The 144,179-nt window shown below is 38.1% G+C and overlaps 4 protein-coding genes and 1 long non-coding RNA gene across 5 annotated transcripts; 3 read left to right on the top strand and 2 right to left on the bottom strand.

Moving 5' to 3' along the window:
* The first annotated feature begins 779 nt into the window (after positions 1-779).
* Positions 780-20,362, top strand: LOC139133007 (protein lin-9 homolog). Its single transcript, XM_070699355.1, is given in 15 exon segments — positions 780-827; positions 1,880-1,950; positions 2,856-2,966; positions 3,772-3,865; positions 3,868-3,907; positions 8,808-8,933; positions 11,392-11,549; positions 12,418-12,551; positions 12,834-12,916; positions 13,633-13,768; positions 15,707-15,787; positions 16,331-16,456; positions 17,487-17,665; positions 18,150-18,266; positions 20,134-20,362. Coding segments are annotated over 15 exon segments (1,584 nt in total). The 5' UTR covers positions 780-805; the 3' UTR covers positions 20,240-20,362.
* A 9,553-nt stretch (positions 20,363-29,915) lies between these two features.
* On the top strand, positions 29,916-33,031 carry LOC139134309 (uncharacterized). The gene is made up of 3 exons (XR_011552793.1): positions 29,916-30,125; positions 30,807-30,887; positions 32,876-33,031. It is a non-coding gene; the product is annotated as an uncharacterized lncRNA (long non-coding RNA).
* Positions 33,032-33,625: 594 nt separating this feature from the next.
* On the top strand, positions 33,626-38,944 carry LOC139143488 (cartilage intermediate layer protein 1-like). Its single transcript, XM_070713851.1, has 4 exons — positions 33,626-33,905; positions 34,465-34,573; positions 36,189-36,337; positions 37,095-38,944. The coding sequence occupies exons 1-4, from the start codon at positions 33,626-33,628 to the stop codon at positions 38,942-38,944; spliced, it is 2,388 nt and encodes a 795-aa protein (XP_070569952.1).
* Positions 38,945-55,034: 16,090 nt separating this feature from the next.
* On the bottom strand, positions 55,035-112,500 carry LOC139143494 (von Willebrand factor D and EGF domain-containing protein-like). Its single transcript, XM_070713865.1, has 20 exons — positions 112,421-112,500; positions 109,095-109,220; positions 108,179-108,279; positions 105,859-106,056; positions 70,943-71,110; positions 69,756-69,809; positions 68,803-69,056; positions 66,222-66,305; positions 65,797-65,938; positions 65,082-65,329; positions 64,139-64,209; positions 63,801-63,876; positions 63,397-63,576; positions 62,481-62,686; positions 61,461-61,968; positions 60,656-61,033; positions 59,808-60,050; positions 56,545-56,656; positions 55,958-56,040; positions 55,035-55,103 (listed from the first exon to the last, which is right to left on the bottom strand). The coding sequence occupies exons 2-20, from the start codon at positions 109,187-109,189 to the stop codon at positions 55,035-55,037; spliced, it is 3,270 nt and encodes a 1,089-aa protein (XP_070569966.1). The 5' UTR covers positions 109,190-109,220; positions 112,421-112,500.
* On the bottom strand, positions 92,560-102,652 carry LOC139145708 (von Willebrand factor D and EGF domain-containing protein-like). The gene is made up of 14 exons (XM_070717052.1): positions 102,419-102,652; positions 101,857-101,940; positions 101,435-101,576; positions 100,672-100,919; positions 100,423-100,493; positions 100,086-100,161; positions 99,457-99,636; positions 97,438-97,646; positions 96,451-96,955; positions 95,558-95,935; positions 94,551-94,793; positions 93,792-93,903; positions 93,219-93,301; positions 92,560-92,628 (listed from the first exon to the last, which is right to left on the bottom strand). The coding sequence occupies exons 1-14, from the start codon at positions 102,650-102,652 to the stop codon at positions 92,560-92,562; spliced, it is 2,634 nt and encodes an 877-aa protein (XP_070573153.1).
* Positions 112,501-144,179: the final 31,679 nt, after the last annotated feature.

A 144,179-nucleotide genomic window follows, 5' to 3' on the forward strand; every position in this document is an offset into this window, starting at 1 on the left:
TAAAATGAGGAGGGTGCTCAAATTTTCAGAGGTATATGTGTCATATTCTGAAAATTAATAATGACGCTTCTGACGCGACTCTTTCGCTAAGTCCTAAATCCATGTACGGTGCTCCCTACTGTTGTGGCTCTTCAGGTACAGGGAACTCTGACTAAATAACAATAAACAAGTAAACAATAATAGGAAAAAACAGCAAAAACGGTCAAAAAAAGAAAAAATAGACAGAATAAAAAATCAAACAAGTAAACAACAAACGACTTAATCTAGTCTTATTCATGGAAGTCTCAAATTGATCCGTCAGTCGTTTGTTAACGTTTGTTTGCGTTTGGGTTATTTTTTCTGTTTGTTCCTGTTTATATTTTTGTTTTGTTGTTTTGTTTATTTTTGTTTATTTTTTTGTTTCTTTATTCTGTCTATTTTTTAATTGTTCTTGATACTTTTTAAATTTTTTATTTACTTGTTTACTGTTATTCAGAGTTCCCTGTGATTCAGGCACAACTCTACGATTGCAAGAAAAGCCTGTGCAACCTGTTTCATAAGTTTCCTAATTTTTCTGTAGGAAGCCTGCTACAGACGAACAAAAATATCATACGATTTTTCATGTAATATAATTTTTCTGTATACATATTGCAGCTTATTCTCTCACCCAGATTTTTCGAGCGATTTTTAGTTCAGAAACGAAAAAGGCTGGCTGCCGTCGAACGTTGAACGCCGGTGCAGCAGCAATGTGTACAGTGGGTGTCATGATTGCTTTTCCTCCCAGACTGCCTTGCGGTGCTTTAAAAAGAGGCGCGTCCAATTCAAGATGGCGGACAGTGCACTGGAGAGTGAGTTTAGAGTTTACTATGCATTGTTTCATAAGTTTATAAAATAATTTTGGGGTCGAACACCGTGTGTCCCTCTTGATCAGCTAGGCAAACCTGCTGATATTCTGGTACGAGCGTTTTGTGCCCGAGTTGCGTGAAATGCTGCTGCTGAAGCTCGTTCGTAAATTTTCGTCTCCGTAATGGTCGTGTCACTACATTTCTCGGTTTCAAGATTTTATGTATATATCTTCATTTATCATGGCTCACCTCAGACATCTGTCCGGGCATTCGCGTCTCTATGACCACCCAGAAGTCGACGTTGGTGTCGACACAAATCAAGTGGGACATGAAACAACGAAGTAGAATGCTGTTTTGTGTTGTGACGGAGTTTTTCAGACAGAAGTTAAAGTGTTGATCCGTAATATTTTCAGAGAGTCGGAGAGGAAAGCATTCATAGCAGACCGTAGCTTTAGCCTGCTATTTTCTGTAATTTGATTACCAAGGGCACATTAAGTAGAAAAATTGGCCGTAAAGTGTGCATGGTAGTCATGGTAGCGGAGTGTACTGTAGGTTTGCAGCCGTTGGCACCAAAAAGGGAACCTTCAGACACGTACATCAGTGTTTCATCCAGGATGGCATCAACAGGGGGGATTTCCCCCTTTACAAGAAAAGTTAGGGGGGATTTCAGCAGTTCATATGTTCTACTTGTATCTCTAACATGTGAATCGCACCATTTCAGGGGGGTCTGGTCCCCCCTTGACAAATTACAAGGGGGTGCCAGCATGTCAACAGAGGGGGAATCCCCCGTCGCCCTCTCTAGATGAAACACTGTACATTTACGCAGGGTTACAAAGGGACTCTTACAGTCCCATGATACCAGTAATAAGGCAAAACCTGGTCCTGCAAGTGCTCGGCGTAAGGCCCAGAGATTACTACACTCAGGTTCGTACACAGTGTAAGCCGAATGCCTGTATCGCCAGTGATTCTCTGCCTCTGCAATTGGCTGCCATAACACTGTTTCCCTGAATCTCCCAAAATGATTACTCATACATGTATGTTTTAAATTTGCGCAGGTAGCTCAGCAGAAGCGCTGATCAGCCTAAAGACTGCTGGAAAGAACTCGACCAGTGCTCACTACAGACGTGTAAGTATAAACTTATCTTGTCACAGATCACTGACATTGGTCATTGGCATTTGTGAGATTTTAAACTTTAAAGTTCCATATCTAAACCAACCATGGGAGTTGTGAGGTATTGTATGGTACTACAGTAAATCCCTTCTAAACTGAATATCAAAGGGGACTGAAAAACTGTTTGGTTTACAGAGGTGTTTAGTTTACAGAGATTCTATGTGAGACAAGAAAAGGTGCTCAGTATAGTCCAGTTTCCAGTTTAGCCAGGGTTTGGTTTAGACAGGTTTCACAGTAGTACAAACAACAAGTTCTACTGGTAATCAGCATTGCAAATATTGGTACCATTGCATTTATTTTTCACAAGTATAAAGCTTCTCATTTTGACCACAAGAAGAAGAAGATTTGCCCTGTGTTGTATAATGTTATGTATAATTTATCCTATTTTTGACATTATTAACCGCTTGATCTGAAGCAAGGACGTACCGTACTATTATCATTTATCCATAGTGGTACACAGTGTGTACAGGAAATAGTTGTCATCAAGTTGTGAATAAATTACTGATGTGGATGAGAGACAATCATTTAACCCTTTCACCATCATGGTATCTCCAAAGGCTAATGTCATCAATATTGAGAGTGGATCTGTTTATAGGGAACTGGGGTGACTAGATGTAAAAAATACATCTTATGTGAGCAGCTACATGCGTCATGATAGTGTGACAAAGTGTAGACTATGGTATACAGTAAATGCTATATGGAACATGACAGTGCAGGCTTTGTAACTACCAACACAAACATGTTCCTGCCGGCGAACGATGTCAAAACATTATCAAATTTTGTAGTGATGTTCTCAATGTGTCTCAAAAGTATCATTTTCAATTGCTCATACTTTTCAAACTTTTATTTTAATTTCACAGACTGGGAGAGACCGGAAGCGGAACCGTCGTCTGGATGACTATGCTGATGTGACATCAGTTTCCATAAAATCCCCACGGAAGGCATCCAAGATGAGTCCCAATTCCCACCCTGTAAGTTCATATCAGCGCACGGAGAACAGAAGAACTACACAGGTGCATTGATATCATTGAAAAAGAATTTTTAAAAAAGTCTACTGATGTACACGTTGATACATGAAACTATGTTCTGTGCAAGCACTCTATTGTTCTACAGACTTAAACGAGTTATTTCTTATTCAATAAGGTGTTACATATTACATGTATCAGTGTACAAGGAAACCACAAGAAATTGAGATAAAGAGTGTAGAAATCTCACAAACGAGAAGACGCAGTGACTATATATGACCTGTTGTAAAACAGTAAGGAGAGTGTTTTCAGTGTGGTTGAGTGCATCATGCAGTTAAACTGGCATACCAGTGAAGAGAGCAAATCTTTCTTGTAAACTTCAATCATAGACAGTAGAGGGGGAAGACCCTGTACTGTCTCTGCTGTGACCAGACTGTGCCTGTCTGTTTTACAACTTGACATTTTCTACAAAATTCGTATGTGACATGATACATAAAAATGATACATTTCAAAATTACATCTGGAAAATTGTAATTTGAACTTCGAAAAGTCCTTGAAAATTACTGAAACTTCTTGAAAGTCTTTGACTTTAAGTGACTCTGAGTGTATGGACCCTGGTGTACCTCTAGAACATGTTCACTGCTTTCTGTCAGCTGCAAGCTATCAACATCATGTTACCTTACCTACTCCACATCGACAATTGAATTTAAGACTGGTTCTTTCTTCCACATGGCATGTACCTAACCTCAGCACAAAAATGCAAAATATGCTCAACAACATGACCGATGCTATGTACTCTTCTGTTATACAGAGATTGACACCAGGGCTGATGAGCACACCTGATAAACGTGCCGCTCAAAAAATTGGGGCAAGATTGAAAAACCTACTGAAGCTCCCAAAAGCTTACAATGGTGCATCTATGAATGGTTTTACTCCAATGTGGACAGGTAGGAAGATATGTAGTATGTTGTTGAAGGAGATTTTTAGCTATTATAGACTATAGTCTATAGAAGCTATTGGGATGGGTATCCGTCCGGCGTCAGTCTGTATGTATGTATGTATGTATGTATGTATGTATGTATGTATGTATGTATGTCCGTTTGTGAGGCGTCCGTCCACTCAAATATCTTGAGAACCGCAGTACTTACTGATTTGATATTTGTTGTGTAGATGAAAAATATGATTTTGAGAAACTGATTTTTTTTAATTTTTTGATATTGTTGAAAATAGGCAAATTAATGCCAAAAAAGGCGTTTTTGGTAAAAAATCTTCTTCTTCATAACCGCTGGTCAGACAGCTTTGTTAGTCCCCACGGACACCGTCCGGGGGGACTTATAGGTTTGGTCATGTCCGTGCGTGCGTGCGTCCGTCCGTGCGTCCGTCCGTTCACGCAGATATCTCAGAGATGCAAGGAGCGATTTCATTCAAACTTGGTACAAGGATTACTTCATATGTCATACAGATGCACGTCGATTTGTTTTGTGATACGATCCAATATGGCCGCCAGGCGGCCATTTTATTACGATATTTTCATACAGAGCCATAACTCAGACATGTTTCAACCGATTTTATTCAAAGTTGGTACAAGGACATTGACCAATGTCATAGATATGCATGTCGATTTGTTTTGTGATACGATCCAATATGGCCGCCAGGCGGCCATTTTATTACAATTTTTTCATGTACAGAGCCATAACTCAGACATGTTTCAACCAATTTTATTCAAAGTTGGTACAAGGACATTGACCAATGTCATAGATATGCAAGTGTATTTGTTTTGTGATACGATCCAATATGGCCGCCTGGCGGCCATTTTATTACGATTTTTTCATGTACAGAGCCATAACTCAGACATGTTTGAACCGATTTTATTCAAAGTTGGTACAAGGACATTGACCAATGTCATAGATATGCATGTCAATTTGTTATGTGATACGATCCAGTATGGCTGCCAGGCGGCCATTTTATTACAATTTTTTCATGTACAGAGCCATAACTCAGTCATGTTTCAACCAATTTTATTCAAAGTTGGTACAAGGACATTGACCAATGTCATAGATATGCACGTCGATTTGTTTTGTGATACGATCCAATATGGCCGCCAGGCGGCCATTTTATTATAATTTTTTCATGTATAGAGCCAAAACTCAGGCATATCTCAACCGATTTCATTCCAAGTTGGTACAAGGACATTGACCTATGTCATACATATGTACGTCTATTTGTTTTGTGATACGATCCAATATGGCCGTTAGGCAGCCATTTTATTACGATGTTTTCATGTACAGAGCCATAATACTCAGACATGTATCAAGCGAATTTATTCCAAGTTGGTACAAGGAGATTGACTACTGTCATACATATGCATGTCAATTTGTTATGTGATACGATCCAATATGGCTGCCGTGCGGCCATTTTATTACAATTTTTTCATGTACAGAGCCATAACTCAGACATGTTTCAACCAATTTTATTCAAAGTTGGTACAAGGACATTGACCAATGTCATAGATATGCACGTCGATTTGTTTTGTGATACGATCCAATATGGCCGCCAGGCGGCCATTTTATTACAATTTTTTCATGTATAGAGCCAAAACTCAGGCATATCTCAACCGATTTCATTCCAAGTTGGTACAAGGACATTGACCTATGTCATACATATGTACGTCTATTTGTTTTGTGATACGATCCAATATGGCCGCTAGGCAGCCATTTTATTACGATGTTTTCATGTACAGAGCCATAATACTCAGACATGTATCAAGCGAATTTATTCAAAGTTGGTACAAGGAGATTGACTACTGTCATACATATGCATGTCAATTTGTTATGTGATACGATCCAATATGGCTGCCGTGCGGCCATTTTGTTACGATTTTTTCATGTACAGAGCCATAATACTCAGGCATATCTCAACCGATTTTATTCAAAGTTGGTACAAGGACATTTACCTATGTCATACATATGTAGGTCTTTCTTGTATGTAGGTCATTCTTGGCCATTGAGCGCTATCTGTATCAAAGTATTTTTATCACAGACCTAATTAATGAAGAGGACTCTATACTCTCTGAGGACATGTAATCAAAGTACCCATTAACAAGTGGGGACTGTGTCATCAACGATGACTTGTTATTTGGTATACAGGTCCCTAGGGATAACCCAACTTAGATTTGTTAAAATTGTGATGAAATATGCAAATCTGTATTTTTACGGAATTTTTTTTTCCCATTTTTGGTCAGGTCATCCTGAAATGAGCTATCAAAGATATCCACCTTCTTCATCAATACATGTGTCACAAAAGGTTATTCTCTACATAACACAGCAGAGCTCTGTCAACTGTTAAGTCGCTTGTTTTTTCAAAACCGCTGGTCAGACAGCTTTAATATTTGGTTTACAGGTCCCTAGGATGACCTTAGTGAGATAATGTCATACAGTCAGGAAATACTAATTTTGTATCCATGTCTATAGTAGCTTCAGGGACTTTGGCCCTATGTTTAATGATGTTTCAATAAATACCAGTGTATTCATATTCTTTTTTAAAACAACTTTGTACCTCTCTTGTTTGTGACATCTTTCTACAAAGATTTCGGAGAATTTTTAGGATTTTTTTTGTGTAGTGCACGAACTCTAGAGCCTTCAACTCCAAAACACATGTATGCACCGTACAATGCCCTTAGGTTGTTGAATTCTGCAATGCTACAAGTACAAACAAAGGTTCTGATTTTATTACCTTCTCGTGTCTATTTATAGACAGAGAAGGTATTAGAGTTGAAAACCAGTATGCTGGTGTCAACTACTTCCGTCTGTCAATACTTCCGTCTGTCAAGATCCGTTGACGTCATGCCATTGTGATGGGTCATATCATAAACTGGTTGGGCTGTTCATGGTTCGGGTTGCGGTGTAGGAGAACGATTTTGAGTTGTGACAAAAAGCAAAAGGGACATAGCGGCATAGCCACAGTGTTAAACCTTTCTCCAAGGTTTCTTAGTTGACTACGATCTATTACAGACTACTGAGCTGACGTTAGGGGTACTCACTTGTGTTTGCTCACTCTGTGTGCGCCAGTGTTTGGTACTGAGTTGTGTGGATATCCCCTCATGGCCTCACGTGATATTGGCCTGTTACATAATCTGCAGATGATCATATGATGCCTCTGAGTCTGAAAACGGTCATTGTGTTAGCCTGTCGGCATTTTCCTTGCATTTTTTCTCATTCAATTTTGCAAAATATCGGCGAGTACCTCAATATTTCAAGATAACTCTTTCTTCCCAATCGTTTCCTGGAGTTTCAGAGTCATATGAACGAAAATGAGTGAAAGTTTTAGACAGGAAAATCGGACGTCGGCCATGTTCAATGTTTACAGTACAATCAGAAGTTTATGTGGAGGAAATAACTAACAAACACTTCATGATGCCCGCCCTCTAGACCTTCCTATATGAAGTACCACATTTGATGTTTGTGGAAAGCTTGACCACACAAAGGACCATTTTAACGTTTAGAAAATGACAAATTGAAGAAGAAGGTATTCTGAAAATGTCAAATACTGAGGAAAAATGCGCAAATATTCAAAATAAACAGGTTAACTGACTAGTCAGCTATAAAAAACAATGAAAATGTTATGATCAAAAGTTTTTGAGATGCGCACATTTTAACAAATACAGAAATTATTAACATTATAAATATAAGACCAAACTATTTTTTCAGGGATGGGACAGGTTGGAAATGAGGGGTGAGAGACAAAGGCACTCCTATTGCTGCAGCCATTGCTGCAGCCATTGGATGCAGCCACACCATTTCATTTACAGCATACTTATTCACTGTGTTGTGTTCAAGTTCCATATTGTACTGACTGTCATACAAGGATAACATAATCAAATCAAATTAGAAAAGGATCAATGCTGTTGTGTGGATTTTGCTGAACTTGGCTGATTTTAATATTTCGCCCTATATATTTGGTATCCAGCAAAGGCATATTTTTGATGTAAAGTCAAAATTAATACTACATTGCTGACAATATATGTTACCGTTTCTGCATGAACTTTTCTTTTTTAAATTATCGTATAGTAGTACTTCGAACAGATTAACAATTATCGTGATGTCAACCCATAATTTTACATCACAAAGACTGTAATTCTGCCAATTTTTTTTATTTTTCAGTCATTTTATCCTTACACTGCACAAGATGATTGAACAAATTGCATTGTTTGAATTTGTAAACTCAAAGAATAAGAATCCTTTGGTCACAGATTAAATTATTTTTGAAAAGAAATTTACTCTTAAACACTTTTAGCATATATTCTTTACACGGTCATGTATTTCAAGGAAAATATGCCTATTAAAAACAGTAATTTCTTCACTTTCAATTTTTTTTCAATACTATTACAATTATCAGCCATGAGGTTTTACAAACACAAGACCAGATAAGCGTTTTTCATCATTTCCTCAGGACTCTTTGGAAAATCCATAAAAACAGTTAAAAGTGACTTAAAATGATCACTTGGTATACATTTAATTTACAGATGCCAGGTTGTGTATTTCCCATGCACTCAGATCAGTAGCGAAGTGCGTCATTACTATTTTGGACTGTTCATTCTTATTTCTGAATTATTTAACTTTTTTCCACATTGAACTATCTTTAGGCAGTTTATACTGTAGCTTAGAATTTTTTTGATTGATGTATTTAATCATCTTTTGGGCCCTTTGGGTCCATATCCCACCTCATGCCCCTACATCATCAACTATTTACCAACAACTCCATGCCAACAACCAATTACCTGATCTGGCCACACATTAGAGAAGGTACAGCGTCATTGACGGTATTTTTTCAAACCTTTTCTTTTAACAGGCCTTTATTTGAAGGGGAAAATGATTTCTGTGTTTGCTTGAGGGAGAATTTTCCACAGCTTAAAACAAGAAAGATGAGCAGAACAGAATGGTCAACAATACGAAGGTTGATGGGCAAGCCAAGGAGGTAGAGTATCCCATTGCAAATCTCAGTGAGCTGTATCCCATTGCAAATCTCATTGAGCTGTAAAGAATGTCACTGGTTTTATTGATAATCTTAACACATTGACAATAAAGACACTTTTACTGTTTTCAACTATAAAAAAGGGTCCAACACTCCTTGAAAATTCTCAAATTTTAAAGTCTCCTTGAAAGTCCCTTGAAAAGTCCTTCAAAGTGAAATTGAGTCGTGCAGTGTCCTTGAAAATCGACAAGTCAGCGTCAGCCATTGTTTTAAAAGATCACAAAGACCAGTCATAAGCTTGTGAAATTGATCAGTAAAATGGTCTATGAAAATGGTATTTCGCAAAAAAACAATTCCAGGAAAATGGTATTATGGACCTCATAAATTCCTTGAAAAATGCTGAAAATTCCATGAATTCTAGGTACTTTGGGTGTATTGTCCCTGTAAAAAGTACACTGTAAGGTATTCAAAAGAACTGTATAGATGCACACAACAGACATTTCCACTGTCTATCAGTTCACAAATTACAATGATGCAATTACTTTGTAGGATTATTTTGTCCATGTACACTGCTCTTTGAACCTTGCAATTCGTAAGTCTGCTGAATGGAAAAAATCTTGCAGCATCTTACCACTGAGAATTATGGAATGTAAAAAAGCATCAGATAATTCACATTTTTAGCTCCGCTGTCAGCAACGCGGAGCTTATCAAATAGGTTGATTTTCCGTCGTCGTCGTCGTCCGTTGTCGGTCGTCGTCGTCGTCCGTCAACAATTGCCTTCTCCTCTGAAACCGCAAGTCCAATTGCTTTGAAATTTTATATGCAGCTCACTTGGGGTGGACTTCACTTAAGTTTGTTCAAATCGTGGTGAAACTTGCATATTTGTATTTTTAAGGCAATTTTTGTCATTTTTGTAAAAAATCTTTAAAAATCTTCTTCTTCAAAAGTACTAGTCAGATAGCTTTGATATTTGGTACATATGTCCCTAGGGATGATCTATTTCAGATTTGTTCAAATTGTGCAGAAATATGCAAATTTGCATTGTTAAGGCATTTTTGCCATTTTTGGTCAAAAAATGTATTTCTCTAAAAGTACTGGTCTGATAGTTTTGAAATTTGGTATACAGGTTTCTATAGAGAACTAAGTAATATATATGGAATTTCTGATGAAATCTGTATTTTTGTATTTTTGGGGCAATTTTTGCCATTTTTGGTCAAAAATGTGTATTTCCAAAAGTACTCATCTGATAGCTTTGAAACTTGGTATACAGGTTCCTACAGATAAACTAAATGATATTTATTGAAATTATGATGAAATCTGCAATTTTGTATTTTTGGGGCAATTTTTGCCACTTTTGGTCAAAAAATGTGTATTTCCAAAACTAGTCATCTGATAGCTTTGCAATTTGGTATACAGGTTCCTACAGATCACCTTAATGATATTTGTGGAAATTATGATGAAATCTGCAATTTTGTAATTTTGGGGCAATTTTTGCCATTTTTGGTCAAAAAATGTGTTTCTCATAAAGTACTGGTCTGATAGCTTTGCAATTTGGTATACAGGTTTCTACAGATAAGCTTAGTAATATATATGGAATTTCTGACGAAATCTGTAATTTTGTATTTTTGGGGCAATTTTTGCCATATTTGGTCAAAAAATGTGTATTTCCAAAACTACTCATCTGATAGCTTTGAAATTTGGTATGCAGGTTTCTATAGATGAACTAAATAATATTTATTGAAATTATGATGAAATCTGCAATTTTGAATTTTTGGGTCAATTTTTTCCATTTTTGGTTAAAAAATGTGTTTCTCAAAATATACTGTTTTCGTGTCTTGTAAGCCCTTGGGGCTGGGTGAGGCAACCAAGCTGTTTAAGACCACACATGACACTTTAATAAATTGATATAACATAGCATAACATAACTGCTCTAATAGCTTTGAAATTTGGTATACAGGTTTCTATAGATGAACTAAATTTGATCTTTTGAAATTATGATGAAATCTGCAAATTTTATTTTTGGGGGCAATTGTTGCCATTCTTGGTCAGAAAATTTTATTCTCCAAAAAATTACTCATGAGATAGCTTTGGTTGACATGTTCTTAGGGATGATCCCATGTGATATATTCAAAGTATGATGAAATCTTCGATTGTGTATTTTTGCAGCGATTTTAGCTACTTTTTTCTGGCCACTGCATTGAGCTATCAAAGATTTCCACCTTCTTCATCAACATGTGTCAAAAATAGTATTCTCTACATAAACACAGCGGAGCTATATCGGCCGCTAGGTCACTTTTAACACCATGAACTGTCTCACTCCAATCTTCTTGTCTGTTTGGTCCTTAATAGATACTGAAACACCAAGTGGTTGACACCAGGCATTTGGGTACAAATACTAAATAGTCCCATCTATAAGATTTCTTTACTTACAAACGGGTGTGTACTGCTGCTTTTTCATCAGGTGTTCACCAGCATTCTTTGCAGAAGAGAGGTCTGCATTGGCAGCCAAGCGGAAGAATGTGCGTCTCTTACAACAAAGGAAAGCTCGTGAGTTGTCAGATTTCAAAGATCTCCCAGATGAGATCCCGCTGCCCCTTGTAATTGGTACAAAGGTGACAGGTGAGAAGCCAGTAATATTCATTATTCAGTATTCTCCACAACTTGGAAAAACAGAGGGGCGGCTAATTTACATAACATTGCATAATTTGCATACTTATTTTGTTTTGAAAATATATATTCTTTTAAATGATTATGAACTGGTATAGATTGCTCAAAAACAGATGAGTGGCCTACCCCTCCAAATCTCATTGTGGAGAATCCTGTTATTTACCCCTTTCACCACCATAGTTTGGCCCAAACCCATAGATATCAATGAGGATCATGGACCTGTTTACAGGCAATGGGGTGAACAGGTTAAGTTTTACATGGCAAGTAAAAATTCATCCCTGTAGCAGACCCTTTCATGTATTTAGGTACAGGTCTGTGTCATTGAAGGTTGTACAGGGCTGTCACTGTACTATGCCAGAGATTTGTATATTTGCTACAGAGACCTTGCCGTGTACAGTGCTGAGCACACAGGTATGTACCACGGTATAAGGTCTGGGTTTCATTCTTGTATCGGTAAAGTGTTTATTTTTGCGTGACTTAACCCTTTGCACCCTGACCCCCTGGTACTCTATGACGTCATCGGACATTTCTGTCCGAGCCGGGTTCAAAGGGTTAATAAAGGGCCCTATGGTGTTTTCTGTAACAATATTTGACCCAAATGCACATGAGAATAGGGTTGAGGTAATCTAGCATCTATACGTTTTCTTTTTAACCCACAAGAGTTCAAACATATTTTAGGATACTAGACAAGAAGTGTATTTGTAAAAAGTCACATATTCTTAAGTGACAATATCATTTTATCATGTTAGATATCTCAATATTTCATATTGCCACATATCGAATCTTAAAGGTTGCTATGTGTTGTGTCATTTCACTGCAGCTCGTCTCAGGGTGCCACAAGATGGCTTGTTCACAGGTCAGATAGATGCTGTAGATACCCAGAATGCAACATACAGAGTCACATTTGACAGGCCAGGACTTGGTACACATACTATTCCAGATGTGGAAGTACTGGTAAGCTACCCCAAAGTTTGTAACAACCAAACTTGAGCCATATTTTTGTAGATGGCTAATCTGTGTGTTTGAAACAATGTTCAGTATGTTTTTTGCCCCATATGTACATCTGTGTATTTGCACCGTCTAAGGATATACCGGTAATGCTGTATTATTATGGAAACTTTACTCATTAGTGAAGGAATTAACTTGCTACATTCTTTTGTCTGTCGAAGCGAATGTTTTTTCTTTCAATCTTGTTGTATTCCTATCAGTTTAATCATGATACTATTGCCATTACAGTCTAATGAACTCCAAGAAACTATGCCCTTAGCTGCATTTATTCAAAAGCAACGACCAAGGTCAACATATTTAACGCCACCTAGGTAAGCCATGGATGTTACTTTGTTTTCCTTCAACGGTCAGAACTCTTCATAAGGGCTGGCCTTGTTTGTCATGTTTTCCTTGTTTATCTAAATATATTTGCCATATAAACAGTACAGCATACACAAATTATGTTCATAAATAATGTTTGAATTTCACATAATATTTTCAAGACATTCATGAGAGATCACATGAATTGAATCTTTCTAAGACTTTATGCACATTTTAAATTTGTCAAAATTTAGTTTGCCACACTGGTAACAATGATTTCTGTCAAAACTATGAAAGAAGCTGAATTTATGGTAGATATCTTTTACTTATTTTATTTCACCAAAGACATTAGGGATAGAGTTGACCATGAACAACTGTTTTACAAATACATTTGTGATTAATAAATTTGCTAAGGGTACATTTGACTAATTCTGTCCATTTTGAAAACAGGTAAAAGTCAATGTTGTTTAACTTTGCCAATAGCAACCCTGGTAATTTACATTTATCGTTGGCATCATGTATGGCATCAGTTTTCTGTTTGCAGTTCAGTGTGGAAAAAGTGACAGTGAATGAAGTCTCCCAACATTGTAAATTATTCCTGGTGTCATTATCGATAAGGTCTCCTTATGGATTCAGGGCCTTTTAGTAATAGGATCATTTCTTTCATCGTGTCCTAAACTGTACCTTCAAATAATATTTACATGATCTGTTATCATAATACATGCAGGTTAACAATGGGTACACTACAGTCACCTCAGCTAGAACATGATCCAGTTTTAGGAACCTCACCGCTTCGGAGTCGTTTGCAAGGCCTTGATGGAGACACACTAGGAGGATTCCCTGTCAAATTTCTTGTTCTTGTGGTGAGTGCCTTTTCATGTGTTGTGGTATTGCCATTAGAAAATTCTACACAAAACTTCTTTTAGAATCACTTTTTACTTTCCAAGTTGAAGACTGTACAGAAACATAAATGTACTGTTATCCATGTCTGATGAGGCAGTGCCGTTCTTATAAAATATATTAAAGGAAGTTGCTGTATCCCAGCATAAAACAACTGTTCAGAGTCTGGCTTGCCCCATGTATGTGACTCTAGGCTATTAGAACAAAAAAAAAGATTGTTTCTGGTCACTGCTTGTGTCATTTTAGAACCTGCACGTAAGGTCCTTTGTGTGTGTGTGTGTGGGGGAGGGTTATGTACTCATCAGTACAGGTATCCTTGATATCTCTGTTTTCATGTCCAAAAATGCTAAAAAGAAAACACAAGTATTATGCAGCAAGTGATAAAAGACAATAACTGTTGCATCAATAGTGCCAAACCAGCATTGTTAGGGAGAAAATTAGACTTGGTTCAAGTCGGTGAATTTTAAAAAAATAAAAGCATTTATAATAGTTTCTCTTGTGTCTCTCCTATTTCGTACAAACTATCCGGAATTTGGCAGCTCACGCCAGGTTTTCCAAGCGATTGAATGCGTCACGTTTGAGTCTGCGCAGTAGAGTTAGTTTCTGCCAGATTCACCGACTTGGACTTCTTGCAAAGTACAGGCGGTGAGACGGACTGTGTACACAGTGACGTAGAGCAAATACAAAATGATCGACAGCCCCCGCCGTTATTCTGGCCAATAAGAAGAACGCATGCTAATAAACCTCTGCATGCATTAAAATGTTTGTTGTCATCTCCGTGCAAAGCTAGACATCGAGTACGTTGTTAAAATTTTAATATATCTGGGCGAATAATGGCATCAAGTTCGTACATCAACCGCGTTTTACAACTGATCGGTCGACCATCATTGATCATGCGAGATTACCAAAGACAGCTTGTTGAGAGTTACATTGAGGGAAAAGATGTGTTCGTCTGCGCACCAACCGGCAGCGGAAAATCACTGACATACGAAGTCGCCCCACATTGTTTTGATTTCCATCGCTATGGGCACGTAAGAGAATAGGCTACAACTGTAAGGACGGTGTCTTTTTCCATCCTTGAATAACCGGCGACGATTTTCGAATTTTCCAACATGGGCCCACAAACAACACAGATATTTTCACGCGTTTTCGGTGATAAAACAGAGGTCGTGCTGACTTTTGTGGGACTGATCGCACTCGACATTTTGTCAACAACGCCATGTGAGTTCTATGCGCGTCTCGTTTGGTTACTCCTCCCAATGTGTAAAATTTAGTGATGTCATCTTATGAATAATATATGAGTAAGAAAACGTCATCTCATGAATAATTTATAGCAACGCAGATCGTGCAAGAAAGCCAAGTCTGTGATTCTGAGTGAAACTCCGCTGTATAGCGTTCACTCCACTCATGGCGTTCACCCTACTCGACGAGTCCACTCACGCGCGAGTTTCACATGAAAGCAGAAAACAAATCATTGCGTTCACTCCACTCAAAACATTCACAAATCACTGACTTGAACCAAGTCTAGGAGAAAATAAAAAGAAAGGAAAAAAAAAGAAAAGAAAAAGAAAACCATGTTGCCGCATCACTTTTGATGAATGTCAAGGACCAGAAACAGTGTTTTGGCCTAATCATGCAACAGCTGTAAGTTGAATTGTTTTCAGAGCAAAGCAGGTAAAAGTTGATCAATGAATTGCAAAGAAAAAATGATATACTTCAGAGAATCCATTCGCTGTTAAAGATAAACCTGTATCACAGTGAGTAGTGGCAAAGTCAAGTTTCTGTTTGGTTCAGTTTCCATATGATAGTAAGACACTTGTTGAAAACCATGTGAGTAAAACTAATGTGCCTTGTTCTAATAATGGCTAACTCGGTGTATTGCTTTTTTGAATTGCTTTCAGACAAGGCTGTCAAAAATTTTGATGATCAAGAAAGATCAACTAAAAAAACTAAAAGAGTTGAACACAGAAGCAGAACGACTGGTAAGTGGAACGTCTACAGTTGCATAGTGCTTTTACAAGGTACATTGTGATTGTGTGGCGTGGTGTGGTGTGATCTATAACAGTATTTTCTATAAGGTTGTACATGTACTCACCTTGAAAGTGACTGACTTAAATTTTTGCTCAACTTTTCCTCAATGAGACCCTCAACCATTCTCTTCTCTTACCTAATCAAGAAAAATAGAAATCACTGTGCAGTTTTAATTATTCTTGAAAAACAAGTTGCCTAACATTTTACTGTTATTTAAAATTTAAAATGGCTACCATCCTCATATAAACTTTGTCTGGAAAAATAAAATTTTGGATTTTCGAAAAAACAAAGAGGATGAAATCTTTCAAGTGCTTTAAAATGAGCCTGTACAAGGGATAAAGCTAAGAATTGTAAAAAATCAGGAGTCAGATTTTCTTCCTGAGGCACATTCTACCCCAGCTACTTTCTTGTCATAAAGAAGGATAAAAAAGCACCAGTCTATGATTTTTCATGAAAACGTTCTTTTGACTCTGTCAATATTTATTACACTGCAGAAATCATATCAGTCACCAATCACATCTGAGTTTCAACGTAAATATGCTGGCGTGGTGTTAGAATTAGAAACACTTAACAAGGACCTCAACACATACTTACTTGGAGTTCAACAGTATTGTCAAGAGGTAAGTTGATGAAGTTAAAATGTTGCTTTTTCCATCCTATTGTAATATGTTGTGAATACTGGTGCTGGAATTTGACTGTATGACAGAAAGCAGTATAAGGCGACTTTTTACCACACTTTGTGTGTGTTTTAAATGTTCCCATAATTTAAACTCAGTATCTCAGTTCAAACCTGTCAACCAGTTTATGGATTCTCTACTTTGTATGTGCATTTTTTGATGTGTAGAGGAAATGCAGGATTGGGGCATTTATTACCAGGGTTAAACAGTGCGTTCATATGATTCATATAGATCTGATTTTACAAGAAATACTTGTATATGCTGAGTAACTATGATGAATGCACTGGTAAACGAAGTCACGTTTATTTTTTTATTTGCTGTATTGTCTAAGTTTATTTTATTTTGTTCAGCAACATACATTTTTAGTACAACATAGCAATATTTAGAGCTTGCCATGCTGTATGTTTGTTTTAACACATGTTTGATGAGACTGCACTTCTTCATTTCACTCATGATTTGGATAAAAAATTGAGTTTCCATTGTAATACATTTCAGCAATGAAGCACACCAAGTGACGGTATTCCACAAGATTTTGACCAGTTCACGACATATATGAAGTGAACTCTTCAAAATCGAGTGGTATACCGTCGCTGGTGTGATTTATTGCTATTATATCATAACAGTATATTGTGAAATTCTGGTGTGGAACGTCAAAAACGAATTTTTGCAGAAGCTGAGAGCTTGCGAGTACGCCAGCCGTGGTATACTGCCAATATACCATGGTTCTTTTCGTGTCTTGACCAATCAGGTCAGTGTATTTACACTATCAATATACTGGTATGATATAATTATATATCTACCATGTAAGTGATGGGTATTGTGAAATTGTCATGTTTGAAGATTGCACCAGATTGATATCAAAAGACGGTAGTATCAAATTGTTCTGCAAGGGGACGATGCAATCAAGGCATACCGTCTTGTCACACACACACACAAGGCATGTCATGACACCAAGTGACTTTTTCCCTCCCAGATTGCACCAGAGCAAGGTCTACAGCCAATGGACCAACCGACAGAAATGAAGAGGAAATGTGAAGAGGAAGCTAAAGAGATTGTTCGTAAAACTAACTTGTCCCTCGGTCCTAAGACAGTGAAGAATGAATCACTGACAGAACTCATTGCAATGTTGACATCACTGATGCTCAAATTAAGGTACAGAGGGATATAGTCATTTTATTGAAGCTCTCTCAGCTGTAGCTTTTTGATGTACTTTCATGCTTTTGTCTTTCTGTTTGTGAAATACATTTTCCATTCTCCCAACATTATGGTGAAATCTGTACTGTTCATCTTGTCAAACACAGTTGAAGTTTAGTGTAGAATTCATTTGTCACTAAAAACAGTGCTTTCAAAGCTACAAGGTCGAAAGAACGTGAGATTCTTTTGTGTTGATTTGATCCTAGGGCTGCACCATTTGGTAATAGTCAAGTATGACTGCACTGGTGTATTTTATATATGTATAAATGTTGTTTTATTTATAGCAGTGTGGTTGCATCGACTTAGACTTATAAAAATCAAATACAAATCCAATCCAAAGGTCTAACCATAGTGATGATTGGTTTAATGTCATTAGAAAGACCTATTTTATCTATTGCGTAAATATCTTGTTCAGTAAAGGTTGCTGAGTTCACAAGTGAAGTTGTCTGATTTCCTCATCACAGAACCTTGCAGAGAGTGATCTGAATTCATTTGAATTGAAGACGTTAACAGAGTCATTGGATGAGATTAAGAAGAAAATAGACCTCAGAAACCACAGGTATGGATGTAGTTAGGTACACAGTGCGTATTAGTGTTGATTGTTGTGGTATGGTGTGTGCCTGATATGCATGCATATGTGATGTATACAATAATACATGTTTGGGAGTGGTAAAAAACTACTTTCATTTCACTTTAAATCAGTAATGGCCACCATCCCAATTTTTTGCAAAAGTAACATTTTCAAAATTAGCAAAAAAAAATTGCTCCATAAACTTCAAAATGAGCCCATATAATATCATGCATTTATCACATGAACCCGTATCTCCACCTGTGTGACGTACACCAGCACAGATAAGAAATCCATATTACCGCTGTTGTATATTACCGCTGTTGTACGTCATCAACCGGAACTTTTTTCCCGCAATGGTACCATTCGTACGTGCATGTTGCGACACAGACCGATTCGTCGTGATCGATGCCGTGCTCTCATGGCATTTTGACAAAAAGATGACCTAAAACTCCAGATATGGAAAAATAGAAGGCATGCCCAATGAAATTTCGAGTCGCTAAAGCTTTAGCTATTCCCAAGAATCGAATGACGATACCGTCGGTCGTTTGGTTCAGTAACGTCACGGTTCCAGTCGCAAGGCTCAATGTGGACGTCGTCGTACCTGGCGATCGCCAAGCGACGTCGTACCTGGCGATCCCGGTTGGCGATAAACCCGAAAGATACACCTAAACGAAATTTCAGCTTAATAAATGAATACCGTATAACTTTGGGAAAGCGACATAGAAGGCACAAATGTCGACAAACAACGATAAATTTCCTTCATCACACAAATACTATTCCGTTGTTTCTCGATCGGAATCAAGCCTAAGCTGTCGAAGTGTCTGTAGCGTAAACTCTGCAGTGCAGCGCTACATAGAATCCGATGCATTTCGAAAGTTGACTCGGACAACACTCACAACAGAACAGAGTTCCCGTCAAGTAACAAAATTGGAAGTACCTACGGGCGATATATGTGTCACAGCAAATATCAAAGTCCGTATGACGAAAACATTGACGACTGAGATGGCCACCGGCGGAGACCGGTGACGGCAGTGCCCACTACAAGCGTACACTGTGTGTGTCATCGATCTGAAACTTTCGGGCTCGCCAAGGCCGTAAACTTGTGATATTTTAAAAGCCACAGCATCTGTAAGAATGATAACTACTGTTTCGATCGTGCCGTTGCATTCGCTTTATAAATATAATTCTAAATATTCTAAATAACTCAAAATACTATCGTTATCCGTCGCCAGCGCGGTGAAAGCTATGTCCGCCGATGGCAGACTTGCCTTGGCATCGCTCCAGCGCGAGACAATGATTGACACGCGCACGTGACCGAATCCGTATGTCTGATTAGTGGAGATAACATTCCATGTATCAAATTTTGAGCTTAATGGGATTTATGAATGAAAGTATACCTGAAACATTTGCACATCTCCTGGGTGACACCGCTTTACTCATTAAATGTAAGTAATCCGCGTAAATAAAACACAAAATCGCGATAAAAATCATGCAATTTGTTACAATAATTTTGATCCATCCACATCAAAGAAAAATAAGAAGACTGTTCATGTGATAAATATATAATCCCATGGAATTTTTCTCTGTTTGACGTCATCGTATACTCGTGTTTTTCGCGGAGCCGCACAACTTCTCGCCTTCGGCTCGAGGTTGTACGGCTCCGCGAAAAATACTCGTATACGATGACGTCTAACAGAGAAAAATACCATGGGATTATATATAAGTATCATGCAGTGGACTAGACAAGTATTTCAGAGACAGAATATCTGTCCTCGAGATCCATTGGTAATGCAGCAGTACCATTGCCACAAAAGGATGCATTGATTCATGTTTCTCTACGCTTTCTTTTCTTCAGCTGTTTCCAAGACAGTGTTGAGATTCACGTGGCCCACATCCAGAGTGGAATGAGTCAGATGGGTAACCTCCATGCCTTTGCAGCAGAGCAACCTCTCTTTCTATGAACAGACAAATGATGTCACATTCCTGCTGTGCGCTCTTATGAACTGTTCGAGTAAAGTTCTCGAAACTTCTTCATGTCAATGCTATGCCAGTATGAGTAAGATGAAACATTTTTCTCGCTTCAGAACTTTGTTGATTCTGTGGCATGTCAATTTAACTTAAAGAGCACAATGTATTACTGGATGGTTCAAACCCACCCATTGCACTGTGCTGTGGAGGAAGACTTTGTTTGTTGTGTCTGTGATTACAAAAAGACTGAGTCAGTTTTGTATTCCCACCCACCAGTGAGATTCAACCTTCTGCATACAATAAAATCTGCTTATTACATGCAACCATTGAATGCTTACGTCTTACAAAACAGAATTAAAGAATTGTGAAACTATGAAAAGACAAATCTAAACAAGTTGTCCCAAAATGACTTTGAACTTTTGTCAAACCATTTTATACAAATTGAGAGTGCCCAAATAATTTTATTTCATATGTTTGGTGTGTCTGCAATTACAATTTTGCTTCTGAGTAGAACTTCACAGTAATTTCAACATTTTAATATCATTGAGATCCCCATCCCTGTAAAGTTGTGATCTAGTTCCACTGCATTCAGTGGTATTGGTGGACCACTACATAATGAAGATAGGGGAGGAAGCATCTTACCTAAAGCCAGTTTAACTATCTACACATTTACTTTTCCAGAGGTTTCCTTTAATGTTCATCGGCAAAATCTATCAATTTCTCAGCAGATGTGCTGCTGTGTATGTCTTGTGTGCCAATTTCAAATCTCAGAATGACGGTCCTTGACAGCAAAGATCAGACAGGAACTAACCATAATTGATATGACATCACTCAAACTTTGAAAAAAAAGATATCTGTTTATTGTAAAGTTTCACAACCTGCAGAATGACTTATTCTGCCAGTACTCTGTGAAAGCTAAAAGCTCACTGCCATCTAATATCTTCAGGTCATTAAAAAAGAGGTCATCAGCAGTTTGGTAGTGCAATTGAATTTTAATCTTTACACCATATTTGTTTGGTAGTAGTTCCATCATGTCATAAGGTAAAACTAAATCTGTTTGTGTGCTTTAAAGGATCAGGCATAGGGTAAAAAATACATGTCACCTGCTTCCTCCTGTGAATTTTGGTGAGTAAAATGCAAAATTTGGTTAGTAAAATGCACAAAAATACAGCTAATGGGGTTTTAATGTGTACAGTCTACGGGTACACAGAAGCTAATGATAGGTCTCATATTTGTTTAAGTCTTCCAACTTGCCATTCCTAATTGAATTTCACATATGAAATGGCTTGCATGTTAAATGAATATTTTGGTTTGGAATTTCATCATCTATGTGTGTTGCTTCTGTTCGTCAGTCATGTTAACATGTCTTCCTCATTTAGTTATGATGTGTTGATGAAATTTAAAACGGTCTGGGGTAGCTTTTACTGTCCAGAATACAAACAATGATGCTCAGCAGTTTCATCACAGACTAAATTCATATGCACACTAAGGAGATATTAAAATCACAGTCATTCATAAGGCTCATCCTCCAGGCTGTATCACTTCCATATTTACCGAGTCGGTAACAAGCACTGTTGAGCCAAACCATATGTATTTTCACTCACTCTGTTTTCAGGGGCCTTGAAGTGTCCAAATGTTTGTCAAAATGCAGCCAGTGAGATCTGTTATGCCTCAGTGGCTTTGTCCAACTGGACCTGTTAGTGAAATCTGAACTTTGCAGGATAAGTGATACTGGCCTACCCTATTCCAAATACCTTTTGAGAACTGTATCTTGTGTGGTATACTGTTAATGACTTTATGCACAGTCGTCATCTTTGTATGCTATTAAAATCAGGACACATTGTCAACAACCACCTACATGAAGTTTCATGTACTAAACATTTTCTGTCTGGATATAATTATCCATCTTTTACTTTACATTGTATCATCCTACTAATAATATTGGAAGTTCACACTTTAGTCATATTTGGCAAATTTTCATATAGTATTACCTTAAAATTCCTAGTTGAAGCCGTGGCTGCTATTGGTTTTACTACCCCCAGGGGAAAAAGTCTGAAACCCACAGACAGTAGTAATTATTTTGACATAATGAGTGCTTTGGTATTTAAATATTTCTGTTTGTTGTACAGTTTTGAAATATATATAGAAAGGAGGTAGCTGATAGCGCTTTGATATTTTATCATGGTTTTCACGTTGTGATTTTGAACACTTCGGTGTTCTGTTTGGAAATCGTAGTGAATAAAGTATCTTCCAATAATCAAAAGATGCGTATTTTGTTTGTACAACTGAAGTGAGTCAATGTTTATTACCCAACCAGATGTTCTCTCACTGTGATCAAACAAAGAAATAAGTGAACTGCATGCATAGTCTGTATCCTTACCATTCCTTAGAGAGAATTCATGATCCCAATCTTATCATTTGCATTCTTGAAATGCTGCCCCTTGAGAGGATACGCATACATGTTGACAGAAACATGCACAAATTAACTCACCCTGTGTTATCAGGGAAGATAAAATCGTACCAGCCTATGCTTTATCTTCATGCAAGATACTTAGACCTTAGGTGCTATGGTTCTCAAGTTTTGTTTATGTGGAGCACGTACATAGAAACAAACATTCATTTCTCTAGCCTGTAAGAATAGCTTCCATTGCCATATATACATGTGGGAGCTATAATGGGCTGAGCTCCTATTAGAATCTCTACTATAACCACAAACAACAATGTAAGCCAATAGCTGTTATGTGAGATCACAACAATTCAAATGGTAAAACACTGAAAAAAGTGTTTTAGGCCGAGAAAAAAATTGTGCTGTTCCGATAACCTGACCTACCCTATTTTTTACCTACCGACCCTAAACTTTTTAAAGCTACGTAAACACGGAAGTAAAAACAAGGAAGAACAATGCCATAAAATCACGCATTCATTACCTGGCATTTGATTTTTACTTGAACAAGGACATCTTTTATGGTTTATTCCTTTTATATGTATGATAAGTTTTTTTCTGGAAAAGTGGCCAGTGTTTGATCGCCCTGAACCCCTGAAAAATGCATACTTAAAAATAAAAATATTTTGGAAAAAATCCCTGCCGACCTACCTACCCTGTTTTTAAAAACCATGTTATCGGAACAGCAAATTTTTTTTATTTTTTTTTGGCCTTACATGTCTAATTATGGACTGTTGCCTACAATAGAACTATTGCAAGATTGTCTTCTCTACCCCTCCCCTGGCTAGATGATCTGTAGAGCACCTTCTAACCAATAGTTGGAAAAGTCTGTGCAAACATTGCCTGCCCTTCCCTCAGGTCTTATTCAAAGAGGACTTAATTTTATATCTGAAGATTTTGTCTATTTATATGTTCAGTAAGGCATAAACACAAGGGCAATGTGTACAATATTCACAAGCAACAAAGGTGTCCTGAAATATAAAAACCTAATCATGCACAATTGGGGATATTATAGGTGTCTATTTCCTGTCATCTCTCTGCTCCGACACTCATCAACTACCGACAGGCGCAGCTTATTTAGATCGATTTGCGCGAGGATGAGAACCGACTGTTTTATATATTATTGAACCGACTGTTTTATATGTTATTGCCTGAATACATGGGTTTTTGTGCCCGCCGAGAGCAGGTGACAATTTGCCCAACGCCAGTAGGGCAAATTGTCTCGTGCTGCGAGGGCACATAAACCCATGTATTCAGGCAATAATATTTTTATTTCATGCTGCTTCACAGTTAATGCTATATGACATTTAGTTATATGCAGGGCATTTTCAAACAATTTTACCATTATCGACCCGCATCAAACAGATTGTAACGAAATCAAAATAGCAGTGCGCGCATGGATATTTTACATCTAGCGTTAAGCGTCTACTTTGACCTCGAAAACATCGAAAGGCTTCATTGACCCGCGTAACCATGGAAACCGGTCAGTATATCGTTCATCAGCCCGCAAACATCCCGGATGATCCTATTCAAATCAATGCACTGATTTGCATTCACCTCGAGGCATGTAATAGAACTCTAACGCGCCCTACTGTTATATTAGAAGCGTTTGATTTGTTATGAGGAAAAAAACACCTACCAGTATTGAATTGAATGGTCATAACAGTGGAGGGAGCAGCCACCCACTTGCCACTTTGAACGTTATAAGGCTTATATTTTGATTGATGATGTAAAACCCTCAGCGGTACTATGGAGTCATAAAACTTGGTACAACAAGCTACTTCGGTCAACAGGATACAGGATCCGAGCAGGCTGTAAAGATTGCAAATTCTTATTTGAGCTTATAGCTATGAGTGTTTTCACTATCAGCTGAAGAAAACAGAAAACCACAGGTACAGTAATGACTACAAATTTTATAAAGTTTAATTTTGGTAAGATGCATTAAATGCATTAAATTACATTAATGCATTACAATACCTATAGCCAGTATACAGGGGTCACTGGGGTACGGGCTGCAGAGCTCAGAATTTCAGAAATGGGCCGTGATGCCAACTACATAATGGTAGGCCAGTATAGGGAAACACAGAAGGTTGGTGTGCACCATTACACAATCTAATCCGTTCCAGTCATCCCTTCAGTGCATCGGTACAACGGATCTTATTTCTATCCAACCGGCCGTTTTTGCGATACCGAACTACAATCCTATACATAAAGGTATGCATGCATACGGTTTAGTCTGGCTAGAGTTCTTGTTGATGCAACTTTCCCTAGTATTTCTGCATATAAACGCTATATTAAAACTCCATCGTCATGGTGTAAACCAAAGTTCTCGTCATTTTTAGATTTGAAAATGTACATGCCCATACTTGGAATAAGCTCGCACTCACCTTGGCCATGAGCAATTTTTTTTTTTTTTTTTTGGGGGGGGGGGGGTTGTGTTAGTACGATCAACGGTTGTCTTGGTGTTAGGTATAATTTCTAAAAATAGCATTGTCGTAGAATTTCACCACTTGTATACATGATTTTATCGGGCGTTGTTACCGGTAACAAGGGTAAAACAAACCCTACTTTAATTCTCGCAACTTCCTTCAAGTTATTTTTGTCCATCGGACCACTCAAGAAGAATAATTGCTCACACCTAACACTTTGGATTTAAGAGGGCAGTTAAAGACCTCTCTCTTTTGTTTTTCCTTTTATGGTGACCCTACCAAGTATTTATGCGTCAAGATCATAAGATAATGCGACCGGGGAAATCCATGTGGAGTCCTTGTTGAAGTGATTTTGCACAGGTGTTTTAAGAAGTAAAGTAATATGGAAATCCTTTGTGTCCATTTTCCTCCTAAAATCGCCAGACTTTTAGGTTTCCACTGTATGCGTTTGTATACTCCGAAAGAAAGGTACACATTGTACATAGTGGCCGACATGCGATCACTCGAACATTCGCATGTCCAAGCATTAAGACGTCTTTTCTTCACTTTTTTCTTTGGGAAAGCGAATCTCAGAAGAAGTATATCGTTCTCAAGAATTTCTGTACCAGGAAACAATGCTGTTCAAAAATAGCGTTGTCATTTTTAGAAAGATTAATGGGCATGCATTGTAGTGACTATGGGGTTTAAAATATGCGCTGAAGTTGCAGTGCAACATGTCTGGATACCTAGCACAATTGCGATTTATTACAACAATTTATGTGATATTCTATAATTGCACTTGACGTTTTCGTAGAATTAGTTCATACAAGTAACAGGTACTATCCGTACCAGTTAGCTATAAATAGATACAGAAACTTCACCACATTATAAATACGCACCCCGGACAGACCGGCCAATACCTTTAATCAGTCAAAATGAAGGTACATCCAGAGACAGAAGGTGGCGTTCAACAACCAGTCGCTGAAAGTTTGCCAAAAACAGCATCAAATCGCTGACGAAGAAATGTCATCGTCATTGTATGCGTGGTTGTGCTCATCGCGGCAATTGCGGCAGTATTCGGCTTTTTGTATGTGATGTTGAGCAGACAGAAAGGCGCGTAGCCGTCGTGTATTTTCCTAGATGTGCGACAAGATCGTGAAAGACCTCATGCTGGACCAAGAACTCGCATCAAAGTAGATATATCGATTCCAAAATCATTGTATAGAACGTGTGTCCCATCAAATCTTTGTACAAACTTTTATGTAGGTTCTATTTTACACTTTCAGGGCCATGGAATGAAAGTTATGCCCCTTCGAAAGTAGTTTTGAATTTCAGATGCGTAACTATTGAATATTATAATCTCCAATCCATTTTATGTAGCTGAACTATTTCGTTCAGGCTTCAGATGATACAAAAATGTCTGTAGGAATCAGGTCGATGCGCCACTATTTCGATTTCAACATTTCATTGAAGCCCTGTTTCAAGTTTTAAAGCTTAGAATCAGTTCGGTTATCGAAAGTTTAGTTTTCTTTCAAATATAGGGTAACTTTTCGACGTCTTTTTGAGTAATTGATGTGTGATTTTCATTGTTTCAGCAAGTTAATCATCACAAATTTTTCTCCAAACTTATTGAATATTTACAATAATAGGACAATGCCTTATGACGTTCCAAATTCTGTAATCATGTTAGTTTTTTTCGGATATCAAACAATCGCAAGCATGTACTTCTGCCTAATTTGGACAGGCTGGCGAGCATACCTACTTCGACGACTCTGCAATTCACACATACTGATTTAAACGTCCAAGAGAACCCATAATTAGCGGAAGATTACACAGTTATCGCTCTAAAAGTCAATTTTCCCCCACAAATATTGATAAATTTGACTTTAAAAATTACATATCAAAATTCCTGCGCTGCCAGAGGTATAATATATATTATAGCCAAAACAGGGGCAATATGCCCGAGTGCAGATGGTCGCCAGCCTCGAGAGTATAGTATAGTTTTTACATACCTCTTTCAAGTAGTTTTCACACCAAACTTTTGGGTCTACATGCATATGGCCAGCGTTGGAAACTACGCCCGTCCTCCCGTCCGAGACGGGTAACTTTTCAGTCGGACGGGAGGAAAATTGTACTTCCACGTCCGTGTGTCGGGCTCTCAATAGTAGCCCATACGGCATACCCAGTAATCTCATCGATCATGATCAGCTGCTTCTAGATGTTGTTTTAAACGAAATGTAGTATACCAATATGTCGGACTTCGACGCGCTTATGCTACTGAAACTGTGCAACTGTGTGACGCCGGAATGCAATGCAAGCGAGACATGTAAACACGGGTAAACAGGAAGTCGCTCATACTAGTAAATCTCACACTAAGCGAGATTTGCGCGATATCAGCCAGTGCTATAAATATAAAGATATAGGCCTAAATGAAAGATATAAAGGATATAAAGGAAAATAAGGGCAACTCCACACATCGGCTCTACCAAGATTGTTTAGTATTACGATATGGTGAATAAAAGGATCATTGCATTTATTTTGTGTGGAATACATGGCGAGACACCGGTGAATCGATAGTGCCTTGACCCTAGTCATGTGATTTGGGTCCCCGGTAAACCGGTTTGTTGATTGAGTGATTCGTCTTAACGGTGTTTCGGAACCAAAAATGGGGTTCCTTCATCAGTCGCTCTCTTGTTTTGTATCCCATCCGTTTGGTTGTGTGATGAAGTCATCTTCGTCCTCCAGGAGGAGAAGCCAGATTCGTTATTGAGAGAGTTAGCCACTATTGACTGACTCTATAGTGAGTGATCCGGTGTGTGGTGTCATATTATATTTAACATGACCCAGCATCAACCGGAGTTTCAGGACGCTTATAAGGATTTTTGTTTTAGGGCATATTATGAGCGTTGCTAGTGCTCGTTATGTTAACAGTAAATGTTGTACTAATCTGTCAACGATTAGTTTGTTTTAGGCATTTAAATCGATTATGCGAACTTTTAGTTTTGTGTCAATTTTTCGTGGACTTTGTAATAGATTTCGGGTCGATATTGGTGCCTGCTTTCCGGTGTTTGAAAAGCATGTTGTGAAGGGCTGCTTCGAGAAATAAATCTTGTTTCTCTGTGTTTAGCCATTCCCAGGTTTCGTGGTTTCGTTAACAATATTTGCTGTAAACGGCCTTTGAAATCGGTTTGGTCTGAGGAGAGTATTGGTTTATTTAATTCATGCCGCCAACTTTGATTACTTATATGGCAGCTCTCTCAGTTTTTGATTTTCTTTGCCAGATGATGTTTTCTGTATTGCTCAGCAATCTTTTCAGTTTGGTTGATTGTAGTACCAATTCGATGACAGATTGCATCTGGTTTTATACGATAAAGTGGCATAAAATGGAGACAAATTTAAAAAATGTTTCCGTTGTTAAAACCGCTATCGTGAAACTTTTAACTGTGTGAGCGATATGGGCAAAGTGTGTTTGAATTAACTAATTAATTAATCAGAGTGTTATCAGCATTGTTATTGTAGAAATTTTGTATTCAAGTCCGGACTAGAATTCATTTCAAACAGTGGAATTCAGAACAGTTTGTTTGTAAGGTCATAGTTAATACTCATGTTGAAAATAAAGTTGTTTACAGTTTGAAGTACATAATGGTTTTGTGTTTTTGAATGAATGGATTTGTCAAAAATTCAGGACAGGCAACTTTCTGGCAGGACAGGCAAGTTTTGAAAGTTACCAGTCCTGATGTCTGGCAACTATTTTGGCCAGTTTCCAACACTGATATGGCAATCATAGGCTATATTTCTATGTTAGACAAAAATCCGTTGAAAACTAGAACGATTTTCATCATCAAACGGCGCATCGAAATATTTGAATCAGTATGTGGTTTGTCAAATTTTTATGGATTATTTTGTAAAAACAGTATTTCCTATTTAAAAACATTTTCAAATTCTGAAGATGTCAAGTTCAAGCTAGTTCTAGTTCACTTTCAGTCAAACGATGACTTTGCAGCCCACAACGTCATCAAGGAGTATATATTACAGCCTAAACATGGGACTATTTGCCTGAGGGTAGGTGACCATTTGCCCGACGTATTAAGGCGGGCAAATGGTCACCTGCCTCGACGGTACATAGTCCCATGATTTGGCTATGGTCGTTTTTTATTACATGCCTCTCTGACATAGCTTTCACTCCAAATTTTTAGGTTTACATACAAATGACAATCAGATGCTTTATTTCCATGTTAGGCAAAATCTGTTGAAAAATGGAATGATTTTCACATCGAACGGCGCATTGATATATTTTGCATAATTTTGTAAAAAACGGTATTTCCTAAGTAATTTTATAATTTGTAATCCCCGAACTTGTCATGTTGAAACTAGTTCTGGTTCACTTTCAGTCTTACAATGGCTATGTGACCGGCTACATAAAATCAACAAGTTATCATTGAATCATGTGGAGCGCCCCGCGCGACGTTCGATACACGAGGCCTGAGGTATTAGATACAGGGGCTCAATAGTGTGACGTAGCTCGATAGTTAATATTTTATCACTTGAATTTAGTTGTATGACTGACAATGACAATGACTGTGACCTATAGTAACCCCTTATACACGTGGAACATCGTGAGACTCTTTTGATGTAACCGTTCATCCGCTCTAATGAACCTATTGTTTTGACAACAGCTTAAGTCATTAACACCGACGCGACACTTAAGCTGGACCTCCTGTGTTATGTTGACAGATGTACTGATGGGAGCGACCTTCCTGTCTTTCACTTCTGCCGACTGTCGTTAGTTAATTACATGACAATATGCAGATTTAGAGACGATTTAAGTTGTATACTTTCTAGACAGAGAGACACTTCACTTCACGTCTTGACGCATTCCTGTACAGAGATGTAGACGCTCTGAGACTTTGACGTACTGACTTTAGTGAGAAGCCCAGTCTGTTTGACAGTGGTGGACTGTAGTTTACTTTGTAGAACCTGCTGAGAGAACCTGTTGAGACGCCCGAGACGACATTGACCGTGACCGACGTAAGTGTGTGACATAGCAGTTTTACCGTGTAACTCAGCTGAATAAAGTGCTACGACCTAGAGTATATTCGTGTACCTTGTTGCCGTCTCTACTGCCTGACGTTCCACGCCACAGAGTGTACGTATCCGACAATAGCTACATCACAACCACGAAACGTGACAATAGCATAAAAGCGTATACAATCAAAATTTTCGTACGCTTAGCCGCCCATTAATTTGAATAAAATGATGCACCTCGGGGACAGATATTCATATTCTCAAGGTTTTACAATCTTTTTTGACCTACTGTTTGTGTAAGCTCAAAAGTTAACAGGCTGAGGTATATGATCATTTTGAATATTAAGTAACGTATCGATAACTTTATACGGTAACTTGTTTCTCTTGTACAAATTTGGATGTGCTCTCCGAGGCCTATAATTTTTATTGTGAAAGTTTCTTCGGAAAAGTTAGGGCTAATTTCGAGTCTTTAGGATTCGTGCACTATCTACTTTACACTTTGATGATGATCAAAAATAAACCAGGCATTAAAAATTTCTTCCCTTGTCCATACAAGAATAGTTTGCCACATGCAGTCCTTTATGTGCCACGGAACACGTCCTGTGAATACGCTCTCGGGTATTGTTATCGACAAAGATGAAGAGTAACCGTCATAACAGACTCTTTACGATTTTTTTTGTTTAGGCGACGATGCAACAGTGCCGTCTGCACCTACCTCTACAAATTCATCTCCAGAAGACGTAATTTTCCCTCCGTATATAGAAGGTAAATCCAAAAATATTTATAATTGTACTTCAAGATAATAGTTTCCTCCTTGTTCCCGGCTGTAGTTGTTATACATGCATGCATGTATGCATGCCTGCCTGCCTGCCTCCCTGACTGCACGCATGTATGACATCTATGTATGTATGTATGTATGTATGTATGTATGTATGTATGTGTGTATGTATGTATGTATGTATGTATGTATGTATGTATGTATGTATGTATGTATGTATGTATGTATGTATGTATGTATGTATGTATGTATGTATGTATGTATGTATGTGTGTGTGTGTGTGTGTGTGTGTGCGTGCCTGCCTGCCTGCCTGCCTCCCTGACTGCACGCATGTATGACATGTATGTATGTATGTATGTATGTATGTATGTATGTATGTATGTATGTATGTATGTATGTATGTGTGTGTGTGTGTGTGTATGTGCGTGCGTGCGTGCGTGCGTGCGTGCGTGTGTGTATGTATGTATGTATGTATGTATGTATGTATGTATGTATGTATGTGTGTGTGTGTATATATGTATGTATCTATGTATCTATGTAATAATAATAATGATATTTTATTGCTTGCTTGTAAATATAGGATTTACATCACATTTGTGGCAATAAAAGTGTGATACAAAAATAAGTTCAAATTTTTCTTCAATAAAGATAAAGTAATACAGTATAATAATAGTAGCTAATAAAAATATAACTAAGTATTTCTTTGTTTATATAAAGTACAAATATAATCTGCGAGTTGTTCATTAAAAGATAACTCTTGTTTTGTTAGTAGAGAAATAAGCTGATTTTCAGTTATATCGTTTGGGAAATTGATTTTACTGACAAAGTTCTTTCTTTAAACTTTGTATTTCTGACAGACTAATAAAAAGTGTGTTTCATCTTCAATACTGTTGGTGTTACACTGATTGCATGCAGTATCTCTCAGTAATTGGGGTTTTTGGAAAAGTGTGTCCCCCTTTTTCAATTGCTAAATCATGATTGCTAATGCGAAGTTTGGTGAGTAATTTTCTTTTCTCACCTTGTAACTGTGTTAAGTAGGGTTCTAATCTAAATTATGTTTTATTTTGGCGTACATTCTTAGTTTATTTTTTTCATCAGTAATCAAATGTTTCCAAAAGACTTCATAATTGTTTGTTAAATTTGTTTTCATTAATCCAGTTATAACTTGTGGTGTTTAAGTGATGGAGCTTTGAAGGAGAAAGTCCATTCCATTTTCTTTAATTAAAGCACTTAAATAGTAAAACCAGGATCTATCGTTAGGGTTGTTTACCATTTGCTCCAGAAAAGCTTCTTTAGCAAGATTATAATGTGGAAGTTATACGATATGAAGCCAGTATTTAACAATATTAAGTTTGATCTCAAGTAGAAGTGGGAATTGTCCTAGTTCACCCCTAACAGCGGCATTACAAGCTTGTCTATTACACTGTAAAATGTTCTTACAAAATTTGAGGTGAGTTAATTTCAATTGCTGATTTATCCCACTTCTTGTAATACATGAAATCTTGTCCCCAAATCTCTCAGCAATACAGTAAAACAGGTTTAATGAAAACATTGAATAAATCATAGACAGTGGAGGGGGGACCCCTCACTGTCTATGAATAAATGTAGGGGAAATTTTATGTCTCTGTTGTGCAATAAAACCCTTTAAAACTATACAGTATGTATGTATGTATGTATGTATGTATGTATGTATGTATGTATGTATGTATGTATGTATGTATGTATGTGTGTGTGTATGTATGTATGTATGTACGTACGTACACATGTAAGTACGTTTGTATGTATGTATGTAGGTTATGTAGACCTCTCTATGTAGACCTATGTAGGCCTATCTTCGTAGGCCTCGGTAGGATTATGTATGTAGGCCCATGTATGTTCTTTCAACTGTTGCTTGTGTGGCATGGCATTTCACAAACAGCGGTTATACTCAAACAAAGCTAGAGTAACATAAGTACTGTGTTTCTCGAAAATTCAGGCAGTACAGGTTGGTCAACATGGGGTGCATGGTCAGATTGTGACGTCACTTGTGGAGGAGGATTTCAGTCTCGTACAAGAACATGTTTCTCAGTTGATGAATCACAGACGTGCGTCGGTAAACCAGCACAAATAAAGTCCTGTGGCGAATGGAATTGCCCAGGTATGTCAAGAGCACTTGAAATCTAAAATTAAGTGGAGAATCAGGGCAAAAGTTGTATATAATCGTTCAATGAGGTAGTTTTATACATCAAAGAGTTCATAATTTAAAACGCCGACTGCAGATACCAGGTTGACTTTCAAGAATGTCTCTTGACTTAAGTTTGTTGAAACCGATGGCTACATATATTTTTCGTAGTCATAAAGAATACTACTAGTATTCGCTTCTAGGCTAACTATAAGCACTTCCATTTCTAAATGGCATTGTTTCGTAGGTAGGTTTGTTTAACGCTAACTTTGCTATTTTGCAAGAGAATGACTAAGTATTATTTATTCAATCGCAGAGATTCAACTCATAGATCCTACATTAGTTGAACCAAAGTCTAAAAGTATTTACAGTAATGCAATGGTTACTATTTTCTGTTAGAGTCATATTAAGGTCATCGTTTATATATTTTATATTAATTACATGCATTTTTAATCATATGATAGTAATTTAATCGTTTCAACAGCCAAAAGGTAATTTCAAAATATATCGTTTTTAAAAGATTGTTCACGGATATGCTCTGTCGGACACCTGGACGACGCATGCATGTCTTGCATTTGCGATGGAGATGTTGTTGAAGGGACTGTGCAGGACGCGTATGGGAAACCAATTGACGGCGCCGACATCTACAGGGCCGAATTCCCCGTAGATCCCATTGGAGGGTCAGATGCCATAGGTAAATTCGCCCTCAGTGGCGTTTGTATCAGCGAATTCGCTCTCCTGGTCAAGAAGGACCAGTTCGTGTCAGTAAGAGTGACGGAAACTGAGAACAGGAGGAAAAGAGAAGCTCAAAATTTGACACTGAACATCAAAATGCGACAACTAGGTAGGTTTTTGGCAAAAAATAGTGTGATGCACAAACATTTGAACCTACTTCGATGACTGGGTTTTATGTTTGAGAAATGTTTCCTTAGTAACTTTTTCCCCTTGATGGTCCGTATTCCCCCGTCGAGTTTGTCAAGCAGTATAATAGAGGATGAACGATATTGATGCGCTTTAATATATTTACACTTCAACAGTCTTATAAAGGGAATATCTCCCTTTGCAACATTCAGTACATTGTATATAACTTGCGATGAGATTCTGTACCTAAACTCGCCCAACCGAAGATATACTTTCTATCTAAACACGTATTTGCAACTTGAGCTCCTTAAATCTGTGCCAAAAAGTTATTTTGCCTCTGCAAACTAAGCATGCTTATTGAATACCAACATTTTGTCGTACCTTACAATCATCAAAACGAATCTTATTTTTATATAGACTTGTAAACCATTTTGTCCGAAGTACGTGTAGAGTGACAGCAATTAATGAAATTGATAAATCCTTTTTTACCATATGAATTATAATTGGCATTACTGTTTTGTTGTTGTTTTGTTATATTTTAGCGCCTCCTGTGATTACACGACATCCCCAGTCCAAAGTTCGTCTAGTTGGAGAAAGTGTTACTTTGTGCTGTGAAGCCAGTGGCGTTCCATCTCCTTCTTACTATGAATGGTGAGAGACAACTTTATCTATCTATCTATCTATCTATCTATCTATCTATCTATCTATCTATCTATCTATCTATCTATCTATCTATCTATCTATCTAGCTATCTATCTTTTTGTCTATTTATCTGTCAGTCAGTCAGTCTGTCTGTCTGTCTGTCTGTCTGTCTGTCTGACTATTTATCTATCAGTCAGTCAGTCAGTCAGTCTATCTATTTATCTATCTATCTATCTATCTATCTATCTATCAGTCCATCCATCTATCTATCCATCTATCTATGTTTGTTTGTTTACTCATCTGCTTACGACTGTCACAATGTATTGCTTTCATATTTACCTGTTCCTTGCTTGTCAATCAACTTTGGTTCCAATAAGACGAAATAAGTAGAGTGTCGTCAGTTTTGAGTCTCTGAGTCAAGCGAATCTTCAAGTCGAGCCAACACAGTTTACAGATATCCCAATGAACATTTGAAGTAATCTTGCTTTCTTACTCTTCATCCATCGCTATCGGTCGTAAGGGAGCATTCGTGTTTTACAGGGAGGGGTCGGTAGAAATCGGGGGGGGGTTGATCTTTACAAAACCGTTTTTTTTTTGGGGGGGGGAGCAAATTTTACAATCAATGATTGGAATGGGGTGGGGTGTAAAATTTTACAAAAGTTTGTATGGAGTTATGGAAAAAAAATGACTTTGGAATTTCACCGAAATGTTGCTTGGTCCTCCATACATAATCTATGAGTAATCTATGAGAAGCTATGAATAATTTCTTTTAAATACAAAACTAGCTAAATCTGTGTATTTATAGACTCTTGATTATTGATATTAATGTACTTGATCAGACTAGGGTAGTTACAGGTGCATGTGTGAGCAAGAAATTTGATTTTGGAATGTCATCGAAATGTTGATTCACTATCTTGTCTATGAGGAAATTATGAATAATTTTTTTCCAATACAAAACTAGCTTAATCTGTGTATTTGTGTACGCTTGATTATTGATATTAATGTACTTGATTAGACTAGGGTGGTTACAAATGGATGTTTGTGCAAGAAATTTTATTTTGGAATGTCATCGAAATGTTGATTCATTATCTTGTCTATGAGGAAACTGAGAATAATTTTTTTCCAATACAAAACTAAGTAAATCTGTGTATTTATGTACTCTTGATTATTGATATTAGTGTACTTGATTAGACTAGGGCGATTACAAGTTCACGTGTGTGCAAAAAATTTGATTTTGGAATTTCACCAAAAATGTTGATTCTCTAGTATGTGAGGAAACTTTGATTATTTTTTACAATACAAAACTAGCTATTAAAATCTGTGCTTTTAAAAAGTTTGACAATTGATGTAAATGTACGTGACGAGAATATCATATTTGAAAGAGCAGATCTGAAAAACCAATATGATATTGGATTTGGAGGGGGTCGCCTTTTACATTTCATTTGTCACTCAACTTCCATCACCCCCTTCCCCGTAAAACCGAATGCTCCCTAAAGAACAAAAGTTAGTGCATGATGTTGCTTATAGAGCTGTCTAATTCCAAATAACTTCTTCATATTCTGTACTATAGAGCTGTCTTATTCCAAATAACTTCTTCATATTTTGTACTTTCACAATTACGCAGGTTTAATAATAATGATGTAATAGATGGCTTCGAAGAAAGCAGCCTAACGATGGACAATTTGCAGATGACAGACACCGGATCTTACAAGTGTAGAGCAAAAAGTGAGGCAGGAGCTCAGTACTCAGAACCGGCTTCATTGACCATATATGGTAAGGCATGAGCCCCCGTTATTAAAGAGATAAAAAGTCATTGCTTTGATGCATGTGACTGTTCTATGTTATTTGATTCTCAGTGGGAGAAGACGAGCATTGTTAGCGTCGAGTCAAGTATTTCTATACTGTATGGTATGTGGTGTGGCATTTACAAGCAATCGTTAGACCATTTACATACTTTTTTGCATAAACAAGAGAGTGCCACTGTTTTCTTTTCTGTTCCCGTTTGTTGTCCATTGCCTGACTTAAAGATTGTGCTCAATAGGTCCTACCTGAGCTGCTTTTCTAATGTTTTTTAACCAAATTATTTCAAACCTGACTCAAGGATTACAAACCATGACGTAGATATGCAAGTCAAATCGTTTTTAACCCTTTTCCTGCCAAGTCCATAGTTCACCACCAGGTCCAGATGGTTAATTGAACACAACATATTCCATATGGTGTATATTAACATAACAAATTTGAAAGCTGTTGAAAACATAAATACTGTAAACTTGATTTTTTTGGACTGAAGATGGTATAACAGACCAAGCCAAGTGGGTGAAAATATGTCATGTTTTGGCTCAATACCGCTTTTTACTGTCTTGGCTGGTGGGGAAGTGATACTGTCTGGCAGAAAAGGGTTAATGACACTATTAAGTAAGGTCGCCAACATTATCAGTAATGATCTGAGGGTATGAAGTCATAAAATTCATTGGTATTAACAAAGCTGTAATATTATGATCTATATCATGTCCTACGTTTTCCCTTTTAGTTGCAGCTAATGATGCCTGTAGCTCGGATCCACTTCCACACTTGTTGAAGTTACCTGCAGAATGTGTGGAAAGCAGCGGATATGAATACTACAATGTTGGTAAATGTTCAAAACGGCCATGCCCTGTGACCATGGTCAACAGCACTGCATGCACTGATGAAGTGGAGCATTGTTGTTCAGCAAACTCAATTATGCTGGAGGACGTTCGGTGTGATTCCTACAACCTGACAGTACAAGTAGTAACAAGCTGTGGCAGTAGAGTGTGTGGAGCAGAAACCATCACAGTTCACGGACGAGCTCATGGTGAGGGTGACGATGCACACATTCCTTTAGCTACTGGGTACATATTCGTCGGTGAGCAAGAAGTTGGTAGGACCGATGGAAAAGGTGAATTCAGCATTGAGTTGCCAAAAGGGACCCGTAAATTGGTACTGACATTTAAAGATCGATGGGATTATTTCGCAGAGACTGTGAAAGTTCTGCCACTGAACGAAGAATTTTCCCGTGTGTATCATACAGTGTTACTGGCAAGAAAGAGTCAACCAGTAACACTGAAAGGTAACGAAACCTCCACTATATTCCTCGGCAATACAAGTGATGGAAATACAAAGGCTGAATTGGAGATACCAGAGAACTCTTTCTATACAGAAGATGGTACTCTGTATACAGGTGAAGTAAAAGCTGAAGTAAACTTTTATGATCCCTCAGACCAATCAGCAGTGGATGTAATGCCAAGCGATCTCAATACTAGGGACATTGAAGGGAACACGCAGCAACTTCAGACATATGGGATGCTTTCCTTGCAATTTCAGGATGATGGAGGCAACCACTTGCGCGTAGATAACCCGATTGTAGTATACATAGATCCAGTTGAAGCTGGTATAGATTTAGATGACGTGGATGAAAATGGTAATCTACTTACTCGTTTATGGAAACTAAACACGCTAAGTGGAGAATGGGAAGACATGGGTGGTTTGGAAGTCGTCAGCATGAATCGACGAAAAAGATATTTAGAAACATTTCTTATTGGAAACATGACGGTACAGGGGTACAATTTGAATTTTATGAACATAGACCGACCTCAAGACCGAGTGAGAATATGCTATCTAAATGTTCGTCTTTTCAAAGATGAAACATTAGAAAGGGCAATCGAAAAAGCTTCGGTAACAGCAGTAAGTGCCGATAGAAGTGACAGTAGACGAACTCGACAACTATATTATTTCCAGAGGGCGATGACGAACACAGAAGGCAGAGTTTGTTTAATGACATTTTGTGAGAGAAATGGGGAACTATTCGACGTACACGTAAATGCTGAAAAGGATGATGAAATCTTTAAACCGATTCATCCTGATAACGTCCCAACCAACAAACATCCTGCAGATTGGCCGATCGATCTCAAAGAATCTTTCAATCTCCCTAGTGATGATAATGAACCCCAGTTTGCATCTATGAAGGCTATTACACCACAGATGTCGTATGAAAACCTCTTTTATGACCATTTGTATGACCAATATGATTATGAAAGAATAGAAGACCAGGACCACGGACCATTTTATTGGCAATGGCATGATCGTCATAGGGCCTCAATGAAATGCCACGAAGCTGATAGTGACGAGAACTTCATGGTGTTCACATATCCAGAGAAAGGTCTTGAAGAGTATACAGCAGCAGACGATGAAGAAGAAGACCCTCGTAGTCCACTTTCATGGTTTCCATACGAGGGCAGCCAAAAGAGGGCGTGTTTCATTAAAATATTTGTAAACAGTTCAGACACTGGTCGCTTTCAAGTTTTTAGCACGGGAGGGGAAGTTCCTGATGTTAAAGACAAAAACTTTTTGGTTACAGAATAGATAATTCAAAGAGATCTGCAGATGGAAGCATTTCGGCAGCGTGCATCGAGTTCAAATGCAGCGGTCCAATACGCATAGGTGACCCTTTTGATAATATTCCCTCACCACCAGCCCCTCCTGACGCTGGAAGAACCATTGGCACAGATAGAACAATCCTACGAATTGTTCCACGACTTCCGAGTAATTGCCAGCTTAAGCCCGGAAATGATGGAGTTAATCCTGGCCTGACAACCTTTCTTACTTCACATGGTATTGTAGACGAGTTAAGTATCAGTGGCTCTGATATAACGTTTAAAGTTCCCGATGGAAATATTAATGGTCCAACAACTGGTATATATGGATTTCAGGGAGAAAGAAATGACAGCTACAGGTTCGCTTATGAAAACTGTCTTGCTGGTGATGATAATGCATACAGTGGAGGCCCGGTAGACGCCCCTGACATAGGATGGGCATTTCAATACGAATGCTCCTGAGATCCTGTCTTTTTGCAAAGAAAAGTGAAAGATCTGCTTGTTTAATCATTCCCGAAATTAGGGACTTAATTACACAAGAACAGAACCAATTCATCGCAGCAAAAACATATACCCTTGTATCATTGTATGAACATTTGTATATCAAGTATACTCTGAATATGCGTGAAGCCATGTATGCTATCTTATCTCACTTGTAATACTTTATTATTTGAAATGCACGTTTAAGGTTTTGACTCAACTTTGAATATCCAAGTTCATTTGAATAATGTATTCCATATAAAAGCCCTAGAGCTTTTATATAAAAGCTCTGGGCCTTTGTATAAACAGCCGTGGCCTTGTAAAATGTGTAATGGATTTCTATTACGTATAATACGCCACTTTCTTGCGTTATATATCAAGCATTTCATAAACTCAATTCTTATGTGTTTTGTTTTTAGATTTTACTCCACAATTTTCTTTTGCCTCAATGCCCTCCTCACACTATTGGTATACTCAGTATGATCGCCGTGAAGGGCCTCATTAATACATAAAGACTTCCGAATGGAGCATTCTGATTTGTAAATTGCCACGTGATAACTTTTAACCAGAAGTAGAACCTTCGACCATTGGTACAATCGAACGCGACTCTTATTGCAGACATCTGGTTTCGAACTTTTGATTTCATCACTTTACTTTTTGGGTCGGCACATATTTCAAAGATTTTCATAAGCACGTTTACAGTTTCCATAATTGAATAGTGTAGTTTTACAGAAAACGTCCATACCTTTACAATGAGCATTAGGTTAAGTCGAAGACATAAGGAAAAATGAAGCGATTCTTCTGTGCGTTATGACCTTTCCTTTTGCATTTAGATTCAAAAAACCTTCATTGACACCTCTCTCTCTCTCTCTCTCTCTCTCTCTCTCTCTCTCTCTCTCTCTCTCTCTATATATATATATATAATAGGTATGTGTGTATGTGTTTTGTGTATTTTTTCATTTATTTACTAACTATTTAATAACGTTTTTCATAACGACATGCAATCGTTGGGACTTCAGATGCAACACAAAGAGGTATCCGTTGATAACGCTACAAAATTATTGTATAAGTTCTGTTTAGAACGTTGTAACTTTTTATGATATAGTGGCGCGGCACAACCAAAATTTTCATAACAATTGTGCATTTTGTGATAAAAGCATGAAATTTGGTATGGTTGTAGATTATTATGATATAAATCAATTTGGATACCGAGCCACCACAGGTTGAGCCTCGTTCTGGTGTGGCGGCCATTTAAAAATGGCGACCATCAGTCACTATAAAATTCCATAACTGCTGCTGTACGCATGATTCTGTGGGGAATAGTGGACGTATTTCCATCATAAATGCCCATTAAGATTACTATTTGCACTTTTATTGTTTAAAAATCAATTTGAATACCAAGCCCTTACACGTAGAGCCTCGTTCTGGTGTGGCGGCCATTTTTAAACATTATAAGCGACCATCAATTACTGTAAAATCCAATAGCTGCTGTTCTACGGATGATTCTGTAATGAATAGTGGATGTATTAACATCATAAATTGCATATTAAGATTGCTATTTGCACTTTATTTTGTTTCATCATTTCATTTTCTCAGAAAAGCAGGTTCTCTTAATAAAATCATTGACAGTATGGCTGCCACAAGGCCAAAATGGACAATTCAAATTGCCAAATTTAATGTTCTTTTACGATGAGCAGCTGTTAGCTGTTCTGTGTAAGTAGACTCAGAAGGTACTGTTCAGAGTAAATTATTTTGTCTTATTTGTAATCGTTGATGCACCAGTTTTGACGATTTTTAGGGTTGTAGCTGGTACGTGGGTATGTGTGCATCACAAGTGCGACACACTCACCAGGTTTTGCGAACTATTGGCCTAGATCTGCCCATGGCTGTGATTGGGAGTGTATGTATCGTCAGAGTGTAAGAACAGCCTGTCCCATGTCCTGCCAATGGATGGGGTGTTCTTGAGTACAAACGTTTAATGTGTGCAATATTTTTACATTCTAATTATCGTTTCTAAACTTTATCATTGGCCATAGACGAGTTTTGCTTGGCGTTCTTGATCATAAGGCCTAACATTGAAAATTGTGCAGGGAATTTAACCCAATCTCTCACTTTTGTTCATCTACATTAATATGTAGGCCTACATACAAAAAACATAATAATATATACTATATAACAAATTCTAAAGTTTTAACGCTGAAAGCAATAACATTTTGGGAAAATCTCTCATACATCCCAATAATTGTCAATTCTACAGATTTTTCATTTAAAATTTGACCATGTGGAGAACACGATCGTATTTTTATATTATTTTTTTGATATATGTGTTATGTTTTATACATTACTTTTCATAATTCATTTAACATAAAACTGATCTTGTGTAATTTGATATAAATTTAGTGATTTACAAATTACTTTTTAAAGTTATTTCAACGTCAATGGTCTATTGCATAACAAATATAGATTCATGTCCATCATATTTTGAACAAGGTATACTTTGGTACTAATTTCTTGATGGGACATAATTTGTTATTCAAATGCATAAACATGGTACCATAGTCATTAAATTGTATTTCTCGACTTTCTTTCGTTTTAACAAACATGAAAGGTAGGAAAAGCAAAGCTCAAATACAATCCTACACCTTTGTCAGTGATGTCCGTGTTTGTCACTCAACGGACCTGTGCTTGCTTTTGCATGGCTAGTCAGCTGGCGAGTATTTTATTCCTTTCCACTTGACACGTAAACTCAAGACCTAAGGAAGGTAGTGCTGGCTGGCCAATTATCTGATCAAATGTGATGTATTCCTTCTTATACAAATAGTGACACTCCAGTCAAGATTGAAACATAAACCTCAGATATTTTACGTTTTTTAGTATTCACAATAAATAAATTGCACATTCAGTGACATACAATTACAGCAAAGTTATTCCCAAATTTTGAACGATTTGAACATGTCAGCCCTGCTAAATTGGAGCTACTTTGTAAAGTATAGAACCAATAATTAGATCGACCATGCACGTATCGTATACATGCTTTTAAACTACAGAACATCCTCTAGAACTTGAGTTAATTTTTAAAGATCATAAGCGATAATTACATCTGCTCAACATCGTATGGAAATATTTTACTGAAAAATGCCCAGCTAAACCTGAGCTAATTATAAAATTAGAAACGATAATTAAATCGACTAAATATCGGATATATCTAGGAAAAGGTTCTTAAGAATGGCTAATTATTTACTGCTTATGTACGACGTTTAGAAACTATTATCCATAGTTTTGTTAATGAAAAAAGCCTAGCTATCTGACAATATATGGAACTTTTGCAAATTTATGAAGTTTAGAAAAGATAATTAGAGCAGCTAAATATCAGATATATCCATAATATTTTGTCAATGAAGAGATTGCAGCTTTCTTACATATCTATACAAGTTTTTCTTCAGGAACGCCCAGATAAACTTGATGTAATGTATAATGACTAGAAACGAATATTGGATCAGGTTAACTGTTCCTAATTAGGTGTGCTTATCGTATAACGCTAGTTAAGCCAAATAGACTTTTCATATACAGTTTAGCAAACAAAACTTATAAAGGCACAATGTTGCACCTTGCTCCTCAATCAGTTGGTTGTATAATTCAGTATAATGCCTTTCTATTTCATCTTCTTTACAGCGGGTAGAACACACACCATGATTTAGTTTTCAACAAATTGCTCTTCCAAAAACACTAAATTGTCCGATAAGAATTTTTAAGGTCCAATCTTACAAAGCAAACTTGAAACAAACTACTTCAATATGCGATGTTTATAATATTTTGAGATAATCCGTGACTATGATTTTGGCTGACTACTTTCATAAAGGCGTGTTTGGTAAAAAAATATATGTTTCAGGAAATTTGCCATATCTGGGTACCCCTCCAAATACGATCCAATGGCTACTAAATCATATTATCTTTCCGTTAAAGGTTCATTTCATATTTTTGACATACGTCTGTTATAAACAATAGTGATTTCATATAAGCATATTATTGCCTTCTGCATTATGCATAGCAACAAAACGGTAGAATGTAAGATAAGCCGTAATTTTCGATTTACTTTTTGGGGTATTAGGTCAGTCTTGTCCTATTTCATGAAAACTGTAAGGATATTGCATATCACATTATATTACCATGCCTTGCCCGTCGCATTATGATTGGTCGAGCTGAACCACGTGCCTGACCACAAATACACAGTAATGGTTTGTGTACATGCCCGTGAATATGAATAATAAGATTAACAACTCAAAGTTTAGTAACGTTATAGCTCAAACGTAAATCTTAATCAATCACAAAATAAAATGGAGCACTTGTAGGTCAAGTTGAGATACTTTTTTTCTGAAAACATTCCGGATTTGCCAATTTTTCATAGCGCGTGACAGTGCGTCGCGTATTGCATAGTTTCTTGGGCCCAGTTGTCGTTAGCTCCTGAAATTTTCGGAAATTTTGACGGTTTTCTTGGGTTCGCTGATAATATAATGGAAATAACAGACTCCGCTCTGACCATTAGGACCAAGGAAAGCTAAATTAACAGGCTCGGCAAGCCTCGCCCGTTAATTTTGCCTTTCCTCTCGCCCTTGCCCACAAATAAACGTTAATGGTCAGCGCGTCGCCCGTTATTTCTATAATATATCATCTTAAAGAAGAATAACTCCTTAACTAATGATACCCCATAAACCAGGATATGTATAAGTTAGGCTCGGCAGATGACTTAAACGAATACTGGTTTAACAAAAATATAAGTGAGTCTCAAAATCGTGATTTTAGAGTACCCTTCAAAACATGACTGTAATAGCTACTGCATCCCAATATTTTTTCGTTTAAAAGTCTGTTTGATATTGTGATATGTCCCCGTAGCAAATAAAAGAGATTTCATACAAGGCATTGCCTATTATTATGTCTAGGTAAAAGGGTTGTAGAGTTTGAAATAAGCAGTGACATTAATTTTCAATAAAGTTTGTAGTATGGGGTAAGTTTTGGTCATATTTTATAAAAACAGTGGAAGATATTGCATATTACGATATGTCAACTAAAAGAAGAATAGAATTACTTTCCAATGTTACCCTACAAGCCATGTTATGTTAAAATATAAGCTCAGCAGGTGACTCACAAAGAGGCACGCTCAACAAAAAAGATGCGATTCGCAATACTTTGACTTAAGGTACGCTTCAAAACATGACATATGAAATATTTTTGCTGTAAAAGTATATTTCATATTTTGACATGTTCTTGTAGCAAATAAAACAGATCATACAAAGCATTGTCCTCTGTAATATGTCTAGGTACAAATTGGTAGAATTTGAGATAAGCAGTGTCAGTAATTTGTAATATAAGTTTGGGGTATGGGGGCAAGTTTTGGTCATATTTTATAAAAACTACGGAAGATATTGCATATTACAATATGTCATCTGAAAGAAGAATAAAATTACTTTCCAGTCTTTCACTATAAGCCATGTTATGTTAAAAACCAGCTCATAAGATGACTTACGAGATGACAGATTTAAGGAAGACGCATTCGATTTGGCAATACTGTGATTTTGCGGTACCCTTCAAAATATGACCGATAGAGCTATAGCATCCCAATATTTTTTCTGTCAAAGTCCATTTCACATGTTTAACATGTAATGTAATGTCCCTGTATCAAGTAAAACAGATATCATAGATAGCATTGCCTTTTATTTTATGCCAAGGTAAAACATTTGTAGAATTTGAGATTAGCTATAATTTGCGTTGCAAACTTTGAGGTATCGGGTAAGTTTTGGTCTTATTATTAAAAAAAATCTATGGAAGATACAGCATATTACATATGCCATTTTAAAGAGGAATAAAGTTCCATTCTAATGATACCCAACAAGGCAGGCTATGTTTAAAAAGCTTAGCAGATGAATTACAAGTACTACCAGGAAAATGCACATGGGTATGCGCAAAATGGCGATTTTGCAGTACTCTTCAAAACACGACCGTAACAGTTATTGCATCCCTTTATTTTTCTGTTATAAGATTATTTTCGTATTCTAGGGATCCTAAGGCTTCTATAAATACAGGTATGTTATCCTAGAGGGGCATGTAGACCCCTCTAGTCGACAGCCTAATATTTCTTGACTGTTGACATCGTGTCACCCTTTAATAGGATCTAATACCGTGCATTTCATGCATACGAATGTGTTTTTGTACGTATTTACCCGTTTAACAAGTCAGGCGATGGAGAAAAGTTGAAAAAAATGCAAATTACTCTTCCCACAGTTTCTAATTGAAAATATGCAACCCACAATTACTCAACGCATTCTGCAGTTTACATTACTAGGTGAAAAATACCTTGTCTGGCGGCCATTTTGAAAAATGGCTGCCATGGCAACGCTTCAGCAGATTTTCAGTGGCTCGGTATCTGAATTTGTTCAACACATATTAGACATATCTGAGCCAAGTTTGGTGCTTTTATCAAAAAATGCACAATGGATTTGCCATGCCGCACCACTAATACCCTTTCACCTCATATATCACGGCCATTCAACATGGCAGTCATCGAAATTGCTTACATGCACTCTCTGTTCGTTATGCATTGTCACATGCACAAGCTAAGGGGCCGCGGACAATTAAAACACGCGCACGGCAAACGCAATTTCCGCGGGGTTTTTAGGTGGGGGTGGGGGGGTTGGCTGTGTTTCGATTACCGTGCGCGAAAATCGCAGTACATGTTTTTATATGGCAACATTTCGCTACACAAATATGTATCGCTAATTATTGTTTCACGTACAGCCAGTGCGGCACCAGCGCTACATCATACTTGCGAGTTCAGAGCACATGTAAAATAACATTGGTTGCGTCATTGTCGAGGTGGCGCCGGACAAAGATTTTTTAGAGGGGTATGCGGTGGGTGGTGGGAGCGTATGTGTTATTTCGTAGCCACGTAATTACCAATTGTAAGCATGCTGATACAGAATGAGGCTTGGTTGGATTTTCGCACCTCAAAACTTTTGTTTAGGGGAGAGCGATTGAGGCCAAACGCAAATAGTTGCGTTTACCGTCTATCAAAGGCCCATAAGGTTTGTCATCCCTTGACAGAATATATACTACGGAATTTCTCCTCTGGTCCTCTACATCACGACAACCTGCGTCTATGTCATCAATTTTGGTGTCAGTGTTAGAGCTTTTTTGCGTCGATCTTCGATGTTTTAGTCGATCTAAACAAACAGCGTGGCGGCCAGTATTTCGGCTATCGATACTGGTGTCTGATGTGAAAATTTCGTAAACATCCCTCATCATTTTTACAGTTTGACAAAATACATCCTCTTGGAAATTTTGACTCCTTGTGATGTACATTGTCGCCAATATTGAGCTCTCTCTCTCTCTCTCTCTCTCTCTCTCTCTCTCTCTCTCTCTCTCTCTCTCTCGCCAACTGAACTTTCAACAAGCAGGGTACTCTAATGTCGTAGACGTATAGTTTCAACTACATTAACGGGGTCAAGTGCTGCGTCAAGCTGCTCGTTACGCGTCTAAAAGTCGTGTGGTCGAGTCAAGTTTTGCACAGACTGCGACATAAACGATCAAAACAATGAAAACACAAGCGTGCAACACCCGTATGTTATAAAGGACTAAAATCAGCGACCTCGAAGATGGTTGCATTACCGTACGTTCCGTGGGCATTGAATTCACGAAACACTTTACCAGCGCAGCCGGCAAGGCGATGTCATAGTGTCCGCGCCGTAGATGTAAATCAATTTGCTCAGAAAATGTCCTAACTTTGTCAGGGATAAATTTATAGGTCTATGCTATATATCAAATCGTGTGTAACGGAAGGTACGAGTGGACCGAGCCATGGATTGGCATTTGCCCCATACAAGAACTTAAGCCCGCGACGTCCGATCCGTGTTCCTCGCCCACGCGACGTACAACCAGAAATGATTGACAACTTTCGCACGGTGTATTGATAATGTTTCAAAACGTAGTGCAAAAGTTTACGGGTGGAGAAAAACTTTCATTTTGCAAAAATATTACGACATTTTGGCTTTTGCTCGTTATAAGCATACTTGTCCCTAATAATGTTCTTCGTTCAGTGAGGAAAATAAGAGTTACCATGACGTAATAACCGTGTCGCCATACACAGCAAAAAACATTTGCCCCTGTGACAGGCCCTGTTGAGACCCTGAAATAACGCTGTGGTACAGGTCTGTGTCAGCAAAGATGTCTCGTTGCTGTGACGGGCTGATGTACAGGTCTGTGGCCAGTGCTATGATGACATGGCTATATACAGTGCTGTAGACAGTGATGTGACAGGGCCTGAAGTTTCTGCCTGTACCGTCACTGTATTTACAGGGTTGTACACAGCAATGTGAATACCGGCCTGTAACAAGGTCAGTAATATTTTTAATGTGCACACAATTATGTCTGTATTCATTTCTGTCATCAAAATTGGCCCATTTTTCTGATAATATACACCCCTGAAATCTGACAAATTTTTCAGACCCTATAACAGGCCCTGTAAATTCAACATTGACACACCACTGTTTGTAAACCAGCATTTTAGTCATGTGGTCATTGATACTCTCAGAAATTACATCACTGTTTAATACTAGGCCTGATACAGACCTGTTCATACACCCCTGATATCTGACCAATTTTACAGGGTCTGTAACAGAGGTTATTTCTTAGGGACTGTTACACGCACTCATCAGATCCTGTTACAAGCATGTACTGAAATCTGCCTGTAGTTTTCTTGATGTGTACGTCTCCGACTCAGAAGAACATCTAATTTATGCTTTAAAAGAGGAGTAGATACTTGTCTTAGTTTTTCTACATAATTTACAGCGTCAGGCCTAATATTTGCATTACAGCATCTGTGAATATTTATAAGATATCCCTGGTTAGGGTTTCCATGAATGGTAATTTTTGCATTGCAACGAAATTGATCGTGGATTAACGGTTTATTTTGTTACTTTACTGGTAGATACGCAGAACTGCCTAATGACATTTTATCACTTAGTTTGTGTCAGTAATACTGTGGAAAGAGTGGGCACCGTATAAACTCTTACCCTTCCCACCATGTTGCCGCAGGAAAATCGATTATAACTGGTCGCCACTTGGGGAATAAACTGTTCTGTTGATACCACTTAGACCACGAACAGTGCCTAATATGGACTAGTGAACGAAAAGGGATACACGAGAAGGAAGTTAAAAATTTACACTTCGACAATTGCATTTTTATGATGGTATATTTCATTGTTACTACACAGGCGTTGATTCGTAAAAAACATTATCGTGACTCAGGGACATTTGAGGGGTCGCCCCCGTGGTTAATAATTTATTTAACAATTCTTTACACGCAGATCAGCTATCTCAATTTTTTACTGGTATGTAATGTCGATTTTGAAGTACCCTGACGATCTAACTTTGCTCTTTCTCTTAAGGGCGAAAGGAAATGAGACACCCTGAACACCTAGCTCGGTATTTGTTGTTTGAGCGAAGTATTGGCGACACCAAATTGCGTCAATGTCGCTGAAGCACGACTGACTGTGATTTTAGGTGCATTTATGGCGTAAGATTAACCATGATTCACAACAAAGTGAATCTGACGTAATGAGAGAGCCAGCCCAATCCAAAACCTATCGTCCAGACACAACCGAATTCCAACACTCAAGTACCCAGGTCCTGTGTACTTCCGTGTAGCGCTGTGACGACTCTTATTTTTGAACACTAAGTCTCCGGAAATAAAACCACTCCAACATGTCACATCAAATTGGATATCTTTTCACTTTAAATGTTTAACACATTACGAAACCCTTCCAAAATACTATGCAAACATAACGATTTGTCTGATCATGCTTTCGGTAAACAAACAGACTGCCGAAATAATACACCCACATTTCCGTTATAACAATAGGCTATATTCATGAGCGAAATCATAAGACTTTGAATATTATACAGCTCATTTTCTGTTGGTTCTTTCATAACAGCCAAACAGATAGTGAAAACCCTAAGTTTCAGACTCCTTAAGTTGTTGAAAATTATGACAATCCACCAATCAGATATAACCGTCCGATCTGCCGCTCGTTGCCAGAGAATGTTCTGTTCATGTCAGAATTGACACGTAAATGGGTGGCATTCGAAGTTCCCCACCCATCCAACCGCCCTAAGGCTAGATTTCTGTTCTTCGCTCGAAACAGACGTAATCGTTACCCATATTCCTTTCCTAAATAGAAATGGGCTATATTTTTGAGTATATATCTTTGAATATTACATTGGGACAATTCAAGCCGTGAAAATGTTCGGTTTATACCAACCAAATTATGCTTTGAGGGAGACAGCGGTAATGCTTGAAAATTGTACACAAAATAGAACACATTGTCTTCAAATTGCTGTAGAATGCTCGCGATTTATTAATGTTTAAGGCAGTACTTTTGCTCGAACTCTCAATAATGAATCATAAAACCATTCGCTTTTGAAATCAATAATAAAATTCAGAGGCTGCTGCTGTTCAAAAGTTTGTACTAGGGAAGCCAATCAATGACACGATTGAAACTAATTTGGGATAATTGGATGGGGAAGTAAGGTCGTTTTAACCTGCAAATGTAAGGTCATCTGCTTTTCTTTTTAAGTTACACACTTGTTTTCATGACTAATTACTTATATTGCAACATTCAGCTATAGAGCACCTAACACTTTTGAGAAATTTGAAAAATATCAAGTATAATTATCCCAAATTAGTTCCAATGGTGTTCAATGTTTACCGACACTTGAAATTTAAAATGGCCACCATCTCTGTGTGGGGGAAATAAGATTTTCGATATTCTTAAAAGTGAGCAGGTGAAAACTTTATTTCCTCAGTGTGCTAGACCAAAAATACTGTAAAATATTGACAGTCTTAATGTCTGTCCCCTCGGTGCATTCTGTAACTTGATATAATTAATACGAACAGTTTCCTAGGTTCGCCTCGCTCGATACTTCTGGCTAAGCGCTACAGTAAGATTTCACCTGTACGTGTACACTTTAAGATTAATTTTTTTTGGCGTGGGTAGCCTATAACCTGTATAGCGGGTGTTAGTTCCTCATTCCAGTGCAGTGCGAATGGTGGCATGAAACACTGTAAAGAGGAATGCCACACCCTGAGGGCTTTGCAATTCCCGATGTAGTTCAGTAGATTTAATTTGTTAAATTTCGTGTTATGGTATCCACGCCAAGTATTTTTACATCAAAGTCATAAGATAGTGCGACTGGGGATAATAAGGGGGAGTCCCTGATAGTTGTTTTGCACTGGTGCAAAATGCTGTACAACAATATTGAAGTCCCTTGTTTGTATTTTCCTCTGAAAATGAATAGATTCCTAAACGTTCACTCACCGTCCGTACGTTTATATTCCACGAGAGAATCATACGGAGGCCGACTATTATGCGACAAGTAAATATTCACGCATGCGTATGGTCAAGCGTTAGCAACGTCTTTTCTTCCGAATTTAAGATCCCCTGGACAAGCAAATCTCTGAAGAATGGTATCATTCTCAAAAATTCATTTACATGGCAACACTGCTGGAAGAATGATATTAGCAGTATTGAGTTCAAATGCAGTGGTCCAGTATGTAAATGCAGTGGTCCAGTGGGTAACTGCTTTAAAATGTCCCTTCACCACAAGCCCCTCCTGAATATTGTTCCAAAACTTCTCAGGAAATGTCAGCTGAAACTGGGAAATAATGGAATAAGTCCTAATTAGATAAACTTCTTCATGGTGCATGGTATAGCGGACAGAATAAGCACTAGTGATTCATAAATAACATTACTAGTTCCCAGTGGAAATATCAACGGTCCAACAACTTGCCTATATGCATTTGAAGGGGAGACAAATTTGTCTATACCAAATGTCTCACGGGCGATGACAGAGCATACAGCCGCGACCAAGCTGAAATAACCGACGCCCCAGATGTAAGTTTGGCATTGCAGTATGAATTCTCCTAAATTTCAGGCTCCATGAAAAAAAGAAATGTAGCTAGTGTGCGTGTTCCAGCCACATTTAAAACGTTACTTATTATACCACATGTCACAGAATAAAATGCAATATATACATCATCGAGTAGCACTGTTTTGGTGTAAAATTACGACTTATTTAAAATAATATAGACAAACATTTATCAAATCTTCTTTGCACACATATGACGGCTGCTTTATTTTAAGCAGTTGTAAACTTGTCAACAGTCAAAAACGTTTTTGGTTTTTGTTTTCTTTACTTTTTTGCTGCCGCCGAAAATAAAACTTGTAATCATGTGAATCAAGAAGCAACCCGAAATTATTTGCACGTACATGGAGTTAAATCTTAACCATCTTGTACGTCATATCTTCAAATTTAGGTCATGGAAATCCATTTTATGTAGCTCTTCAGTAACTTGCTTGCTTGTTTGATATGCCTCTGTAGTAATACTTAAAATAAATTTGTTTGTTTTTTTGCAAGCTACTTTGTTGACACATTCTAAAGGAGTGGTGTAACTCATTTGTGGGTGAAACATTTCCATGTACGACTTCGTTAAGAAATGTTAAGTAAACCAGAGACTTTTTTCCAGGCAGGTAAAATTAAATTGTCCCATTATTGGCTGCCTTTCTTAGATATAACATCCAGTACTGTGCTTTGTCCCCGGTTTCGTTTTAGTTCTTTCTCGGAGTAACTCATCTTCCAACAATCAAAGACACGTAGCTTAAAGTTTGTATCGATGACTTCACAGCCTAAGTTCATCTGTGCACTTCACCGCATGCGTATTATTCTACCAAACCACTGCGAGATTCAAGGCACGCTACTCAAAACTGGAACATGTAGTCACACTCTCTCCTACTGAAAATTATCAGGTCATCTTTGTACTAACTTGCTATTGTCACAAAAAGTTGAAGACATGTAGTCTCTGCATCTGTCACTCGAACAAGAAACAGTCTTATAAAGACAACTCCCGTACAGTAGGAGATATTAGATTAGCTCTGTTAGCCATAACTATATGTGGCATTTTAGCACATATTTCTTGCAATGCAAGAAACTGCTTATAAGGGTTTAAAGAAATCTTTTGTTCAAAAAAGACGTAACGAATGCAGAATACCATCTAGCATGTGTTTTAGTGCTGAATAACCTCTTACTCGTTATGTCCACCGGTTACAATCGAAACGTTTGCGGATCACGTGACTCTAATGGGAATCGCTGGCCATGTAGGAAGAAAGCAATCATCTGATGTACGTAGAGACATGAAAGATAAATACTTCATCCCTACAAGCCCCTCTTTAGTGAAAAATATACCGTCTTATCAAAATAGTGTAACCTTTTATTCTCATCAACCAATTAAAGACGCATCTTGCAAATCCGCGGCTCTGCTGCGTAAGCTGATTTGTCTACTGCATTTTCTCATTAACATCCTTTCAACAGCAAGGAACTTGGAGCGACAATTTTTATTACGTTAAATTAAATGTCTTGAGGAAAGTTATCAAACCATATAACTGTTTCCGGCTGTTTCTACTATTTTTAACCTTGGAAAATAATCCGATGGAAAGAAAAGATTTGATCTCCATTTAAGGCCTTTAAATTATGTGTTTTAACAAACTTTGTCAATGTTAAAAGTTTTATTTTTGAATAAAATTTTCTACGAAGACACCTTTTTGTAATCATTTCGACGAGAAAGTAATGTTTATCTTCACAAACTTGCATTGCATCCATGTAAAACACTCTAGTATATCGCGAAGAGTATGATAAAAAAAACGAAACTGTTACCGAATAAATCCGAATGGTACCGAATAAATCAAAATGTGGATATAAAAAGCAATAACGTGGATAGGTTAGAGAACCACTGTAATCGGGCGAAGATACTGACTTAAATGTACGGGTCTACGAAAGCTTTATATTTGTCTACGAATTTCCCGTATGAAGCTAGAGACAATTTTCAACAAGCGTTAAATTTTTCAAATGAGTTATGAGAAATAAAATAAATGGAAAGTCGTTTCCTGATATCGAATGACTTCTGCAATGATTGCTGTCATTTTATGTAAGGGTTAGAAATGTAGTCCGTATTAATATTTGATATTGGCTTTGTCCCGACGCATGCGGATTTCGAACCCCTCTCCGTAGGATATTTTTACACACCTAATGTTTTATATGATGGTTACAGCAGTAAATAGATGAAGGTTTAGCAATAAAACGACGGTACTTTTAAGACTACATCTACGCATTTCGATTGCCAACAACGGGTCTCCGTTTCCTTTGCAACTCTTCATACTTTTGCTCCTGAAAATCGACTAGATCGGTGTAAGACTCGTTCTGATGAGTGACGCCCTCTACTTTCATGCTGATACGGTTGTCAATATCTTCATATATCTCGGCCGGTGGCTGCAATTCCATGCTGACATTTTCACGCCCAACACTTTCGTACGTTTCATCACATGCCGTGCCATCTGGACATTCTGTGTTATAGTGATTCGAATCTGCCCTATTCAAACGACCTTCGAGATTGTCCTTGTTCTTCTCAAACAAAAAACAATAGAAAAGATTATCAAACAAGCACCAAAGAAACAATCATATAAATCAATGTTTACACATAAATCTATTCATACCAAACAATAAGAAGTCTTCCGAGGACAAATCAGTCTTTAACGTAAAGTAAAGAGTAGTATGAGAATAATATAGACGATATCGACCTTAAAGATAACACGCTCAAGACACCTTATATAAGCTTTGTAAACTATTTCAACTAGTACGTAGAAAAAGGAGGACAATCACTAATCAATCAATATGTATGTATGTATGTATGTATGTATGTATGTATGTATGTATGTATGTATGTATGTATGTATGTATGTATGTATGTATGTATGTATGTATGTATGTATCTATCTATCTATCTATCTATCTATCTATCTATCTATGTATCTATGTATGGATGGATGGATGGATGAATGGACGGATGTGTGTGTGTGTTTGTGTGTGTTAGTGTGTGCACGTGCACATCCGATTCCTTGACGGCGAGAATAGCATAACACATACTTACCGCCCGTCTACGCAGTATATAGAAAACGGAGCCTGCAAATAATTATAACTAGAAAATGATTTCCTTCCTATAGAGAATTTATATGTGATATGAAGATGTTTACCACATCCTCGAACCTCAGGACAAGTAAATGTATGTTTTTCATTTGATAGCTCTGCCGAGGTGTAATGATAAGTAATGGACGTAGCTTAAGCACTTTTACGAAGCAGTTTGTTGTTGTTGTGTGTGTGTGTCCTTTTCACCTGCGCAGTCTAGGCGTTTTACAGCCCCTCAAAATAGCTTTTCGTATATCGACTTTATTTTTTAGGTTACAGCTGCGCTTATCATATCATTTAAAGAACATCCTTCTCAGTGTTACCTTAGGAGTCGTCTTTTCGTAGTCTGGTGATGGAAAGTACATTCTAACCATCTGTAGCATGTTTTGATCAACATGTTTACTTCTTTTCTAGTGTTTAGATGTCTCATGTTTCAAAAATTGGTATACATGTTTATACAGCCGATTTACTCAAATCGATACCGGCTATACATGGGTTTGCCTTGTTGTTGAAATTTCGTTCGCAAAATCAATATTTTACTCACAAATCACAGCTGCACCAAAGAGAACTCCACCAACAAACCCAATAAAGATTTGCCATCCTCCCTGTAACAAAATAATACATCCCCGTTATCGCTGTTAGAACTAGTACCTCCTAAACGTAAAGATTTACATCAAAAAATCTCAAAAAGAAATATTTTAAACAAAGGATATGATTGGTTTCAAACTTGTTAAGTATATATAAAAGATGTAAACAACGCCGAAAGAGAGACACAGACAGACAGACAGGCAGGCAGGCAGGCCGGCAAACAAACAGACAGATAGACAGACAGACAGAGAGGAGGTACAGTTACATAAAAATATATAGACTCAAAGAGACAGGCAGGAGGACAGACCGATAGACAGGGACTAATATAGACAAATCTACAGCAAATTGGATATTTCAATGCAAGGTCTTAATATTATGACTTACGCAATGATTAAGATTTGTATTGTTATGGAAGTCATTCACTTTGACGTCAACGTTACAATAATGGCATAATACCTACACTTGTTACATTTCGTCACCAATCGTAAACAAGGCCATAAAATGGTTATTATATAAATTCGCATAGCAGTGTGGAAAGGTTTCGATCCACATGTACATTGGATTATATGACGACTTTACATTTCAATTGTATGTAAATAACCACTGTGCAGATTGTATAAAGGAGGGTGTCTTTACGAACACCGGCACTGAAAGGCGAAGGGACAAAACCTGGCAATATGTATAAGAATTCTTTTGCGATGAACCTCTACACTGTTTCTGAATCCCGACGTCATCGCGCCAGCTTTAAGGGAGACGGTGAGCTGCAATATGTGGCGGAGAATCCGGGTATCGATCCAGATGAAATCATTATTGTATCATTTTTTGTGTACGCAATGTATACAATGAGCTATCCTAAGGTTAAATATCTTACCGAACTGTTTGGAGCGCTTGATTCTCCAGGAGAGATTGTTGTTGGTTCAGTCCAATTGGCCGAGTCGGTGGTCCAAATGATATCTAGGAATGGTTAAAATGACCTATTAGTAATACGTTTTCAAAACAGTATGCGTTCCGTGAAATGCAGTATACAAATAACCTATCTGACAGTCTGTATACCTGTATGGCTGTACATTTCTGTCTATCTCTGTCTGTCCTCAGAGCCGGGCCCCACGCATCTACTTTAGGTAATTGTAGCACAGTCGATTAAATGAAGAACAAAATGTTCTACGATAATACCGTACACTAAATTGTAATTAGAACGTTATGTCATTAAAACGTTCAAAAACTTTATGTTCATTTTAATCTGACTGTGACTTCGAATCCCTCTGTGAGAAACAAATGAGCGAAAACCTAAAATACATGTAGTGACCGTGAATATTTTGTCTGTCGGTTGGTTTCATAAAAACATTTTCACGTCTATTGTAAATATTGCACCGAACACACTGTGGTAGCTGTCAACACTACGGGAACATTCACACAACACCGGGCTAATAACCTACGTCATGGAAGTGTTTGTAATACCTTTTTCGGTCCATCCAAACTCGTCATTTGCTGGATTGCAGTACTTCCCGGGCTCCAGCCGATGCTGGTTTCCCTCAGCGAAGCACATCCCGTCGATGAGACATGAATCGGCCTATTAAAAAACGCACAGGTTTCACATAAGGCTGGACCCTAGAATACTTAATTTCTCTGATTACACCCTGTAGATGTCGTCAAAACTTCAATGTAATACTGTAATAGATGCATATAATCTACTGCAAAATTAAAGCGCCATGAGTATTTTTCGTTATCTAAGTTATGTCTGTAATTTTCAGACAAATACAGTTCCTGCTTTACTCATAAATCACGTCCGAATGCATAGTATTCAACTTGTCATTATATTACCATGCCCTGTCCATCGCATTTTTATAATTGGTCGAGCTGAACCACGTGACTGCCCACGAATACACAGTAATGGTTTGTTTACATGCCCGTGAATATGAATAATATCGTAAACATAGTAACTTTACAGCTAAAACGAAATTGCGATTTGTACAAAGTACAAGTTCTTGGGCCCCGTTGTCGTTCGCATGGGAATTTTTTGTAAATTTTGACGGTTTTTGGGGTTCGTTGATAATATAATGGAAATCCGTTGATAATATATAATGGAAATAACAGACTCCGCGCTGACCATTACGTTTATTTATGGGCGCGGGCGAGAGGAAAGCCTAAATTTACGGGCTCGACAAGCCTCGCCCTTTAATTTTTGGCTTTCCTCTCGCCCTTGCCCATAAATAAACGTTAATGGTCAGTGCGTCGCCCGTTATTTTATAATAAAGCCGGGGCAGTAATAAGTATATATACTAGGTGTAATGTTCTTTTTTGACTACTAAATTCACGTTTATTTTGAACTTTACAGTAGTTCTAATAAACATGATATGATGAAGACAATGCATTGTGTTGGGATGGCTCAATGAGGTACTTCAATGTACTTCGACAGGCAACTGTATTTAATAGTCAAGGAATGGAATGAGAAAGACGAGCAAGACGCTCTATGGCGTGTCAATTATGATGCAGCGAAATGTCTTTGAGAAAGGTCATCACTTAACTGCTTTTTATGGCAGCTTTTCCCGGTTATTGCTACTTTAATTATTTCGACTACCACAGAAAGCCTTCCTACTTTACTTCTAGTACTTTGTTGAGTTACGGACAGTCATTTTTATTTATCGAGATCAAATCAATCCAGGGTTCTCAAAAATTTTTGAAGTAGGCGGAAATTTTAGAAAAGTAGGCGGTTAGCTTCTGTGTGCAACCAGGTTCCCTGGGTGGGGGGAGGTGTTTAGTATTTTTAAAATTTGAAGACATTTCTGAGCAATTTAATGCATTCTTATACAGTGTATAAAAGTCTATTCCAACATACACACAGAGGGAGGGTTTCAGGAGGGGGTCCCCCTCCCTGTGTGCAAGAATTTTCTAAAATTTGAAGACATTTTGGAGTGATTTTATACATTATTGTACTGTATGAAAGAGACCATTTCAGCATAAGAGTGTTAAAGATATCTTTAAATTTGAAGACATTTCTGAGTAATTTTATGCATTCTTATACAGTGTATAAAGGCTTTTTCAACATACACACAGGGGGAGGGTTTCAGGGATGGGGGATGGCAAGAAAATTTAAATTTTGAAGACATTTTGGAGTAATTTCATGCATTCTTGTACAGTATTAAAGACCATTTCAGCATACAGAATAATCATTATTATTGTAAATTACAAAATGTTTTCAAGGGATACAGTTTTAAATAAAAGTCAGAAAAGTTAATTTGATATAACTCGGGCCTGTCGACTGCATTCAGTTGACAAGGATAATAGCAAAAATTACCAGACTGTGTAGAATTATGTTTAGCTCATGGCTGAACAAAACATTTTGAAATACATCATAGAATAGGGTTTTCACAACCCAGAAAACAATCCGCTAGAATCCTGACCAGCCTGGCTGTATAAAGTTTTTTACTGATTTAAATAAACTTGATTGAAAATACAGTAAAATTAGCTCTGCATGGCAGGGCTGTGTGTTCCCGGCGTTATGGGCTGCCATTAACGCCGGAACACAGGCCTGGCATGCAGAGCTACAGTAAAATCAAAGTTTATCCAATTCGCATGAATTATAGGAGCACAATTTTTAGTGATTTTTAATTCACTGTACTAATTTAACAATAAAACGAATCAGCGAGCTGATTATTGATTTTTGGTGATGTTTAATATACTAGTAATTGAAAAAGAGAGCTAAATTTCAGTATTCATGTTGATAAAATCCCAAACTAACGTCACCGAACGCCAGCACACCGTATGTCACGTACAGCACTGGCAGTCAACTGCAACACAGTACACACAACACGATGTCGGTCAACCTGAATTTGACACTGATCGACGTAGCATTTCAAACGTACGAAAAGTGAGACATAGTAATTTTTGTTTATTTAGATTTGATCTAAAACCTCCCAAAACCAACAGATAAAGTCCTACTTTACGCAGAAAATCAAAGTTTCAAGCCTCGACTTTCTCTTCTGCGATGCACACAAACCACGGCCCCTCCACAAAACGCGATGTCGATCGACTTGAATATTGGCATCGTGATTGACCATGGATGGATAGACATGGCGTTTCAAATGTATGAAAAATGAGACTCAGTAACTTTTGATCACTTTAGATTTGATCAAAAACCTACCAAACCCATCAGACAAGGCCTACTCTTACGCAGAAAACCATAGCTCTCAAGCGTCGACTTTCTTTTCCGCGTTTGAGCGAAACAAAAGTCGGCTTTATTCGGAAATGGTCGGCTATTCGCGGGCATAACATAATTGTATGTTAGTCTAATATTTTCGGCTACACCGATGTGAACGTCGGAATAATTCGGCCTGTGATCGGCAAGCAAGGTTGACCTCGAGAACGATGATGGCAGTATAGTACAACGTTCTCTGATCGCGGTATTTAATACAGTGATAGCAACAAGTTCACCGCGTAAATTGCTAGACTACATATAGCCGCCACATTGGCACTTCTGAAATATTATCTCCGGCTTGCAAGACCACCAAAAAAATCAAAATATTGTTATCAAACCAGAATTTCCGGGCCAGAGAGCGAAACAGTGCTGAAAAGTAGCCGGCCAAAATACGAAAGTAGCCGGTCAATTTGGTCGGCATCCGGCTAAAAATGAACACGCTGCAAATCCCCACTCAGACTGATATTCTCACACGCCAAGTGTGTAAGGGACGTGAGAACATGAATCCATAGCGTTTTTCTCTCACCTTTTTGTCGCAGTTTCCGCTTTCTGTACATTCGACACACACCGAGTCAAAGACAGTGAATAGCAGTTCGTTGCTGAATGTTACGCCATCCAAGCTGAAGGAAATATCGGAGTATTCTACTGGCAGTTCGTTGTTGGTGACTGTTGCTGGATATGTGTTGATACCCGTGTGCCTCAGAGGACATGCGATTTCCGTTGAGCTTATGAGATATGCTTCAGTGTAATACACAGAGATGTGATTGTTCTGGTTGAAAAGAATCGTGGAGCAACATCTTAAATATTAATTAACGGTATTGGAGATTCGTTTATTCACAATCTCTGTCCCGACTTCCCAACTTGTGTTAAAGGAAGTAAGTCGTCGTAACTACGCTCAAAGGTCGTATTGGACCATATCAGAAATGTTAAGTTGTTTAAGAAACAAAAGCAAGGTTATTATTTCAATCAGGATGTAGAATTAGAAGTGGCGGATCGTGTGAACTGCGCTCATAGGACATATACGATCCGCGACCAATGTAAACGTAACGTAACGCTACATCCCAGGTACGTTGGCGATTGATGAAAGTTGAAACATGTTTGTCATGGTTGCAGCTATGTTGACGAGATGCATGAAATACATTGTTTGTAAAAAACGAGTCGCACAGGCGCAGTTCTAGCGATCCCTTCCCTTGAAATCTACTTTTCATGCTGTGAATATGATCCGATAAACTATTATTTTAACTATTTGTCAAATCCAAGCTTTTCGAAAATGCAGCATGAGCAATTGTTGATTCAAAAGATGACTATGAGAACGAATTCCGTTTGAAAATAAGTAGTTCTGCTTATTAAAGGAATTTTTGTAAGTCAAAGTACCTGACTCGTAAGCTTAACTTTACACATAAGTCGTTCTGATTCAACAAACTTCGTTCCGACACCAAACGCTGTCTCACACGGTCTTGATTGTAAATCACAGAGGGCGTCGTGCTTGAGGTAGCTCAGATATATTGGCTGTCCTTCATCATGAGAACAGTCGTTTCCAGTGAAACCCTCGTCACAAAGGCAGATGTTGTCGATACACTCGCCATGTTTGCTGCAATCGTTTGGACAGAGCATGGCCACTAGTTCTTGTGGCGGTACTTTGTTTCCGTGGCCGTCGTCATCGTACAGAGAGATGTTACGAAGCACGAGATCCATGCAGTCGAATTGGAATGCTGCTGCGGTAGAGGGCGCAAAGTCGAGGGTGTCCGTCGCCTGACAAAGTATGAGATATTTCAATCTAGCTGTCAACCATGAATAAGCTGATCAAACGAGGTGACTGGGAAAATATGGCTTACATTTTAATGGATAAATCGCCAGTGAAACTTTCTGGTTTAAAGCCTTATGTTAGTAGTACTCTTGCGTTGAACAAAAACTTAGCGAAGGGAGAAAAGAGGTAACTTATTCTTTGCTCAAGGAAACATTCATTTTGCTTGCTTAAAGGTAGTTCGCGCCTCGATGACAAAAACCTTTGACTTTTGCTAAAACTTCCCTCGAGCAAATTTTCAAATCTTTCTAACTGTCGCATGAAATATTAAGCAGCTGTCACTGGCAGGTAGGCAAAAGAGCAAGGAACAAGTTACCTCAAAAGTAAATATAATACACAAAAGGGAAGGCGTTTTCATTGAAATCTTTTAAATACCTGTATATCAGTGAGGCACGTTTCATTGTACTTCTGAGTATTCAGGTTAGTCTTCTCGATGCATGCAGAGTAGATGGAGGCGGAACTAAGAAACTCCCCGCAAAACACGCGTGCCATTCCCTCTGTAATGCCGCTTGGTGTCGGCCATTCCGGGATGCTCGGTTTGAATTCGGAATCATATTCAAACCGGATGTCTCCAGCGGCCTCCACGTGATCATCTCCGACATTCTCCTGACCCGTTTTCTCGGTGCACTGCGGAGTAACTGCGTGAATTGCAACACTTCCGTCTAGCGGGTCGAAGCAAGATTTTTCACTCTGATCTGTAGTCCCGGTTGCGTAAAGGTGCGTCATGTCGGTGCCGAGTCTTAATTGGTCGGTGTGCAATCCGTATCCACAGCAAATTCTGGAGCCGTGTATGCCAGTTGGACAGTTGCAGTACATTGTATTGCGCTCTGGTATCCATGACAGCTGGTCGTACTTCAAGAATAAATTCTCTTCCTCTGAAACCCTGGAAAAGAAATACGCATCCGTAGTGAAGAACAATTCATAGACGAACACATAGCATGTGTGTTCATCGTATTATTTATGATACGTTTTTGAAAATTGTGAGGAATTGGATCCTATTGAGACAACATGTTTCCTACATAGAGCATATGGGCTGGTCTATGTTGATTTTAAGTATCACTGGAAAGAACTAGATTATTGGCCAAATATATATATTAGAATTTTAGACTTATGGTTTCCAGCCTTTCGATTTCTTCTCCTAATTTTTATTCGAATACAGACGTTCTGATCAATAAATTTTCGACACCTGCTTCATATGTCGGAAAGGGCAAATTTTCTGTTCGCCGACAAATGGAAATGTTTTTTAAGTTATACTGAAATAATTTTGAGCTCAAGATCGTGTAATAGATAATTAAAACTGTAATATTGACATGACTTTTTTCTATAACACTTCCTCTAAAACTTGTATTCCGTTCTCTGTTGCTCATCTTTACGTCATTAGTAATATTTTCTTACCTCCACGACTCAGCAAAGTCGTTCAGATCTGTGATTTCACCATTACTCTTTGTGAAGTCGTTGGAGTCGCCATCGTCTCCATCACCGCACAGCGCCATCGTGCGTCCGCTATAATCGGAAGGAAGGACGACAAAGACATCCAGCCACTTACCCTGCGCACTGCTGACCAGTCGTACTTCTAGTGTAACACCAGAGTACATGTACACCTTTGATAAAATGATGGAGTTATATAACAGTCATTGCAAAGCACCTGTTCTAATCAATATTTTATTTCAATCCCAGAATAAATGTATATACGGAAGTTACACGTGAAGGATTATAAGGAACCATACTACACGGCTAGTTGTCAATCGGATTCGAACCCACAACATACGGCATCAGTCGCCTAGCTGAGAGGCCATAGACAGAACCGCTCGGCTAAATCTCCACTCCCAAAAAAGAGTGGTTCAATAGCCGGCTAAGTTGTTACATTTTTCTGACTGAGACCGCTCAACACGTTGTAGAGTTCGTGAAGCACTCACGCACGCAGTATCAGTATATCAGTACATATCCGTCTCAGACTGAAAAGGTAGAGCTCTATTTTGATCATATTTTAATTGTAACACGATTGGAACTAGTTTGGGATAATTGGATGGTGAAGTAATGTTGGTTCAATCTGCAAATTTAACCTCATCTGCTTTTCTTTTTAAGTTACACATTAGTTTTATGAGTAATTTTTAATATCGCAACATTCAGCTTTAGGGCACCTATAACGTTTGAGAAATTTGAAAAATGTATACATCCAATTATTCCAAATTAGTTCCAATCGTGTTTTGTGTTCCTTATATTATTTGATTTTCAACGTTTGTTTATGACGTAGACGGACATGCAGATAGATTATGGATGTTTCAAAAACGGTAAATGATGCTTTTCTTACATAATGTTTGTTTCCATACTGCTGATGGATGGCAGTACCAGGCGACAGGTTCTTCCTCGGAACTGATATCCTCAAACTGTCTCTGTTACAGATGTCCATAATGACAAGGTCATTATTCTCACGGATAGCCACGGCACAGTTACAAGAAACCTCAGCGCAGTCTGTTACCGCTGTCTGTACCTAAAATGTGTTGTATACATGGTAATATTGTCAATTGTATAACGGACATGAACTTGCACTTCGCTTCCTCATCAAGTCCAACACACTTAAAAACACTTTAAAACCTGTCTCCGATACTACCAACACATTTTGGGCCGATAGTATGGCGTGAGCATGTACTCTAGGGCTTTATTAAAGTTGTATCTTTTTTCGCAATCAGAGATTAACATGTTCTATATTCTTACCTCCAGCACCCTGCCTGCGTCAGTTGTTCCTCTAAGTAACACAAAGTATCCGGTTTTCAGCATGGTGTACCAGAGTCTGCAATCAAATTGAAAATAAGGAAAGCACTAACTCAAGCCTTATATCAATACTGCAACGAGAAGAAGTCAAATTTCACATTCTTGTCGAAAGTACATTTTATTCGCTAATTCGATTGTTCTTCAACAACTTGATGAAACTCTTCAAAAAAGATAAGATACAAGAAACAATTTATTGGTGATAGACAACTGTCGTGAATGCACTTTCCAATTTATTAAGTTTCCAACGTTCTTACGTGATATGACTAAGTAGAGCAACTCACCCATCCAGCGTCCTGTAATGTGGGTCACCAAACGATGAGCAGCGTTTATGATCCACTCCAATGACAGAGACCTATTGAAAGTGTTAGTCATAATTGAAAGTGAAGCATTCCATAAATCGACTCATGTAATATTTTGAAAATACGATGCCTTGTAGCAATCTTCATTAGAATAGGCTTTGTAAACATTAATGAATATGGCCATTCGTAAGACCTGCCATCATTATCCTAATTTGATGCACTTTCCTCTCAGAACCACCCTTGAGCAGCATCCTTTACTGTTACTAAGGCAGTTTATCTTACACAAGGGTTTATACAATTAGCGGTCATTGGCATCAGTAGACTTATTATTGAAAGAACATGATCTCAAGTATAAGTTGATTAGCATATAAACCGGACACACGCAAAGACGCTAATGACGATTAAAGAGAATGTTTAAGTAGTCAGGGCGTAAAAAAGATATATTTGAATTATATAAAAATATAGGAAGGTAGTTTTAATGAATAGACATGAAAATACCACTTGATGAATTTTTAACGTGTCACCGTGACGTTTAGATATCAATTGTAACATGTAAAGTTAAGATAAAGAGCTGTGTTAATGTTTATGATTTGATGTATTGCTTTATCTTTCATTCCAAATACTGTATGATCAATGCCACGCCTTAAAGTAAACGATTAAAAAAGAGGAGGAATACAACAGACAAGGCATGAGGACAGAGAGACCAACGAGTAACCAAACACATTTGGACAACGGGAGATGCGTATCTTGGGCATGGCACCTTTCGAGCTTTTCTACCGAGAAATGAAGTCTGTGCAGCACCAACGAACTCTGAACATCTCATTTCAGGTACCTATTAGCAGGTCAAGAAGAGGTAACGAGTAAATCAACCAACGAGCACGGAAAAAGGATAGTAATTAGTGGTGTAGAATCCGAGTAACACTACCTTTATTGGTCCAATATCATAACCATCAAAGATGGACACATAGCTGCTGTTAACACAGTCTGGAGGGAGTACTCTACTTCTTATGGTCACGTTTCGGACGCCGTCGTCCATGAAGTCCCGTCTCGCCACAATCGTGAACTCCGCGGTCGCTGTTTTGCTGGTTTGATCCCAGTCACGTGGAGCTATCGCGATGTCGCAGCGATCAAACGACAGCTCGTCATGGAAATAATCGTCTTCTGTTTCCTCACCTGAAAATCAAACATCGATCTAAGCTATTCCCACTTTGGGAAGACTGCAACATACTGGATCCACACACAACAATGGTAAATGTCACCAGGATTCTAGGGGGTCAAGCTGCTTCTTACAGCTAAGGAGACATTCTAAGAAAACCTTGTTGTTTTTGTTATGAAGATCACCCCCTTCCGTGTTGTTTAGGTTGCATAACTACTCTACTCTAATCTCTTATCGTAATGTTCACATTTCAGTTTGTAAATAGTTCCCTTTTTCGATTGTAGATAAGACATGTATAGGCCAATATTTACTTTGGCTGAATTATAGAAAATAATAACCCTTGAATTTGGAGTTTGGAGTAACCTGTTGATATTGTAGCCTCTGTAAAACGTTGATAAAAAAATTACGTGTATTTTGGTTCTCTGTCAGAGAATGAGCTGTCACTCCGTTTGGTTGAACGTCGCGTCAAGTGTTGCAATTTCACCTTGCGTCCAAGCCAGTATATTGATACGACAGGCTGTCATATACGTCAAATCTTCGCAGAGAACAGGTATTGTTGACCAAATTGGTATAATCGTTCCCCTTCCATCTGACTCGCTCAGTAACAGTGGGTCATCTGCGTCGACCTAAATTACAATAATGAGTCATTGTCACTGCGTTTAAGAACCCATCGTATTTTGGAGTATCTTCTTCTTGAAGGCGTTCTCTTTAATCATGTTAAGATGACTTGATACGTGATTTTTTCCATTTCTTACCAAGATAGCCACGCGTATGATCAAATAAATACAACCATATAATTCATCTATCGGACACCAAAACATCTTAACTCGCAAGCAATTTGATGTTTCGAAAGCAAATCAGAACATTTGATCAGAACACTGTAAAAGGGGAAACGTCACTATACTTTACCTTGATACCAACGAAATAGTTCTCACTTGTATACCAATGACTTTTGTGGAGATTCTCATAGAAGGAACGAGCTCGACATCCAACCTAGGGAGCAAAAATTGACGTGGTCAGAATGAGAACAGTTTACCTTCCTTTAATGCTTTTGATGAATACTCGACACTATTTTCATTGACGTCACCAGTATCGTGGTTCTACATTTCACGTCCCGTGTTAGTGCTGTTTAGAAAGCCTTGCAGACAGCAATCTATGTATCTAAGATCGCGTGTTAAGGCTTCAACGGAAACTGGGGACGGCAGATGACGTTTTTTAGAGTAAAATAAACATTTTAGCCGGTCATCACGAAAACTGCGGTAATTCATGTAGATTCAATGTAAGTAGTTTCGCTAATATCTTAAACGTTGATGAGAATGTGACAACTTCAAGAAATGTAATTTGTAAATTCTATCTCGTGATACGCAGACACAGAAATGAATAAAGTAGTTAAAGTGTGAGTCCCGCCACATTTTGATGCTTTTTTCGTTTGACTTGAGGCCTATACTCTAGTTCTGGTTGTCAATGAAATTGGTATTAATAAAACAAACATTTACACACAAACTGAAGCTTATTTGAGCGGTTTTTAGACGGTTGTATTGTGTTATTTTGACGAAAACACGGGAAAAGTTGCACGTTTTGACTTCAGTCATGGCAACATTTTCCGGAAATTGCCGAGCTCGCCCCGTTTTGGCTTAAGTAGCTGTGACGTCACTAATAGAACGCGCGATGGCGACTTAGTGCATTGACTATGGTGATAGTGATAATTTCATGAGGGAAAGCAGCGCAATTGAGAATGTCATCGTGACAGAAGATATGACAAAGCTGTTCAGAATTTACAGGCCTGCAGATTTTAACAGGCGGGACCTTTAACCTAAACGAGAACAAGAGCGGAACTCTTGTTGACTGTCTATGACGAGCCCACCACAGTCCCACACACTAGTGAACTACCGGTACCGTACCGTACACACAACCGCAAGCTACCAAAATATGAACGAAGTCTGGAGTTGCCATCCCACCTCATTATTACTTATCAACATAAATTGCCTCGTTCAAAATCTGTATACAAAAATTTGAATTACACCATGACGTTTGTAGATAAATGTAGTAGAGATCAAGTTGAAAATTGCATGTCCACCGTTTAACACACATCTTTCTGATCCGCAGCTAGAGATGGAACCGGCTTAGGGTCACCTTAGCATAAAAATCGAAGTAGTATTCTAGCCGCAGAATCTTCAGGTTGGCGTTATAAAACCTCACATGAAGTTTGGCACTTTTAAAAACGTGACCGTGAAGACATGTCCAGCCAAATTCTCGGGAAGAGATAAACTAAAATTGACATGATGTAAATATCGGGCACACTGGCACCCGAGGCCTCCAGCTCAGCTGGCCATTTCTGTGACGGAGTGATCAGCTACGCTTCCGGGTTTTTTTCTTGATTAAGTGTCAGCGATATAAAGCACGGTCTTCATTGTTTCATGACTGCGAAATTCTCAAAGAAGCTAAAATATTTTAGGGGAGACTTAGTTGGGCAGGAGGGAACAGATGATGACGACAACGCGACTGCTTCGTCAGCAGTATGAAACTTCGCTGCTACACGTTGTGTCACTTTTACTGGCAGCGCCGTGCTGTATTATACACAACCTATCGTTCAGTCTCGCAAAGAGTCAGTCAATCACTACGTAAACTTTTTAGGAATAAGTTAGATATCTCCCAACGTTACTAATTATAGAGTCACACATACATGAGATGTAGTACTTGTATTTTTTTAATTTACGATCACTTCCGTAAAGCTGCTGAATCGGCGTTCAGTCCTGGTGGATGTAAACACGGTCATACTTCTCCGGCCCCGTGTATGCATCCCCTCGACATGTTTTGGGCAACCTGTCGCAGTCTTGCTGCTGTTCTCGCTCTTGTCCACAGTTGATGATGATACACGCGAACGCTTTCTGGTGACAATAGTCATACTGGTACGGCATTGCGATCACATAATCGATGTAGTAGCTCCAGGAATTAAATTCTATCTTACCGTAAGCTTACATCTGGCTTCCGAACCGCGCGCATTTGACGTGAAGGACAAGGCCAAGCCCAAGGCACGGCGGAAAACGCTTGTCTGAATGCCTCTTTTCCGACCCTTTCTTGTAATTTTGGCAAAAACGGCATCCTAAATAAAGTGCATGTTAAACTGGCAATGGCTGCGGTTACTTCAGCCACCAAAAGGGTAACTTCTCACCATGTTGAAGCCACAGCGGTAAAGCATTCACTGTGGCCGTGGTGTGAACCCGCTCAGTCGTACGTTCAATTAGTTACGACATTTCCGGTGGCAATGCCCGCGAATTCCGAAACGACCCGAATGACAGCCAACTTCAAAATCGCAAAACATATTGCATATTTATAATATTTAACCGCGTTGTTTCCTTGCGATGATGCATTTATTTGATAAAGTAGGGATGGCAAAATCATGTAGCATAGCTCATGTTAAGCAAAAATGCGTAACATACACTTAAGTTCATTCAAACTTGTAATTAGAATCAATTAAATGATTGCTTACCATGACTCCAAGTCTCCCTTTGTTGTATGAAAACACCTCACCCGGTATAATGGTTGACAAAGATTCAGAATTTACGTGCAGTATAACCGATTCTATATCATCGTGGGTTTCGCCATCAAACAACCAACTAACTTCAAAGCGGGCTGCCTGGTCATTTTGGTCGGCCAAATCCACGGTGCACTTGAAATGGAACGTGCCATGGGTCAATATTGGCCCTTCAAGCACCGGGGGTCCTTGCATTATGGGAAACATCTCTGAAAAGGACATGACACACCAATATATCACGCCTGGGGTATTTTATAGTCAGTGGGCATGTAGTGTACAATGTTTGCCCAGGGTGTCACGAGGATGTGCTGTTCGAACACTGGTTGGAAGCAGCCATATCCAGGATGGACAGCAGGAAAGACCGAGATCATACTGCTTTACAAAACACAAGAACATATTCTTATGTCGTATAAGCAGTATTCAGAGAATTCCTTTGTACACCCCTCTGTCTTGTTAAACAAACACATTATTGGTTATTAACATGTGTCTTCACTGACAAAATAACCAATTTGATTCTCGTTTCCTAGGAGATATATGTGTTAATGAATTCTAATATATACACACAACTAATTCAATACTATTATTGATCTAGGCATTACATATACCACTCACCTTGTTCGGAAGTTGGTAACTGACAATTTTTTGAACTCTAACAAAATATTCTGCCCTAGTCTCGGATACTATTATTAAGCCTATGGGTATTTTCTCAATTTCATAAAATGACAGCCTTGGACTGTGAGAATGCAAGTAGTAGTAGACAAAATCTTATCATTTAAATTCATGGAATGTATTTATCACACAATGTCAATTCATCGCTTTTCGAAATATATGCCCGATGGTCCTCTGTGTGAGCACCTCCTTTTTTATTTGCTATACGCATTCTGTTCATATGATGTCATATCACTTACCCACGCATTCTTCCTCTTCGTTGTCACCGTTTGTGTAACAAATAGGTTCCTCTCCTGTGAAATAAAAGGAACTCATCAGTCATCTTCACAAGTCTTTTAACTTATATTTTATGTCTTTGTTTTGTATTTTGTCACGTATTATTTTCCGCTGTTAAAGCTCCACTAGCTGTAACTAATGTATGTTTTATGTATTACCTATTATTATCTCATCATTGTTTCATAAAAAATGTTGTGTTCTAGCTACTCCGGAAATCAGGTCTCAATGGGTCTGGTGTTCAATCTTTGGCATGGCTTTTATTAATGTGTGCCTACTCAATATTATTGTTGACAGGACTATCAACAGTAACATTTGCTATCACGCATAGTGCGCTGTGTCTGTCAGTGCAAGGGCGTCGCAACGTCGAATTTACGAACTGCAAAAGTATCTCTACAACGTGTTGAGCGGTCTCAGTCAGAAAAATGTAACAACTTAGCCGGCTATTGAACCACTCTTTTTTGGGAGTGGAGATTTAGCCGACTGGTTCTGTCTCTGGCCTCTCAGCTAGGCGACTGATGCCGTATGTTGTGGGTTCGAATCCGATTGAAAAACTATCCGTATCTTATAGTCGCAGATCAAGGCGTGTTAACCTTTCTTTCCTGTCCACGGTGTAGACCTGTTTTCCGCCTCAAATCTCATTTGGAAAGTTGTACTCACGAAAACGCAAGGGAGTCCAAACAACATTAGTTACTACATTATACCAGCACATTGATGGCGCAAAAACAGCGATCTGATCGGTCTGTAATTTCTATATAGCACAGTTGAAACGCGTGAGAACTCTCTGTCGACGAAACTCTTTCAAGTTTCTCTCCAGAATATGGTAGTGTTATGATATTACAGCAATAAACCACCTCTGCAGACCACTGTTTTTGCCAGTTCGCTCCACACACACTTACTATCGCTCATGCATGCTTATGTATCCTAAAATGGTCAAAATTTCGTGATATACGCATCCATAGTGTAGTTTATTGCTTCAATATATCGGATTTAATACGTCAATGTTTACTCAAAACTTTTCTATTCCCTTACTAAAGGGACAAAGGTTATAACAAGTGTTGTTTTCATTATTTGGGGGGGTTTTTTGCGATATAAGTACGCATTGCTTCATCTTCTTGACGCATCTTGAAATACAATGTATAAAGATGGATACCTTCACAATAGACCATGTTACATCTTGGCGGTGGAACCAACGAGTACACGTTAAACTCGGAGCAGTTTTTGGCATCGATGTTCCAACTTTCTCCACAACAAGTGTCATTACTCGTAGTGACGCAGACTGTTTTCGGTGCGATCAGTTCGTCAACTGTCGGTCGGAAATCTGTATGAACCAAATCACGAAGATAATTATTGTTGATATAAGTAATATGTTTACTTCTTATAACAGGAACGTTTGACCCAGAATACATAGAATATGACTGAAATGGTGAGGGCGTTGACATAGAAACTCGTTTGCAAACCAACATGGGAAGGAGGGATATATGGGAATGGTTGAAAGTTGTAAATTCCCTAGAACACTCAAGACAAATGAGTTAACTTAGGATAACAGCATCAACATTTTTATCTATTGAATTGACAAAAGAATGTTTGATTTCTTGCATCTTCTGTCCGAATGCCAAGGCGGTAGTTTTACGCACTTAAGGTAATATCATATAGGGCTCGGCACTTGGTGTTGCGCTAGAGTTTTTAAGATTAGAAATTTTATTTCTGTCTGAATTTAAAGAGTCGACTCTTACATAGTCAATAATACTATTGATTCACGATTAGTATAAGAAAGAATAAAATAGAATTAATTGTTACTTGCTTTTTACATTAGTAAGACCACAATGCATTTCGTAAACAAATTCAAACGCCTTTTCAGACTAGGGCAGGTACAGGCTTTCTGATTAACTTGTTAAAAAGTTAGACATAAATGGCAAATTTTGAATACAACAATTTGCATTTACCATGATGACAACACACAATGTTCGATAAGGGATGTATCATTATCTTTGCCATAGCAACTGTACTGCCCAATGTCCAGTATAACGAGCTGAAAACAATTCCATCTGAAAACTATTTGCATCTAGTTATTGCCACAGAGGGCGCTTTTCTAAGTGTGAGTTCAATCCCATCATTCTTAGTGTGCGGTCTCGTTCATATGCATGGCACATTTATCTCTTTTTCTGTTTCAGTGGCGAGTTAGAAAATAATATGTATTGGGTAATGGCAGCAATATATTTCATACTCTGCACGTTTTGTATTTGAATCTTTACAAACACTCAAAAAACATGGCGGCGCCCATCAATTTTGGCGGGTAAACTTCCGGTTACACGCAGATTATATATTGAACCGGCGCATGCGTAGTCAGTTAGCCGCTGGCGCGACTATTGACTTCACACTCCAAACAGTGGCGGCGCTCTCACTTCCGTTTCACTTCTGCTCCCGCTTTCACCACTGCCACCGGTGGCAAAAATGTGGTGATTTACCACATTTTTACGAACTTCGCTTGATTGCAAATTTCAATAATGTCATGCTCTGTATGGCTGTATTTAATTTCAAAGTCAAAGAATAAAGTATAAAAGATGTCTTTATGTTGGTTTTTGTCGTATATTTGCGAAAATCGTTGGACCTACTTTTCGTGGGTGAATGTGTCTGATACAATAACGTGAGTGAAGGGTGGCACCGAAGCAGACAACACTTACGGCACTTTCATTTTTCAACTTACCGCTTAATAACACACTTTGGAAAGTGAGCAAGTACAATGAAACATGATCACATCTTGAAAACTGCTGCCAGGTAATGGCCAGCATTGAAATGAACTTTACGGGTGATAACATAAAAAATTATTCTTATATAAACTTTCAAAACTAGCAGCACTCACTGATGAGGAAAAAACTTTTGTGTCTTTTGTGTAAATAAATTTTGAATGGCTGTTTTAACTGGAATACGTATATCATTTGATCCAGACATGTTATTTGAAGGGATATAGTCGTCGGAGCTGCGCTTAAAGGTAGCATGGGACTCATACGACCAATGTAAACACTGTATCCAAGATACGATGGTGATTGATGAAAGTTAAAACATATCTGTCATAATCTACATCGTATAATTTTAATGTTACAGCTATGATGATGAGGTGCATCTAGATATCGTGCACCGAATGCATGTTTGTAAACAAGAAACTCGCACAGGCGCAGTTGCGAATACTGGTTCCTTTTGATAATATGTATTCGGTATTTCGGTATTTCTGTTTTCAGTCAAATACTAAATTTATCTATTGCTAGATTGTCGCATTCGATTTGGTGGGGATTTGGCCGAGGGGTGCGTGCAGAGGGCTAAATTTATTGCCAGGTGATTTGCTGACATAGTGGCAACATATAAGCATACAAAAAATGTCGACAAATGTCAAAGTGTTGGGGATTCATACAATCTTATGTAACTAGAGCCTTCTTGATGGCGGCATCTTATTTCGTTCGAATTCGAATTCGGTCGTCAATCGCAGTTTCTCTGTGGATGGTTTTACTTCAAGCCATTTTCAAGTGTCGACCATGTAAAACGTAGTTTGGAAAAGGAAATTTGACGACGACTGTGAAATTCGTGATGTAAACTAGCTCAGGATAATATTTCATTAGTCATAAAATGAGGGCTACTAATTTTGTTTGCTCGATAAATATGTCATGTGTCGCTTGCCCTTTTTCCCTTCCCTCTAACTCTGAGCCTACATTGACCATTTTGCAATCGTCCTTGCTCGTAAAAGTAGCACAGTCTTGAGGGAACGAACGACATCGTGTCAATTGAGGCAAATGACATGGTAGCAGAGATGCTACGACTTGCACAAGAGGAAATAGCAAATTTCAGTGACGATACATTACTTTAGGCGTATGGATTGAATTATATTAAACGGACATACGACTACGGTGCCGTCCCTTTAACAGAGTCATTTTTTCGCTTCTTCATCGGTGTCAAGAGAGGGAAAATGATACTTTTGCCGCAATTTGATTAAAATCAGATGTAGAGTACGGCGACGTCTTATTTATATGCGTACGCAGTATCCTCTCGCTGTCGCCTCTCCCGTAGCCGTAGGGATGTTATACCACAATGTCTCCTTCCCGGGTCTCCTTGTGAGTTCCAAACACTTTGTGGCACTTCTGTCTTGGTTTTTACGTTTATACTTCGGTTGCTCGCGTCCAAAACTCGTGTTACCCGGCTTGCTACCGATTGGTCCGTAAATCTAGGTCAATGACGTCTTGATATGACATCATTGACCTCGCCTGACATATTACAAAAGAATGGCATTGCTAATATTCATGCGCCTTTATTATGCAAAGTCACCGGTGGCAGTGTAGTCTGGTTCCCTGACCCATTTCCCCGGTAGAGGGCGTGGGGAAATATAGGGTCAGGTACCGGCTAATGTAAACATGGACGCTATTGGGTTAAAATAAAACAAGCTGTGATTGGATGAAAGTAACACTTGTAACTTTTTCTCATCTTTCTTTGGTTTCGCACTTTCAGGCTCACTTGACACCAACTTCTTGTTTGTACCACAAAGCCGTGGAGGTAGAAAGAAGGACTTTCTACCTCCATGATTTAGCCACTGTGATTTAGCACACCTCTTAATACTTTTAGAACGTCGACATGATGCCTGGCATTTTTCACGAAATTCGGACACCATTCTATCCATCGAAATCAATCGTCGTTCACAGTTCCAACAAAGTTTGATTTCAATTAGCTGTGATATCGCAGCATACTTGTGGCGTGATATCGAACGTGCTCGGGTCATTGGGGTCACGCCACAGTCGGCGATGACCTCAATGACCCTAGCGCGTTCGATACACGCAACAAGTACTGCTGCGATATCACAGCCAGCCTTCAATCACCTCTATTTCCCCGTACTTCTGGATTAATCCTTTCAGTTTATGTTTCCCATCTCATGTGCCAATGTTTTTGGTTCGGATACCAGTGTTCGAACATAATTCTGATCCAGTCGAATTTTGACCGGCGTTTTCATGGTAGCAGCCATATTTGTTGTAGCATGTTCTGTCAGGTGACTAACCTCCGCCATCTTGAACAAAATTCTGTTCAAGATGGCTACCCGGTACCTGACCCTATATTTCCCCCACGCCCTCTACCGGGGAAATGGGTCAGGGAACCAGACTACTGTGCAGTGGTGAAAGCGGGAGCAGAAGTGAAACGGATGTGAGAGCGCCGCCACTGTTTGGAGTGTGTATTGACTTGTTACAAATTTTGACCTCACAAAACTTTGTAATTTATGATCATGTGATTCCGTTGTATGCAGAGGGTATATTACTCAACCAATCAGTAGCCCTGTCAGTCAGCTAATCAATCAATTAATTAGTCAATCAATCGGTCTCTCGGTCTACAAATCAATTAGTCAGTCAACCTAACAATCAATTAACCGATATAAATCATAGGCAATCGGGCAGTCAGTATGTGAAAATGAATCAATGAATGCATGATTGAATTAATAACAATAACTGGTTAAACTTAACCTGGACAACATATCCTCACCGTGGAGCCATATTGGCATGTCCGTACTGCAAAATGCTGGCTGTACACAGGTGACAGGTATATCCCCGCCAGCATCACTGTCCAGTCTGTACCAACCATTGTCAAGGCCATTGTCACAGTAGGCGGGCTCCATTGGGTCACGTTTTAAGTACATACTTCGCCAGGGCTGCTGTAGTGTGACGTAGGACTTACATGGATCTTTGGGTACAGGGATATAGAAAATACAGTTAGTCGCTATTTGAAGATGATGAAGCAAATTTGGAAAATAAATATCACAAAACCTCAAGCATATTATGCTTTACATGAAATAAACAAATTGAACTCTTAAAAATGTAATGATGCGGATGTCGAAAGCAAAGGTCCGCCATATTTCATGACGTTTGTAAAAACAAAATTGTGAACCCTTTCCTAATAGTACATGCATAATAAACGGAGGAAATTTTATTGCCGCAGAGCAAGACATTTACACAAAATGATATAAATATTGGTCTGATACAACTGTGTTCCTCGTTTATTAGCTTAAATCTACAAAGGGTATAGCTTTAAGAATATGTGCAATGTTTCACCTAGGCACTGATCTCTGTCCTGGTAGAAGCCATCGCGCAGCAAAAATATTCCTGGTAATAGTCTCTTCTGTATCTTGTTCTATATCTTGTCCTGTATGATCTCCTGTAACACGGAAAATTTGGTAAAACCATTAGAACTCCCGATAACATGAGAGGATAGGGCATGCTCCCTCTGAAATCTTCCGTTGGTGCGCCCTCAAACGTACTAATATGTGAGATGTCAGACAAGTGGCGTCGTGGTTGTTATTTCATGTCAAATTTTGCGTCTTCTAAGAAATATTTTGATCTGATAATTGACTGCAGATGACAAACACCTTTTAGTTTTTCAATGCGATCTAGAATCGCACGGAACCAAGTTTAACTTGATTACTAGGCACTTCTCGATACCGTGAACGGAGGCACAGACTGAGTATAACCTGTGTATACTTACACATACTTGGTGCAGCGACCCCAGCCAAATAAACCACATCTTGTTTTTGTATTCCTCGAGTACGACTGGGAGTAAGACTCCGAGTAGGAAGTCGCCTTCGATTTAGTGACTGAGCAGACATTTTCTCTGTACACCGACAAAGAAGGAAAGATGGTTAGAGAATTGCTTGCAGTATGGAGTATTTGCGGACAGCTATGTTTGGTTTCTGAGCACCATGAGACTTGTCAGTATCGCGGTAGGGTTTTCTTCCATTGATTTTCTGCTATACATTATTATTACAGGTTCTTCTATGATCTTTCAGGAACAGTGGACCGGAAAATCACGACAGTAACAAATAGCAAGGAATCATTAAAGTAACAAACTGGGAGGTATTGCAGTGAACGCTAATGGCGAAACACAATTGTCCAAATTCAATAATTTGCGTTCGAATTTTGATTAAAACCAGTTGGGAGACCAGCCTCGCAACCGGGGCTAATCAGGCCATCGAGGTGTCTCGGCTTGACGACGTCACGCAACGGCTTAACCACAGACTTGTCTGTGGCTTAACAAGAACTCTACGACGCTGTGTAAAAGCAAAGAGGCCGCTATCACGAACGTTTATGAATAAAGGACACAACAATATTAAATGTGATTCAAATATTTCATATATGTGTCATGAGCTCTCATCTTATTCATAAGGTAACAAGCACCGCTAATTCAGACGATTACACATATAAAAAAACAATGGTTTATAGTTAACACTAACGAATATACGTATATTATATATGCGTACAGTTAACCCTAACCCAGCACAGCTGGACTTGGCGATCAAGCACTACTATTACGTTTGTAAACAATGAGATCAAGAAGGCTGATTTAAACAACACTGGGTAACCAAAGTCATCTGCTTAAGCTGGTTCGAAACTCGTTTGTTGCTAAATTGCATTTGTCGATTGTGACCGGGAAGTGCAGTAAAATAACTTCACCGTTTTGTTTGCCACGTACGGCTGTTTGACCTGTCGTGCAATAAAGATAAGCGTCAAAACAAAAGAACTGACTGTTTACAAAACGTAAATATCATTATTGATTTCCCCTGCAATGTTTTAGATGTTATTTTGTGATTAGGTCCACTTACCAAAGTGGAAGACTAGCTTGCACGTAAAGTAAATATTTGGCTCGGTGACAGATATGCTTTTAATGATTTCAAAGTCCATCAAAAACGGTCGTAAGGTTGCAGACATGTCAATTGAAATTACATCTGCGAGGCAGCTGTACTATAGTTGTAATAGCCAAAGACGACGAGTTCCGTTTAGCAGTCAAGGGACATTAGAAAATGCTGTACGCATGCGTAAAGGTCACTTACAGAGAACCATAATTTCTACAGATCCGGTCAAGCCATGAAATGTTTCGGAGTAATTATTAATATTGCGCGATATTCGTAAAGAGAAACAATCGATGCAAAATACTTTAATTTGAGAAAGCAAAGCCGTAATATAAAACTTAAAGAGGCTATTAATATCATTTTTACAAACAGAAGGCAACTTTCGCACTTTTTCAAATATATATAAAACTATACAGAATATCGTACGTATGACAAACAACAGTAATGATCAAATAATTTTTTGTCTTATTTTGCTGAAATTTGCACTTTTGTCGTCATTGCGGAGTATTTTACTTAAATTTTATTTTTGCCATCGTTATTGCTGTCTCACTTGCTCTCATATAATTGGTGCTTGTGTGTGTATGTGGGGGGGGGGGTTAATCGTCAATTTCTCATCTCATGTGTTTTGCAAACAGCAAGAGAATAATGAATTATTACAAATATATGAATATGGATTTTAGTCACTAAATTATCACAGGTTTATTGCAAGAAAGCCATTTTGTGACAAATCCAATATCAAAGACAATGATCTCGCGCCTGCTGGTGTCGTTCAAGGCTGGTAGAAGGACAACAATGAACAACAATAAATTCCATACATAAAGGCTGTTTGTTTTACAACATGATCGGTATTGCTGCTTGAATTCCGTTCTGTATTGCTTTATCTGAAGCCATCTTCCCGACACATGTTAACTACTTTCTGTGAATATTTGTCCATTTTTAAAATACTTTTCAATTGCTCGTGCGTTCGTCTCTAAATGGGCAGGATCTCCGATTTCCTTAACCAATTTCGAATTCTGTGAAAGGATCAGTTTTCATTATTTTGATATGTGAGAAATCTTCACTCAGATTTAAATCACAGCTTTGCCGATCCATCAATAGTATCTACTCTTATTTAATTATTTCACTGAGATTTAATTGATGTGATTGCTCTATAGCGAAAACATGCAAACAAGATTGAGCAGTACCAATTAACTTTGGTTGATTAGTGACGCTGCTTCTGATATAACTGACCCCATACGCTGAGTGTAATTGTGGCTTTCCGAGGCTTGAGTCGATCTCGCAACCATGTTGGTACTTGACATCGTTATATCGTGACAGGCGCATCCTTATCAACCATTACTAATGGTGTATACTTAATCGTCATGGTATATGTGTAAAGTGTAAGCTCGCGACAAGTGGCTTATCTACACAGTTGATAGCGAACCCCAATATTTTGCCGGAAAACAGCTCATTTGTGTCAAGCATAATCGCAATTGGATTATCCAGTTGTTATGGCAGCATTAACTTGGTTGGCAAAGGTATTTTGAAACAGATGAACATTTTGTGGGAGATCTATGACCGAACTGTGTGGTTGCGTTACTTGCAAACTGTTGCTAAGAAACAAATATACGTCTCTTTTTCACCCTTATTTGCTGTAACCTTTTTTGGTAAAAATTTGAGCTCGCAAGATCTAACGACCAACTTGGAAATTATGAAATAGGACAGTTAGCACGCAGACAGCATAGTAATTACGAAAGCCACGACAAATCCACAGTCCAGAACTACAATCAGTTTGTGTGTGATATGATATACCACAGACAAATATAGAACAGACTAGCAACGGGCATTGTTCAAGATGTGAAGCGGTTACGTAAGCCCTCTATGTTTGCCTCGCCTCAGGAAGCTCTCGACTCTTTTTTCCGAAGAGTGCCGACCATGCATACTTCGGTAGTTTCCGGATTTTCGCTACTTTTAAGCGAAAGTATGTTCGGCAAAGTTCGTGTTGTTGTGTCTTGTTGTGCTGAGAACAATTGGCGTGCTGGCGAAAACTGGTAAGTTTTGAGCTTCGGGGAGGTGACTTTTACCATTTTAAAAATTCCTCTCACCTTTTTATGAATATATAATGAGCGCGTTTGAACCAAATTTGAAAGTCTTTTATCGATACTGTCAAATTTTATTCAATGGTTTACTATCAGTCATACCGTCTTTTACACGTTCGTCAGGGAAGGACATGTTTATGAAACTGCTGGCGTGTTATGTTTTGATTGGCGTGAAGCAGTGTTTCTGCCCTGAGAGCTCACAAAGTAACTCTTGTTGCTACGCGACTGGCAGAACGATGCCATCTCGTCGTATTTTTCGCATAATCTCGTGCAATTATCAACCACAAACAAAGTCTCCAAAATGTTTAACACCTTTTGAAGCTCATTTTAATATGAAAAGGCAATAGTCTACCGAGACGACCATGGAACAAAAGCCATGCCGCGTTGCTAGTCTGTTTCTACATTTGTCTGTGGATATACTGACTATTTTCCTGTACGCATCCCTCTGCCATATCTTTCTCCAAGCAAACGCAAAAACGAGGTTTGTGCGGTTTGTTTAAATCGACGCACGCAAAGATGAGAAACAACCGTGACTTCAATTAATTAAGTGCAACTGTTAGCCGTGTACACAAATTTTGTACTAGTAACCGTATGTAGTAATGCCATTGCTCATGTTCTACCTCACAACGGAAGCGTTTCCTCAGCTGCGCTCGGCAACTCTAGCACATTTTTGTCGTCGTCCAGCAAAACTAGAAAATGGTTTGTCGTCTTTTTAAATTTTCTCCATATAAGAGTCACGTTGTGTGGATGGTCTTCCGCAATGATTATTTTAATTAATTATGGTGTTGAAGGAAGGCTAAGGTTAGGCTAAATCTCGTCTAACATCACTTGAACAAGAATTCAACTGTTTCTGTCAGACATTAAAATAGCACAGCAGTCATAAGACCATAAACATTCCGTTGCACACAACCGTGATTGTCTCCTTCTTTCAATACATGCAGTGGAATTCTTGTGTTAGGTACGGCAACCTCGGAATGCACCGGAGGCGAGTAGGCAGCAGTCGTACTATTTACACAACGAGATAAAAAATGATAAATGTTGTTTACTATTGGACTGTATCAACGCATAGATTAGGGGTACACTAATAAATAAAATATTTTCTGCTTAATCGGTCGCTAGATTGACCGATGCTCCTAATAAAAATTGCAAAACGTCATACTTATTATATGTTTATAGAAGAACAATACATGCTAAAGACTAACAAACAAACAAGTGTTCTTCATTATTTTGCATCAATAATTACTTTACAGTTCCAGTAATGCACACATCAAAAAAACTTTGCTAAATACATTATACACTGGTTTCTCTTCAGTTATTTCTCGAAGAGTGACAAACGATAAACACTCTTGTTGTCGACAAATTAAAGTTTCGCATTATCCTGATGACCGCCGAGTTTCTTGGTGCTCTTTTCAAAAGCGCACACTGGCAGGAACCATTGTAACTCAACTCCAATCAGTTATAATGACCAGCTTCTGTTCACGGCGACAGGATGTTGTCGTCTTATGAGGCAATAAAACTATTTTCCAGCGGCTCGACCTCATCGATTGACAACTAGACCTTACAGAACATTTGTCCGGTGCCGCAAGAAACTTGTTAAACTCAGAGCTCGACCCGTGGGTATTTACACAATAAAAGTAACATGATTGGAACTAATTTGGGATAATTGGATGGTGAAGTGATGTCGATTTGTAATGTCATCTGCTTTTCTTTTTATATTACACATTTGTTTTTATGAGTAATTAGTAATATTGAAACATTCAGCTATATGGCACCTAGCACTTTTGAGAAATTTTAAAAATAAGAAAACCCAATTATCACAAATTAGTTCCAATCGTGTTAAGTAGAGATTGACCGTGCCCTCACACTGTTCGATTAAGTGCAAAGGACGTAGTCACTCTTCAGGACTCGGACTGTTTCTAAAATGCTGAAATATACCGACTCACTCTCGCCGTACTTTGATTTTGTCTCCCCATACTCTAGGCTAAATCCAAGCAAATATTGATTCCATGGCCAGGAACTTTATGGCAGACATCTTCTCAGAAACAGCTCTATCAACTGTCACAGAAGTTTCAACTAACTGTCACGCTATGTAGGGTTTCGAACACCAGTCTATCAACTGTGAGCTTTATCAATTTTTAGATCATTTGTCACATGATTTTCGGCTTCATACATCAACAGAATCCCATGTTTGTTAATATGACTGTATAATGTGGCTAAACACATCGTTTGGGTCGCTCCTTTCGCGAGACTGCTTTTTATTCTAACTATCGTTTGCGACGCATGTGACAGTTATGTCCTTATGAACCAGCTGATTTAGGGGATTAGGAAAAAGGCGTTGCCATGGACGAAATAGAAAACTAATGCATATCATCTCTTTTCGAAAATGCTTGTTTCAATCACAGAGAAACATGGACAGAGTGGCAACACTTGCATGCCTTTTGTTCCATGGTCGTCTCGGTAGACTATTGGCTTTTCATATTAAAATGAGCTTCAAAGGTGTTAAACTTTTTGGAGGCTTTGTTTGTGGTTGATAATAACACGAGATTAAGCGAAAAATACGACGAGATGGCATCGTACTGCCAGTCGCGTAGCAACCATAGTTACTTTGTGAGCTCTCAGGCCAGAAACACTGCTTCACGCCAATCAAAACATAACACGCCAGCAGTTTCATAAACATGTCCTTCCTTTACGCACGTGTAAAAGACGGTATGACTGACCGTAAACCATTGAGTAAAACCAGACAGTATCGATAAAAGACTTTCAAATTTGGTTCAAACACACTCATTATATATTCATAAAAATATGAGAGGAATTTTTAAAACGGTAAAACTCATTTTCCTGAAGCTCAAAACACTCCCGTTTTCGCCAGCACGTCAATTCTGCTCAGCACCACACGACAACAACAACACAAACTTTGCCGAACATACTTTCGCTTAACAATTGGCGAAAATCCGAAAATTACCGAAGGATTCATGGTCGGCACTCTTCGGAAAAGAGAGGCGAGAGCAACCTGAGGCGAGGCGAACATGGATGGGTTACGTAACCACTTCACGCCTTAAACAATACTCGTTGCCACTCCATTAATCTTTCTCTATGTTTCAATGCAGTTTCAAATCTAACTGTGTTCTTTCTGCTTTTATTTCAGTGTTACATATCAAACGCATATTTTCTTTTTGTCATTGTAATGAAAACACTAAAATGCGTCTGTCGCAGCGGTAGCTTACTAGTAGCCGCAGCTCTTGCCGTATTTCCTCACGAAACATCGGGTATGGATGTGTAATGACGAGTTTTTTCATCATTTCCTGTGCACAAATATCACACTAAGACATGATACAGTACCCTATTCCTGCTTTGGCGTAACACTCGTTGCGCAACACTTTTTGTTGGACCTGTTTTGACAGTCCTAGTTGTCCACTGATCAATTTCATAGCGATGACAACATCACTGTTAACATTTGTCTAAGGCAGTATACATTGCTATTGTGTTCAGGTCATGGTGACATCGCTGGCTGTCACAATTGACTGCCGATAGGCTGCACGTAGTTCAAAATTTGACGGAGTTTATATGTGAAGCGAAGGGACTTTATCCACGGCTTTGTCTTTTCTTTACATTCGAGAACTAACTGTAGGTATCACATTTCCTAAAAAGAGGAAGTTTTGTCCTGCTTAGATTCAGTTGAAAAGGATCAAAATATAAGCTCGGTACCCGGAAATAGCAAATTCAATATTCACTCCGCTATTAGCATTCCGGTTCGCAATGCAATAACAGTCACTGTGTCTCGGTACATACCACTTAAATTTGATCTTTAACACACTACCACCTCGGAATGTGACCGCGATGAGAACTAAGTTATTGTACAATTTGTACACAGAGATTAGGCAATGATGTATCACTGCGATCAGATCACCACAACTACGATTAATTGTTTTACGAATCTAAGGTGCCTCTCATTACATGTAGAACTTGTCTCAAAACTGAATATTTTTAAAAAAACTTCATGCAACGCTCTTTGTGATCAAGAATTACAGTCACAAGTCACCAGCCAAGAGTCGATACAGAGAAACAAATGGTCTAAAGAAAGTTTTACAACACAAATTACTTATTACTTCAATTACAAAGTATGAGATATTATTTCTATGTACGGCCCTAAGAATCAGAAGTTTCGCGATTGTTTCCCTATTTTGAACGGTGGCGCCCCGGAAGTGTGTTATCTTTTCCGATGCCTTTTTCGATACCTTTCCACATGAAGCAAGTCGCGGACAGGTGCACTTTAATTCGCCGTACGCTCACTCAGTTTAAGACAAGCCTGTACCACTTGACTCTGTTTGTAAGAGTGTCAATCATGGGCGTTTGGTCTTCGGAATTTGATCCAAGCAAGCCATTGAAATGCACACTTCTCCGAAAAAAGTAACCCTTTTGTCAAATTCCGGGAGATACGCGCTTGAGTTCAAGGTCAACTTTCGACCCTGATAGTACAACAACATACTTAACGGAGGTTCTTAGAAGTCAAGGTCACTTTAGTGCTGTTCGCGAAATTAACGAAAAAGCATAACAAATCAAGCAAACTAAAGATACAAATCAAGCAAAACGAGAAACATGTACCATAAACGTTTGAGTACTTAGAAATCAATATCAAGAGCAATAAATCAAAGCTTAACATTATGTCCCATTACTGTATTGTATACCACTAATATGAAAACAAACTCTTACATCATTCTCCAGCTGTATGTTTGATATATATGAGACAGACAGAGAGGCAGAGAGACAGACAGACAGACAGACAGACAGACAGACAGACAGAGGTGGATGCTATGAAACTCACCCATTCGGTGGAAGCGAATTTGCTCCACTATCGCCAAGCGGGGATGATTCTACCGAAAGCAGAATAAATAATATAGGAACTGCGAGCTCAAGATGTACTTGACGCAGCAGCATTATTTCGAAGCTTGTTCTGCACTTTGTCCAAAGTGGTTAGTGGATTCCACCCCAACCTTTACCGATACACGCAATGTGAATCACCACAAAAGAAAATATGATATGTTTTTATTCTAGTCTACCTAGACAAGGGGCGATTTATTATCAACAAGTGCTTTGACAGATTACAAAGACAGAAGTCTGTGATTGGCTGAATCAGTGAAGAGAGGGCTTAGTGGTACCTCTCTAGGTATACATACTCTAAATATATCGAAGAACCCGGGCACATTAACAAGGGATATGCTGGTCGTTTCCCCATTCCTGTGATGCTGTGACTTTTATTTACCACGATGAGTCAGTCTCCAACTGCTTTAAGTACATCGCTCATAGAATTGTGAACAGCAAAACTATAATAATATACCTGAAGAGCCCGTGACTGTGCCTTCGCTGTAAATATTCTAACATGGTTTGTTATTAATATGACAACAATAGCTCATTTGGTCGCTCGGTCATGATACAATTGTCGTCCGAATTTAATTTAGCGTCTTATCGAGGCTCGTAAATGTTCATGCTTTACACTGCGCACGCGCAATATACGATACAGTCTTCAAACAGTCCCGGCTGTGTTCAGGTGTCACGTATCTCGGCAGTTCGTTTAATTACAGTGTATGCAGGATAAGGGTGTCATACAAGTGCCGTACAAATGAGATGCCTTAGCTCACAAGTTGTGAATGCACCCCTTACTACCATGTCTCATTGAACTGGTGTTAGAACCTAATCAGGTGCACTTGAAGAAATTGATAGAAATGTATTTGTAACTACGGCCCAGGCGCATGGTGTTGTAACTGTAGCTTTACAATGCTTAACAATTGTCACCAAATGTGTTCATTCTGTACTATCGCCAACCGTTCGCAAGCATCGCCTTCCCATAATTATCCCGAATATCAGCGCAGGTCGTCATGGCTCCAGTGTTTCATTCTCAGAAATATTTTTATGTACTTCTGCTGGAAGTAAGACCATCACTTTATGATGACATCCATCATTGATAGTTGAAAACAACATTCAGGGATCAGCATCATAAAAGTCAAGTACATAATTGACTTAATTGTCTTCCCCGCTGCGTCATTGCTAGTCCCTATGTAAAATGGTAAGGCGGAAGCCTTATTGATTGGGCTCTGTCCATCTGTCTGTCTATACCCAGATATGCAAGGAGCATTTTCATTAAAAGTAGGCAAATGCACATCCATTTATTTCATCGTACGATCCAGCATGGCTGCAATGCGCCCATTTGATACCATTTGACGTCCAGAGCACACGGACAACTTGGAATACACTACAACATACACATGTATTTCAATTGTTGGCATTATACCATCAAATATAGGCGCCGGGTGGACATTTTGATATTCACGTCTATTACTCCTACGTTTCTGAACTGATACCAATACGAAGACATTGTAATGCGATATTTGCGTGCGTGTAAACTTGCTCCAATATAAGTATGGCCCCCTTGCGACCAGTTTGTCAAGATTTTGTCCGTTTATGAACCATAAAATTCTAGTATAACTTTGCGTACGTTTGTGTCGTGGTGCAATCCAACTTAGCCGATGGGCAGCCATTCTGTTATGATATTACGTGTCTGGAACCATTAGTCTCAAATATCTGAGACTCTAAGATCGATTTCGATCAATCTGGTTTTGAGGACAATCACAGACAAATAGTGTAGACAGACTGGAATCACGGCATGCCTTTTGTTCCATGGTCGTCTCGGTAGACTATTGGCTTTTCATATTAAAATGAGCTTCAAAGGTGTTAAACTTTTTGGAGGTTTTGTTGTGGTTGATAATTGCACGAGATTATACGAAAAATACGACGAGATGGCATCGTACCTTTTAGCAACCATAGTTACTTTGTAAGTTCTCAGGCCAGAAACACTGCTTCACGCCAATCAAAACATAACACGCCAACATTTCATAAACATGTCCTTCCTTTACGCACGTGTAAAAGACGGTATGACTGACCGTAAACCATTGAGTAAAACCAGACAGTATCGATAACAGACTTTCAAATTTGGTTCAAACACACTCATTATATATTCATAAAATATGAGAGGAATTTTTAAAACGGTAAAACTGACTTTCCTGAAGCTCAAAACACTCCCGTTTTCGCTAGCACATCAATTCAGCTCAGCACCACACGACAACAACAACACAAACTTTGCCGAACATACTTTCGCTTAACACTCGGCGAAAATCCGAAAATTACCGAAGGATGCATGGTCGGCACTCTTCGGAAAAGAGACGCGAGAGCAACCTGGGGCGAGGCGAACATGGATAGGTTACGTAACCGTTTCACGCCTTAAACAATACCCGTTGTGACTCTGTCTATGTTTCTCTGTGGGACAATGTACTATGACGTACACATGCATGTCAATTTGCGTTGCAAAATGGTCAGTGTACTATGACATACTCGCATGTCGTGTTGTAGCCTTATTCACTCCAACTAAATGTTCTCCACCTCACGTGACTGTGCGATGCATTTTGAGTATCTGTATGACGACCAACGACCGCCAACAACCACGATCAACAGATCAAGCAGACATTCGATCCAGCAGGGACTATGTCATTCCAAGACTGGTTTAATTTTGATGGAAAATAACTTTATCGTCACATATCTTTAAAAGAGCACGCTATATCTAGCTTAACATATTAGGTAATAAACACGAAACCGCCAAAATTGATAGTCAAACTACTAGTAACATCAAATTCTATCTCGTTTGAGTTCGGTAATATTGTCACCGAGTCTTCAAACTAAGAGTACCATTCAAGCTCGTTTGCCGTACTTATTGTCTCTAAGTTGCTTTTCGTGCCAGTAAACTGTTACCTGACACTCAGAAACCTCGGAATACGTTTTATTTGCAAATTTCGAGATTTAATTGACAAATGCCGTCTATCCGCAACAATACACCAGCATGCAGCTGCCGGTTTCGGCCTGGCTGACGATTACCCCATCAGTTATATAGCTACTTAATATACGACACTACTTGTTGTAATTCGGTAAAATTCTCGATCGGATTCGAAAGCATGTCCACATAGACAGATACATGAGTGACGACAGAGCGTGTGCTTTTGATGAATCATATATTGGCGATTATAATTATTAAACTGGATGAAACAGGAAAACCCAATAAAAAGACTAAGGCCAAATTAACCAGATATGAACTGACAATGCTCACGTGTATCAGTAAATATTGCAGTTGTCTGTAAATTTAAACTTTGGCCCATATGTTTGCAACTTCATTGAAAGTGATGTGATCAACATCATGAACAATATTCACCAAAGATTAATTCAAAGATCAGTTAGGTATATACATATGTAATTAGCTGAAATAAAAATCCTAAATTTCTTTGACTGCTGGAATAGTATACTATTACCACTTTATGTAGTAAGTGTAATTGACTTTGGTCAAGTCCTTTAAGCTATATATGCCAAACTGCGTAAGGTCATTAGATGTACAATTTATAAATTAGTAGGCAGGAAAATGCAAAATATCTTTCACTTATACAACATTATTGTCTCATCAATATACATAGCAAGTTTCGTAAATTTTTAAGGGCCCTTCAAGTCTTACATCCCCAATCGAGAAAGTTCGTTAAATGTAAAAAATTAGTAATTAGCTGAAGTGAAAAAGCTAATTAACTTTCAATATTGTTTAACAAAGTATCATCAATGTACATAACAAGTTTCGCCAACTTTAATCAAGATATTTTTAATTCAGGTGTAAATCACTGATTAAGAAAGTTCATAAAATATGCAAGTATTGAACTGGCTCAAGTAAAAATGCTTAATGACTTTCATTCATGTTGTATCATAGTATCTTCCATATGTGTAGCACTTTTCGTCAATTTTGGTCAAGTCAATCTAGATATATGATCCTAATTAGGAAAGTCCATCAAATATGCAAATCAGGAATTGCCTAGTGTAAAAATGCCAATTGACTTTCGATATTGTTGTAATCTAGTATCTTCAATGTACATAGAATATTTCACCAACTTTGATCGAGATAATCCAGGTACAATTGTATATATACCTAATTAAGAAAGTTCATAAAATATGCAAAGTAGGAATTGGTCAAAGTAAAAATGCTTAATGACTTGCAACAAGTAGCATCGTAGTATCTTCGATGTACATAGCACGTTTCGTCAACTTTGGTCAAGTCAATCAGGATATGCAACCCTAATTAGTAAAGTTCGTTTCATTACATATGCAAAATAGGAATTGACTATCTTTCAATAATGTTGTATTATATTATTTTAAATTTACAAAGCAAGTTTTTTTCAACTTATTCAAGTCAATCAAGATAAGATCTAATTCTGTGCAGCCGTTCTCATTGTATGTCTGTTTTTTCTAAAATCATTCATTATGCAAATAAGCATGAAATATGCCACACCTGCGAAAAACTAATCATTATTGCCATTCTCAAACAGAATCTCTGTATCAGATTTGACTCTGATCGGATGAGCCGTTTTTGAGATATCGGGCCTACAGACAGACAGACACACAGACATCGCTGCGACATTTGCTCACGTGTGTGAACACGTGAGCTAAAAATGTTTTCCAGGTAACCCGGCCTACCCTAGACATTTTTTACGCATTTTAAAACATTGCGAGTACATTCTCTCAATATGACAGTCTTTTTTCCATCTCAGCCAATAACAATGAAAAAAAATACCTCCGACCAAACTACCCTGATTTTCAGAGGAATATTACCGGAAACAGATTTTTTGGCCTAACTTGTGTCAAGCAAAACGGCTAGCGAGGGAAACTTGCACGGCTGTGTACATAGAACTGTGTATTAACGGCAAAAATCAAAGTTAATTATTTTTTCTTTGTTGTGTTGAATACTGCCACGATGAGTATCAATGTCGTCCTCAAAAATTTATGTTTGGTGGTATTATTGACACGATAAGTTTACTGAAGACCAGCTATCGGATACCGTAATAGGAAATAGTCGTACTGATGACAATGGCAAAATCGCAGCTTCTTATTGGGAATTACTAACCCTGATGTAAGGCTTGACGGTACCACCTAAGGTTAATTCCAACAATAGAGTGCCGGTGTTTCATCAAGGGAGAAAGTGACTGTTTCCGCATTCCAGAGATGGCATGAATAACTATTGGACAATACGAAATGTTTGAAAATTGTGCAATAACAAATGAATTATACCTGCAGCTGTAATTTACAATGCTGACACAGTTCTCATATACCACACTACAAAAGTACACGGTCCAAATGAAGACTAAAGGGTAAAACAAGGTAATGGTATAACAATAGCCATCATAATAACATGGTCATCAAACTGGGGTCGCTTGTAACTATATCACCGTTCTTCCCGAGTCCCTATCATCTGCATGGTCTTCGTCTGTGCATGCGCAGTGTTGCTTTCAAGCTCATCGTGTATAGACGGTGCTGTCAGTGGCTACCAGTCGCTTGGCTTTTCCCGGCATTATTGCTTACGTACTGCCGTGTTTGAGCACTGTCATTCTTTGTTGAAAACCACATTTGCAATGTAAGAAGCTGTTTAATAATGGTCTAATGAAATGTTTTGTTCAAAGAGACGTGAGGAATGTTTGTCTAATACTATCTAGCATGTGTTTTAGTGCTGAATAAACTAAACTTACTTATTATTTCCGTCAGTTACAAATGAAACGTTTACAGATCACGTGACTCTAATGGGGAATCTTTGGCACTGTAGGAAGAAAGCAATCGTTTAATGTATATAGAGACATGGAAGATAGATATTTCATTCAACATGCTCCTCTGTATATAATGCTAAATATACAGTGTTATCGGAATAATAGTGTGATCTTTAATACCCCTGCAACAATTAAAGATACATCTTGTTAAAACGTGGCTGCAGCGTTTAGCATTAAACTGGTTGGTCTTCAATATTTCATATTAATACCCTTTGAGCAGTAAATAACTTGAAGCCATACTTTTATTACATTACATACAGTGTCGTGGGGAAAGTTATCAAAACGACATAAATTGAAACTGTTTAAAGACACTATAAACGAAACAGTGGAAAACAATTCACTGGAAAGAAAATGACATATCCGATTTTGTCTCTGAATCATCTATTTCAATAATTTTTGGCAATGTTAATAATTTTATCTTTTAATCAAATACCCTAAAAGTCACCCTTTTGTAATCATTTTGACAACAAAGTAATCTTCGTCTTGTCAATTTTACAATGCATCCGCATGAAAACACTCTGGTGTACCACTAAGAGTATGTGGAAAAGATAACGAAATGCGTACCAAATAACCAAATAAATCCAATAATATGTACCAACGTGGATAGGTTCAAGAACCAATGTAAATAGGAAAAAACGTACTGACCTAAATTTACGGGTCAACGAAAGCTTCGTGTGTATTATAAATTTGCTCTATGAAGCCAGAGACAATTTTCAATCGGGGCTAACATTTTTAAACCAGTTAGCTATATTCATGGGAACAAAATCTATAGAAAGTCATTTCCTGACATTAAATGACTTCTGCGATTATTGTGGTGATTTTATGTAGGAGGAAATACAAATTGTTTGTATAACTTTTTGAACTTGACTTTGTTCAGACGCGTATGGATTTGGAGCCCCTCCATAAGACGTCGCTGACCCACAATCATGTTGTTTTATATAATTATGTTGTTTTATAGCATGGTTAGAGCAGCGACTAAAATGACGGTTTTTTAACAAAACGAAGGTAATTTGAAGAAGACTATATCTACGCAATTCGATTGCCAACAACGGATCTGCGTTTTCTTTGCAACTCTTCACACTTTTGCTCCTGAAGATCGACTGGATCGATGTAAGCCTCGTTCTGATGAGTGACGCCCTCTACCTTCATGCTGATACGGTTGTCAATAACTTCATATATCTTGGCCGGTGACTGTGTCTGTATGCTGACATCTTCACTCTCATCAACGTTTTCATATGCTTCTTCATTTGCCGTGCCACCTGGACATTCTTTGTCATTGTATTGATGAGATTTGGCCCTTTTCAAATGGCCTTCGAGTTTATACTTGTGCTTCTAAAAGAAAAAACGAAAGACGATGAAAAAACACCAAACAATTATATAAATCAACGTTTACATATGATTCAATCATACAAAACATTATGATGTCTTCTAAGGGAAGTACAGTCTTTGATGCAAAGTGGAGAGCGGTATAAGAACAATTATATTGTCGAGTATACAGTTTATCCGAGCATGAATTCAAAATGTTCGTGGACATCTGTCTACTTCGATATGCATGCATGCATGCATGCACATGCATGCATGCATGCATGCATGCATGCATGCATGCATGTATGTATGTATGTATGTATGTATGTATGTATGTATGTATGTATGTATGTATGTATGTATGTATGTATGTATGTATGTATGTATGCATGCATGCATGCATGTATCAGTGTCTGAGTGACGGATACATGCAAACCCACTAGAATAACAGAAAATATACTTACCTCTCTTCTACGCAGTATGTAGAAAACAAAACCTGCACAGAAACAGAAAAGTTTTGCCTCCTTTTAAGAATTTTACATATAATATGAAGATGTTCACTACATTCTTGTATCGTAGGACAAAAAAAATTATCAATTTTTGATGTGCTAGCTCTGTCGACATGGATTGATAAATAATGAAGGTAGCTTTAGCACTATTACGAAGCATTTTTGTGTGTCTCCTTCTAAGCTGCTCTATGTGCGGTAAACACGTTTTGCCGTCACTCAAACTACCTTGTCGTCTATCGATCTTATTTATGAGGTCACAGCTGCGGCTATCATATCATTTCAAGAACCTTTTTTTTGTGTACCTGGGAGTCGCTTTAAAGATGCTCCCCTGTGCTGTATGTCGTTCTCTGTGGAATAAGATTTCGTAGTCTTGTGATGGAAGTAAATTTTAACCATCTGTAGCATATTTTGATCAATATGTTTATTTCTTTTTTAGCGTTCAGCTATGTCTCATGTTTCAAAATATAGTTTACATGTTTACACAGCCGATTTTCTCAAATCGATACCGGCTATGCATGGGTTCGCCTAGTTGCTGAAATTTCGGGCGCCAAATCAATATTTTACTCACAAATCACAGCTGCACCAAAGATAACTCCACCAACAAACCCAAGAAAGATTTGCCATCCTCCCTGTAACAAATAATACATCCCCCGTTATCGTTATTGCTGTTAGAGCTAGTGCCTCCTAAACGTAAAGATTTACAATAAAGAATGTCAATACGAAATATTTTAAACAAATCCTTAGCGTAGAAAGGAAGTGAATTTGATTCAAGCTTGTTAAGTAATTATGAAAGATGTAAACAGCACCTAAAGAGAGAAAGTGAAAGACACAGAGAGACAGACAGACAGGCAGACAGACAGACAGGCAGACAGGCAGACAGAGAGGATGTAAAGTTACACAATTACATTTCAATTTTATGTAAATAACCACTGTTTTGTATATAGGAGGTGTCTTTACGAATACAATCACAGAAATGAAAAGGGACAACACCTGGAAATATGTAAGATCCATATATTAGAAATAAACAGTGTTATCTTTGAAGACTTTTGAGCCACTACTCCGTTTCTGTATCCCGACTGTCCTATCGTTAGCTTTAAGGGAGACGGCGAGCTTTAATAAGTGGTGGAGAATCGCGTAACGATACCGATGAAATTATTATTGTATCAATTTTTGTGTACACAATAAATACAATGAGCTTTTCTAAAGTTAAGTATCTTACCGAGCTGTTTGGAGCGCCCGATTCCCCAGGACTTGTGGTTGTCGGTTCAGTCCAATTGGCCGAGTCAGTGGTCCAAATGATATCTGGAAAGGGTTAAAAACGGCATATTAGTAATACGTTTTCAAAACAGGATGGGTTCCGTGATAGGTCTTATACAAATAATTTGTCTGACAGTCTGTCTATCTTTATGGCTCCCTCTGTACATCTCTTTCTGTCTGTTTATCTGTCTGTCTGTCTGTACTGCCGGGCCCCACTCATCTACTTTAGGCAATTGTAGTAAAGTCGATAAAATATTTAAGAACAAAATGTTCTACGGTAATACCATTAACACGTTGGTTAGCTTTACGTTCATTTTATTGAACTGTGACTTCGAATTACTCTGCAAGAAAGAATGAGCGAAAACCTAAAATAGATGAGCATGTATGTTTTGTCTGCCGGTTAGTTTCATAAACGTACATTTTCACGTCTATTACAAATATTGCACCGAACATACTGTGGTAGCTCTCAACACATGTACTGGAACATTCACACAACACCAAGCCATTAATCCAAGCCACGGAATAGTTGTAATACCTTTTTCAGTCCATCCAAACTCGTCATTTGCTGCATCACAGTACTTCCCAGGCTCCAACCGATGCTGGTTTCCTTCAGCGAAGCACAAACCGTCGATGAGACATGAATCGCCCTGTTAAAAGAGCACGTTTCACACAAGTCAGCATCTTAGAATACTAATTATAATTTTCTCTGATTACGCAATGTAGATATTGTCAAAAACTGCACTTCAATTTCATTAAAAGTGCATGACTTTTTGTGTGTTACTCTACTCGTAAATCACATCAAAATGCCTAGACTTCATATAGTTAATAACGCCGGACAGTAAAAAGTATATGTTCTATGTGTTATGTTCTTTTTTGACATCTGAATTTTATTCTGGACTTGGCACTTGTCGCAAATAAGATGTTAGAAACGATGCATTGTGTTAGGAAAGCAAGTGGCGATGGCGAAACCTAATGGAAAATCTCGATGGCGTATAAACTTAATTTAAATAACTGCAGAAATCAAACCCTTTCCGGCGGCGAAATGTCGTTGATAAAAGCAATTACCTTACAGTTTTTATAGCAGCTTTTCCGGAGATTACTACCACTTTTGAATATTTTGACAACATACGACTTCCACGAGAAGTTTTTCTACTTTACTTCCTTTTTTTAACTTGTGACTTACGGACAATCAATGTTAATGTATTAAGATCAAATCAACCCCACACTGGTGATCTCAAGCTCCAAGAAATCCAGGAACGTGAGAGCGTTAATCCGTGTAGCGATTTCCTCTCACCTTTTTGTCGCAGCTTCCGCTTTCTGTACATTCGACACATACCGAGTCAAAGACAGTGAAAAGCAGTTCGTTGCTGAATGTTATGCCATCCAAGCTGAAGGAAATATGGGAGTACTCTACTGGCAGTTCGTTGTTGGTGACTGTTGCTGGATACGTGTTGATACCCGTGTGCTTCAGTGGACATGCGATTTCCGTTGAGCTTATGAGGTATGCTTCCGTGTAATACACTGAGATATGATTGTTCTGGTCGGAAAAACGGAGAGAAATATCTTAAATATTAATTAACGGTATTGGACATTGGCAATGTCCGCCTCAACTTGTTTGTGTTAAAGGGCGGGTATCGAAACAACTGCGCTCAGAGGGTGTACGGACTCATACGACTATGTGAACAAGGTAACAGTGAGGTTATTTCTAACATCAGGTTACGCCATCAATAAAAATGCAGTCATGCCACAATAGGAGTTGGTTTATTCAAACGGCAAAGTGACGCTGTTTACCAGAAACGTTAAGTTATTTATGAAACAAGGCAAAATTGTTAATAAGTGAAAGCAAGTTCCCTTAATCAGGATGTCAAACTACCTGTGTTGGCTTGAAGGGAGCGCGTCGTCGGAACTAAGCTCAAAGGTGGTATAGGACCCATACGACCGACGTGAACGCTATATCCACGGCATGATGGCAATGAGTGAAAATCAAAACATGTTGGTCATAATGTACTTCATAAAATTCAATAGTTGCAGCTACTTTGGCGTGATGCGTGCATGAAACACAATGTTTGAAAACAAGAAAGTCGCACAGGCGCAGTTCCAATGACCCCTTCCCTTTAAATCTACTTTTTTCAATCATGTTATCATCGACTAAACGATCATCACTTCCAACAATATGTCGAGTCCAGGCTTTTCAAAAATATAACATAAGCATTTATCAATACAAAAGAGGAATGTGAAAACGATTTCCATTTCAAAATAAGTAGTTCTGCTAGTAAGCAATATTTCGATATATCAAAGTACCTGACTCGTAAGCTTGACTTTACACATAAGTCTTTCTGATTTGACGAAATTCTCTCCAACGCCAAACGCTGTCTCACATGGCCTTGATTGCAAGTCACAGAGGGCGTCGTGCTTGAGGTTGCTCAGATGTATTGGCTGTCCTTTCTCATAAGAACAGTCACTCCCAGTGAAACCTTTGTCACAGACGCAGATGTTGTCGATACACTCGCCATGTTTGCTGCAATCACTTGGGCAAAGCATGGTAATGAGATCTTGAGGCGGCACTTTGTTTCCTTGGCCGTCTTTGTCGTACAAAGAGATGTTACGGAGCACGAGATCCATGCAATCAAATAGGAATGCTGCGGCCGTAGAGGGCGCAAAGTCGCGGGTATCCGTTGCCTGACAAAATATAAGACATTTCAATCTATGTTTAAAACATGTGGACCAAAAGAATACTGTAAAAGTTTGAGGGCCAGAGGCGCATGCAACCTTTAGAGGCCCTCGAAATCTTCAATACTTTTGACATTATGAGCCCTGTAATTGATGTCGTCTTTGATGTTCCTTAATAATGAGTCAACGATCGCCGAGTGTATGAACTGTCGAAGATTTGGAGGAATTAGTTATGTTCCTCACTGGTTGTTCAACGAGACATAAGAGTAGACTTTTAACGTCAAACCAAAACGACTGCACAGTCTATGGTATTACAGTACAGGTAAAACTTTGGTCCTCAATTTTTGGTATATGTAATAAAAGAGTGTACTCTCTCATACCGTCCAAACTTAGATCTTTCTAACTGTCGCAAGAAATATTAAGCAGATGTCACAGGTAGGTAAGCTTAGGCAAAGGAGCAAGGAACATTGTCGTCTGAAAAGCAAATATGTCACACAAAATTTTCATTGAAATCTTGTTAATACCTGTATATCAATAACGCACGTCTCATTGTACTTCTGCGTATTCAGGTTTGTCTTCTCGATGCATGCAGAGTAGATGGAGTTGGAGCTTAAAAACTGTCCACAAAACTCGAGTGCCATTCCCTCTGTAATGCCGCTCGGTGTCGGCCATTCCGGGATGCTCGGTTTGAATTCGGAATCATATTCAAACCGGATGTCTCCAGCCTCCACGTAATCATCTCTGACATTCTCCTGATCCGTTTTCTCGATGCACTGCGGACTTTCTGCGTGAATTGCTACACTTCCGTAAAGCGGGCCCAAGCATGATTTTTCACTGTGTCCTGTGGTCCCGTTTGCGTAAAGGTGCGTCATGTCGGTGCCGAGTCTTAATTGGTCGGTGTGCAGTCCGTATCCACAACAAATTCTGAAGCTGTCTATCCCAGTTGGACAGTTGCAGTACATTATATTGCTTTCCGGTATCCATGACAGCCGATCGTATCTCAAGAATAAATTCTCTTCGTCTAAAACCCTGTAAAAAGGAATGTACATCCGTAGTGAAGAACAATTCGTAGACGAACACATAGCCTGTACGTTTATTGTATTATTTATGACACATCTTTGATAATATTGTGAAAACGTGTTTCTATTTAGGGCATATATAGGGGCTGGCCTACGTTAATTTTAAGCATCAATACAATGTAGATTAATGGTCAAATATACGTTTTTGAGACTTATGGTTTCCAGTCTTACGATTTCTATTCCTATTTCTGATACAGATGTTTCTGATCAATTAGCTTTTATATATCTGCTTCATATGCCGTAAAGGTCAAAATTTTCTGCTACAACCCCCCCCCCCCCTGTTTTTTGAAGCTGTACTGATATAATTTTTTTAGCTCAAGATCGTGCAATAGATAATCAAACTTGTCATGATTTTTTCTGTAATATTTCTTCCCAAAGCTTGTATACCGGTCACTGTTGCTCATCGTTACGCCATCAATAATGCTTTCTCACCTCCATGACTCCGCAAAGTCATCCAGATCTTCTGTAATTTCACCGTTCCTCTTTGTGAAGTCGTTGGTGTCGTCATCGTCTCCATCTCCGCACAGCGCCATCGTGCGTCCGGTATAATCGGAAGGAAGGACGACAAAGACATCCAGCCACTTGCCCTGCGCACTGCTGACCAGCCGTACTTCAAGTGTGACACCAGAGTACATATACACCTTTGATAAAAGGATAGAGTTGTACAGCCGTCATTGTAAAGCACAAGTTTTAATCAATAGTTTATTTCAAGTCCAGAAAAAAATTGTGTGCCGTGAAGGGTTGCCAAGAACCATAATAGTCGCGCCGGCGGCTTACTAACTATCCATGTGCAGATTCATAACATACTGTGCGAGTTACCGGAAGGTGTCACAAGACCACTTATTCATTTCCCATAGGCGACCATGGTAGCGTTGAGCTAAATTTTCCAACTTTAGAACATTCAGCGACCGAAAATTTCATTGGCAGGTGTATAATCAGGCGTAGCTTGTACACCTGGTCAAAATTTCGTGTGAGCAAGTCCACGAAAGGTCAAAATAGTGCCCCCAGTGGTAATTTTGCGAAATTCAAGGCTAATTGATACACATGAGGTGGGTCTCATAACTCAACAGATTTCAGCTCAACCATATTACTGTCTGCGATTGGAAGTTGAGCAGTGCAGTTACTACTGCAACGAAAATGATGGCAAAATACGTCCTCTGTTAAACAAAATAGGTAGCTATGTTATCATGGTAAAACTTGGCAATATTTGTTCAACATTTTTACACATTACAGAAAATCTACACCTGCAGGGTCTGACATCGTTTACAGGAACTGTTTTCATCAGAAGATAGTTGTCGTACAAACATACGTAGCTGCAAGTAATAATTAATTCTATTTTATTCTTTACTATAACTAATCATGAATCAACAGATAACATTTCTAATCTTGACCCGGTCCCCAGGGAGAGACACCAAGGGCTGCGCCCTGTATGATATTATATGTGCATATCCGTTTAAGTAGAGCTCTACTTTGATCATTGTTTAATTGAGTTCCTTTCAACAATTTGACTTTGATAGCGCTTTTTTATTAGGTATTCAAAATAGGCATATATGCTTATTGCTTGTAAAGCAAACCAACCTGTCATATTCTGAACTTTATCGTTAGATGAAAATCCATATATATATATATATATATATATATATATATATATATATATATATATATATATATATATATATATATATATATATATTATATATATATATATATATATAACATATATATATATATAACAAAATTACTTGAAATACAAGATAATGATATCTGTTGCTTAAGTTTCATGTATCCTGCAATCATCAGAGGAAGAAGTGAAAAGGATTCTTAGCTCAACACTCTTATGTATGTATGATCGGGTCATATCATTCTATTTGTTGTGTTCTTAAAATTTGATAGATAATATCTGTTTTGGTGGCGACATTTTGAAACCAACTCCAAGCGTTTGTTTAACGGGGTAGATTTGTCAGCATTGATGATGTGTAGCTTTTCTGATATACAAAGATTACATCGCTTGCTTATGTTAGAGTAAGTTGATGCTTTGTCCCCATTTGGACCGCGCATGAAAAAACCACCTTTCCTCTGTTTTCTAACTATTGTCGACTGAAATCAACTCGACTTCGCTCTATGTCTACCCGAATAACTCAATCGCTCACCGAATTCAAATAAATTTGCTCTCGTGACGTCCCAAACCGGTAGTTTACCAGCGATTCATGGTAAAGGGTGAAGTTGCCGGATATTAGCAATCTTGCTCAATAAGTTGGCTACGGTAAAATTCAGAATGTTTACTATGAATACGTAAGAAAAAAGCGCTATCGAATTCAAATAATTGAAAGAAACTCAATTAAAGAAACTCAGTTTAAGTATGATTGAATAGAGCTCTACCTTTGTCTGTCTTAGACAGACATGCAGACAGATTATGAACGTTTGAAAAACAGTAAATAATGATATTCTTACATAATGTTTGTTTCCATACTGCTGATGGATGGCAGTACCAGGCGACAGGTTCTTACTTGGAACTGATATCCTCAAACTGTCTCTGTTACAGATGTCCATAATGACAAGGTCATTATTCTCACGGATCGCCACTGCACAGTTACAAGAAACCTCAGCGCAGTCTGTAGCCGCTGTCTGTACCTAAAATATGTTGTATACATGGTAATATTGCCTAGTAAATCACGGACATAAACTTGCATTATAATTTTAATATAGTCATAACACAGAAAATTTAATGCACTTGTTAACGTGGTTTTGACAATACTAATACATTTTGGCCTGTTTGTATGGCGTGTGAAACTGTACTGTAGAACGTAGACGTAGAAGTTAACATGATTGGAACAAACTGGGATAATTGGATCTTCATATTTTTCAAATTTCTCAAAAATGTTAGATATCCTATAGCTGAATATCTCAATATTACAAATTACTAATAAAAGCAAGTGTGTAACGTAAAAAGAAAAGCAGATGAGCTTACATTTGCAGATTTTCAAGACGTTACTTCACTATCCAATTTTCCCAAATAAGTTCCAATCGTGTTAGTTGCATTTTTCACTACAATCGGAGATTAGTCTGTTCCATAATCTTACCTCCAGTATACTGCCTTTGTCAGTTGTTCCTCTAAGTAACACAAAGTATCCGGTTTTCAGCATGGTGTACCAGAGTCTGCAATCAAATTGAAAATTAGGACGGCAACAAAAGCTTACACCTTATATCAATTCTGTAACAAAAGGAAGTCATATTTAAGCCTCACATTCTTGGAGTAAGTACATTTTATTCGCTAATTCGATCGACCTACAACAGCTTCAAGAAACTCTTAAAATAGCTCCAATACAAGAAACTATTTACTTGTGATAGACAACTATCCTGAATGAACTCTGCAATTTATCAAGTTTTAATCCTTCGTAAGTAATATGAGCAACTTACCCATCGAAAGTCCTGTAATGTGGGTCACCAAACGATGAGCAGCGTTTATGATCCACTCCAATGACAGAGACCTAAGTTAGTCATAATTAAAAGTGAAGCATTCTATAAATGGACACTGTGTAATATTTTGAAAGGTCGATGCTTTGTAGCAATCTGGGTTGCTTTTAATGAATATGGCATGTGTAAAACGGACAATTGTAATTGGATGCACTTTCTTCTCAGAACCAACCTTAAAATAGCATATTGTACCTGTATTGGTTGAATTTCATACCCATCAAAGATGGACACGTAGCTGCTGTTAACACAGTCTGGAGGGAGTACTCTACTTCTTATGGTCACGTTTCGGACGCCGTCGTCCATGAAGTCACGTCTCGCCACAATCGTGAACTCCGTGGTCGCAGTTTTGCTGGTTTCATCCCAGTCACGTGGAGCTATCGCGATGTCGCAGCTATCAAACGACAGCTCTTCATGGAAATAATCGTCTTCTGTTTCCTCACCTGAAAATTAAACATCGATCTAAGCACTTCCCGCTTTTATGAGACCGCAACATACAGGATGTAAACTCAACAATGGTAAAATCACCAAAATTCTAGGGGTCACGCTGCTTCATAAAGGTAACGAGACCCCCTAAGAAATCTAGGTGTTTTCGTTATGAAGACTTTACTCTCCAATACTGTTTAGGTCATGACCAATACTTTACTCAACTCTCTCATAATAATGTTCAGCTTTCAGTTTGTAATCATCTCGCTTCTTTCGCTATGCAGACAAGTCACGTTAAGACCAACAATTTCCTGTGGCAGAATTGCTGAAAATAATTACCCCGGGGTTTTGTTGTCTACATTAACCTCTTGATATCGTTCCCCGTTTACAACATTGATAACAATTTATTTTCATGTATTGTGGTTTTCTGACGATTAGCTCTCAATCTGTATTGTGGAACGTCACGTCAAGTGACGTATGGCTATAAATGAAATAATGAAATAAAGTGTTTTGCACCCTGTTGCAATCTCACCTTGCGACTGAGCTAGTATATTGATACGGCAGGCTGTCATATACGTCAAATCCTCACAGAGAATTGGGATCGTTGACCAGATTGGTATCGTCGTTCCAAGTCCATCGGACTCGCTCAGTACCAATGGGTCATCTGTGCTGACCTAAATGACAACAATGAGTCATTGTCACAACATTTAAGAACACATCGTATTTTTGGATATCTTCTTCTTTAAAGCATTCCCTGTAATCATATGCAGAAGTCTTGGCGTGTGATTTCTCCATTTCCTACCAACGTGACCACCAGCCCAAATTATACAACCATATATTTTATCTTTTAGGCTCCAAAACATTTTTAACAGGATAAGCAATGTAATAATTATGAAAGCAAACCGACACATTCCCTTAGGAAATTTTAAAAGGAAATACGTTACTATTCTTTACCTTGATACCAACGAAGTAATTGTCACTTGCATACCAATGACTTTTGTGGAAATTCTCGTAGAAGGAACGGGCTCGACATCCAACCTGAGGAGTAAGAAGTGACGTGGTCAGATTCAGAACAGTGTTACCCTCATTTAATACTTTAGCTGAATGCTAAAGATATCGCCAGTCCTGTGGCTCCAAGTTTAATCTCCCTGATTAGTGCTGTTTAGAAAGCCTTGCACTGTTTGCTTAAGTCTGCACAGTAACAAGAATACTTGGGAAGATTGATTATTCTTTGAAAGTTAAATAAATAAATAAATAAATAAATAAATAAATAAATAAATAAATAAATAAATAAATAAATAAATAAATAAATAGATGAATTACGATTTTAAGCAGGTCTTCATGAAAACTGCGGTACTTAATGTTCGTCCAGTTTCGCTAAACACCCATAGGTTGATGGAAATTTGACATCTTGAATAAATGGAAAGTAAGCCATATCGCAAGAAAACGCAGACACAGAGATGAATAAAATAAGTTTATACTCACTTGTAAGTTATCGATTAAAATGATCACTTACCATAACTCCAAGTCTCCCTTTCCTGTACGAAAACACCTCACCCGGTATAAGGGTCGATAAAGAATTTACGTGCAGTATAACCGATTCCACGTCATCGTGGGTTTCGCCATCAAACAACCAACTAACTTCACAGCGGGCTGCCTGGTCATATTGGTCGGCCAAATCCACGGTGCATTTAAAATGGAACGTGCCATGGGTCAATATTGGCCCTTCAAGCACCGGGGGTCCTTGCATTATGGGAAACATCTCTGAAAAGGACATGACTGATGTCACGACAGTTTTACTTTACAGTAAGTGGGCGTGTAGTGTACAATGTTTCCCAAGACGTCACCAGGATGTGCTGTTGAACACTGGAGGGAAGCAGCTATACTAAGGATGAAGACGACGATGTGTTACTATGGTGTCCAACCCATGCCAAAATTACTTCTTTGATTTTACAACTTGACATGCAACTCCAGTTTCTATTCCACTATTCCACGTGCTATTCCACTACTCCGTTTTCTATTCCACAACTCTGTATGCTATTCCGTTTTATATTCCACAACTCTGTATGCTATTCCGTTTTCTATACCACAAATAAATTTTACGCTGTATCGTTTTCTATTTTACAACTCTGTATGCTATATCGTTTTCTATTCCACAACTTTGTATGCTGTTCTGAATTTCATTTGACAAGTCCAAATTCGATTATGAATATCATTTCACAACTCAACATGCCATTCTAGACCTAGCTCTGCGGAGCAGGGCAGTGTTACTGGCTATGAAACAAGATTCGCAGCGACGGACGTGAAATGGTCCCCTCGCACAAAGAGAGAGAAAAATGCGAGTTGTGGAATAGAAAGCGGAATAGCATACAGAGTTGTGGAATAGAAAGCGGAATAGCATACAGAGTTGTGGAATAGAAAACGGAATAGCATACAGAGTTGTGGAATAGGATACGGATTAGTGGAATAGAAAAAGGAATTGCGTGTCAAGTTGTATAATCAAAGTAGTAATTTTGGCATGGATTGGACACCATAGTGTTACTTATCCAATGTCTACATATGTATAATACACAATAACAAGCAGAAAAGGCCAAAATGCTTTACAAAACACATGAACATATTTTCCTGTCGTATAAGCAGTATTCAGAGACTCTTTTTTTGTTAAACAAACATATTATTGATTATTAACATGTGTGTTCATTGACAAAATTACCATCATCGCTTACTTGGAAGATAATTTGTTAAATGAATACTAGTAAATAAAAACAACTGATTCAAGACTGTTATTGATCAAGGCATTACATATACCATTCGCCTTGTATGGAAGTTGGTTAATCGATAGGGTTTTTTTAACTCTAACAAAGTATTCTGCCCTAGTCTCGGATACTATTATTCAGCCTATTAGACATTTTCTCAATTTCATGAAAAATGACGTCATGGGACTGTGAGAATGTACTTAGTGGTAGGCAATGCATGCAACGTCAATTCGTCGCTTTTCGAAATATATGCTTGGTGTATGTTTCTCTGGGTTTGTAAACTGAACGATTAGTCGTCCGAGGGCGCTCTCTACGCTCCCAAGAGAGGGGGTTAAAGAGCGCCCTCGATCGACGGAATTTTCAGTCTATGGGTGGGTACCTCTTTTTTATGCTACATATACTCTCTCTTCATATCACTTACCCACGCAGTCTTCCCCTTCGTCGTCATCGTCACAAATAGGCTCCTCTCCTGTTAAGTAAATGAACTCGTCATTTGTAGTAACTAGTCTTTTCATTAATATTTTGTCTTTGTTTACTTTTTGTCACATTTTTTCCTACTATTGAAGCTCCGTAAGCTGTAACTAATGTATTTGTGATGTATCATTTATTATTTTTATCCTGTTTTAACAGTAAAATATTGTTCTACACCCAAAATAAGGTTTTAATGTCTAGTTTTCAATCTTTGACATGGCTTTTACCATTGTTTGTTTTTGACAACTCACTTTTAGTCCCGACTATCAACAGTAACATTGCCTGTCACGCAGAACGCCCTGTGTCTGTGACCGCAAGGGTATCAATTCGCTTTTTACTAACTACCATAGTATTTTTTGTATATGCAGATCAACACATGGTAACCTTTGTTTCCTGTACGTGGCATAGACCTGCCATGTCAAATCTTATTTGGAAAGATGTACTTACGGAGTCTAGACAATATTATTTATCACAATAACATAGAGGGACTGTGTCACAATATACCAATATATTGATGGCAAAAATACAGCGATCTGATTGGTCGAGACGTAAAAAATAACCTTGCTATATTCGCGATATGGCACGGTTGGCCCGGGAACGCGCGCAAACCCTCTATTGGAGAAAACTCTTTTTAAAGTTTCGCGCCAGAATTTCAATGTACTGCTCTTATAACATAACAGCAGTAAAAAACCTCGGTAAACCATTCATTATTGACGTGTGCACTCACAATCGCTCGTGCATGCATTATATCGTGAACTGGCCAAAATCTCGTGGTATTCCCATCGCTTGGGTGGTTTCCTGCTTAAATATATCGGTTTCTATTCCTTAATATCTTGCTAAAAAATTTCCTATTCTTCCTTCCAAATGGACAATAGTGGCAACTTGTGATAATATTTCATGATTTTTGTTTTTGCGAAATAGATACTTTTTCCTACATCTTTTTGAAGAGTCTCGAAATACTAGATATCAAGATAAATACCTTCACAATAGACCATGTTACATCTTGGCGGTGGAACCAACGAGTACACGTTAAACTCGGAGCAGTTTTTGGCATCGATGTTCCAACTTTCTCCACAACATGTGTCATTATTTGTAGTGACACAGACTGTTTTTGGTGCGATCAGTTCGTCAACTGTCGGCCGGAAATCTGTATGAACCAAATTCACAAAGATGATTGATGTAGATGTAACCTTGTCAGTTTACTCCGTATGACAATTACAATTTTTCTCCGAATGTAATGAATGGGGATGAAATATGGATGTTGACATAGCAACTCGTTAGTAAATCCACAAGGGGAGAATGAATATGTTGGAATAGTTGACAGTTGTAAACTCCCATAGACTGTCCATGACATATGCTTAAAATTGGGATAACTGTTTATATGTTTATATTTATACTAATCAATAAATCGATCCGTAAATCAGTCAATCAGTCACTAAATAAATCAATCGATCAATCTTTGGGGCTATCAATTTATTAGTCAGCCAATCAACCTATTTAAATCAGTCTGGCAATCGGTCAGTCAATGAATAAGAAATAATGAATGAATGTGTCAATCGATCAATCAATCAATCAGTCAACAATGATTCATTCAATCAATCAATCAATTTAATCAACCAATCAATCCACCTATAGGCCAGTCAATTATTAAACCAGTCTATCGGTCAGGCAGGCAGTCAGTCAGATGACTTAAGCAATAACTTTTAAAACCGAGACATCACAACTTCACCTTTGAGCCATATAGGCATATCAGTACTGCAAAATGCTGGCTGTACACATGTGCCAGGTATATCACCGCCAGCATCACTGTCCAGTCTGTACCAACCATTGTCAAGGCCATCGTCACAGTAGGCGGGCTCCATTGGATCACGTTTTAAGTACATACTCCGCCAGGGTTGCTGTAGTGTGACGTAGGACTCACATGGATCTTGCGATAGGGACAAAGTAGCCACAGTTTAGAAGCAATTTTAGAAAATACAAGTCATCGTTGATGACACAGTCCCCACTTGTTAATGGGTACTTTGATTACAGGTCCTCAGAGAGGATAGAGTCCTCTTTATTAGGTCTGTGGTGAAAATACTTTGATACAGATGGCACTCAATGGCCAAGAATGAGTTCCATGGTGATGAAAACATAAAACCAATTTAGGCCACTATCCTAAAGGTCATTAAATGAGTCAACTGGGAATTAGTTGACAGGATGTTGCAAAACATTTTTTCATACTATCCTAACACTAATAGATTATCACCGGTACCATATTTCATAAAGTTAAATGCAGTATTTACAACACTATGAGATCAACATCTGTATCAAGTTTCATCAATTTTGACGTTGTATTTGTGGATATATCACTCTAATTAGGAAAGTTTATTACATAAATGACACTGATAAATGTCTTTTTCACTATTAAAGTAAGTGAGTTTAACATCAGTACAAAGTTTCATGAAATTTGATGCGGTATTTCTTGACATATCAGCCCAATTATGAAACTTCAATAATTGACATGACACTGCTACATGACGTGAAACAAATTGACGAGCATGTATAAAATAGGTCAATGTCCTTGTACCAACTTTGAATGATACTGGTGGAAATATGTCCGAGTTATGGCTCAGTACATGAGAAAATCGTAACAAAATCGCCGCCATGCAGCGATATTTGATCTTACTGTCTAAAAAATCAACACGTATATGTATGACATAAGTCAATGTCCAGGTACAAACTTTGAATAAAATCAGTTGAGACTTGCCAGAGTTATGGCTCTCGACATGAAAAAACCATTACAAAATTGTTACCATGTGGGAATATCAGACCATACCGAGAAACACATCGACGTACATATGTATACTATCAGTCAATGTCCTTGTACCAACTTTGAATAAATTTGCTTGTGGATGTCTGAGCTATGGGTCAGGACATGGAAAATCGTAAAAAAATGGCCACACGGCGGCCATATTAGATCGTATCACAAAACAAATCAATATGCATATGTATGACATAGGTCAATGTCCTTGTACCAACTTTGCATAAAATCAATTGAGATATGCCTGAATTATGGCTCTGTACACGAAAAAATCGTAACAAAATGACCGCACAGCAGCTATATTGGATCATATCACAAAACAATTTAATCGTAATTAAATGGCCGCGTGGCGGCCATATTTGATCGTATCAGAAAACAAATCGACGTGCATCTCTATGACATATGAAGTAATCCTTGTACCAAGTTTGAATGAAATCGCTCCAAGCATCTCTGAGATATCTGCGTGAACGGACGGACGCACGCACGCACGCACGCACGCACGCACGCACGCATGGACGGACGAACGGACATGACCAAACCTATAAGTCCCCCGGACGGTGTCCGTGGGGACTAAAAATACAGATTTCGTAAGAGAGAAACAAAATACCCAACTTTTTCATGAGATGAATAAATCGAAATCTTAACTGCAATACGATGTCGATCTCGTACACGAAGATCTACCAAAAGTCAATCATACTTTATGATGTCTACGATAAGAAAATTTGGACCGCGCACGAACAGTATATACAAAAAAAATGGACAGCAAGACATTTACACAAAATAATAATCATGTCGGTCCGGTACAGCTGTGATGGGAAAAAAGCGAGAGAAATATCGCCTGGCTCACCGCCACTACATCAAATTTCCTCATTTATTAGTATCAGGTAGTGTGCGCCTTGAAAGAAAAAGACTTAAGCTTAAACTTTCAACAAGGAATCTTTCAACCACACTCTTGCAAAACAAAGCATAAAAAGCGGGGGGGGGGGTTTCGTCAGCGTTCAAAAATTTGTACAAGAAAAAAAAATTACCCAAGATGTACCGATACTGAAATTCAAAATGGCCACCATCCCTGTGTTAACTTTATGAAGCAAAATAAAATTTTCGATTTTCGAAAAACTAAGACGGTGGAGCTTTAAAATTGACTTCCGCGAGTAGTAGATCAGAAATCAATTGTAAAAGTTTGCATATCTGTTGCCGAGGTGCATTCTACGTTAAATGTACAAGGGCAATGTGTGCAATGTTTCACCTAGGCACTGATCTCTGTCCTTGTAGAAACCATCGCAGCAAAAATAGTCCTGGTAATAGTCCCTTCTGTATCTTGTTCTATATCCAGTCCTGTACGATCTCCTGTAACGTGGAAAATTTGCTGAAAACATTAAAAGAACTCTTCCGTTAAAGGTATGCTGTCACCTGTTCCAATTTTGCCACAGTTACCATGGAAGGAGAAAATCTAACCAATCACAGATTTTAAGCGGGTGGCCGCCTTTTAAAACAGCGCCCCTACATGGGCATTTTGAATACCAAGGAACGCCGCCCCTTTGATCATATATTTAGATTACAGGTGACTGTATACCTTTAACACGTAGACAGATACTACGTGCCCCTTCTGAAACCTCCCGTTCTGCACGATAGGGTGCGCCCTAAAACTTACAACTTTGTAATATGTCAAAGATGTCTGACAAGTGGACTCTTGGTTGTTACCTTGTTATGTCATACAAGAGGCGTCTTGGTAATTATTCTATTATTTCAAATTTCGCGTCCTCTCAAAAATTTTTCGATCATGGTAAATCGCAGTAGAAGACAAGCACCTTATTACAATGCGATGTATAACTGCAAGGAATCAAGTAAAAGGGAGGGTGTCGTCGGAACTCTGCTCAAAGACTGCCAGGGACCCCTAAGACCGATGTAAATACTGTATCCAGCGTATGTTGGCGACTGATGAAAGTTGAAACATGTTTTTCAACAATGAATATCGTAAAATCGAATTGTTGCAGCTATGTTGACCTGATGCATCTGGATACCATCCACGAAATACGTTGTTTGTAAACAAGAAAGCCGCACGCGCGCAATTCCGAGGACAGCCCCCCTTTAAACTTAATCATTCGGCACTTCTCGACTGCGTAAACGGAGGCATAGCATGGGTATAACGTGCGCATACTTACATATACTTAGTGCAGCGACTCCACCCAAACCAACCACAATTTTCTGTCGTCCGCCTCGAATACGACTGGGAGTAAGGCTCCCAGTAGGAAGTCATCTTCGATTTAGTGACTGAGCAGACATTTTCCCTGTACACCGACAAAGAAGGAAAGATGGTTAGAGAGTTGCTTGCGGTATGAACTATTCGGGGACAGCAATGTATAATTTCTGAGTGATTTGAGACTTGTCAGCATCGCGGCAGAGGTTTCTTCAATTGATGTTCTGCTACAGTAATTAAAATACGCGTACCTCATAGATATGATGAGTCTTTCAGATATGGTGGACCCGGAAAATCACGACAGTGGAAAGGAATCGTTAAATAACAACGAGGACTAGTGTTAGGGAACGCTAAATGGCGATACATAATTATCCAAATTCAATAATTTACGTTAGGATTTTGATTACAGTCAGTTCGGATACCAGCCCAGCAATCGGGGCTAAGGTTATCTAGATCTCACCTGGACTTAACGGCTCAACAAAAACTCAGCCACGCCGTGGAAAAGCAAAGACCGCTGTCGTTATCGCTTATGAGTAATTATATCATACCAGTATATTGATGGTGCAAATGCAGCTATCTGATTGGTCGAGACGCAAAAAGAACCGTGGTATATTGGCGATATACCACGGTTGGCATACGCGCGAGCTCTCAGCTTTAGCAAAAACTGTTTTTGACGCCAGAATTTCAATATACTGTTATGATATAATAGCAATAAAACACACCCAGCGACGGTATCTACTCTACCACAAGATTTTGACCAGTTCACGACATATATGCACGAGCGATAGTGAGTGCATATATGGAGTGAACTGGTCAAAATCGAGTGGTATACCGTTGTTGGATGTGCTTTATTGCTTAAATATACAGCAATATTAAATGTAGATTCAAATGTTGCATTTATTTGTCATGAGCTCTCAAGTTTATTCATAAGGTAACACGCACCGTCAACTGTTCAGGTAATTACACAATAGAAAAAACAACATCAAATGCGTCGTTAAACTATGTTTTGTGATTCACCGTACCGTATATGTGTATATTATAATACGCGTATAGTTAACCCTAACCCTGCACAGTTTGACTCGGCGATCAAGCACTACTGTTGCGTTCGTACACAATAGGAAGTCTGGTTTCGAAACAACACTGAATAAATGACTTCATCTGTTTGAGCTTGTTCGAAACTCGCTTGTTGACTGGGAAGTGCAGTAAAATATCTTCACTGTTTCGTTTGCCACGACTGTTTGTTCTGTCGTACAATAAAGATAAGCGCCAAAAACAATATAACCGACTGTTTAAAAATGTAAACAGCATGCACCATTATTGATTCCCTCTGCATAGATGTGAGTTGTGATTACGTCCAGTTCCCCCTAGACTGGATGATCCATCGCTCGAGAGTAGGGAGCGTCCTCGAGCGACGGATCTTTTAGTCTTTGTGCCCCCACGTACCAAAAGGGAAGACCACATAATGCAAATGTAAACTCAATATTTGGCAGATATGGTAATGATCACAAAGCATCAAGGAACTTTGTAGCCAGCAGGCTGCGGACATTGTGTCAATAAAAATGACATCTGCGAGTTAGCTGTACTATAGTTGTAACAGCCAAAGACGAGTTGGTGCTGCTTGATCTATCCTGTATATATATATATATATATATATATATATATATATATATATATATATATATATATATATATATATATATATATATATATATAGATAGATAGATAGATAGATAGATAGATAGATAGATAGATAGATAGATAGATAGATAGATATATAGAGAGAGATAGATAGATAGATAGATAGATAGATAGATAGATACATAGATAGATACATAGATAGATAGATAGATAGATATATAAAGCCCCAACACAACGTGGAACAACATAATGTGAAAATTTTAGAAAATTTGACCCAGCCATAGGAGAGTTCAATTCTTTTGGAAATCTTGAAATTGGGAGAAAAGAGAAGCTAGAAAATCGGGTGATTTGCATACATTTGCATAAATTAACACTTCTTTATCATGCAACTTACGACTGCTTGACAAGCTGAAAGGTGAACCCAACCAATAATTTAATCTTGGCTCAACAAATTAATTAAAATTGTATGAATGTTTGCAAAAATATTATTTTTTTGAGAAAAATACGCTGTGTTAGATGTACCACCCCGTTATTACGGAAATCATACTGACTACATTGGGCAGTACTCCCTTGTAACTTTGGTTAGTGACGCTGCTTCTGATATAATTGACCACATACCAAGAGTAATTCAATTACGGCTTCTCCGCTGGCTTGAGTCGACTTCGCAACCCTTTTTACAATATATTATACATATTATACATACATACAATGTATGTATATATATATATATATATATATATATATATATATATATATATATATATATATATATATCAACTCTGCCAAAGTTGAAACATTGTCTAGCAGACGGTCAGACGTAGTCTAAACACCACCACCACATATGTCCAATAACTGTCCAAGTCTTATCACTTTCTTTCAGGTGTAGTTGTTTTGACTACGCCTGACCTGCTGCAAGACATATTTCAACTTTGGCAGATTTGATTTCTCTGTGATCGACTTGAATTACTACTCAGCGTTTATTACTGTAACACCTGACAGTGTGGCAACACCTCAATTTAGACAATATGTCTACTTTGCGTGATGCCAAAGCTTCAAAAGCAAACCACTGTAATATCTTTCTCTCGTTCATTTTTTATCAAATCTACTATTTGAAAATCATGAATTGGAGCGGCCCAAATAATCACATGTTATGAGACCGTTTCCCTATTTTGAACGCCCCGAAACTGTGTTATCTTTTTGCGATAACGAATCTAGGCAGTACATGCACAAGAAGCAAGTCGCGGCAGCTGCACGCGGAATTCGCCGTTCGCTCACACGTTTTAAGACAAGTCCGTATATACCACCCGATATGTACGATACGCACCCGATATGTACGATACGTTCAAGGCCAAGTTTTGACCATTGATGTTTCAAGAAGCCAATGACACTTTAGATACCGTCAGCGACGAAAACGAAACAGTAGAACAAACAAACTATAAATGAAGCAAAACGACAAACATGCACCATAAACGCTTGTGTACGCAAAAATGAACATCAATAGCAATATATCAAAGTATAATATTATGCACTATTCTGTATTGTATACCACTAAAACGAAAACTAACTCTTACATCATTCTATGGCTGTCTGTTTTATATATATATGAGACAGACAGACAGACAGACAGACAGACGTAAAAGCTGAGAAACGTACCCATTAGGTGGAAGTGAATTTGCTCCTCTATCACTAGGCCAGGATGATCCCACCGAAAGCAGAAGACACAATATCGGAACTGCGAGCGTTAGATGTATTTGGCGCAGCATTATTATTTCAAAATCTTGCTCTGCAGTTTGCTCAAAGCGATAAGTGGTTTCAACGTTCACCTTTACCGATACACGAAAAGTGAATCACTACAAAATAATACATGATATATGTTTGATTCTAGTCTACCTGGACTAGGGGCAATTTATCATTTATAGGTGCTTTAACCGATCACAAAACACAAGTTCGTGATTGGTTGGTTCAGTAAAGACGGGGCTTCGTAGTACCTCTCAAGTACCATAATTCTAAATATATTGAAGGGTCCTGGCACATTATCAAGGGACATGCTGGCCGTTTCCCCATTCTTGAGATACTCTGACAAATAATTAAGAGTGCACATGGCTACATTATCGTCGTTTAACACGATTGGAACTAATTTAGGATAATTTGATTTTCATATTTTTTAAATTTCTCAAGAGTGTTAGATGCCAGATAGTTGAATGTTGCAATAATACAAATAACTCATAGAAACAAGTGTGTAATGTAAAAAGAAAAGCAAATGAGATTACATTTGTAGATTAAATCGGCATTACTTAACCATCCAATTATCCCAAATTAGTTCCAATCGTGTCGTTTATACTTTAGCACGATGAGTCTGCTTCCACACTACTACATATTTGAAATTCAAAATGGCCCCCACCCCTGTGTTAACTCTATGGAGGGAAATGAAATTTTCGATTTTCGAAAAAGTTGGTAAAAATTTTACTTACACCAAGAGCTTAAAATAACCCCCGTAAGTGATAGATCAGAAAAGAATTGGGAAAATTTGAGAGTTCAGATATGTGTTCCGAAGGCGCATTAAACCTACATCGTCCTATTGAGACTCGTAAATCTTCAATTAGTTTCGAACCTGTCAAGGTGTCAGGTATCTCGACAGTCAGATTAATTGCACTGCATGCAGAATAAAGTGTCATAAAATGTCGTACATATGGAATCCTGAACTCAAATGTTGTGAATGCACCCCTTGCGATCATATCAGGTGAATTACAAAAATTGGTACCAAATGTAGGCCCTGTTTGTAACTGTAGGCTTACAATTCAATGAAGATCAATTTTGGAAGAGAAGTAAACATTGTCACCAAAGGTGTTTGTTCCGTAATATCGACAACCCTTCCGCAGTATCACTTACACATTATTATCTCGAATATCATTGCAGGTCCTCATGGTTACAGTGTTTAATTCTTAGAAATAGTTTTTATGTACTTCTGCTGGAAGTGAGACCATCACTTTATGATGACATCCATCATTGATAGTTGAAAACAACATTCAGGGATCAGCATCATGAAAGTCAATTACACTACTGACTTAATTGTCTTCCCCACTACGTCGTTGCTAGTCCTAATGTAAAATGGAAAGGCGGGGCCTTATTGATCGGGATATGTCCCTCAGGCCATACCAAGGTATGCAAGGATCAAATTCATAAACTTAGTAGGCAAATGTTCTATGCGTCATTTCATCATACCATCCAATATGGCAGCTATGCGCCCGTTTGATGCGATTCCACGTCCAGAGCATACGTGCAATACCCTACAACATATGTTTATCAATTTTTGGCATTATACCATCAAATATGGCCACCGGGTGGACATGTTGTTAACCGTTTTCACGTCCATTCCTCCGACGTGTCTGAATTGATACCATTCCAACTCAGTACGAAAACATTGTAATGTGATGTTCGTGTGTGTGTGAACTTGCACCGATATAAGACCGAGTATGACCCAAATGCGACCAGTTTGTTACGATTTTGTCCAATTTTTGAACCCTTGGCCGATGGGCAGCCATTCTGTTATGACATTTTATGTTGGAAAACCTTGGACAGACATATTTGAGACTTTCAAGGTCGATTTCGATCAATCTGGTGTTGATAACCATGTACTATGACGCATATATATGCACACTAATTCGTGTTGTAAAATGGTCGGTGTACTATGACATACACGAATATCGTGCCGTAAACATACACTCAGACCAAATGGTCTTCAGGTCACGTGACTGTGCTATGCATTTTCGAGTACCTATATGTCAATGGTTGTCGATAACATGGCCATCAAGTCATCAGCAAACACGATCAACAGATCAAGAAGACAATTGATCCACGACAACTAGTTTAATTTTGGTGGAAAATAGTTTTATAGTCACATATCCTTATACATGTTATAAGAGCACGCTCTATCTAGCCACAATCCTGTAACTTGCAAATTATTACTGCCTCGATTTCGTACTGAAACAGGTCAAAGGACTATCGCCATGCGTGCAGCTCGAGCTTGGAATTCTTTGCCTGACATGATTAGATGCAGTACTAACTTGAATAATTTCAAATCCCAGATCAACTTTTACATCAGAGACAATGTAAGCAGGTAGACTACTTCGCATTTCAGCAGTGTTTTTTTTATATTTTTATCTGTAGTCATCGTTTAAGAGTTTACCTGTACTGATTTTACTTTTTTACTAATTTTCATGTTGTAAATTTTAATATTTGTTTTACTTTATGTAGGACCCCATGGTAGATTACAACCTTATAGGAGTCTTTGAGTTGTAAATGGGAAATCCTTTAATGTGAAATAAATAAATAAATTAATTAATTAATAAATAAATAAATAAATCTGGCTTAATATATGACATAATAAACACGTAACCGCCCAAATCAATAGTCACACTACTAGTGAAATCGAGTTCCATTTCGTTCGAATTCGGTAATATTGTCACTGAGTCGTCAAACTACGAGTACCATTCAAACTCTATTGAATACCTTATTTTATGTCACTGAGTTGCTATTCGTGCAACTAGACTTTGATCTGACTCTCAGCGACCTCGGAATGCGTGTTACTTAAATTTGCAGAACGAAATTTACATGTAATCACCGGGACGGTGATGTAATTGACTTTCCGTCTATCCTCTGCCCGTTTCCGTCTGGCTGACGATTACAATATCAGTTATATAGCTTTCATATACGACACCAATGATAACAATGCGGTAAAATTCTAGATAGGATTCGAAAGCTCGTCCACATAGACAGATACGTGAGTATCGACTGAACGTGTGAACGTGTGAATCATGCATTGGCCATCATAGTGGTTGAAATTTGATGAAACAGGAAGACCGAATAAAAAGATTGAGGCCAAATAAAAAATGTACGTGTTTCTGGTAACCCGGCCTGCCCTAGGAAAACCCTCCGACCCTAGACATTATTTTCGCATTTCCAAAATATTTTGAGTACATTCTCTAAATCTTACGGCATTTTATGGGTCTCAGCAAACTAAAATGAAAATAAAAATATTTTCCTCCGACCTAACTACTCTAATTTTCAGAGGCATGTTACCAGAAACACACTTTTTCTAATTAATATTGGTCTAACTCGTGTCAAGCAAAACTGCAAGCAAGTGAACTATGCACGCGTGTGTACGTAGAACTGTGTATCAACAGCGGAAAATCAAAATTTATTATCTTTTTCTTCGTTGTGTTAAACACTGCCATTTATCATCAAATATTTATGTTTGATGGTACAATTGGCATGATAAGTTTATTGAAGATCAGCTATCGGATACAGTAACAGGAAATAGTCGTACTGATGACAATGGCAAAATCGCAGCCTCTGATTGGGTATTACTAACACGGTGATGTAAGGCTTGACGGTACCACTTAAGGTAAATTCTAACAATAGAGTGCCGGTGTTTCATCAAGGGACAAAGTGATCGTTTCCACCTTCCTGAGATGGCATGGATAACTACTGAATAAGACGAAAAGTCTGAAAATTGTGCAATAACAAACAAACTATACCTACAGCTGTAATGTACAATCCTGACACAGTTCTCATATACAACACTACAAGAGTACACGGTCCAAGTGAAAAACCAAAGGTTAAACCCAGTTAATGGGGTAACATTAGCTATTGTAATAACAAGGTCATCAAACTGGGGTCGCCTGTAGCTGCATCACCGTTCTCCCAGAGTCCCTAGAATCTGCATGCTCATCGTCTGCGCATACCAGTTTTGCTTTCAAACATCGATTTTTTACAGGACAGTCAATGGCCACCAGTCGCTTACCTTTTCCCGCCAGCAGTTACTGGGCCAACGCGTTCACCCCGCGCTCTACGCAACAGCCTACTTCTAACTCGATAGCCTTCTGAAGATTATTCCTTCAATTTATTCATTTTTGATACTATAGGGCCAACAATCTTGTAGCAAGTCTACGTATTGAGTAACATTACCTAAAATGTAGTCGACAGACACTGCATTCGATAGATCTAACCTGTTCAAACATGGAAGGGGCGCCAAATCACTTGCAGACGACTTGGGTGTGGATCGGAGTGTCGTACTTAGAAGAGCAGTCTCTTCGCTGCGACCCATTGCAAATTAGCCTCCATGCCCAGCCGATTTGCCCGCAGCGGACTGGCAAGTCCGGTGTCGGGGAGAGGCTATGATGAAAACTTGTTCCTTTTTTTAACGGGGACCGAGACGAGGATCAAGCTTGCTTGAGTGCGGGCATCGCGGGGTTGCCGGCTGGATAGGTGCGTCGGCGCCCGGTCGTGCACTATTGGCTCGCCACACCAGTGTTGGGGAGAGGCAAGAGTAAAAACTTTCGTCGGGTGACCGACACAAGGGTAAAGTTGACACAAGGGTAAGTTGACTGATGAAAATGAATGCAAAGTGTACTTTGTGAACATTACGGAAATATTGCAGATGGAAAAGACGCTAAGAATAGTTAAAAGTAATATAGTCTAGCCTCTCATCTCAGAGATAAACAGAAAACATTGCTTTCTTACTGCCGTGTTTGAGCACTGTCATTTCTCGTTGAAAACCACATTTGTATATAAGCTAAACGAGAAACATAAATGTACACGAATATTACTATACTTCAATATAAACATCTGGTTAATATAAGATTCTGGAAAAATTGTTTGTAAAATATGTTGTTGTGACTATATATTTATTTTCAATATTTTCTTATAGTATCAGGAACTTTATTCCATTACTTTGGACCAGCAAACTTAATTGTTTGAACTGTACATCATGACATTTGATTGTGGTTGGTGTATCTACAATGATTCATACTAGACATCAATCAACTCTTGAATACAAAATTCAACTTCTTAACTGACAGTGCGTCTAGAATTTGCAATTAAGTTGCGTAGAATGTTCCGTGGAAAGTTACTTAATGTTACCGGTGTCTGAGTGGATCTAATCATGTAAATGTCTAAACTGGCAAAAGTCCCTTGAAAAGTGCGCCCTCTTTAGGACGTCCAATGACTTATGCAATCTCTGTCATTAGTCAGACACTATTCTTTTATATTTGAACTTTTAACACTGTAAATCATTTTGATGAACATAAAAAGGTCATTTTAGGGTTTCGTTGCACCACGAAATCACTCTCCTTACAACTAAAAATTCGCTTACAATATCTCAGTTGACGCGCTTTGCGCCAACTCCACTTCGTATCACATTTTTCTATACTCTGTGTAACTGAATTATTAAGACCGTGTACTACAAAACTGCATATTTATCATGGGATTCATCATCTGCAAATTATGATCAAAGGAAAATTTTATCTTCTTAAGCATCTATGAAACTGGTATGACCATATCAAAAGAAAACTGTAACATACGCAACTGTACTTTTTGTTTCCTTGAGTTATATGAGTTAGAAAAGTTGTTATATTGAGGATATGAAGTAGACTCAAATTAAATATGACTGATGCAATAGTTTGGATTGACGACAGGTCAAAAAGTGTGATTTGGGAAACGACCTATTGTTCTTCGTTATGTAGACGTCAGTTAGATTAAATCCATTGACTTCTAGAGTCTGGATTCATGTAAATTGCCTTATATGCCGTTTAGTATGGTCTCTACGAGGGTAAATAAAAAAAACTGATTGAGAATGGTTGCAGACGACAGCTACACATTTCGATTACCGACGCCATATCTGCGTTCTCCTTGCAACATTTCATACTCATGTTCTTCACGGTCTAAGATATCAGTATATGGCTGTTGCTGATGAATGCTGAGCTCCGTATTCATGCTGGCCCGGTTGTTTACATCTTCATAAACCTCCATGTCGACATCTTGCCGTGCAACGACATTTTCATACTTTTCTTCGACGGTTTCGCCATCCGGTTTTTGTGCAATGTGGTATCTATTGGAAACAGCTCTATCGAAACTTTTCTCTTGTTTTCTCTTCTGCCGAGTTAAAAAAGCAAGACGATCAGACATTTTTTCAAAACACAAGTGAGAATTATATATATATATATATATATATATATATATATATATATATATATATATATATATATATATACTGTGTATACCTGACGAGCACAAGGCTCAGTATTGAAAACAAATCTCTAATTGATATACGTAGGCCCTCAAACAGGAAACTACTTCCCCTACAATTATGTTGATTTATACAATTGTTCAGTGCGGACCCAGTATGATTCAGACTAGCCACCATGTCAAAGGCAGCAGCCTAAACAGTAATAAAAGTTATAGAGGTACTTACAGTCGCTCTGCGGTGCACATACAATGCAATGCCTGAAAGAACCAGACAACGATAGAACTATTTTGAATATGTTACTTTGGGGTGATGAAATTTTATTGCTTCATTTTAACTCTGGACATATTCTAAAGTTTGTCTCATTTCATTTTACATGTATGTCTCTCTGGAGTTTAGAGTGTAATGTCAGGCAGTGTCCATGACTCTGAATGCCGTTACTTGTTATCCTAGGTTTAATGTACTGAGCATGAATAGAAGTCTTACTATCTGTTACCCTACTTATTATTTCCTTAACCAATCAAATCCCGTGTCGTGCCGCCCGTTGTTTCCGTTCTTAATGTAGAACGCGCCTCGGGGACAGATAGTCTGACTCTCAAACTTTAACAATTCTTTTCTGGTGACCAAGTGTGGGGGCTCATTTTAAAGCTATTATAATGTATTTTCACGGCTTAGTTTTTCGAAACTCCAAAATTTAACATTCCCCTTAGAGTTAACACAGGAATGGCGGCCATCTTGAATTTCAAATTTCACAAACTCTGCACTATGACCCCCTTTTTTATTGTTGATTTGGTAAGAGAATGGAGAAAAGTTTCATTCAGGAAAGTTTGAGCAAAAGTTTAAGTCTTTCACTTTCGAGGCGCATACTACCGCAGATCTTTGGTCTTAGCTACCACTGTAAGGGTTCATTTGAAACTCACGGACTAAATAGTCTACTTTTGTGAACATCGAAACTAATTTTTCCCCAACTAATTAATATAGGTATAGCAGCCATTTTAACTTCAAGTGTCGATGAATATTGGGTATTTCTTTTCTCTGGAACCACATTTGTACGGCGATCCTTCATTGTTGAATTGATGCCAAAACGGAACAGTTTCAAATTTCCGAGTAATAATTCAAAACTTTCCGTTTCATTAACATTTGTCCGTCAATTTGTATGTCGCTGTAGGAGTTTGTCAAGAATGTAGTTTACTGTGTCCTGTACGAGTAAAAGGCCTTATATAGATGTCCATGCATGTAATTAATGAAAGCATTGATACTCACAAACGGCAGCAGCACCGACTATAATTCCACAGAGAAAACCAAGAAACGCCTGCCATTGTCCCTGTCATCAAAATGAACATCGATCAAAGATGATGATTTTAACTTGATTGAAGACTGTCTCAAGGAATTAATTTGATAAATTATTTTGATTTACTCAAGGTGATTCTACTTCATCAAAATTTAATTAACATTTGTCTCGTTACTCAAATATATACTTGAAAAAAATTTCAAAAATTGAGAGAGAGAGAGAGAGAGAGAGAGAGAGAGAGAGAGAGAGAGAGAGAGAGAGAGAGGAGAGAGAGAGCGCTATGTAGTCCATCGGCATCAAACTGAATTACACATTACTTGTAAGTATTGGCTGTGTTGTCTTCGTTTCTATGGCTGATTCGAGCACGTTATGTGCGTATGGCATTTCCGATATAGCGAAAAATCGAAAAAGGTCACTGTTTAACCTATTTTATAAAACCTTATCTTTAGTGGCAATGGAAGAGACATAAATTGATACTGATACGATTGCCATCAAGGAAACCTCAGGTATTTGTTTGTTTTTTTATGGTACGGACATTTGTACATGACATTAACAGAACCAAAGTCCTACGGAACTTTTAAATACGTTACCGAGTTTCTGTCGAGCCTGGCGCGGTCGGATTTGTAGTTTCAGTAGGTCCGGTGATATCTGGAGGTGTCGAATTAATGATGTAAGGCCACAATAGTATTAAAGCATGTGATAGAGGGCGCATGTCGCCGCTTCAGTGTGTGCAAAGGTGAGTCTCACACCAAACAATGTACATCACTATGTTACTACCAGAACAGTAATAATATAATAATAATGCAACGTATCAATTAACAAAGCTGATATCAGATTTAATATCCCGAAAGGTGTTGTCTTAAACGTTCACAGTAAAAGAAAGACTCTTCCCCGTTTGCCAAGTGTAACTAGTATAGGTATAGCTTCTTTTGGTGAAGTAATTAACGATTCAAAGAAGGGATCATGGTACACATTATGAATCTTGTCTTTTGTTTTTGTTGCTTTTATTTATTTGTTTAGACAACGCTGTAATCCAAGAGATTCTCAGATCTTTTCATCGAAATTTTACTGTTTCTCTGACGACAAAATTGACATCAATTAGATTTCGAGTGGAAACCATAGCAGCCCGTGACACGCAAGTGACTTACGTCTCTCTGAAAAAAAAAACATATAAGATCTAGTACGACTTAAAGTGTCTCTCTGTTTGTCTGTCTGACTGCCTTTCTGTGTTAATGCTGACCAAACATGAATAATGCGTAAAAATGCATAGATTTTTAGCATTACCTCGTTCGGTCCATCCAAACTCGTCATTTGCCGGATCACAGTACTTTCCAGACTCGAGCGGATGTTGAGCTCCTTCACTGAAACACGCTCCCTCGATAAGACATGAATTGTTCTAGGTAAAAATAGATAGATAGAAGATTGACAGCAGAACACTAGTATAAGACCCATTGCGAATTTTAGGCCTGGCTGTATTTTGATATCCGTTATACTAAACAATATAAGGAGTTTTGTATCATAGCGGTATAGATGTCTATTCTTTGACCAATGTGATGACTTCGTGTTGATAATTCAAACTGGTGTTACATCGCATACATCGCATACTATTTGAAGAAAAAAGGCAATTGCCTACAAGATTTACAATTAAGGTAGAACGCGCCTCGGGGACAGATATTCGGACTCTCAAACTTTTACAATTCTTTTCTGATCTACCACTTGTGGGGGTTCATTTTAAAGCTCTTGGTGTAAGAAAACTTTTCACCGGCTTAGTTTTTCGAAATTCGCAAATTTTCTTTTTCTCCATAGAGTTAACACAGCCATGGCGGCCATTTTGAATTTAAATATCTTGGCTTAGTTGTTTCTCCAGTACAAAAAATTGACCCCCGATTTTTACTCTCGATTTTGAAAGAAAATGGTTGAAATATTGCTGAAGGAAAGTTTGAGCAAAAGTTTAAGTCTTTCACCTTCAAGGCGCATATTACCTTCACATGAAAGTGTATTTTCTCTACCAATTTTAAAGCATCAAAACGTACATAGACTTTGACATCAGAAAATATGGCAGTCACGAAACATTATTTCTATCGTGGTATCCATATTAGGTAAATTGTCACACTGACTGCTACTATGGTGACGTTTAGGACGAGTATCGCTCACCTTCTTGTCGCAGTTACCATTTTCCCTACATTCTACACACACCGAATCGAAGACAGTGAATAGCAGTTCGTTGCTGAATGTTACGCCATCCAAGCTGACGGAAATATCGGAGTATTCTACTGGCAGTTCGTTGTTGGTGACTGTTGCTGGATGTGTGTTGATACCCGTGTGCCTCAGGGGACATGCGATTTCCGTTGAGCTTATGAGGTATGCCTCCATGTTATACATAGAGATGTGGTTTTTCTGAAAAGAAAAGGCATTCAGCAATGTAGATGTTGCAATGTTATACAAGTAATCACATCCTAAGTGTAAGACGTAGCCGTATTAACATCAGGGATGTGCAGAAATTCGATTGTTCTTGCCCTAGTATTTTATATATTCAACCTTGCAACTTCAAATCTCATTGTGGCCTTTCCTGTAACACCTTATACAGCCAAAGTACAGAATATGTACCCTAGATTAACTTACAAGATCAGCCGTGCGTCTGATTTGATCTTTCCAACAAAGCACATTTAAATATATTATTAAAATCTGAATATTCGTATGATATTTGCCCAGAGTCAAAGAAAACAATACTGTATGACGTATTGCACCTGATTCGTAAGCTTCACTTTACACAAAAGTCGTTCTGATTCGACGAAATTCTCTCCAACACCAAACGCTGTCTCACACGGTCTTGATTGTAAATCACAGAGGGCGTCGTGCTTAAGGTAGCTCAGATATATTGGCTGTCCTTCTTCATGAGAACAGTCGTTTCCTGTGAAACCCTCGTCACAAAGACAGATGTTGTCGTTACATTCGCCATGTTTGCTGCAATCGTTTGGACAGAGCATGGCTAATAGTTCTTGTGGCGGTACTTTGTTTCCGTGGCCGTCGTCTTCGTACAGAGAGATGTTACGGAGCACGAGATCCATGCAATCAAATTGGAATGCTGCCGCCGTAGAGGGCGCAAAGTCGAGGGTATCCATCGCCTGAAAGACACGCGAGGATGTCAATTGAAGGAACATTAACAAATTTGTTTCCTTCAAAATATACAATGACGGCGGCCTCCTTTCCATAAGATGAGCCGAGTCACCGTACAGACATGCATAGTTGGTAGACTCTATAAAAGAGAGGTAAAAAATTGTTTTAATGGCACCCATACATATATTTTGGTTTCGCTTTTTATTTTGTCCTATGTCATCACGGAGAAAATTTGATAAAACAAATGAAAAGATACTGTTCTACCGGTAAATTGGTCACTGGCTAAAGTAAATATAATGTTATAGTGTTATTTTGCATTATAGTTTTCCTGTTTATCAAACTTAAACGATTGGCAAAAACGACATTGGCCAAACCTAAAATTAAAGAGAGGGAGTTAAACATATCTTTATCAATTCACTTCAGAGGCAGACGTTACTTTAGCTGTAATCTGCCCACGTATCTCATGCTTTGATAAAGCCTCATTGCTTGCTAAAACGTATTAGATTATACCAGTATATTAATGGTGCAAATGCAGCGATCTGATTGGTCGACACTGCAAAAGAACCGTGGTATATTTACGAAATTAATACCACGGTTGCCACACGCGCGAACTCTCGGCAAGTTCAAAAATCCCTTTTTGACATTTCATGTCCCAGAATTTTAATATACTGTTATGATATAATAGCATTAAACACACCCGGCGACGGTGTACACGAGATTTTGACCAGTTCACTTCATATATGCACTCGCTATCGCTCGTGTTTTATGTCGTGAACTGGTCAAAATCTCTTAGAATACCATCGCTAGGGTGCTTTATCGCTTACATATATAATAGTTGATGAAGGGCGTTTTCTTGAGTAAAAGCTGATTCAATAAAAACTCAAGAATGAGGAACAGCAACGTCATAAAATAAAGAAGACGAAAGCCACAAAAATCCTTACCTGTATGTCAGTAATGCATGTATCTTTGTACTTCTGAGTATCAAGGTTTGTCATTGAATGCATTCACTGAAAATCGAGGTAGAGTTGAAAAAACGTCCACAAAACTCGCGCGCCATTTCCTCTGTTATGCCACTTTGTGTCGGCCACTCAGGGATGTTTGGTTGAAATTCGGAATCAAAATCAAACTCGATATTTCCTATTTCCACGTGATCTTCTCCGATATTTTCAAAATCTGTTTTCTCGATACACTGAGGATAGTCTGCGTAATTGACAAAATTTCTGCGTAGAGGACCATAGCAAGATTCTTCACCGTGATCTGTGCCCGATTGCGTAAAGTTGCGTCACGTCCGTACCGTGTCTTGATTGGTCGGTGTGCAGTCCGTACCCACAGCAAATTCTGGAGCTGTCAATTCCAGTTGGACAGTTGCAGTACATTGCATTGCTTTCTGGTGTCCGTGAAAGCTGTCGTGTTCCAAGAATAATTTTCATCCTCGGAAACTCTAAAAAAAGCACAAATAGTGTTTTTATAATACTAAAACTCAGTTAGTAAGTCTTAGTTTGTAGGATCTATTTTCCAGAAATGGAGCGATACGGATATAGCTTCAGATCAGCTAAGGCAACACCTACACGAGGGAAACCACTTTTAGGAATGAAGCACTTTTTGCGTTCCTTGTTGTTAACAACAGGATATACAACTTGAGTAAGATAAATCGTTTACCACAGACACACTTACACTTATCACAGAAATCATCAATAGAAAAAAAATACTAGATAAAGGGAAAAAAAATTACAAAATTTTCCAATACTTTAGAAACAAAACTATAAAAAAACCCGAAAATTTGCTTCATAGGCTAACTGGCCTTCTACACTTGTCGTGCACATTATACAGCTGACAATTCGTAGGGTTTATCTAACTTTCGATCGTTGTCAACTTTGTCGATTACGTACATTTTGATTATATCCTGCAACAGTTGTAACCTATAACCCGATGATTTATATCTCATTCTTTTAAATTTTCATTCGCTCGATTAAAATTCTTGGTTTGCCTATCTACTATGTCTCTAAAAAGTGGATAAACTTTGAGGACTGCGGGATCTATAAAGGGTATGTAATGGCAGTCAGTTTAGGATGTATTTTGCAACACGATTGGAACTAATTTGGGATAATTGGATAGGCGCAATTTATCAAGAATTTTAGAAATTTGTTTAATATTACCCTATATTTCCTTATCATCTTTAAAATTTTATTCAAAATTTATGATGCTGTTGAAATGTTATGGGTAAGATCAGCGCATGATAGTATCTAATGCAATGTTGTTCAAAACATAGGAACAATATTTATATTTGAATGAAAATGTGTGAGCTTGTCTATGGTTTCTTCATTACTGAAATACTAGTACTAATCTCAGTTTGTCACTTTCCTCGACCAAACTGAAGTTTTTGATTGATTTACAGTTAAGTCAGTCAGGGTCATTTAAAATGTGCCTGACTCAATTTAATGTTTATGAAGCCTTAAATTCACGAAAAAGTCAGGGGCATTTCAAAAGTGCCCTGACGCAAAAGTCGTCAATTAGAGAAATTTTAAGCATTTTGTCTCGTTTCTTCGGTACATTTACACAAAAATCACAAATGTTTTCATGAAAATGAATCCGATGAAAGAGATATGCAATAATCATTGTGTTTTCGTTGTTTTTTTAGATGAGAAACAATATTTCAAATTTTACACTATTCTATCATTTTGTAAAATTTCAGCTGTAAAAATTTCGATTTCGTTACATTTTCCTAATAATTACTCTAATCCAATTATCCCAAAATAGTTCCAATCGTGTTTTGCGTAAAATTGAGTTGTAAAAGTAGAATTGCAGTCAACCGTATTCTCTTGCAACTAAACTTGTACCTCTGATTATCGTAATTTTTCTTTTACGTCATCAGTGACGTAGTGCATACCTCCATGACTCAGCAAAGTCGTCCAGATCTTCTGTGATTTCACCGTTCCTCTTTGTGAAGTCATTAGTGTCGTCATCGTCTCCATCTCCGCACAGCGCCATCGTGCGTCCGGTATAATCGGAAGGAAGGACGACAAAGACATCCAGCCACTTGCCCTGCGCACTGCTGACCACCTGTACTTCCAGTGTGACACCAGGGTACATATACACCTGAGGGGAAAGCCGCGGCAATTAGAATACTCAAAGAACGATATTCTAATGTTTATTACAAACGTAAGGTACATGGAAGCTATGGATGTAAACAATATAAAACAGCACTGGTAAATAAATGGTTCTCATAACAGTGTTTGTGACATTGCTCATTTACATGGTGTTTGTATTTCGTTCTTCTATGACAGCTGTGAGCAGATAATCAATTTCGTTTAGGAACAAAGCGGATGATGAAAACCGTGCATATTTAAATAACTAACTATGCAATCTCTGTATGTTGTTTGTATATGCAACATGAAAGTAATCGTGTGAATACTTTGCTTCGAATACCGTTGAGGGATAATTTTGAAATATTTCTATATGATTTAATTTTAACATTTTTATACTCAATACTCTGATGATTTTTTCGCCTTTGACGTCAATATTAATATACTTACATAATGTTTGTTTCCATACTGCTGATGGATGGCAGTGCCGGGCGACAGGTTCTTCCTCGGAACTGATATTCTCAAACTGTCTCTGTTACAGATGTCCATAATGACAAGGTCATTATTCTCACGGATAGCCACGGCACAGTTACAAGAAACCTCAGCGCAGTCTGTAGCCGCTGTCTGTACCTAAAATGCCAGTGTATCATGGGGCATGAGAGGTCAACTTTGAGAAAAAGAGCAATGTGAACATTTCAACAAAAAATACAGGTCAGCGATGAGTGTGTGAAAGCCATTGTTATTATCTAATTACGCTATTGAATGGAAGTCACACCTATAAGTCCATCTGTGAGTTATTCATGAGAATTGCATTGTATTTTGTAGAGACTTATACGTTGATTGTTTAATTGACTTAACACTCAGTATCCTCTCGGTGTGTCTATCACGTCAGAATGCTAAGTTTAAACATCTCGATGATGCTACGAATTGAAGCTATACTTTCGTTTACTATTTGATCGGTTCATTGATTGATTGATCGACTGTTTAATTTTTAGAGACAAAGTGTTCAGCACAACGGGAAAGTTAGAGAATCAAGCCGAACGCGTGTAGTCATAATCGTAATGGCATTTGATTAAAGATGAATCCGACAATGTTCCAGCTTTGCAGTAATAAAAACTTAGATTTACGAGGTACAAATTTAAGTTCCTGTTTTAAGATTGCAAAACTGGTAATTGGTGTTTCACTTCCAGGGCTTACCTCTAGTGTCCTGCCTTCATCAGTTGTTCCTCTTGCTAACACATAGTACCATTTTTAACATTGAATACCAAAGTCTACAATCAAATCAAAGGTCAGTTCTGAAGATGTACAGTTTATGTTTGTGCCACAAGTAGGAGACATTAGCAACGTATGTAAACATATTTCAATGATTAACTTTAAGCAAGTTGATGGAAAACACTTGACTGACGTGATATTTGGTACCATATGCTGATCATTTCAAGTCATGCTGATATATATTCTAGTGCATGACATTTTCTACATCGAAATAACAAAGCGAGAGGTCGCCTAAGGCCTTACCCATCGAAAGTTCTGTAATGTGGGTCACCGAAAGAAGAGCAACGTTTGTGATCCACGCCGATGACTGAGACCTATACAAGACATATTATTCAATTAAATCAAATTAAATCAATTAAATCAGCACAGTCTATGCATTCTCAGCGGTTGTCTACAATCAGTATATTTTAAGGCCCATTTTTTAACGATAGGACTATGGTATCGTCTTGAAGTCAAGTACTGTCGTTTGTAAACACAGAAAGCAAGTAAAACATCTTTATCTTCTTAAAAATTTGTCTGGCGCCTTGTAAATCAGAAAATATAAAGTCACATGACCGACCTTTATGGGATCAATTTCATAGTCGTCAAATATTGATAAGTAGGTACTGTTGACACAGTGTACAGGAAGTACTGTACTGCTGATGGTCACGTTACGGATTCCATCGTCCATGAAGTCACGTCTCGCAACCATCGTGAACTGACTTGCTGCTCGCTTCGTCGTTTCATTCCAGTCACGTGGTCTTATTTGCATAACGCAGCGATCGAAAGATAATTCTTCATGGAAGTATTCTGTGCCAAGGTCTTCGTCTGAAAGTCAGTTTGATGAGAACTTTTGATTCCCGGGAAACCACATATTTTCTCTCTTTTTGCTTTACACAAACTGTGCGATTAGAGTGAAAGTATCGCTCTGAGATGTCTGACCAGCTTAGACCAGTTCAAACCAGTTCTAAGGGCTGGGCCTTCCCTTCTACTACATACGCTTTCACTTGTGATAGATAAACACCGTATGTTATGTGTATATCTGCAGCTTGTTTTACCCGCCAAAGTGTATGGTGAAATGATAGGGTACTTGTTGAAAGGTATTTCATTAACAATATTTACTATGAAATAATTGTAACTATTTCGGTCCTTGAAATTTGAACAGTGAAATGCTAAAATATATAATATTGTACATATGTTGATATAAGGCATAAACTATATTGATTTCCGGTAGATCAGCTATGATAGCTGTAAGCGAAAGTGAACGTTTATGTTGTCTGTAGTCTTTCGTGACAACATGGACTTTATTTTATTTTTTATAGCTTTATCAATACCAGTGAATTTTGTGACACCATTCCCAAGATTATTGCTGATACCATATCCGATTATCTAGCATTGTGGCTGAAGATGTTTCTTACATCTACAAATTCACTGGTATAGCCAAAATTATAAAATAATAGCAATAATGTACCCCACCCCGCCCGATAATGGACTCAAGCAACTTTGCACTCCGTAATTTACTCGGCTTCGCCTTTTACATTATGTTGTGCAAATTCGTTTTCTTCCATCAAGGGCCAAGAGGGGTACATTATTTTTAGATAACCTGTAATTATTAGCATTTTGTTTTAACCATACTCTGAGTCACAGCCAATATATTAATGTGACAGGCCGTCTGGTATGTCAAATCTTCACAGAAAATAGGGATTGTTGACCAAATTGGTACCGTCGTTCCACTTCCATCGGACTCGCTCAGTAACAATGGGTCACTTGTGTTGACCTGTGGGGAAATAACGAATATGTTGTAGGAGCTTATTATCTTTTACGATATTTATTGTAATCGATTTATCGACTATCGGGTCGTGCTGTATTTTGCTATATATCTTTATTAAACACAAATTAAACATAAGACACGAATCATCCTTCTAATAACCTCACGTTTCGAAACTGACTAGGGATACCTGACTATGTAAACGTTACCTTGATACCAGCAAAATAGTTCTCACTTGTATACCAATGACTTTTGTGGAGATTCTCGTAGAAGGAACGGGCTCGACATCCAACCTGTGGAATATAAATTGATGTGGTAACATTTAAAACCAACCATTGCTTCATAACGAATTCCGTTTCTCAAGAGCGCAATATCCGTCGGTTGCACCTTCTCGCCACGTTTCTAATTAAAAGGACTTGCGCATCTATTTACATAATTATAAAAGCATATTGTCTGATAAAACAACAGTTTTACTCATTTGCACAGGAAAGTTTTGAGACTTGTTTTAAAGGAAAATATCACATCGATTTTAAATGAGACAGAATGTAAGAGAACTAACGTGACGAATTGATCTAATCGGTTTCTCGAGAACAAGTTTGCAGAAATACATTGTTCACTCCGACTGGCCCAAGTGTGATTTATGAATTCATCACTTACCATAACTCCAAGTCTACCTTCCTTGTACGACAACATGTCTCCCGGTAGCGTGGTCGACAAAGATTCAGAATTAATGTGAAGAATGACTGACTCTACGTCGTCATGGGGACGTCCATCAAACAGCCAATCGACTTCGAACCTTGCCGCATGGTCATGTTGGTCTGCAAAATCCACTGTGCACTTGAAATGGAACCGTCCCTGGGTTAAGATTGGCCCTTCGAGTACGGGAGAGCCCTGCATTACAGGAAACATCTCTGAAATGAATATTAACATGCATTTCATGAAAACATTGTTTCTCTTAATCAGCTGTACCTAAATGTGCCAGTGTGTTAAGGTTGAAACATCTCGGGGACAGATATTCAGACTCTCAAACTTTTACAATTCTTTCTGATCTACCACTTAGGGGGTTTCATTTTAACTCTCTTGGTGAAAAGTTTTACCGGCTTAGTTTTTCGAAATTCGTAATTTTTATTTTCCTCCATTGAGTTAACACAGGGATGGCGGCATTTTGAATTTCTAATATCGGTAAATCTTGGGTTACTTTTTTCTCTAGTACAAAATTTTCACGGTGACCCCCTATTTTTATTCTTGATTTTGAAAGGGAATGTTTGAAAGATTCCTTAAGGAAAGTTTGAGCAACAGTTTAAGTCTTTCACTTTCGAGGCGCATAATACCTTAATAAGTGTTTCACCAGTATGCAAAAGTCGATGTCAGTGGCAAATTATCTGTGGCTAATAGTCACGTTCTGCGCTTCGTACACTCTATACTTGATTGGCGAAGTGAGATTCTTTTTCTTCAGATACATTTTACAATTTATATCTTCTGTCTGATAGACAAGACTTCGTTCACTAATATACATTGCGGCTAACGTATGGTGATGTTTAAAGAGCGCATGAGTTATGATTTCGCTCTTTCGTACACGTCAAACTATTCTGCACGACGTTATCAGAATTATGATAAAAATATTTTCTTCATGTTTACATAATATCATATCAGAAAGTTTGTCAATTTTCTAGGTACATGCTTATTTTTCCTCAAATTACCAACACATTCTTCTTCGTCGTCTTCGTCTTCACCACAAATCATTTCCTCTCCTGTAAAGGAAATACTAATAAGTCATATCGTTAGCCCTAAAAAGCTTACGTCTCGGGGTTTTGGGATTAATGGTATTTTGTCCTATATGACCTTTCAATACGATTAAAATATGCACGTAACCATGTAGCGTGTCTAATGATTAGAACGTTAGACTTTTCAATATAATATGTAAATATTTCCACATATACTATGACCGAAATATTTTTCCTCAAAGTAGAACAGTCATTTTGAATTCAAAATACTAGAATGTAGGTTTTAAGTAGCTTTTTCGTAAAATTATAAGAATTCGCGCGATAATCTGTGATCGTTATTATTAATTCGCAAGAAAGTGGCTTTATTTACTCGCGCAACTTGGAAACGTCACATGGTGCAACGCATTGATACATTTTATGAGGACTTTTTCGTGTTTCTGATATAGAAAAGATCGATGCGAAATCAGATAAGCTATCAATATTGCAAGCGTTTATTTATCTCTTGTTTGTAACAAAACCCATATGGATTCATACAACCTTAGCATGCAGATGTGACGATTATCTCGAGAATAAAAGACCCTACACGATATTTGGACAGATACCTTCACAATAGACCATGTTGCATGTTGGCGGTGGAACCAGTGAGTATACATTAAACTCGGAGCAGTTTTTGACTTCGATGTTCCAACTTTCTCCACAGCATGTGTCATTACTCGTAGTGACACAGACTGTTTTCGGTGCGATCAGTTCGTCAACTGTCGGTCGAGAATCTACAGAAAGAAATTGTCAAAGCTCATTGAGGTGAAAGTGGCTGGTTATATAATGTATACGGTAATAATGTTATTATAAACATAAAGGGACACAAAAATGAATCATTTAGTAATTTAAACAAGAAATTAACAGTTTTAACGGGGTAAGTACTAACGAGGTGGAATAGACCTTGTCCCGGTTATCCCATAATGCACTGCTGTGGGTGTATCAAACACCGTATACACACTCAAAAAAACAAAAACATACTGATTTTCTGTCTTACAACGGATTGTTATGCAAGAAGGACGCAAATTTACAATGCCAAAATATGCCTCGTGTATTTTGTATCCATCAGCGATGAAAATATAGACCAGGGTGTATCATGCCATAGTGTTCTACGAGTAACACACCCTGCGTATACTCTACGACTAAAAAGTTCTCTAAGTAACGTACGCTTAGTATATCTTAGCGCTCACTGCATCATGGCTCCGGTAAAAGAGTAGAGGTTACAGTGAGATGCTCCATAGAAATGAATGTCCTTAACATACTCATACGTCATTTAAAGAATGTCATTCTATGCATATGAAGCAGAACCTTGAGGTATCAGATAAAATATTGTTGGAATATATGCAAACTCGCTGTAGATTGAAACATTACTGCATTTCCTACTATAGGATGTAGCTATATATATATAATATATATATATATATATATATATATTATATATATATATATATATATATATATCAGTTTATTAATCAATCGGTCAGTAATCGTCTAACGGTACTCTCAATAAGTCACATACCTAATAAAGGGTGTACTCTCACCTTTGAGCCATATTGGCATGTCAGTGCTGCAAAATGCTGGCTGTACACATGTGCCAGGTATATCACCGCCAGCATCACTGTCCAGTCTGTACCAACCACTGTCAAGGCCATCGTCACAGTAGGCGGGCTCCATTGGGTCACGTTTTAGGTACATACTCCGCCATGGCTGCTGTAGTGTGACGTAGGACTCACATGGGTCCGTGTAATAGGAGAAACAGTATAGCACCAAAATGTCACCATTAAGCACTGCATCGATGTTGTCAAATGTTCACGCAATTTTGCAAAATGTCACTTAGTATCGTTTTGCCAGCCGATTATGTAACCAACGATAATGACTTAAACAATATGAAAGATAAGCAAAAACGGCGGCAATTAATATTTTGTAACATGCCGAACACATTACTATGTATCAAAAATGAACTTCGTTCTGTCCATTCCACATTCCAATTTAAAAGGCGATTGAACTTACCGTATCACATCTCTATGTAATCTTAGGGGTACAAAATGGCTCGTAAGACTAGTTTGCAGTTGTTCGTGCTTTTTGCACCGATGTCGAGTTAGTATTTAGCAAAGATAGTAACATCGATAGCCTGGTACGACCGCAAATATTAAGGAGGATATCACTTGACTGACGTAAACATATTAGCTTTCAAACTTCATTCTCTGCTGATTAAAGTGGCACTCCCACTAGGTAACATTTTAATGCACATTTTTATGTCGACGGTCGATATTTGACGTGGCGACTGTGCGCGGATCACGAAATATTGATAAAAACATGTCCTCAAAAAAGTAAAAGTTTGAATTCCGGTGGCCCACTTGAATTCAGCTTCCGAATATCGAACGTTTGGCACTTGGGGCATTGTCAACTAAGCTATGGAGTACGAGTCTATGCTGACGCTGCTGTACGCCACAGTACCACTCGCATCGGTGATCGGTCATGCCCCGTGGGAGAAAGCCGAGTCTTACTGACTCGGCGAAAAAACGAAAAACAAAGTTTGCTGATGCAACCAGAAGGAAAGTGACTAGCACAGTAACGTGTGGATACATAGCGGCCGCCGCGTGGTATGCATGGACTCATACCATGCGGCGGCCGCCAGATATCGAACCACGCGTAACTATGTGGCAGACGACAAAATGTAGTCATCAGAGGCGGCTAATATTTTACACGTAAAAACTGATATCTATGTGGTATTGGTTAAAAATATTATAGAACTGATTTAGAATAATGAAAACGACAAGAGATGTTTTAAAAAAACTTACCTGAAGTAAAGGCATAATGGTGTATATAAAGTCTTTGCAGTGTAAGGTAAATTAATTGCGTCGGTCGAACTTATCATGGACTCCCTTGAATATTGTCAATCAGCACAACAACAAACCTTCTGGTCATAATCAGAAACGATCGTAAAACTTCGGGATGTGAAACATACGCTTGGGAAATGACATTTTTTATCGATATCTCGATCGCGATCCGTGTGCAGTCGCCACGTCAAATATCGACCGTTGGTATTAAAAATATGCGTTTTAAAAATGTTACCAAGTGAGTGTGCCACTTTAAATAGGCTCAAAGCTTATATGTAGTACGCATATTTATGTATTTTAATTACCTAAGCACTTGTCTTCGTATTGGTAGAATCCATCACAACAAAAATATTCTTCGTAATAGTCAATTTTGTACGCTTTCCTATAAAGGGTTTTGTATGCTATCCTGTGAAATAGGGTATATTAAAACAAATGAAAGTTATCAAAATTCACTTTTAACAAATGTTTCCAGCGCTTTCAAAGTTACCAAGATGTAATAAGTTTATACGCTATACGCGCTGACGTAGTTATCAAAGCCTGCTGACTAAAGCATGACACGTTGTATGAATGCAGTTCTGTTGAGTTTAAAACTGTAGCATTTGGACCTTGTACTTCCAGGGAAACTCAATACCACTGGGTGACAGCCTCGCTGACTTCAAGAGTCGTGACGTCATGGTCTCTCTTATTGTCCCTGCATTGTCCTCTCGTTTGCTCACTCGGCACGTCGCACTACCTTGATGGGACTGTTGAAGACATAGAATATACTTACACATACTTTGTGCAGCGACCCCAGTTCCAAAGTCCACATCTAGTTGTGGTTTTTCTAGAGTAGGACTGGGAATAAGACTGCGAGTATGAGGTTGCCCTCGTCTGGTTTCAGAGCAGACATTTTCTCTGTAGGTTGATACAAACGGAGGAAAATTTCATGTGATGATGATCTTTACTTCCAAGGAAGAGTAGTGTGTGGTGGTTTGATATGCTTTAATAAAGAAAATTCAGTAGTTGTAGATGTGAAGTAAAAATCACTTTTTAACGCAATTGGAATTATATCTATGGAAACAATTATGGTACGATTTTAATATGTCTTACCATCCGTAGAAAACATTTTGTAATAATAATGCACTCTCAAGATTATTTTGGTACTATAAATTGGAAATGTCCCATCTTCATTTTTAAATAATGTAGCAGGTTGTCAATCCTGCAGAGAAATACTTCTCATAATCTTTCTAGACGGCTTCAGATCTGTGAAAACGTGTCAATACAATCGCTATCTGACATGTGCTTTAAATTTCCTGGTTACAAATCTCTGACATATTTTGACGCGATTTTAACTTTTTAATGATTTTATAGTGGCTTCCTCTTTTTATTTTTAGCTCACGTGTGTAAACACGTGGGCTATTGTCATAGCGATGTCTGTCTGTCTGTCTGTCCGTGTGTGTGTGTGTGTGTGTGTGTGTTAGTGTGTGTGTGTGTGTGTGTGTCTGTCTGTCTGTCTGTCTGTCTGTTTACACAATAACTCAAAAACGCCTGAACGGATTCAAGTAAGATTTGGTACACAGGTACCATGTAATACTTGCAAGAACTGATTAGATTTTGGTTAGTGTGGCTGGCATATTAATGAAGTTATGCAATATCGTTTTTTTTTTCCGGACAATGGTTTCCCTATGGAGACGGTAATGACAGTGTAAATATATATTAAGAAATACTGCACAAAATTTCATGAAATTTTTCACAGATGACAATCTCAGAACATTATGATGATACTGTGAGTGTCATGTCAATTACCTTCTCATTTGCATATTTAATGAACTTTTGTTATTAGTGAGATAATTCTGAAATTCCTGCGCCAAACTTGATGATACTTGCAACAAATTGATGTGATATATATCTAATTATACTTTGAAGCATTGGGCAGTGTCAAGTTAATAAATAGGTCATTTGCATATTTTATGAAGTTTTGTAATTAGTCATATAACTCAGATATAACTTCACCAAATGTGATGAAATCTGCTGCAGATACTGATCCGACTGATATCTAACTGTAGTGTAAAGCATTCAGAAGTGTGAAATTAATTAAGGGTTCATTTGCATATTTAATGAACTTTGTAATTAGGTATATAACTCTGAAATTACGGCACCCAAGTCTTTGAAATTGGGTACAGATATTGTTTTGATAAATATGTAATTGTACTGAGAAGCATTTGGCAGTGTCAAGTTAACAAATAGGTCATTTGCATATTTTATGAAGTTTTGTAATTAGTGATATAACTCCAAAATAACTGCACCAAATGTGATGAAATCTGCTGCAGATACTGATCCGACAGATATCTAATTGTGGTGTAGAGCATTTACTTGTGTGAAGTTAATTAAGGGTTTATTTGCATATTTAATGAACTTTGTAATTAGTGATATTACTCCAAATTACAGCGTTAAATTTGATGAACTTTCTACAGATGTTGATCTTATAAATATCCAATTGTACTGAGAAGCATTGAACAGTGTCAAGTTAATAATTACCTCATTTGCATATTTCATGAAGTTTTATAATTAGTCATATAACTCCGATATAACTGCATCAAATGTGATGAAAACTGCTGCATATACTGATGTGACAGATATCTAACTGTGTTGTAATGCATTTTATAGTGTAAAGTTAATTAAGGGTTCAATTGCATATTTAATAAACTTTGTAATTAGGTATATAACTCTGAAATTACGGCACCAAATTTTGTGAAACGTGCTGCAGATATTGATTTGATAAATATTTAATTGTGCTATGAATCATTGAACAGTGTCAAGTTAATATAGGGATTATTTGCATATTTAATGAACTTTGTAATTAGTGACATTACTCTAAAATTACTGCATCAAATTAAATAAAACGTGCTAGAAATGTTGATCTGATGGATATCTAATTGTCCAATGAAGCATTGAGCAGTGTCAAGTTAATTAACAGCTCATTTGCATATTAAATAAAGTTTTGTAATTAGTGATTAAAATCTGAGAGTACTGTGCGATGTTGCAAAAAACCTGCTTCATTTAGTGATAACATATATCTTATTGTTCTGTGAAGCGTACTACTATTAATGAACCTGTTGTAAAACACGTGAGCATATTCAGTTCATATCTGGTTTTGTTTACGGACGACGATTTAGCATCTGGAATAAAGAATGTAGCAATAACAATGATATGGGTCGTTGATAACTGGGCTTGGATTCCCGGGTGCATGGAACACGATTGGAACTAATTTGGGATAAGTGAATTTTCATATCTTTTAGATTTCTCAAAAGTATTAGGTGCCAGATAGTTGAATGTTGCAATAATACAAATTACTCATAAAAACAAAAGTGTAATGTAAAAAGAAAAGCAGATAAGATTACATTTGTTGATTAATTTGGCATTACTTCACCGTCCAATTATCCCAAATTAGTTCCAATCGTTCAATACTCTCGCGATGAGAAATTCTGCACGACGTTAGTGGTGGTAAAATATATACTTTCAAACATATCGATGATATCTGTTCAAGATTACACATCAGTCTTCCGAAAATAGGTAAGCTAAGCTGATAAGGACACTTTAGCCATGGACAACGTAATATTGTAATACGAAAAGACCGCGTTATTGTAAATACAACATCATGTCTTGTATTCAACATACAAGGTCACTTGAAATTATGGAACTCGATGCAGGGAAGTGGTAACATTAGCATGCTATAATAGAAATTGTATCATACCAGTATATTGATTGCGCAAATACAGCGATCTGATTGGTCGAGAGGCAAGAAGAACCATAGTATCAGGTGCAGCCAACGAACAATGCACTTTTAAAGCGGTCCTTATTATGATAAAATATATTGTGCATGACAAGTAATAATGACTGACTAATTTTAAGTCAAGAGGGTAATTAATTAGCTGTTCATAATTTGCCCTCCAACTGAAAATTTTTCGACTTACCCTCCCGCACTCAAACTTCATTTTTACCCACTCCCACTTATTTTTGCCTGTTTCCCCTCCCCACTGAATTTTTGAAGCTCCCCTGCCCTGTGGCGAAAAAAACTTGCCGATTTCCCCTGCCCTGGAAAAAAGTACCCTCAAAATTTTGTTATTCCATTTCCCCTGCAGACATGAAAAGTTATAAGTACTTGCCCTGTGTCCCCATCCCGGCCCGGAAACACCATGGCTCAACTTCCCCTGTCCCCGTTTTAAAAGTAGCTTACCCTCTCCTCGTTTTTCGCCAAGCCCTGTCCCCAGGACAATCAACCGATATCTGCCCTGTCCTACAAAAAATCTAAAATGTGCTCCCCTGCCACTTTAAAACATGTCCCCTGCCCGAACACAATTTAAATTTCCCCTGGCCTCAAAAATTGCTCCTTGAACAGCTTTTTCGATGAATAGCTCCGTTGGCTGCACCTGTGGTATATTGGCGATATACCCACGGCTGGCATACGCGCGAGCGCTCAGCTTGAGGAAAACTCTGTTTTTGACGTTCAAAGCCAGAATTTCAATATACTGTTATGATATAATAGCAATAAATCACCCAGCGATCGTATACCACTCGATTTTGACCAGTTCACTTCATATATTCACTCGCTATCTCTCGTGCATGTATGTCGTGAACTGGTCAAAATCTCGTGGTATACCGTCGCTGGGTGTGCTTTATTGCTTAAATATTACTCTGACTCGACGAAATGCGGTGCGTTACGTCTTTATTGCAAGTCCTCACAAAGAGGGCATGCACTTAGCCTGCATATCTCATTTGTGAACGAGTTTATAAGATTCCTATTAAATAATTTAGAAAAGAATAGCTAACTTAATGGATTTTCGTTCAAAGTTAGACGCTTTTAGTTTAGCTAGTTAAATCCAAGCTATCGATACAGTACAAGGAGAAGCGCCGTCTAACTGTGACCACACGATAACCAACAGCTTGACAGTGACAATTTTCTACTCAGTTGTTTGGATCTGTGAACTTCGTTTGTCACGAGTCACGATGCGATTCCTGTTTTAAAAAGAGAAGTGTCTTAATATCAACAGTCAGTCTCATTTGCCGTACCAGCTTGATCTGTCGTTGGCTTAGACCGAATAGCAGTAACACTAATACTTGGGATTCAACAATAGCTGCTCAGCTTGCCCTTGCGGAAGTTTGTCATTATGTGGTGATAAAAGCGTACCAACCCAATTTTTCAATGGTAATACGAACGGTGGTGACAATATAGGTATGTAAACATATCATCGTGTAAAATACGAACTAAAAACAGATGTGAACTGAATGTTCACGTGGTTTATAACAGGTTCATAACATAGAAGTACGCATCACAGAAGACTCCGATATCAGGCAGATGTAGCAGATTTCATCAACTTTAGCACAGTACTCTCAAAGTTAAATCACTAATTATTCAACTTCATGTTATATGCAAATGAGCTGTTTATTAGCTTGACACTGCTCAATTTTTCATGGACCAATTAGATAGCTAGCAGATCAACATCGGTAGCACGTTTCATCAAATTTAATGCTGTAATTTCGGAGTAATATCACTAATTACAAAGTTCATAAATATGCAAATGAACTCTTAATTAACTTGACACTGATCAGTGCTTCACTCGACAATTAGATATTTATAATATCAATGACTGTAGTAGATTTCACTATATTTGATTCCATAATTTCAGATTTATATCAATAATTACAAAGTTCATTATATCTGCAAATGAACCCTTTAATCACTTTATACTACTAAATGCTTTACACCACAGTTAGATTATCTGTAGGATCAGTAAAGCAGCAGATTTCATCAAATTTGGTGCAGTTTTCGGAGTTAAATGACTAATTTTAAATCCTCATGTAATATGCAAATGAGCTATTTTAACTTGACACTCCCCAGTGCTTCGCGCGACAGTTAGATGTTATCAGTCGATATCTGTATCAGGTTTCACCAAATTTGGTGCAATAGTTTTAGAGTTATATCACTAATTACAACAGTTCATTAAATATGCAAATAAGCAGATAATTGACATGACACTCACAGTATTATCAAAATGTTCTGTGTATGTCATTTCTGAAAAGTTTCATAAAATTGGGCAGTATTTCTTGATGTATGTCAACACTGCCATTACTGTCTCCATAGGAAAGCATTATATGAAAAAATGATAGTTCATAACTTCATTAATATGTAAGCCACACTAACCAAAATCTAATCAGTTCTTACAATTAGCATGTGGTACCCTCTCTACTAAATCTGATTTGAATCCGTTCTGCTATTTTAGAGTTATCGTGTAAACAGATAGTCAGAGACACATTCACTCTAACACACACACGCAGACACACAGACGGATAGACAGACATACATGACTACGACATTAGCTCACGTGTGTGAACATGTGAGCTAGAGGCCAGAGGTTTAGGATATCTTACATGCAGCCAGGCAGTCGTAGAAGTCTGGTCATGGTACGGTGCGTATATTCTGACTGTCTAAAGAATGAATTCAGAAAAACGCCACGGCAACTAAGCCATGTGAAGCACAATCTAATAATGGATCCCATAGAGCTAGCCTGTTTTGTTTGTGTCACATCAGTAATGGTGACGTGATCTTCTACAACGGAATGAATATCATGTTTAAAAAAACTTAAATTAAGAATAAGTAGCAACTTGTTCACACGCATATTGTGTCCTTTTAGTCCGCGGGGACTTGTAGATTGGCCTCCGTCTGTCCGTGCGTCAGTCCACACAGGTATTTCAGACATGCCCGGTCCAATTTTTTAAACTTAGAACAAGGATAATACACTAGAACATACATAGGCACATTGATTTGTTTTGTCATACGATCCAATATGGCCGCCAGGCGCATATTTTCTTGCGATTTATTAATGTCCAGAGCCATGACTGAAACATATACCTTGGTTGGTTTCTTTAAACTTTGCAAAATGACTACACACTATGACGTTTGCAAGTCAAATATCTTCATGGTGCAATCCAATATGACCATCAGGTGGTCATTTTCTTGCAATTTTTTAAAGTCTAGAGTCATTACAAAGACATTCCTTGACAGATTTTATTTTAAACTTGGCACAAGGACATTTACTGACTTATAGAAGCATGTCAAATGCCAGGCGGCCATATTCTTGCGATTTTTTAAATGTAAAAAACCAATACTAAAACATACCTAATACAGATTTCTTTTAAAGTTGACATAAGGACAACACACTATCATGACTTACTTTACGCATGTCAAATCCTTCATGATACGGTTCATATGGCCACCAGGTGGCCATCCTGCGATTTTTGATGTCCGGAGCCATTACTAAGGCATGTCTCAGACTTGCCTCAACATATTTCTTCTAAACTTGGCATAAGGACAACACTCTATGACTTGCATAAGCATGTCAAATGCCTTAATGAAACAATGCAATGAGGCCGCCAGACGATCGTTTTCTTGCATTTTTTTCATGTCCAGAGCCATTACTATCACATACTAAGACTGATTTCTTCTATACTTGCCACAAGGACTACGCACTGTGACTTACATGTGCACGTCAAATTTCTCCACGATACGATCTAACATGGCCGCCGGGCAGCCATATTGCTTTAGTTTTCATGCTCACTCTGATTACTTTAAGTATAAAATTTAAATCACGACAGAACCCAATTGTTGGTTGATAAAGTGTTTTAATTAAGCAATAAAGCACACGCAGCGATGGTATACCACGAGATTTTGACCAGTTCACGACATATATGCACGAGCGATAGCGATTGCATATATGAAATGAACTGGTCGAAATGGAGTGGTATGCCGTCGCTGGGTGTGATTTATTGCTTTATCATAACAGTATATTGAAATTCTGGAATGAAACGTCATAACGGATTTTTACTCAAGCTGAGAGCACGCGCATATGCCAGCCGTGGTATATCGCCAATATACCACGGTTTTTTCGCGTCTCGACCAATCAGATCGCTGTATTTGCACTATCAATATACTGGCATGATATAATATATCATTTACACACATGCAGTTTATTGAAATGCATGTTTGTATGCTCTTCACTACTACAATTGTACTTTCTATCCCGATTCCTATTCCAGAGGTATTTTACTGCAATCCCATCGTCCTCTGTAAGACATAAGGAACCTGTCAACGATATTTACTTTTGGGCATTGCTCAGCACATTCAAGTGTACCCAAATAAGTTCACTTAGAACACACGCCAGTTACTATATTGTAAGACTTTAACATTTTCTCAGAGTTTCCAGAGTGAACCCTTCAACTATTGTCTCACCAACTCGAGAATACAAAAACTTCAAGTCGCAATCTCTGTGTTAACGATGTTGCGAGGAATATAGTTTTCGCTTTCCGGAAAGTAAAGATTGTGAAAATTTTCTTACTCCAAGAGCTTTAAAATGAGCCCCAACAAGTGGTAGATAAGAAAACAATTTTTAAAAATTTCGAGAATCTAAATCTTTGTCCCGATGTGCATTAATCCTATGCACTGTTTCATCCTTCGCGATATTTCCTGTCTTTGCCAACTTTAACAGGATCTAGTTTCAAAATGTGACTGGAAATCTTGCGTCACTCGTTGTTATACAGGCTTTTTGGCACGTGATATGAATTTCTTCCAGCATGGTCATGAAAGATCACGCGGTACCTTTAATAGACCTTTTCCCGGTTATCCCACAATGCATTGCAGTGACTTTATCAAACATCCTCAAAAAGCGAAAACATGCTGATTTGTGTTGTACAACGGATTGTTACAGAAGAATGACAAAATTTGCAATGCCAAATAATGCCCCGTTTATAATCTAACCATCAGCGACGAAAATATAGGTCAGAATGTACCCTGCCATAGAGTTCTATGATTAACGTACCTGCGTGTACCCTACGGCTAAAAGTTCTATGCGTAACGTACGCTTTGTAGCTATACCCTGGCGCGCACTGCATCATGGAACCGGTAAAAGAACTATTAATACGTCGGGGTAACGTTGAAACCAGACTCTATTCTTTTTAAATTTATCAAAACTTTATTTGGATATTATGCTTTGAAGACAATAACAGGTCAAGTAAATGAATGGCATAAAGACTTGGACGCATGATTTGTGCGCCGAGTGGACGTATTTGAGAGGACAGCATACAGGACTAATTTTTAACCATCTATTCAAAGGTAATCACTATTAGCGCCAACCGACGATCGTTGGAAAGTTTGACCATCAAGTCAGCGCATGTCACCGTAAGCAGATTCAAAGTATTGCCGAATAATATTGCTAGTTGTGTAACATGTTATATCGTGCTTAATACATAGACGCAATATATAAGATGTCGCATTTCCAAAAAGGGGAAGCTGTGATCGTTTGCGGAGGACTCATCCTTTAATTCGACGCACAGAAGTAACACGATCAACGATTACAATTTTGATAACAATCTAATTTTAGGTAACAATCAATTTAAACAAGCATTTAAAGTTAACAAGTACGCGGAAGTTTAATGCAAGACACGACAACCTAACAATGTTGTGCTAATGGGATGAAATCATTAAATATTGAGTAAAAATAGTTAGCACCTTGCTGATTCCCCTTGCATTGATACACGTATGAATAGGTATGCAGGCCTCGATAGGCGACATACAGACAGTATGTAATAATGTGGCAAGTGAATAAAATAAGACGATAATGGTCTAACAGAACACAAATCGTCTGCAAATGCCCTCCGTTGTGGCCTCATTATTGTAACTTTTTAGTAGCATACACTGCGGGTAATTTTTGACCCAATGCGGAAAGTATACTGTAAACGAAGTCAATGGAAGTACGATAGGGTTATGTTAAATATTCCAATGAAGCCCGATTTGCAACATATATGAAAGGAATAAATAAATGCATGTTTGAAAATTACTGTTTTTTTAATTTTCATTATACATTTTGTTTCGTTGGAGAGTTTTACTCACAGAGATACGCACATAGGCTAACAACCGTTACCGTTAATGATATCGACGAGGTGATAAAACTATTTTATAACGCTTATAACCTCAGTTTTCCGGAAAAATTGAGTCAGCTCTAGCAAATACTTAAACTCAGGGTATGGTGTTTGAAAGCAGATAAGTAGACGTAACTCCGAACTTTTTGTCATTGACATCATAAAGATGTACAGTTTTACTTCGAAGTTGACAATTGCAAATTTTGGGCGAACGTAAAGTATTACATCTCTCAGTCCGAATTACATCTGTCTCATAACTAAGACAAAACAGACAGACAAGCAGACAGACGGACAGGCACTCTGACAGACAGACAACAGACAGACAGAC

Source organism: Ptychodera flava, chromosome 1, assembly GCF_041260155.1.
Source record: "Ptychodera flava strain L36383 chromosome 1, AS_Pfla_20210202, whole genome shotgun sequence".
Taxonomy (NCBI): domain Eukaryota; kingdom Metazoa; phylum Hemichordata; class Enteropneusta; family Ptychoderidae; genus Ptychodera; species Ptychodera flava.

Bases quoted from the DNA above. Each gene is read 5' to 3' on its own strand.
- LOC139143488 (XM_070713851.1), top strand. From the start codon at position 33,626: ATGTCTTGCATTTGCGATGGAGATGTTGTTGAAGGGACTGTGCAGGAC. The intron at 33,906-34,464 runs GTAGGTTTTTGG...GTTATATTTTAG, and splicing joins CATCAAAATGCGACAACTAG to CGCCTCCTGTGATTACACGA. The intron at 34,574-36,188 runs GTGAGAGACAAC...ACAATTACGCAG, and splicing joins TCTCCTTCTTACTATGAATG to GTTTAATAATAATGATGTAA.
- LOC139145708 (XM_070717052.1), bottom strand. From the start codon at position 102,652: ATGCAAGGACCCCCGGTGCTTGAAGGGCCAATATTGACCCATGGCACG. The intron at 100,920-101,434 runs GTGAGATTGCAA...TTTAATTTTCAG, and splicing joins TATACTAGCTCAGTCGCAAG to GTGAGGAAACAGAAGACGAT. The intron at 100,162-100,422 runs GTAAGTTGCTCA...ATTTGATTGCAG, and splicing joins CATTACAGGACTTTCGATGG to ACTCTGGTACACCATGCTGA.
- LOC139143494 (XM_070713865.1), bottom strand. From the start codon at position 109,189: ATGACTTCCTACTGGGAGCCTTACTCCCAGTCGTATTCGAGGCGGACG. The intron at 71,111-105,858 runs GTGAAGTTGTGA...TGGTTCATACAG, and splicing joins TATGCCTATATGGCTCAAAG to ATTTCCGACCGACAGTTGAC. The intron at 55,104-55,957 runs GTAAGATATTTA...ATTTTGTTACAG, and splicing joins CAAGCGCTCCAAACAGTTCG to GGAGGATGGCAAATCTTTAT.